The sequence below is a fragment of the Molothrus ater genome, chromosome 17 (assembly GCF_012460135.2).
Source record: "Molothrus ater isolate BHLD 08-10-18 breed brown headed cowbird chromosome 17, BPBGC_Mater_1.1, whole genome shotgun sequence".
Classification (NCBI taxonomy): domain Eukaryota; kingdom Metazoa; phylum Chordata; class Aves; order Passeriformes; family Icteridae; genus Molothrus; species Molothrus ater.
In genome coordinates, this window is record NC_050494.2 from 9257274 (window position 1) to 9379400 (window position 122127).

At 46.9% G+C, this 122127-nt stretch overlaps 3 protein-coding genes across 4 annotated transcripts; 1 reads left to right on the forward strand and 2 right to left on the reverse strand.

The window, feature by feature from the left end:
* Nucleotides 1-17389: 17389 nt before the first annotated feature.
* CHRNA4 (cholinergic receptor nicotinic alpha 4 subunit) lies at nucleotides 17390-38599 on the forward strand. Its single transcript, XM_036395981.2, has 6 exons — nucleotides 17390-17922; nucleotides 19088-19239; nucleotides 22727-22771; nucleotides 22862-22971; nucleotides 31514-32894; nucleotides 38012-38599. The coding sequence occupies exons 1-6, from the start codon at nucleotides 17862-17864 to the stop codon at nucleotides 38135-38137; spliced, it is 1875 nt and encodes a 624-aa protein (XP_036251874.1). The 5' UTR covers nucleotides 17390-17861; the 3' UTR covers nucleotides 38138-38599.
* Nucleotides 38600-44504: 5905 nt separating this feature from the next.
* On the reverse strand, nucleotides 44505-93816 carry COL20A1 (collagen type XX alpha 1 chain). The gene is given in 39 exon segments (XM_036395636.2): nucleotides 44505-44742; nucleotides 45236-45391; nucleotides 46207-46284; nucleotides 47594-47782; nucleotides 48615-48684; nucleotides 49857-49892; nucleotides 50590-50661; nucleotides 52019-52072; nucleotides 52383-52436; nucleotides 52978-53031; nucleotides 53543-53638; nucleotides 54407-54460; nucleotides 56619-56705; nucleotides 57334-57411; nucleotides 59322-59480; nucleotides 60171-60280; nucleotides 60634-60776; nucleotides 62949-63087; nucleotides 64790-64828; nucleotides 67825-67881; nucleotides 68535-68664; nucleotides 69214-69356; nucleotides 74634-74766; nucleotides 75839-75981; nucleotides 76514-76643; nucleotides 77242-77381; nucleotides 78309-78432; nucleotides 80059-80204; nucleotides 80676-80805; nucleotides 81392-81564; nucleotides 82827-82991; nucleotides 85304-85468; nucleotides 85643-85762; nucleotides 86738-86893; nucleotides 88113-88313; nucleotides 89214-89363; nucleotides 89589-89732; nucleotides 91340-91450; nucleotides 93744-93816. Coding segments are annotated over 39 exon segments (4416 nt in total). The 3' UTR covers nucleotides 44505-44728.
* Nucleotides 93817-100819: 7003 nt separating this feature from the next.
* Nucleotides 100820-117683, reverse strand: LOC118694404 (DEP domain-containing mTOR-interacting protein-like). Of its 2 annotated transcripts, XM_036395434.1 has the most exons (9): nucleotides 117539-117683; nucleotides 110791-110969; nucleotides 107191-107314; nucleotides 105792-105970; nucleotides 104754-104939; nucleotides 104254-104394; nucleotides 103887-103957; nucleotides 102133-102237; nucleotides 100820-101055 (listed from the first exon to the last, which is right to left on the reverse strand). In XM_036395434.1, exons 1-9 carry the CDS (start codon nucleotides 117622-117624, stop codon nucleotides 100930-100932), a joined length of 1197 nt encoding a protein of 398 aa, XP_036251327.1. In that variant the 5' UTR covers nucleotides 117625-117683; the 3' UTR covers nucleotides 100820-100929. The 2 variants fall into 2 exon arrangements, with proteins under 2 accessions (XP_036251327.1, XP_036251328.1); XM_036395435.1 differs by lacking the exon at nucleotides 105792-105970 and having other exon boundaries at nucleotides 104754-104911.
* Nucleotides 117684-122127: the final 4444 nt, after the last annotated feature.

The following is a 122127-nucleotide window of genomic DNA, read 5'->3' on the forward strand; positions in this document are numbered from 1 at the left end:
AGAGAATGTGAATGCCACAGAACACGATTCATAAAACTGTACCACTGCAGTGAGGCTCCAACCTGCCACACAGCTAAATGTGATTAACCACCTTCCCTGAGTCAATTCAATCATTTCAACGCATCTCTGCCACTTTTCAGTGTGAGCCTTGAAGAAAAACAAATTGTTGTAAGGAATGGCTGTCCAGGGGAAGAGGGGAAACATCTTCATTTGCTGCCAGAACAGATTTGCTGCCCAGCACATGGCCAAGGCTCAGCTGGGCACCTGCAGAGGGACACAGCCATCTCTCCAGCTGCTGGGACCAAGGGAGTTCTTCTGCTCATGGAGAGTTTGAGAGGGCAATGCCAGCCTGGTGAGCAGGTGGAGCAAAGCCAAGGGGGTCCTGTTCAGGCTCTTTCAGGGTTTGGCTGAGTTTTACCCTCTCCACATCTCCCATTGTATTGGTTTCTTCCAAAGGAAGAGCGGAATTTGTTTTCCAGGTGCCATGGGAAGAGTGTTGTTCCAGCAAAGCCCATGCTGGTTTGTGGCTTCAGGGTGAGATCCCAAGAAATGAAAACCTCAACTGCATTTCTAGCTCAAACAGCACCTTGCTCTCCTTCCCTATTTTGTTTGCCCTTGATCAAAGTCAGCTCTTTGTTAAGAGCTGATGTGAGTGTCTGAGAGCTACCACAACTTTTATTTTCCACAACAAAAATTAGAAAGTAATTAATATTTGACCATGGGACTACTTGCTTCACAATCTGAAATTTTTTAAGCTCTCAGTCAAAAAGCGTATTTGTAATGGGCTTAACACTTCCTTCCTCTGCAATTCCAGGAGGGAAACCCTGCATGAATGTGCACTGTTATGTCTAAAAAAGTGACCCAAGAGTGATATGAAGATAAGGATCCAGCAGTCCTCTGGGTGTGTGAGAAATCCTAATTGTTCCTGTGCAGGAAAAGGGTTCCCCTCCCACTGGGAGCTGGTGCCTGTTCACTGATACCTGCAAATGCTCAGGGGAACAGGGGGGAACATCAGGGACTCACACATTGTGATGAAGAGCAGATTTGGGGCTGCTTCCCACTCTCCATACACTCCCTCCTCCATGCCTCACCCAAGTGACCCCTTCATCCCTCAGGATCCTGCTATTTCCTGTTAGAAAGGTTTGGAAATAGATAACCCTTTGCACTCCCTCCTCCCCTCGTCCCCTCCTGCACATCTTGAAAGACAACACGGCACAAATTGCCAGAAAAAGTGGCCGCAGAGCAGGCGAGCCACATCTAATGACACCACTCAGCCCCTAAATGGTTGTCACTCCCATTATGGAATTAGTCCTGACAAGGAGTCATTCTCCCTGCAGTAAATACAGGCAGGGAGTGCAGCAGGCTGCTCCCAGCTTTATTCCTCTGCTGGTGCTGCTGAAGCTGATGTTTGGCACCTCCATGAAATTTTCCATATGTGTTAAGACCCCCTGGTACTCACTTCCTGCTGAGCCACAAGGACAGAGGTCCAGACTGCTCTTCCTGCCACAGAAAGGATGGCAGTCACCCATTTCTTTGAAGTACACACCAAAAGGATGATTATTTATCATCTTGGTTCACCTCTCTTTCTTTCATGCATTCCTGGAAACCTCAGTGCTTTCTTCTGCCTCACCTCTGAGGCTTCAGGTTATCCTGACCCACCAGAACAGAGGCACCTGCATCTCTGTGAATCAGCTTCCTCTTGTTTCATTTGTAGCAAACAATAAATAATTGGAAAGACAGGTTCTAAGGGGGGAAAAAAGAAAAGAAAAGAGAGAAGCCTCTGACTAAGTACTATCAATGAGGAACTTAGAATATGGAAGATCCACAGTGTTAGGCTTTGCCTTTGCAGCTTTTTCCTGTCTTCACTTCATGACCTTAAAGCTGTTGTTCCCCATGAAATTTCCATTTTCCAGTCTCTTCCTTTCTCTCTTGTTTTTTTTTTGTTTTGTTTTGTCTTTCAACTGAGAAGTGAAGAGAAAGAGCTAGGTTTGTCAGGAAGCTTAGCTTGATCTTCTGCCTGACTCCTAACGTGTTGAGAGGGCAGGAAAGGGTGGGAGCAGCTCATTGCTATGCTGTTGTTGCATGCCAAGGAATGGCTGATGAATACATAAAATGGCCCATCCCTGCAGGGCAAGGTTATCTCCCTGCTGCTCGACCCTCAGTGAATTCCTCTGCTGAAGACAACCAACTGCTCCACTGAGCAGGAGGAGGAATTAGGAATTCTCTTCTGCTCAGCCTGAGCAAACAGCTCAAATCCGAGGGTGGTCCTCTCTCTGAAACGCCCCAGGCTTTGCAAACAAATGCAACATACAGAAATCACATTGCTCTCCTTCATAACAACCCCAACCAACAAGGTATGAGAGTTAATAACCCTAAAAACTCCTCTCCATGTGCATCTCTCTATGCTAACAAAGCTTTGCTAACTCTATTAATGGCAATTTGCATAGACTCGGTGAATTCCCTCTCGTTAAAGCCTTTCTTGTCTCCTGTTTCCTCTTTTAAGAGGTGGAGAGTTACCCTCAGACTCTGTTCTGCAGCAGATCCTGTGCAGAGGTGATCCTCAAGACTTTAAATCCACTCCAGACTAAGTGTGGATGTGGGTTTATCCAGGCAGAGGCTGTCAAGTAGCCCTGCTAATTGTTTCCATTATTTCTGAAGTGTTAGGTTTTGAATTTCTATCATGCTGCAAAATTCAGGTGGGTTGGTCACAGGGCTGTGAAGTGAGAAACCACCCCATGGCTGGGTCCTTGTGCACCTCCCACCATCCCTGCCCTGAGCACTTCTGCCTCCCAGCACATTGTATTTAATAGTACCTAGGTAAAAGATGTTTTGCCTCTACTGTGTGGAGAGAGCTGATGGTCTCTGTTGAAAGCTGAAAAACGTTCTTTTTGGAGTCTGTTCCTGGTCATTTACAGCTTTAAATGTCATGAGGAAGGGAGCAGATGAAGCAGTTTCCATCCATCATTTGCCAGGAATGTGTAACCAGCACCAAATAGGAATCATTCATCTGATGTACAAGAACCAATTTTAACACAGCCCTGGAAGACCTCACGGCATTGATTTCTTCTGGTCTGGGATGATCCAAATCTGTTATTGACAGGCTGGGCTTTGCAAAGCTGATCCACACAAACAAAACAAGGGATTGCATTGGCTTCTCGAGCTCCTGAGAAACCTCTGGAAGAATCATACATGGCTTTGAAGTTTGGTTCCATTTTGTTCGTCCCAAATCCCATTTGGTTCCTTCTGAAGTTTCCTCTCGTTGTTTGTCATTGATCAGCAACTGACAATAAAAAAGCAATATGTAAAAATATAAAATTATACATGAGGGTTTTATATTAACTTATATATGTATTTATCTATATATTTGTATATAAAATATGTATTTGTATATAAATATATGGGTATTTTAAGTAAGGCTTTAAAGAGTTCTTACTGCCTGCCTGAAAATCAAAAGATGTTTAGGGAAAATGCAAAATTATAATTTCTTGTGACAGTAAAGTTATGTTTATTTAACCTATTTCCTGTGCTGGCTTTCAAGTCTTATCCTGAAGAAAATGTTTTGCCAGTGCTTTATCATACTTTCACAACTTGGACTTTAAAGAAAATGATCATCCCTAAGCTATTTTTTTTTCAGATCTTCAGAAACTTTAAATAGCATTTTCTGCCTTCATCACAAAACCAGTTAAGCACTATCTGACTAAATGCGTGAGCAGAAATATAATTTTGTTCAAGCTTTTAAACTCTCCTTGTCAACAAATGATTTGAGCATCTCTGCAGAGTGTACTGTCACTTCTCTGCCATCTGTCATCCATCACTTTTTCTCTCTTTTCCCCCAAGGAGAAATGTCAATCGCTGATTTATATTTCATGTTTTCCTTTACAAAAGAAAATCCTGTCAGGATACAAATAAATTTTGTAGCTCTTACTCAACTTCTCAGAGGCCATTAATTGTTCTCTTCCAGGCACTATGTAATTCCTTCCTACTGACATATTCTGGTTTTCTCCCTTTTTTATAATTTTATTTTAGGAAGTCATACCTTCTGTTCACTTGAAAGTAAGGAAAGCATAAACAAGTTTCAGCAAAAGTACTAATTGTTTGTTGATACTGCTGGAAAGATGTGGAATCAAAGGTCTGTGGATTATTCTAAATTAGAGGACACAAACATTAGTATAATTTCTCATGTCTGGGATAGCCTCAGACTCACAAAATATGCTTTTGGAAAAAATGTTTTAAATCACCCGTGGCAAACCATTTCCAATCAGCTCTCACACACTCTGGGATAAGAGATGGCACATGGGCAGACCAGAACAGCTGATGTGTTCAGACAGAGACAGAACTAAGATTCTCTTTTGATTTTAAATCTAAGAAAGAAGGAAGGGAAGAGATGGTTTTACTGCTGTATATTTAAATTAAACCATTTACATCCATTTAAATCCACTGTCTGTCCACTCTGTATAAGAGTAAGTAGGAAAATGCTGATTTTCTACACATGGCAAACCATTGTTAATTTTGAACCAGAGGACCTGTTCATCAGTTTTTGGCTCAGAAAGTGCAGTGATGGTGTTTGACCTTCCCTTCTCCTTGGATGCTCCTGATGAGCTTCCCCTTATCTGGCTCAGAGCCCTGTGGGACAAGCACTGAGAGAAGAAAAGGTGCCTGGTGCCAGAGGGAAGCACAACAGGGGGTTCCACTGGAGAGGCAGAGAGAGGCCAGACTCAGGGGAAGGGTTGGAAACCTCTCTGAAACTCTCCATGCTTTTACTGCCCTGGAATTGTGTGAGCACTGGAGCAATCTCAGGCGCAGGCGATGCTTTTCCAGCACGGCCACCCCACTGCAGTGACCATGGAGAAGAAAAGCCAGGCTGGTGGTGGCTTCTGGTGGACTTTTCCCTTCCAGGGGTGTAAGGCAGGCTTTGGAAGCTACCAGAAATTTTGCTCTCACTTTATAATACACTCAAAGGAAGATTTACTCTTCTGAGAGAATAAAGTTTTGGACACAGCTGGTAAAGAACCCAATTTGAAAATTGTAATAGTTGCCATGTGTTTATTTCTTCGCCATCTGCTTTTGATCACTTCTCTCCAGCTCTGGAGAGTCTTCAGCTAATGGGTAGGATTTTCACTTTAGCTTAGAAAAGCTGATGATTTCAAGATTTAATTAAAAGTAGCACTTGTAATGATTTTAGAAGTGGTCCCCATTGCACAGGGAGGTACTCACACCAAACCACTGCTGTAGGGGAAATGGTGCAGCTCCAGCTTTGGAAAGGGCCCTGACTTGGATCAGCAGTCCTGGTTGAGGCTACAAGGTGAAATGGACTCTCAGGAGTGATTATTTACAGCCCCCCTCCCCTACCTCACTTTTCTACCTTTCTTGAAAAACACTGGTTTATCTTCTGTATAAATGCCATAAAGAGAAGCTCAGTCCCTGGGGAAGCTTTGGTAAGCTCCATTTGGATGCCCATGGTGGAATTCAGTAGGAAAGGGTCACCCAAGGCCCTGTGCCCCTCACAGCCCTTCCATGAGCATTTTCCCATTAAACCAGGAGCACTGTGGTGAATTGTGCAATTGGATTTTTGAGCCGAGCATCTTCAGTAGAAACAGGGGCAATGCAAAGCTAAATAACAGATGAATAATTTCAACAGAAAAAATGAAACACATTGCCCAGAGGAGCCTGGTGATGTCATTTACCTCATTTCCCCCGTGCCTGAGATGATGTGCTGCTTCCAGCAAAAGGTGAAAGTCTGCTCACCCCTCCGCATCCCTGTGCACCACAAATTAGATCCAGATGAGGCTGACTTTGATTTAAACACCCTTGCAGGAGGAACATTGGCAAGCTAATTAAACTTGCAGCAGTTCACCTTTGTGAGAGCTTAATTAGCTGAGATACTGCCTTCTCTATATTTATCTTGTGTGTCTTGCAGTGATGTGTGTTGAGAGGGGGTTTGATTTGTGGGTTGTGTAACCACGAGTGTGCATAAACACTTTGGTTCATCTCCCTGAAATGCTGGGTGTGGGGTGGTGGAGGATCGATGGTTAATTCTTTTTTTTTTTTTTTTTTTTACACGGAGCCTGAATATTCAAGGTCCCTGAGTGTTTTCAGACACAAGTGCCATAATTTTAAACTGAGTTGCACCATGAAGTGTGTCAATCACTCCCAGTGCTTGAATTGCTGGTGCATGTCCATTAAGGTCAGGTCACCTTTCATACATATCCTGAGAAAAGTCATTGTGCTCTCCTGTAATATTTTAAAAAGTATGTAAAAGTCATGCAAGTTTCACAGACCACTGCGATTCTGGAAAAGAATTGCTTTAAAAGTACATATATCACTGCCTTCCCTGAAAAATTCCAATGCTCTTGGAGAATACCTGGGAGAAGTCCATAATAGCGCAATAAATATTCATCAGGGCTTTGGTGGATGGCTTTGGAGAACTTCTAATTACCTCTAATTGGGCTTACAAAGCCTCCCTTGTGCACACTTTAGTTCAGACTTTACTGGTTTTCAGTTCTTTCCTCCCCTGAAGGGCAGCTCTGGGCTCTGCTCACACCTGGCACTGTCACACACGGCCAGGAGGAGGGATCCAGGGAAAAGAGGTGGGAAATTAAAACGGGAGACTTCAAAAAGGGGCTGTCCTGCCAAACCTGGGAAATGCAGGGAAATCCAGCTTCTTCCAAATCTGCCAAACCTGGGAAATGCAGGGAAATCCAGCTTCTTCCAAATCTGCCAAACCTGGGAAATGTAGATAAATCCAGCTTCTTCCAAATCTGCCAAACCTGGGAAATGTAGATAAATCCAGCTTCTTCCAAATCTGCCAAACCTGGGAAATGTAGATAAATCCAGCTTCTTCCAAATCTGCCAAACCTGAGAAATGCAGGGAAATCCAGCTTCTTCCAAATCTGCCAATCCAGGGAAATCCATCTTCTTCCTAGCAGTGGGGAGAGCATGGCTGGCATCTTCTGGGTGCAGGGCACAGCATGAAAACATGGATCCTTGTGGAAATCATTGCCCTGCTTGGGATAAAGTCATGTTTTCCCAGGAATTAAATGTCCCAGGAGTGATGGTGGCCACTAATTGGTTTATTGGTGATTTGGTGGCAGCAGCAGCCCAGCTCCCCAGGAGGAGCTGCCATCCCAACTTTTCCCAGCTTTCCCTCATCCACCCTGCAAGGGATGCCTGTAGCCAGTCCAGGGCCATCTGTAGTCTTGGCTGCCTTAAACACTCTGCATCTTCATGGGAGATGGGGGTATAAATTTCAATTTAAATGTTTGGTGCTGTGTTTTCCTAAATGTGGCATGTGAGGGGCAAGGCGAGCCTTGGCAGGGCTGGACAAGGTGCTGTGGATAGAGGAGAAGGATGTGCATGGCTCTGAGCTCCCACTTTGGGACCAGCACTGCTGACCCCCTTGAATTCCACCTGCACAGAAATCCTTGCAGGGACCATTTTGCAGACATCCACTCTCCCATTTAATCGATTTTCACGGCTGACAGCTGGATTATTTGGGTAAAGATGTTTACATCTTGGATAATCACCAAGAAATTGAAGTGCTGACTAGAGTGAACCATCTCCTCAAATGTTTGGGGAATTGCTTGTAATCAGTTGTTGCTATGACTCTGGACACATTTCCCTGTATCCTAGCAATGATTGTCTCTGGCTGAAGCTTTGGCTGCTATGTTTGGGATGGAAATATTGATGGAAATATTCTGACTCTCAGCTCCCTGCCTTCACTTGTGCCACCTCTTTCATGTCTGACCTCCTGCCCTGCTCCACAAAGCTGATAACTTGCCTCAGGCAACGTCATTCCTTGCAACACAGCAATTTACACCTTGCTGAAATGACTGGGGTATTAGAATCACTTCTGTGTGGGACCTGACTGGATTTTTCATCACTTCTGTGTGGGACCTGACTGGATTTTTAATAATTGTGTTGTAATTGGGGCTTACCGGCCACAACTCCAAACCACTGCCAGTGAATTCCCCCTCAAAACCTCATTGATTTCTGCCTGCATAATTTATATATTTGTATTTTCCTTCTGTGAATAGAGGACCAAACAATGGCAGTGCATTGAAAACAAATATCCCTCAATGAAATACTTTCATGACTTCCAAAGCACCTTCACTTGCAGGAGGAAAAAAACCTCTGCAATAAAAATATACTATTGTTGTGCGAGTTGCCAAATCTAGAAAGTTTTGCACACCTCCATAAAACAGCATATTCTAGAGGAGAACAGGCCATGATGAGATGGGGCTAGAGGTTTGGCTTTCTCAGCTTGCTTCCCCCCTGGAATTCTGCAGCAGAGTCACTGGCAGAGGCTGAAAGCTGATGCTGGGGAAGGGCTGATGTTCAGGGCTGCCAGGTCTTGGGGTTACACCACAGGGCTTGTGATGTCTCACCAACAGCTTCAGACACCGAAGGGAAGTAAATGTCTGACAACCTCTGGTTTTTTCCCTTATAGCCATAAAATTCTTAGTCAGGATGTGAAATGTGTGGTCTCTGTAGTATTGGGGAAGTAAGGATTGCAAAAAACCTCATACACACATTTAATCCTATGATTTTGAAGAAAAACTCCTTCTCTTTGGACTATGATTCATGTTTGTGGGCGCTTTTTTATGTTAAGTGGTCAGCACTTTCTTCCTTGAACAAAGCAAGGCTCAGCTCAATGATTTGAGTGTTCATTAAGGACTGAGATAAGAAATCTCCCTCCATCAGAAAAGAGATGCCTCACAGGAGCCTCTTCTGCTGCAGGTGTTTGAATACATGGAGCAAAATGGCTCTTCAGCCCTGCAGCACAGCCTTTGTATTTGCTATTATAGTTGATTGATTTTTCACTCTGTGCTGCATGGAGCTGTCTGTCTGATTTCCATTTGCAATCTCCATTGCTCAAGGAATTTATGGGTTACAGGACATGTGCTGTAAGTTATATGATATATATCCAAAGCCATAGGATTAAACTCAACTGCTGCTGCATAGGAACAGCCCTTTATCCACCAAAATTTTTATCCCACAAAATGGAAATAATCAATGATTTCAGTGTTGTCCTGTTCCAAGAACCTGGATTGATTCCCCTGCCAGTAACAGGATCATGACTAAGAATATTTGAGGGTTGCAAATATTCTATTATAAGCACTTTCTGGATAGGCAGAGGGAATATTTTTTCCATGCCCATCCTTTCTTTCTTTACACAAATTTAACTTCTTGCTGCAACCCACAAATTAGTCAGCTCCTCTGACTGCAGTAAAATGCTTTCATTGGGTTTGCTAGAAAATAATGTTAACACCAGCCTTGCTACTAACTGAGGGTTTTGTTATTTCCTGCTCATTTATCCACACCTGTTTTTGTGTAAAATAGTCTGGGGGGTCCAGGCTATTTCAAAACTAAAATTAATTTTTAAAAATTTGATTCGTTAACAAAATTTATTCATTAACAGAATTTAAAACTATTAAGTTTTCAATTTCTCTCCTATTCCACAATGGCAAAATTTGAAAGAACAAATAGCTTTTACTCCTGATGGTGTGGATAGTCCAGAGGACTTCAAGGAAAGTCAGCCAAGACACGCTGTGCTTTGGGAGATGGGTTACAGAATGAAATATCCCAGTGTCCATGTCTCCAGACTTCTACCCCCAGGTCATTCTCTATGGTTTTGTTGCATTTCCTTCCTCACAGATGAAAGGAGGTGGTTGATCTTGTTCTTTGGGTGTACCTTGGGTGTGGGCAATCCCATGCGAGAGTTTCAAACCTGTGGAGCAGGAGATTGCTCAGGCCAAGAGTTGTGCTCCCCAAGGGAAGAAGCCATTTGATTTCTAAGCCAGAACTGGGAATGGGTTTTTATTCCTCCAAGTTCCATTCAGAGCTGAATGTGTGATCTGAAACCCATTTCCAGTTGGAAACATGCTCCAGGAGATCAAAAGAGGAATATTTCATCCCCTCAGAGAATAAACTTTTATGTATATTGCTCAGTGTATAAAATGTCTTCTTCCTGTTGAACAGTGAAATAAAAATGACACGACTGTTTCCATTTGCCAAGAGCATTTTCAGCCTGAGCCAGCCCAAAGGCACAACTTGGTATTTTCAAGTGTCAATCAAAGATGCTTTTCCTTCAGCTGGTGCAGGGTCCAACAATGGGCCATATGGGACACCAGCCTTGCCAAAAGAAGAAGAATAGAATCAGGAATAAAATATGTCAAAGTATCTTCATGCTAATTCCAAGCTCTACAGTCATCATGATGGGAGTTGCTGTAGCCATGCCAGCCCAATCATCTTGCTTGGCAAATTTAGAAGCAATCCAGGTATAAATATCCCTGAACTTTTGGATGTTTGGAGTGGCAGGATGAGGCCTAAAGACATCATGATAAATTGTTTTTGTCGAAAAGTGCAAAAAATAACTGAGTTCCTGAATAGCATGAGACTGCTTGGTTTTCTGACAGTACTTTGGTGGGCATGGTCCAGATTTCCAAAGATACCCAGGCACTTGAAATCAAGTGTTTGTGTGCCTCTACTCTGACTGAGCAGTGAGTAGTGCTGTAAATAACTGCCGTGCAAATACAAGAGTTGTACACGGATCTGAAGGAAAGGCTGGTGTGTTGTTAGCATGCAGGACAAGAAGCTGTAATTTTAGATGAAGACGCTATATTTTTGGGGAAATCAGTGGGAAATGGGTGTCTTTTGGAAAAAAACATCCTCCTTAATCAACAACACTCTTGTGATCCAGAAAACTGTGGGAGTACCAGATGGCTGATGTTTCTTTTTGTGTAGGCCAGTCAGCAGGAAAATAATAGAAGCCCGTATCTTAATGAGCAGAGAGAAGATGGGAGCCTGAAGGTACCAGAAACGTGGGAGGAGGGTGCAGACAAATCAGGCTCTGCCTTCCTGGTTACCCAAAACCTTTCTCATCTGTTGCACAAAAAGAGATGTAAAGGGGAAAAGGATCTTTGGCCCTAATCCAGACTTAGGACACATTTTTCTGGAGCTCTTAGATTGTCCCCTCTCCACCTTCACAGGTGCACAGTAGGGAGAGGCAGCACCCCCAGCATGTACCAGTATGGTGAGTGTGGCCACAGCTTGTCTGCATCCAAAAAAGATGGTGCTCTGAATCCTCTTTATTATTTTTTTAGAACTTTGAACATAGATTTTAAAGTAGGTATGAAATATATCTCAACTGGCTTGATCATAGCTAAACTACCAGACAGGATGGATGGTAGCATCTCAGCAACTTCCAATTCCAAAAATTCTCTGAGAAACACCAGCTTTCCTTTCCTGTTTGTGCAGCACTTCTGAAGATTCACATCCTAAGTCTGTCTGTGAGCTACATATGAATGAATCCAGTAAAAACAAAGAAATTGATGGAAAAATGAAAGAGCTGGAAAAGAATTGCCACTACAACATCTACTGCAGGAAGCTTTTGGACAGTGCTTAAGGAAGTCTAAACATGAGGGTTTTTTCATCCCAGCTCTTTCTAAATTAAGAGAGAAAACAAATGCTGTTGAACTCTGGAAATCAGAAATCAGAGTTCCAGGGTTGCTTCCAAAGCTGTGGGAAAGCTGCCCTTATTTGCCACACAAGCAAGGCAGGACCCTGGTGCCAATGAGTGTGAGCCAGTTACTACTCAACTATAATTGAGATTTAAGAGCTATCATTTCCTATTGGTTAACCAAGGAAATATTTATGACCAAAGCTTTGTGCCAAGCACAATATTTATGACCAAGTTTCTACCACTGGCTGCATTTTTTAAATGCTGATTTTTGCACAGAGGACACAGATCACATTCACACTGGTGTGGCCATGAAAATGAAGGCTGAAGTCATCCAGACAGAGCCTGGAGTAGGGTCTATCTCTGACAAAGCTCATCTCTATCTTCACAGAAGCCTTTTTGAGGGCACTTGAGGTATTTCAGGCTCAGATCACTCTCCTCTCCATGCCTGGCTAAAATATCCTCTGTTCAGGGAGCTGAGACCTGGCATGGGAGCTGTTCAGGTCATGTCTGTGCAGTGGCATCAAGAGCTTCAAATCAGGGACCTCCTGAGCTCCACTGATGCCAACAGGGGTGGCTGGAGAAGCTCCCATCTCCTGCTCTCCACCTGGATGGGCAGGTCCTGCACCTGGCCCTCACAGCCTGGGCTGTTCAGCAGGTTTGTGACGCTTCCCATCAGCAGGCCAGGAGCTCAGGGGAGCTTGTGACCTCCTCAGTCACCTCATCTAGCTAATTACAGCCTGTTCTCAGGAGCCCTGGCTTTGCCTGTAGCCTGCAGCACCCTCAGACAGGTTTGCACTGGCTGGGAAGTTGGGATCTGCTGCTGGAGCTGACTGGGGAGAGGAAAGGATTTGTCAGTCACTCAGCTCCAGATTGCCACAGTGAGTAAATCTGGCAGTGTTTGCCCTCTGGTGAGGAAGGACAAGAGCCTAATTTAGATCCACAAAGCTGAGCAGTGAAACCAAAGCTATCCTTGGAGAACAAACTTGTCTGGAGAAACATGCTTCAGTTCTCTAATTTAAAAATCCATCTTTGTGGGTCTTAAGAGAAGTGAAAGCTGCCTCCTTGCTCTTTATGGGCTCTTTACAATGGAGTCTGGCATTTACAAATAAGATGTAGAGGTCCATCTGATCTGTAACATGAGCCCTTTAATAGTTGGAGAGCTGGAAGTCTTAATGAGGCCATGACTTTCTGCTTTGCTTCATTTCCTCTTTCAATGCTTGGCGCACTTTGTTTGTTGCTTTGTTTAAGTATAGCCAGAACCACAAATCCTCCTGTTGCTTCATTAATAAAGAGCTTTATTCAGAAATTCCCAGGATATGCCTGAGTGAGCAACAGGAAGAAGAGAAATCCAGAGAGGAAGAAATGGGTGGATTATTGCGTTTTGTTGGCATGATGAGTCATTTGTCAGACAAAAAGAGAATCAATGTCTTGCTGTGGAGGACAGAGGTGGGAACAGGTCTGGAGACAGAAGGAATGAGAGAATTCCTCCTGCTCTCCATCAGCACAGGCTGTTCAAAGGTAAATACAACTGGATTCTCCCCAGAGCTTCGTTATGGAGCTAATCCTGCAAGGTTCTGAGCTCCTTAGCTCCCAGCCTGGCAATGTGTGAGAATTCCAAGGCAACCCAAAAGGTTAAGGCATGAGGGCTCTTGTGCTGGGGCTCAAACCCTAATGAGCACACAGAGAGGAGGGGAGGATGTTGCATTAGCCACACTGCCCTGCTCTGGAGTGTGCATTCTGTGCTCCAGACCCACTGAGCATCTCCTCATGGATGGGCTGCCCTGGCTCAGCACTGGGGGGGCCTCGACGCCTTGGAGTGGCTGCCTGGAGCAGAGCTAGACAGGATTAATAGAGTAAAAACAGGTATTTAATAAAGGCCTTCAATAGGTACACCTTGGGCAGTCAAAAGCCTCTGAGAGGGGCTACACTCAAGATGGACAATGGTCATGAATTCTTCACACAATTATGAATTTGGTCCATTTACATATCAGGGGTTAATCCTCCAATTACAGCTTCAGGCAATGAAGTCATAGACCCACAGTTTCCTCCTCTCCCAACTTACTTTTTGTTTGTACTTTTCAGAGCCTGAAACAGTAGGGTATCCTTGGGTTTGAGGCCAAGAGAGAAATTGTTTCACCTGACTAAAATGGGAAGACAGTAACTAACAAGCTATGGAGCTTTAGAGTTATACACTAAAGAAGCACAGGATCTGAAAAATATAAAAGCTAAAATCCTAAGGCATTACCCTGACTGGACAATGTGTGCCTGTGGTGTCCCAAGCAGCCAGGGCTGGGCTGCCAGGTGTGCTCACTGTGTGCCCCCACTGCTCTGGAGGGGAATCATGTGAGAGGGGCAGCTTTGGAGCATCTCAGACACAGCTGGGATCTCACTGTGAGTGAGGTTTGGCAAAGCCATGGCACTGCCTTGGTCTTCAGGGCCTGGTCAGTGCCACCAGGGTGCTCCAGGAGATAATAGCAAGGGGATATGGTAGAATCCAGTGGCTGAAACAACCAACGTCCTAGAAGAGGAGAAGCCTTGGAAAAGCCTGGGCTCCATAATTATATCTACTGCTTTGGAAATAATCATTCCTACATTTACAGGCAGCATCTCTCCCTCCTCTCTGTGTGCTTATTAGGGTTTGAATCCTTTTCCATTCCTACAGTGTTGTTTTACTGCTGTTCTCACTCCCGTGCAGGTGTCTCAGCTCCCCTGCATGGCCAGAAGTCTCTCACACAGTAAAAAGTCTTTGATTTAGTTAAAAGTGTCTTTTGAAGCATTCTTTCACGTCAGAAACAAACTGAGATGATGAATAAATCAGAGTCACTCTTGAGAGGCCAGCAGTAGCTCGCAGGTTTCCCCAGGGGCAGACGGAGCCTGCTCTGCTCAGAATCAGCCTGGCACATCCCTCTGCTCTGCTCTGCTCTGCTCATTCCAGGGCACTTTTCACTGAAAGGAGATCTCTCCTCTTTCACTGTTGGTTTTCTTACTTCTGCTTTTGCCCCACCTGAAGCCCCTGTTGATGACAAAGCATTTAGGAACAGGAGAGGGAAATCTTTTTCACAGGAATGAGGAGACAAGGAAAAAAATCCCCTTTGAATGCAAAGCTGGTGTTTCTCAAGCATTCCATTAACCTGAGCTGTTCCCCGTGCCAGGCCCAAATGGGACACGGGTAAGGAGATATTATCATTATAATGTCTTACTCTTGTAGATTTAAACATCCCAATGACATTTTACAAAATAAACAGAGGTCAAGGGCTTGCCCTGGAGAGCTGGCTGTGACATCCAAGACAAGATCATGGAGAGAGAGCAAATTCAAAGGAAATGTGCAGTCCCAGGATTCCCTGGCAGTGCAGCAGCTTCTGCCTCTTCGAGCAGCTGAGTATTTTCAATATTGAATGAGGCAGGAGAGGGGGCTTAGGCACAGTTTATGTGCAGGCACCCACCTTTCTGGGACCTTCAATCTGCTTCTGCCAGTGTCTTTTATAGAATAAAAATTATTTGAGAAATGTTTAAAGTAAAGAAGAGATTTTACAGGAGTGCAGAATGCAAGAAGGCACAGTCAAGACTTACCAGGTCCTTGCAAAACCATGGAATTCTACTAAATGGCTCAAAACTGAGCTTGTTACTGGTTTGCCCTTTTTCCAAGGACAAGTCTGAGATTTCGCTGGAAACCTTGGGGAAACACTGCCTTGTTTCTGTTTTGTTCAGTCTAGAATCTTCAATAGCTGGGATGTTTGAATGAGCTTTTGTGAACATCTGGATCACCCAAATTATCCACGTCTTTTTCAGACAAAGGAAGATAATAATAATGAGGAGACTCAGAGCTGGGTGCCTGGAAATCAGGCTGGAGTTGTAGCCTTCTGCCACAATAAAAAAATAATTAAAACCTTTAAATGGCATCTTTTGTTCCAGTCAGAGTCCCTTGCACATGTACCAGTGGAAGTCATCACCTTCCAAATTCACACAGGAGCTGATGAAAATTTTGTTATGGCCCAATGATGCAGAAAGAAACTGGCAGTGAGATTTAACAAGGTCACTTCAAGGCACAGAAACCACTGTAAAATATGCTCATTCCACACATGGCCAGCGAGGTGAGGGATAAACGTTTCACTCACAGGAAATAGTGATTTACGATTAATTTCCAAAAGAAGGAAATCCTTTTTTAATCAAAATAATTTATAGGGTTAATCTAAAGGCAGGGTTTGCTCGCCAGCATGGAAAGCCAGGCAAGGTGAAGATGGATGGAGTTTGTCTATGGGATTTGAATCAGCTCTGCACAGGAGGGCCTGTAGTCAAGGATACCTGTATTATTTATGGCCAAGGTTTTCAGGAGGGAATAGTTGATCTTGCATCCCTTGGGTTTGGCTGCTCCGTGTGTGACCTGTGCAGAGCAGCAGCCTCACTGAAAAATGGCCTTTAGAAATCCTATTCCCACTGTTTCTTGTGTTTGGTGCTCATGGCTGGATGGAGGTGGACAGAAACCGAAGATTCCCCATTTGATGCTGCTGGGTCAGAACTGAGCAGGGCTGGACATAACAAGGGCTACAAGAACCTGCAGACTTCAGATTCCACAGAGAAAAGGTGTTTAAAGAAATGCTAGGAGTTTTTAGTATTGTTTTTTGGGAATGTGTGGCTGCAGTAGGAGGCAGAGTGATGCTGTTTTAACCCTGGTGAGGAGTGATTGCCCCTCTGCTCCCCCCTTGCTGGAGTGCTCAGAGCTGCACAGGACCCAGCTCTCAGGATGTATCCCACACTTCAGCTCTGGGTTAATTTGATCTCACATCTGCTGCTTATTAAATTAGTGCTGCATGGTTCCCTGGAATGAGCACCATGGATTTTTATAGCATATCACAGGTGCTCAGGTGCTGCAGTGAGGGTCAGGACTCCGAAAGTAAAGCAGGAAACTGTACAGGAATCCATAGAGTGGGAAAATAGGGTGTGATTTGTCACTGGAAAGGCTGGCAATTGCTGAGAAAGAGATGAGATAAGAAAAACAAGGCAAGTGGAGTTTGCTACTATAGTGATGTTATTTATAATCTCACTACAGACCTATTTTCTCTTGTGACTTTAATCCTCCCCATTTGCAGTGAGCAATCTATTATATTGGAAGATATTTGAGATGCTTTGGGAGTAGGGAAAGTATTATACATAAAATATGTAGCTAATATTATTAGAACAGACTCTGATTAATTTTGCAGCTGGCAACATTACCCCTGCCTGAAAATTAAATCCATTTGCTATCCGTGTGGAAGTAATTGTGTTAATATCAAAGCTAGTTTGGAAATGAAACAGGGAGAGTTCCACTCCATGTCTCCCATGCAAGGAATCAGGGATGTGAGATGAAGGGCTGGAGTAATAATTCCTTACTAACACAAGGAGTTATCCTTTCCTCCACCAAATTTGCAAGACTTCACCAGAGTTTTTTGTGATGCATTTAAGGTACATTCAAACATATAGATAAATCCAAGTGACTTTGTCTCAGTCTCACCCCTGATTTGCAATATTGCCCGTGGGCAGACACTAATATTTGTATTTGTACTACATGTTTGTACAGCACCGAGGACAGCAGAGCCCTGTTCTCCTGGGCAGGTTCATCACCCCAGTAATTATTGACAGCAAAGATACGTGCCCAAGCCAGAAATATCTCAGTCTAATTACACTGGAGTGATTTTGAAAAGCAGTTGGATGAGATTAAAGAGACAGCTTTTGTTAATTAAGAACTGTTTGGGCTTCCGGTGCTATAAAGATCCCAGCTGGCCCCATATGCACCTCTGGCTGCAGCTGGGCTCTGCATCTCCCCCTTTATTTCTCCTGCAAAAGTTTTCCTCCCTGCAGCCTGTTTGCTGGAGCGCAGGCATTCTCTCCTCCTCCTCCTCCTCCTCCTCCTCCTCCTCCTAAGCAGGAGGCGGGCAGGACTGACTACATTAAATACACAAACACGCTGTGCTCGCTCTCTGCTCCAGAGGCATCATCGGTGGCCCGTCAGCAGCAGAACCCGAGCAAAGGCTGCCCCAAGGGCTGGGGGAAGGCTGAAAGCAGCAGCAGCAAACAAACCGGCAGCCAAGCCCCCTGAATGAAAGGGGAGAGGAGCAGAGGAGAGCCCAGCCAGGTTGGGCACCCCGGGCTCTCCCAGGAGCTCTCTGCATCCCTGGCACATCGCTGCGAGTAAACGAGAGCAGCGTCCCAGCAAAGAGCATCCATCCTTCGAGGAGCAAGAGCTGGAGATCACTCAGAAGAGAGAAGCGAAAAAACCCAACAAAAACAAAGCACCAGCTGCTATCCCTTCCTAGAGGGAGAGAGAGAGAAAGGAGTTTAGGGGAATGAACCTGGAGGACCCAGAGGCTCAGAGCGGAAAAGTTGCCCTGACGGGAGGCTCTGCACACTGAAGCTCTGCTCCACCATGGGATTTCTCGTGCCTAAGAGAAACCTCCTCCTGCTGCTGTGTGCCAGCATTTTCCCCGGTAAGTTTGAGAAAGCTCTTCTCCCCTTGCTCTGCTCTTTAGCTCTTTGCTCCCTCATCCCTCTCAAAAACACGCTGCAGAGAGCTGCCCCTGTTCAACAGGGAGTTTCCCTGACTCCTCCACCCTTCTGCCCCACCATTTCTGGTCCCCTGAGCACCAGCCTCTGCTGGGCAGTGCTTTGCCTTTATTCTCTGCTCCTTTCGTCTGATTTGATGGAGAAAGGGTTAAAGCCACGGTGGGAAGGGGACAGGAGGGAGAATCCAGACGGGGACTCAGCATCCTGCTTCTTGCCTGGGCTTTTCTTCCCTGGGTAAAGTGTGTTAATGTGTCTCGGGGCTACAGCTCCGGCTGGGGAGAGCACAGCCAGCGCTCAGCTAATGCTTCCCTTTGTATAATCCAGGGCAGCTGCAGACTAAGTAGAAGCCATATTCCAGGAGGGACGTGGGGACAGCCCCCGGCTCCCTCTCCCCTCTGTCTGGTACAGCAGCTCCTCCAGCAGCCCCTGGATGAAATGTGGCTTTAATTTTTAACAACCACCAGGCACCTCTGACAGCTCCTGGAGCCTACGTGCGGGGTCAGGGCTGCTCCTTGCAGCCTCCAACTTTTAAAGTTATGCCTGAGAAAAACTGGGATCTTGTTATCCAACTTGTGCTGTCCACCATCCTCTTCCTTCTCCCATTGTTTTCGTGAAATGTCCACTAAGCACGTTAAAGAGCTGAATTTCAGTCTGCCTTTTTTTTCTAATAGATGTAACGCCAGTTTTTTATGTGTAAATCTGATCCAAAATCCCTATTTCCCAGCAGGAAGCTGCTTTTTCCTTTTTGGCTTGCCCTTCTAGCATCCCTCTTCCCTGCTTGCAGACTCCAGTGCTAGAAACTTGCCACAAAGTGGCCATAAAAATTAGACCAGATTCAGGGAAGAATGGCTCATGAAGTGTTTTCTAGATGGTATTACTGGTGCACCCACTTTATTCAGACCAACCCTGCTTTGGATTAGTGGGTGAACAGAGCGAGGAATACCTGGCAATGTCAGGGGAGACAAATCACCCAAGCAGCATCACCCTCCCGTGTGTCCCCAAGCTGTGGCTTGCTGGAGTTTCCCTCTGGAGAAGACTCCAGCTAAGCCAGCCCGTGGACCTGCAGGTGTTTTCATTCCTTCCCCACAGCCTTTGGCCACGTGGAGACCCGAGCCCATGCAGAGGAGAGGCTCCTGAAGAAACTCTTCTCTGGTTATAACAAGTGGTCCCGTCCCGTGGCCAACATCTCGGACGTGGTCCTGGTGCGCTTCGGCCTCTCCATCGCGCAGCTCATCGATGTCGTAAGTGCAGCCTCTTTGTGCAGCCAAGGTCAAAATTAGCCAGGCTGGGCCCAGGGAGAGGCTCCTGGTGTGGGCTCCTGTGTGGGCTTTACTGGCTGACCCAGGGGTGGGTTGGGAAGGCTCTGCCCTCAGCAGAGAATAGCGATCATGCGGACGGAGCTGGTGGAACACGGGGGGACTCATGTGAGTAGCTGGGCATCAAAGTGGATCCTCTACTCTTCAGTTACTACAGGCAAAATCCCAAATTCCCTATCAAAACCCATGGGACTGATCACAGCAGGGCAGTGGAGCTGCTGGCATAAATGTCAGAGAATTCTGGCAAAATAATAAATCGAATAACTAATTTGGAATTTGAGCCATGATCATTAACACTAATTTACACAAGCTAATAGGGACAGTGCTTTGCACGCCTTGGGAAGAGAGATTGCCTGAAGAGGTTTCTGCAAATGAAAGTTTTGAGGGTTTTTAGCTAATCTTGCAGATATTAACAAGAAAATTCGGAGTGTTTGCTCAGGTAGAAGTCACACGTGCAGACTGAATATGCCCTGTACAAAACAGAGTGGTCTGCACGCAGACTGATGTGCACTGTAACAGTATTTATGGGATTATCTGGCACAGTGTGTTGGGGTCAAGTGCTGGACAAAGGAGGTCCCTGCAGGGCTGCAGATGCCAGACACACTCACAGGCTTTAGAGCTTGTGCAGATCTTCCTCCTGCATTTTTCTCCTTCCTGTCCCTACTTGCATGTGGCACTTACCAGGACAGTGTCTGTGCAGCTGCACGCTCTTTGAGCAGGTATTGGGCTGGCTTTCATAGAAGGGTTGAGGTAGGAAGGGACCTTTAAAGGCCATCTTGTCCAAACCCCTGTTTTTCAGAAGAGGGGACTCCCTGTCATTTTTTACTGCAGTCATGTGGCAGAATAATGCCCCAGCCCTGGAAATGTTCAAGGCCAGGCTGGATGAGGCTTTGATCAGCCTGGTTTAGTGGAAGGTGTTAGAGAGGGTTGGAACTGGATGAGCTTTGAAGCCTCTACCAATACAAACCATTCTGTAATTCCTGTGACAATGGAGAGAATAATGCAACCTAAAGACATTACTGGTGTGGGGCAATCCTAACAGATGACTCTCCACACAGTTTTATATTTTGAAATCAGATTTTTGAGATGAAAAGGAAACAGCTGAGATGGCTCAGGGGTGGGGAATCAAAGACACCAGTTGCTGGAGAGTCTCATCTCCTCGTGCAGAAGCCATCCACTTCCAGCTTTGCAGCACAGCCATGGTCTCCCATTCCCCTCCTCACTCTCACATCAGCCTGAGGCTTCCAGGGCTGTTTGCAGTTGCTAATGTTGAAGTTGCATGGTTCTCAACTGAATAATTGATAAGACTAAAGATAAGACATTAGTGACTGTGGAGGCATGAGAGAGATTCCCATTATGCAGCTGCTGAATCGTGGAAGAGGGGGGATCGATACACCTGCTCCACAGAGCTTTCCCAGTTTACTTAAGAAAAATTAATCTCCTTAAAACCATGTCAGTGGTTAGGAGTGCAGCTTGCAGGCAGAGCTGTGCTGGGACCTGTGGGCATGGCTGGAGGAGAGCTCTCACCCCTGCTGCCCCAGTCTGTGGCTGGGGACACTCCTGCCACCACTGTGGCTCTTCAGCTCCTCTCCCCCTTCCTGACAGTGACAGTTTTGGTGCAGACCCTGCTGCAGTTGTTAGACACGACAAGGAGTCTGAAAGGGAAATCAGAGCTGTATTCAAACCCCAGCTCCTGCTGACAAAAGCTGGGGGCAGGGGAACAGAAATCAATGGGGAACTCTACATTCCTGCATGTCCTTACCTCACCCTGGACTGCTGAGGGTTTTCTGGGACCAGGAATAAGGGGGGAGAGGTGAAATATGTGTCCAGGAGCAGCCACCAAGAGACACACTTGGATTCCTGTCCCTGTGTGTCTGCAGGAGCTGTGCTCCCCTTGAGAGAAGGGACCAGGCAGTGCAACACCCCCATGGCTGTGGAGTCACTGCTGCCCTCTGGGCTGGCTCCATGAGGAGCATCCAGCTGAGAAGGAACTTTGCCATTATCACATTGCAAACCCCTCTCAGATAATCCCCTGGGGCTGGAGCTGTGCTTCACTCGGGTCAGGAGGATGGTGTGCTGATGGGCAGCAACTTCCACCAAGGGTGGGTGGTTCCAGGGAGAATTCCAGGAAAAGGCAGCACCTGCTATATCAGGATGCCCAGTGCTGGGGTTGTGGTGGAGACCCTCAGGTGCTTGAATTGCAAAATGGTAGAAGAAGCAGGTTCTCAAGGATTGGTCCAGGTCCTGGCATTCTTCATCTCCATCTCCCATCAGCACCCAAAGAAGAAGCTGGATTTTTTCTCTCCCTCTGTTTCTCACTGGAGTGTTTTTGTATTCCTCCTCCCTCCACATGCTTCTGGTCCCTAACCCCAGGGCAGAGAATCTCTGCTCAGGTGTCACATCTGGTGCCACAACAGCATTGAGGAGGCTCAGGGAGGAGGAGGCAGAGCTCCCCCTAAACCTCCTGGGTTTTAATGTTCACAATCAATCCTGAACTGCCACAAGAGCAAGGTTAATGATGAGCAGTTTGCTGTCAGCTGAGCTCTGCCAACTCAGCTGGGTTTGGTGCCAACCAAGGCAAGAGATAAAAAACCCCACAAATAAACCCTGAGCTCTGGTGGGACACTTCAGGCAGACCAGCACTAGGCTCTGCCCCACGTAATAATTCATCTGAGTCACTTTGAGAGGGCACAAAAGGCAAGCAGCAAACAGTAATTAACTCTACTGCAGTGCTGCCAGCATTATAAATGCCTGACATTATTTAAATATGTATATACAGTCCTACTTTTCCATGCTATTTGTGCATAGAAAGTCTACCCACTGATGGAAATAATCCAGGCTGCCCAAGAAATCCTTGTCAGCAGAGCAGCTGGGGTTTGTTCAGAAAACCCAATCCATAGCGCCACAAGCTCCTCTAGTTGGTAGAAGGAGAAATGCTGCTGAGCTTCTTGTTCCCAGAACTGTGTCCATGGGTAATGTTTCACAGGAGAACACCCTTGCAGATGAAGCTGAGCACTGGAATCCAGCACATGTGTGTGAGTCAGGGTTTATATACCCATCACTCCCCTCCTTCAGTGCTCAGGTCAAAGGCAGGCTGGGGAGCTTTTTCCTCTACCTGCTATCATCATCCCAGGCTGAATCCATCAGCACTGAGTAAAATCCCAATAAATTCCAGTCCATCTGCTCACAGGATTGCTTAGGTGCAGGCTCAGCTGTTCAGTGGCATCAGACAGCTGTGCCCTGTCCCATGTCAAATGACAGAAACATCTGCTTTTTATTTCCAAGACAGAACTTACATTTATTGCAGAGGTGATTTGTAATTATGTAAATGAAATACAATTAAGGGATATTAAGAGGGTTCTTTGGGCCTCTTAATCTGCTCTTGTAACCAATATCTGATCTTGCATTTCAGGATGAGAAAAATCAAATGATGACCACGAATGTGTGGGTGAAGCAGGTGGGTGCCCCCAAATATGTGTTTTTCCGTATTTCTTTTCAGTTTTTCTGCTGAACTCTCCCAGCTTTGTAACCACCTCATTTTTGGCAGGAGTGGCATGACTACAAGCTGCGCTGGGACCCCCAGGAGTATGAAAATGTCACCTCCATCCGAATCCCCTCGGAGCTCATCTGGAGACCAGACATTGTCCTTTACAACAAGTGAGTGTGAGCACCGTGACCAGAGGGCAAACCCATCCTTGCAAATTTTCCCTGTTCATGAGGTTAAAATGTTTCCTGCAATAATTCCACTTTATTTCGTTCTCTGTGGTCGGAGTGCATGTAGATTCTATAACGTGCCTTAAATGACATGACTGACATTGATCACAGGGGCTTTGCTCTCCTGATGATCCTTCCTCTGGGCAGCCAGCTTTGTTGGGGGATGCCAGGTATTGTTTTCTCTTCACATGTCAGATGCACAATTAAGCTGGATTTGAGCTTTCAGTCCTCTTCAATTTCATTTCACCCAGGAGCTCTCCCCTAATTCATCACCATCAACTGGAAAAGCCAATTACTGATGATGGGCTTAAATAAGGAAAATATGCTGAAACATGTCAGGCTTGTGCATCTACAAACAGGGGTTTCAGGTCAGCTAAATACCATTCTGGAATGATTTCTAAATAGGTGCTTGTTCCTTATTGCAGATACTTGGAATCTGTTCTTTGTAAGGACACTTCCTAGGGAGCAGCTTGTGGTTTTCTTTCTTTCCTTTGGAGCCTGTTGATATTCTTAGAGATGCTGCCCAAGTGCCAAGGCTGTTTTCTCCCTGGAGCCTCCACCACAGCTCCCAAGTCTCCCAGGATGTCAGATATCCCAGTCCCTCAGCCCAGCACCGGCCCCAGAGAAAACACTTGCTGCAGGCATCAAAGAAAAGCATCTTTGCATGTGGCTGACACTCAGAGAAAACCCTCACAGCAGCAGCCAGGCTTGGTTTTAATAAACAGTTGCCTGGTTCTAGCTTGATATGATTTTGCTTCTGTTTGAAAACCAAAATAAATGGCTGAAGCTGGAATCTGCCCAGGGGACTGTGAGCTTTGGAGACTTCAGGGGCTGTTATCTTTCCCATTAGCTCATTCTGGATCCTCAGTGGAGTGGAGTGATTGCAGACCTCTCGGAAATCACTGCATCCTCCCTGTGCACCTTTCAGAGATTAGCCCAATGGAAATGATTCATTCAGAGGCACTTGGCCCTTCCTGCCCTCCAGGGACACACTCTGAACATGAATAGTGCATCAAAAGTGCCTCACTTGGCAGCCAAGAAAGGTGTTCACAGCTTCCACTGGAAGGAAAAAATAATGTCCTTGTCATTCTTGTTTAATTCATGACAATGGCAAGGAATATTATTTTTGGAGCTTCTGGTGGTTGTTGTGGTGGACTATGGTGCCAAAGGAAATTACGTGGCACCTTTGTGCATCAAACCATCCTTTTGCTGGAGCTACTGGCACAGAAGAACCTGACATGTCACCTCTGCTTCCTCTCCCTTGGCTCAGCAGGGCTGATGAGGATGGAAATAAGGAATCACAGAGTGACAGAATGGTTTGGGATGAAAAAGAACGTAAACATTATCTCATCCCAGTGGCAGGGACAATTTCCACTAGACTGGGATGCTCAAAGCCCTGCTCAACCTTGCCTTGGGCACTTCCAGAGATGAGGAACACTCCAGGAGACCTTGGTATCCTTTAGATCTCTGGACATTTTGTGGTTTCATGCTGAAGACATCCCCCAGATGTCCAGAACACCCAGCCCTTGAGCTGGGATGCCTTTGGCTCCTGTCCCTCACACACTCTGCCCTGCTGTTGTAGTTCACTGCTGCTGTGAACTCACTTGAGTCTCTACAGGGACTCCAGGTCTGATCTCCTGGCCACAGCAGCTACTCCAGAATGTCCTTCTCTTCCTCTTCTGGCCTGTAAGAGTCTTTCAGTCCTGCCGACCTTGCTGCTCTGACTTGCAGTAACAAATCTGACTGACCTGGGACCTGCTGACACAGGGAGATCTCGTGCCCCAGCTCCCCAAATCCAGGCTGCTTCCCTCCTTTGATCCATTAATAATCATGCATTTGTCTGCTGGTTGTCATGAGTCTATCATGCATTTTTAATTGGTTACTTTATCCATGAATTAAACATGGATGTAGCTTAGGCACCAGACATTAGTGGGTTTCCAGTAATTCCATGTGTGTTCACTGCTGCATTTCCCTTTGTTCTTATGCAGAATGTTTTCTGCCCTGAAATGTTCTTCTTTCTTCCACCCAACTTCCTACCAAACACATCTAGAGCTGCAGTCAATATCTGCATCAGGCTTCAGATATTTTAGGGATTGCAGGGCAAATGCAAGGCAAAACCTCCAGAGTGAGGGGACACCAAGGTGAGACTCTTTTGCACAGCATTTCACCAATTGCATCCCCAGCCAGGGCTTCTCCTGCTGGGCATCTCAGCTGGAAATGACAGTGATTAGCCATGGTGATGCTAACAAGGAGTCCATCTCATATTTTACCCAAATACATGTATAGTTTAGAGGGAGTATAACATAGCTAGAAATGATTCTGGGTCTCTGAGAGGAAGAGAATGTGGAAAGAAACCTTGGTGGAAGAGATCAAGAGACCACACTGACCTTTTGCTGTCTTCAGGCTGTTTAGTGAGAGCTGATTATTGCTTAAAATATTATTGAAATATGATATTTCTGTTTGGGATGTTCTCCTTCAGGAAAGATTATACAAATACCCCTCCTGTTTTCATCTTGGGCTATATATTGCAGAAATGGTAAAATTTCAATTGATTTCAGATTTACATCTTTAAGGAAACCTAACCCTTTGTTGTGAGGTTACTCTCATATCTTGGCTCATTATTGTAAAAAACATTCCATTTGCCCACTCTAGAGACCCAAATTAAATCAGTAAATTCAGCTGGTTTGGCCTAGAGACTAAATGTAGTTGTCAACATTCATAAGGAATCTGAAAAGAAATTAATATCCTACAGGGAAATTAATATGCTGTTGAATTTTCAGGCATGATGAGATAAGTTCCAAGACTCTGCAAATGGTTTCTACTGGATGTGACATAACATATGTACAACAGAGGAATATGAGTTCCTCATAGTGAAGTGACAAAGCCTCCTCTTTGCCAAAAAAACAGGTTGTTCCTTATCTGAGGTTGTAAAGGCTCTTCAGGCACCACCAAATCATTTCTAAATGAATTATCTAATCCTCTGCATTGATTTGTTTTTCCATTCATGAATGGCTTTGAAGCACATTTTAGTTTTTCTTTGTATATCTGAAGTAAAAAACATTAATTGTATTTTTTTCTCTAATGAAGGAATAAGCTCTTGGGGGTTGCATTTTTTGTTTGTGGTGGGGTTTTTTGGTTGGTTTTTTTTTTGCTTCTCCACCACTGTGTTGAGTCCCTTGTTCAACATAGGACCTCCAGAGGATAAACCCCTGAAAGCACAGAGAAAGCCCTGAAAGTCCAGCTGCTAAAGGCTGCCCAGGGCAACCCAAGCCCATGTCCTTGAGCCTAATGCTGGTTTTCAGCTGGATAGTCATGGTATTATCACAGCATTTGTCTTCTCCAGCCTAGTGGTTGTTGTAAAACCTGGGAAGAAGCTACTGGGAATATTGAGAATTCAGAAGTTTCTCTTTTCTTGGTATTTTCTGGGATTAACTGTTCCAGAAAGTAACCCTGCCTTAGACTCCACAGTTACCGAAAAAAAAAGAAAGAAAAAAGACAAGATCAGATGTGAAGGAAAATCAAATACAAATTTCTGTAATTAGGGGTAGGAAATATCTTGAGGAATTCATCCAGAGATAAAATGGACACAAAGGGATTACTGGATGGGGTAAGAAGATCATCTGTCAGGCAGCTTTTGAAAATCATGGAAATGCAAAGAGGTTTTTTTGAAAAGTACTGTAGCAGCTTGTTCTTGTGAGCTACACTGTGATGTTTGCAACCAGTTAGATTTATGGAGTAACACTGGTTTTATGACTCATCCCAAAGCTCTTTGGAGGAGAAATACCAAAAGATGCCCCAGTGTAACCTTTAAAATTGGAAACATACTTGACATTTTTCTTTATGTGCATTGGCACAGATCTCATCATTCTGCACCAGCTATATTTATAATAGGCCAAAAAAAAATCACTAATTCACCCTCCAGTTCTCCTGATTCTTCTGGCAGGTTCGGTGATTGTTTTTCTGGAGACGGACATCTTCAGATGCTTTGAGGTTTGCTGCCAAGCTCTACCCAGCAATGCAGGAGCTGATGGAAGGAAATATTCAGGAGGGATCCCTCTCCTGGGCTGCTGCTCTGTTCACACCCAAGGGCTGCTCCTGCCATTCTAAGGACAGAGCAGGAGCTCTGCCTTCAAAGTGCTGGCAAGGATCCTTGGCAAGGGGGAGAATTGGAGCAAAATGCACCAACCCAGCAGAGTCAGAGGCTCCTGAGCCCCCTGTGCTCGTTCCACTGGTGTGGCACAGCCTTTACTGAGAACGGTGCCTGCTTTGCTGAGCAACAATTAAAACATCCTTAGGCACTGCTGGTTCCTAAACACTAAACCAAGCAAAAGCTGGGAGGTGACTGAAGGAAGTCCCATCAATGCACAAACATCTCCCCTGGGTACCCAGGAAGTTTTGTGCCCAAGTTGCCAAGATCCTGGGGCTATTTAAAACCCAGCTAGGTAAGGTCCTGATCCTCTTGTAGCTGACCTGCTTTGAGCAGGGAGTTTTGGGCAGGAAACAGTTCCAGAGGTGCCTTCCAAGCAGTGCATTTGAGTTATTTGGTAGCACAAATCGGTATACATTCTCCAGTAAATATTTTCTGGTTTCCCTTTGAATAGAATTTTAATCTGAACATTCCAGAAGCATCTCTGTAATGTGTACCAAAAGGGTGCAGGCTCCTAATGCCACAATTTTTCTTTATTACTGCTCTTTGATGAAAAATGCTTAAAGTGAGGACATTCTACTATATCCATATGTGTGTATAGATAATTTTCAGGCTTTTAAAGGTCTGTTTGGATTTAAATTGCGTCACCAGAAATTAAAATAGATGTGTGCCTCATTTAGATGCACTCTGAAAACACTTAATTTTGTGAGATGGTGTATCTCCCAAATGCAGGAAAATAGAAAGTGTCAAAAGAAAATAGAAGTTCTCTGTCAGCAGAGCTTTTTAGTTGAATATGGCTGGTAGATGTCAGTAAAGCAATGCCATCCTTAAACCCTTATAAAGTTAGGAGATTTAGTAGAGCAGCCTTTCTTCTCAAAATGAGAAATCAAAGGCTGCAGCACACAGCAGCTTTTTTTTTTTCTTTTGCTTTTTTTTGGAAAAAAATAAGTAATTGTCTTCTCACGTTCATGGTGTGCACTGCTGTGTTTGACATAAAAATATAGGAGCTCCAGTTCTTTATTACTGACATATTTTTAAAGCTGTCAGGTCAGAGTAACCATGAGAGCCTGATGATCTGAATTCTGCAGTTCTTGTGATGTTTATCTTGCACTCACGCCTTCTTCCAGCTGGATTTTCATGACAACTGTCACAACAGAGTGATCTCCACTGAGTGGGATGAGAACGTGCCACTGCTCCAGAGGAATGTCTGCACATTTTCTCTGTCCCTCTTCATCAGGTCTCCCACCTTCCTGTCTAAGGCAATATGCACGTGGTGCACACAGGGCTGTAGGAACAGCAATGGGTTTTCCCACAGCAAAGCTGTCCAAAAGAACACAGGGTTTCCCCAGTCTCCCAACTGCAGGCTGTGTTTGCAGTTGGTTGTCTCACCTTCATCCCTTGGAGAGTGGGGAGAGACTTTGGAAGGCACTCAACAGCCAGGTGACCTTGTTTGCTCCCTCTCTCATGTGGAGAGGAGCAGAATCAGAGTCTAACACAGGAGGGGAGAGAGAATCTCTGCAGGCTGCCCTGCATGGGCAGGGTGCCAGCAGGCACAGCTTCCCATCCACTAAACATATGCTTGAAGGTCCACATATGCTTGTGGGTGGAAATCTTGGGGAAGGAGGCAGAAATGTATGGATGCGTGAAGGGTGAGACAAGTGGGAATGCTGCCTTTGCATGATGTGGCTGGCTGGGATATATTCTGTGTACACAGCATGGCTGATTTACCCTGCTTACAAATTCCTCTGCACTGAACTGCAATGAGAAATCCAAACACACTCAGTAAAGTCAGGAGTTCCTTCATAGTCCTGATGGGCTGGTGAGGCAGGAGCATCCCAGGGTGTTTTGTGGCTCCTCAGAGTCAATAACTGACTAAATCCAAGGAGATGTTCTGCAGCTGGGTTCACTCCTGCCGTGGCACTGCAGGAAAAATCCAGCCTGGAAGGCAGTGCCAGTGTTATTTGTAAAATGTAAGCCAAAGAGGGCCCAGCATGAAGCTGGGTTTGTTAGGTGAGCAATTAAAATATAAAAAAAAAATATGTTCCTCATTAAAAAGCAGATAATTTAGAGTAACAAATGACACACAAGATCTGCAGCATCACAATGGTTCCATCTACACTTGCAGAAGAGGAGTGTGGTGATCACACAGAAACTGCAGAACTGCCAGGGAAGGCATTTCTGGGAATGAAACACAGCTACATGAACTATTATCATTCCTGGATGCCATTTTAGCAAGAGTTTAGCGAGGCTTTTTCCAAGAGTTTTCCAAAGAAAAATGCACACCTGTGTGTTTCCAACCACTTATACACTGTTCTACCTAAGAAGGGAAACACTCATAGTGGAAGCTCATAATCCTTTTTCTTTAATAAGATCCAATTAAAAATATTGCTCCGTTAATGAGCTATTTAATCATGCCTCAGAGATATCATTAAATGCAGAATTGGATTCCATATTCCTATTGAGATTTAAAAAGAAAACCACCAAGAACAGCAAGCACTGGACTGTCACTTGCTGTGCATGTTTCATGTCTCAATCTGGCTTTACTGTGCTCCTGGCAAAACCCAGGAGAAAAAAAAAAAAAAAAAAGGTGATTTTTATCCAAATCACATATTCTGGAGTGTAAATTAGATTCAAGAAAGAAGAGGTAAGCTAGATGGATTGTGCAATGGCCCAGGTTGTTTGCTTCACTGTAGATCACCATGCTGATTTTGTCTTAATCTCTTTGTGAGAGTTTTTTATGTAGTTTCCACTTTTTTTTATTTCAAAGTGTTTTAAATCTTTAGAAAAAATCCAGTTTAGAAGTCAAAAGTCACTATGTCCTTTTCTGTTCTTTTGGTTTTCCCAAAATCTGCCCCAAAGAACACAAAGAACAAGGAAGAGTTTAGTAAAACCTGGTTCTCCACCACACAAGAATTCTGAGTTTATTTTTCCATTAATTCAAACAACCTAGAAAATTGTCTCAAGGACATCTGTGCTGTGATCCTGAGGACTGGGGACATTTCCATCTCTGCCCAGAAACTGTGTTAGCCAAGGCAGCTCAGCAAGTGCCAGATCTGCCACTATTTCCCAATAGGACACCAGTGTCATTTTTAGGAACTTTCACAGACCAAGTGGAAATATGTGATGTGAGTTGTGAGGCCCTGGCACAGGCTGCCCAGAGAAGCTGTGGATGTCTCAGCCCTGGAATTGTTCCTGGCCAGACTGGGTGGGGATTGGTGCAATCTGCTCTAGTGGAAGGGGGAAAAAAAAGAAACGTCCATGGCAGGGAGTTGAAATCACATTGTCTTTAAGGTCTTTTCCAACTCAAACCATTCCATGATCCTATGAAACTATCAAAAAGTCCTTTAAAAAAAAAATCAATTATCAGGCTGATAAATGAATGGTCTCCTAAAGAAATTAATTCAGAAAGTTCCTGTGCCTTGTGCAGCTCGAGGAGCCCTGCTGGATCACCCGTGTGTTGATGATCTGGCTGCTGGCGGGGAGGAGGAGAGGTCTGTCCCCTGTCACTGTGTGGCTGCTGTCAGGGCACATCTGGGCACTGAAGCAGCAGAGCAGGGCCCAGGGATTTTGGCAACTGCAGGCTGGGCTGGCTCCAGCCAGAAGCACTGGGCAGGAGCAGAGAGCTTTCTATCTGTATCAGCCTGAATAATTCATCTCAAGTTTTTAGCAGAAGCTCTCTTCCCCTGCACAGCCTGTCCTTTGTCTGGCAGTGCTGCTGTTTGTAACTCTGGTTCTTCCTCCAAAAGTCTGGAAAATGCAGTTTATTCATACAATTTATCCAATACAAACTCCTGAGCTGTTATCTGTTTATCTGATAACCCCCAGTTGAGGGTTTCTGTGAGAAGACAACACAAAAGCCAATTCTCTTCCTGACTGGGAAATCAAAAGATTAATGTTCATTATTCCTACTAATAGGATGTTCTTGCTGTTTTTCACATAAAAGACTGGGTGATGACCCAACACTCTCATTTTTAGCAGCTTCTGCAAATAATTCTGCCCAGCCCACAGCTACACTATCTGATAGCACTTCCTCCCACCTCTAAAACAAACTCAACTCATTCCAGAGCACATCTGGGACACCTCTGGGGAAAACCTGGGTATAATCACATCAAAGAACTGACTTGTCCTGGGGAAAGGCTGACATGTGCATGAATTCCAGGGCTTTTGTAAGCCAAGAGCCCAAAATCCACTGGACCAGAGTAGATGGATCCAGTGTTTGGACATCTCTCAGGTCATTTAGAAGCCAGGCACTAAATATCCTATTTCCTTACCAGAGTTGACATGTCCTAGAGAAGTCTGAGAAGTCTGAGCCATTATTTGTCTTCCATCTGTCCCCAGTGCTGATGGTGACTTTGCAGTCACCCACCTGACCAAGGCTCACCTCTTCTACGACGGGAGAATTAAATGGATGCCCCCTGCTATCTATAAAAGCTCCTGCAGCATTGATGTCACCTTCTTCCCCTTTGACCAGCAAAACTGCACGATGAAGTTTGGCTCCTGGACCTACGACAAAGCCAAGATAGACTTGGTGAGCATGCACAGCCATGTAGACCAGCTGGACTACTGGGAGAGTGGGGAATGGGTCATCATCAACGCTGTGGGCAATTACAACAGCAAGAAATACGAGTGCTGCACAGAGATCTACCCTGATATAACTTATTCCTTCATTATCCGGAGGCTGCCGCTGTTCTACACCATCAACCTGATCATCCCCTGCCTGCTGATCTCCTGCCTGACCGTCCTGGTCTTTTACCTGCCCTCTGAGTGTGGAGAGAAGATCACCCTGTGCATCTCCGTGCTGCTGTCCCTCACTGTGTTCCTGCTGCTCATCACGGAGATCATCCCCTCCACCTCCTTGGTCATCCCTCTGATTGGGGAGTACCTCCTCTTCACCATGATATTCGTCACCTTGTCCATCATCATCACTGTCTTCGTGCTCAACGTGCACCACCGCTCCCCCCGCACCCACACCATGCCAGACTGGGTGAGGAGGGTCTTCCTCGACGTGGTCCCACGGATCCTTTTCATGAAACGTCCCTCCACAGTGAAGGACAATTGCAAGAAGCTCATCGAGTCCATGCACAAAATCACCAACGCGCCGAGGCTTTGGTCCGAGATGGACGTGGAACCCAACTTCACTACCTCATCCTCCCCCAGCCCCCAGAGCAACGAGCCATCCCCCACCTCCTCCTTCTGTGCCCACCTCGAGGAGCCAGCCAAGCCTCAGCCCATCTGCAAGTCCCCCTCTGGGCAGTACTCTGTGCTGCACCCAGAGCCCGTACAGGTGACCTGCTCCTCTCCACAGCCCTCCTGCCACCCCCTGAGCGACAGCCAGGCCGCCTCTGTCTTGAAAGGCAGGTCACTGAGTGTGCAGCAGATGTACAGCCCCAGCAAGGCAGAGGAGGGGACAATCCGCTGCAGGTCCCGGAGCATCCAGTACTGCTACCTGCAGGAGGACTCCTCCCAGACCAACGGCCACTCCAGTGGCTCTCCAGCATCCCAGCGCTGCCACCTCAACGGGGAGCAGCCCCAGCACAAGCCCCCTCAGTGCAAGTGCAAGTGCAAAAAGGGTGACATGGCCGGCACAGCAGCCCAGGGGAGCAAGAGCCACGGCTCCAAAGAGCAGCACCTGGTGCTGATGTCCCCAGCCCTGAAGCTGGCAGTGGAGGGGGTTCACTACATCGCAGACCACCTGCGGGCGGAGGACGCGGATTTCTCGGTGAGTGTCCCAACGGAGCCTGCTCTCCTTCAGAGGGTCAGAAATGAGCTGCTAAGGGAGCCACAGCAAGCCTTGAGCTGTGCAGGGTGTGTGCATGTTGAGGCAGGCTCAGCCATGCCTCTGGTGTGGGTTTTGGCCACTGTAGGCACAGCTGGAGGTGTCCTTGGGGTCTTGGGATGATGGCCAAGGGGGCAGCACAGACAGGTCATGCTCAGGGCTGCTCTAGAACAATGGATTCTCCAGCAGAAAATAGGAATAAATTGTTTTTAAGCAGCAAAGAAGCAGTTAGGTTTGTGAGAGAACCAAAATGCAGCCATCTCACAGGAACAGAGACTTATTTCTTATTTAAGCCTCTGACAAATGGGGAATTCACACTCTCTGCTTTTTATTAATCACTGACTGTGTCTGTGGAGCCCAGAAAACAAAATTGCCCAAGCAGGCTGTGGGGAGCTGTAGTAGTGTGGGGATTCTGCAGGGTCTGTTCAGCTCTCCTCATGTATCATGATGTGATTCTTTATTAGTGGACTTCCACTGGAGCAGTTGGGTCTGTGCAGGGACGTGGGGGAACAAATTTCCTGCTTATTCTGTGGAGGTAAATATGGCTACAAATAAAGGGAGTAGAGGCTGAAAGGATTTCTTTTCATGGAGACACTGATGCACATAACAAATGCCACATCCTTTCACAGCTCTTGTAGCTCTTTCCTGCAGGACTATGGATATTGTGTGCCAGTAATTATGGCCATAATGAAAGGTGGCACAAGATAACCTGAAGTTAGTCATCTTCTTAAAGAAAAGTCTTATCTACCTTTTCCTGAGCAGATCCATATGCAAAAGGTGCTTTTTAGCTTTGTCTACAGTTTAAATTTCTTAAGATTTTGAATCAGTGCAAGTCATAGTGTGTTTATACAAGACTTCCTGAGCATAGAGAGTGTCTTTTATTTGCATTTTTCACAGCAGTGAGCAGCAGCAAGAAAAGCCTAAATACTGCTGTCCATTTCTATACTCTTTGGTATCAGAGTTAAGGGCCTCTGTTCTTCAATGGATTTTGCTTCACAGCATCCCTCTGAGGAAGGAACTGTTAATTCCTTACATTGAGGAGTTACAGCCAAAACACAAACTTTCTGTTCAAGGTCACAGAACAAATCTGTGGCAGAGATGGGCTGTGAATCCTCATCTTCATTAGTTGCCAGTCCAAAACTCCTTGCCAGGGTAAAGCACTTCAGAAGCACATTAGGAGTGCAGGAATTAAAGTCTGCTCTCTCCCTCTGGCAATAATCACAAGTAAACCCTTGGATGTCAGTTGAGTTTAGCTCAATTTTTTCCCCATGGTGCAAATGAAAAAATATTACACCAATAATACTTCCCATTTCAAATGATTCTCCCTGCTGAGCTGGTTGGTGTTAACAAGAATGGACTCAATATTTTCGGTTCCTTCCTCTTAATTTTTTTAAATGAAGCAGTCTTCAAAAGCCACAAATTTTCTTCTGATACCTTCTACTGCTCTTCCCTCTTGAAATTAAGTGATCATCCTGAGGAGAAAGCTATTTACAGTGCTAAACATCAAAAGCAGAAGAAAAGGAGCAGCTTTGAGCCTTTGATCTCTGACCCAAGCTCCTGCCAGCCCAGGCTGTGAGGAAATGCACCAGGAAAATATCCAGCAATGAGCTGTGGGCAGCTCTGTGGGCTCCCCTGGGGACTCGGGGTGACCTTTCTCCACTGTTCCACAGCAGCTGTGGTTGGCACAGAAGGCAGAGTTTGAGTTTTCAGATAGAGGGGGATAATGCTGACTCCATTGTGGGGCTGCACTGTTTTCCCTCTCCGGACCCAAGTAATATAAAGTAGGAAAGCACAATTTTTTTTCTCCCAGTGGAAATGAAAAAGAAGAAGGAAAACGATCTTCTGGAACTGAAATATACTGTGAGGAGCAGAACGGATCTAATAAAATGAGAATTTATTGGGGAGAAAAAATCAGTACTCAGAAATTTGCTTTCATCTTAAAATCAAATTGTGGCATTTCTTCAAGGAAGTCTTCAATAAATCTATCAGCAGGCACCTCTGATGCAGCTGCTGAGACACATCTTGCTGTCTTGTGGGCAATATTTCCAGAGACATTCACCTTCCCAGAAGGAGAACAGGGCTTCTTTTAAGTTCCTGTCTTTTTTTTTTTTTTTATTTTTTTTTCTCTAAAGCTCCATTGCCACAGGGGCAGTGCTTCTAAATTAAAAGTAAATAGCTCATTTAATTAAGTGCTCCAGCGAAGAGAAAATGGGAAATGCAAGAGGCAGTTGTTTGTTACAGAAAGATATCTGCAAACAATACAGGCACAATGGGGCACTGGGGAAAACACATGGTGGAATTGTCCCAGCAGAAGATGGAAATGCCATTAGAAATTAATTACAGACTGAAAGGCAAAACAAGTTCCATGTCACACATCAGCCAAAATAACCAGACAGCACCAGCACCATCTGGGAAGTTGTTCTGTCCATGTGTGCATCTCCAGAATGCTCTGATATGAAGATATTTAAAAATAAAATGGGAAGGAATAAAGCTGAGGGGGAGGAAACAGGATAATCTCACAGGGTTATTTTTAACAAAGTACAATAAAACCGCCTGGGACTGCTCTAATCTGTGTTGCAGACTCTGGGTCCTGGGGATCAGATGTCACCAAGGCCCCTCAATCCTCCACTCAAATCCTGAGGCTCAGGCCCACAAGGAGCTGCACCAGGGCAGAGCTGCAGATTCCCACTTTCCAGGAGTTTGGAGTGGGGGAGTCAGCTGGTTCTTGCCCTGATCGTTTCCCAAAAATAATTTTGAGTGAGCTTCTTAAAAACTAATCAGAATAGAGGTCAGGAGTTGTGGTGGCAGATGTTGGCAGCTGTATGGATGTCAGAGGGATGTCTGCAGATCAGACTCCACGTGGGCTGCTGGACCACGAGGGGATGCTACAATGGTGGCAGAATACAAAATAAAAAATCCAAATCATTTTCTCTCCCTCATTCTCTTTTTTTTATTATTATTATCTCCCCATAATTTCCAATTTCACCCTCTGTGCTCTCAGTCTGAACCTGGATATTGATTTTACAAACATCTGATGCAGTCCCAGCCATCATTTTCAAAATGGGCTCAGTATTTCTGCATACAGCATTACACTAGGAAGCAAATTCCTGTCCAAGTTGTTCTTCCCCCACTTTCCTCTTCTTTACTCAGAGAGAAACTCATCAAGTTTCTTTTCTTTCTGTGATCTAGCACTTATTTTTACTAGCATAAATATTCAGAGAAAGTTATTACACCGGAGTGAGGCATTATTTACTCAATCCAGCTTTCCAGCTGAACATCAGATGGGAAATTTCAGATTTGCTTTACACATTGGTTACATCATACAACATTAATCCCATAAAAACAATCATCCAGAGCTTGCTTAGATGCCTTTCTCATGGGGAATTTTAAGCATCAGAGGCTCCAACTCTCAGCAAGTGATGAATAGGTCAGGAAGTAAGTGCAGCAAAAGGGAGTTATCCACTGAGCTCTTATCACAGAACTGTAGAATCACAGAATGGTTTGGGTTGGAAGGGATCTTAAAGCTCATCTCATTCCACCTTGAACTTTCCAGGGATGGGGCAGCCACAGCTTCTCTGAACAGCTGTGCCAGGGCCTCAGCACCCCCACAGTAAAGGATTTCTTCCTAATTTCTGATCTAAAATACTACATTTAGGTTTAAAGCCATTCCCCCTTGTCTTGTCACTACATGATTTTATAAATTTGAATAAATTATAGTTCACAACCCAAGGAAATTATAGAATCTTGGGATGAGAGAATTCCTTTTGTTTTCAAGGGTCAATATTTTTTTTTACTCACTCTAATTACAAATGGTAGTGCAGAGGGGTAAAATCATAAGATAAGATTTTTCCAAGAAGGTGACAAAATGCAGGGTGAACCTGGTTGTTTTCTCTGCCTATTCAGTAGGAAAGGCTGGCTTAACTCAATGCTGCTTTTAAAAGGAATAAATCTATCCATTGAATGTAAACATTAAACCCATTCTTATGCTTTTCACAACATTCAGGTATTCCTGAAATTGAAAATGCTTTGTTCAGAGAAAATATAACATGGTCTCCAGTGCATTCCTCATTTCCCAGCCCACAAAACTGCTCACTGAGCCAAGGAGCTCAGCAACACCACTGTACCTGTGGAAACATCCTCTGCTGCAAATGCCACTGCACTGATAGCTGGGTTGCTTCCTTTACCAAAATGCATTTTTCAGCTTTGCTGTCCCTTTGTCCTTTCACCACTCACAGCCCCTGGGGAGGTTTGAGTGGGCTCCTGCTGAGATGTTTTCCCCAAAGAACAAGGCAGTGTGCCAAATTTCTGCCCTAGGGTCTATTAATCAGCAAGTGGGAAATTGTAGGAAATCATAATGGGTACAGTCGTATCAAACAGAACTTTACCATCTGATCAGGCCTCTTCCTGGGAAAGAAATTACTAACAGCAATGTAATAAAAGAGGTTTTCATGTATATATATATGGGTTCTTAATGAAGCAGTCATTTACCATTTCTGCCTCATTGTACTAGAACTCCCCAGTGAGGAATTGCTGGAAAATCCTCCCACAGCAAGGCAAAAATGGGGAAAAAGGAAGGTGAGGATACTTTTATTGGCTGGTTCATTTTCACTGCTTATTCACCCAAAGCTGTAAATCCCTTCACAGAAAGAGTTTGGCTTTGTTAATCTGTAAGGAAATCTTTTTATGAGCACAGGGAAACGAGTCATTTCTTACCCCCCACCACCCCAGCCTGAATCACAGCCTCATTTACACACCAGTTACAGCTGCTGCTGATGGAAAACGGGAGAGTGAGCGTGCAAATGACCTTAATTATACACAGGGGTGTGTTATCCATGGGATTTGTGACTTCACATGCACACCCCTGCAGTCTGGGGAGCCCTCAGGTGATTGATGAATAAAGCTTTGCCGTTTTATAGCTCCACTAAGTGTGAGCAAGACCTCCACCTCCAATCTCAGCAATGACATGAGAATATCCTGCTTTGGAGTGAAGCTCTAAGAGTTTTCATAAATTTTAATCTCCAGTAAATGTTAATAATTGGCCTCTCCCCTCTGTGTTCCAGGTGAAGGAAGACTGGAAGTACGTTGCAATGGTCATCGACAGGATCTTCCTCTGGATGTTCATCATTGTGTGCTTGCTGGGAACTGTTGGGCTCTTTCTCCCACCATGGCTGGCAGGAATGATCTAAATATAGCACCAAAGGGAAGAAATTATTGTCCCACTGTCCCACTGTATGGATTTTAGTTCACCTGGAAGGAGAGAACAGAGAAATGGAGGCAGCCCTTTGAATAATTCACTGCGTGTCCTCACTTGAGCTGCTCCCGAGCTCCTGGGGAATCCTTGCCGAGGTCACATTGTTTTGCCAAGCCATTTTCATCTCCTCCATCTAATTTAGGGGAAAAGTTCTTATCAAAGTCTGTACATAGCATGGTGGCATTCATTGGCATATACTCAGCAGTGTAAGAACACGAGCTTGTCCCTAAAGCACAGAAAGGGGCTCTGCATCCACAAACCAGCCCCTGGCAATAGCTCCAGTCACCCTCAGCAGTCTCACTGTGCCCTGCCCAGTGATTTTGCCCTGTCAGGCTGAAGTCTTTCAGGACTGTGTCCCTGTATGAGTCATTTTATAAATAAAGTTCCAAATTTGGGATACCTGTGCAGGATGTGGTCTGTGTTCAGCTGGTAAAGGCAGAGAGTCTGGAAAGGCTGAAATGGCTGCCTGGGACCAACAGTGATCATTAGCACAGCAGATGCAGATTTTATAGAGATTTTACTTTGGCCAGTGCCCTCCTGGAACTGTGGAGACTTGGGGTGAATGAGAATCAGGCAAATGGAGGGAGGATTTAGGGTAGAGACCTCATTGGTAACTCTTTAGGGTACTTTCAGAGGAAATCTCCTGGATCCAAGTTATGGCTTCTGCAAAACAGCAGAGGGTCACCCTGAGCTGTAAAACCCTTGGTGTAGGTGGGGAAGATACCTAAGGCATGGGGAAGCCAGAACAGAAATCCAGGATGATGTCAGGATAAGAAAGAAATGTGCCAGGGCCACCTAGGGCAGGTTATTTAGGTGCCAGAGAGAGAGAGAGACTCCATGACCTCCCAGGGGAGCCTCAGTGCTCTTCCACCCCCAATGTAAAGCAGTTTTTCCTCATGTTGAGGTGAAACTTTTGTGTTTCAGTCTGCCCAGCTCTGTTTGGTCTGGCTCACTGTTCCCACCCTCAATGCTGGGTGCCAGCTGGGAACAGCCCACAGCCCAGTGTCTCCCTGCTTCCTTCAGAGCTCTCAGAGGCAGAAGGGCTCATGAACATTTTACCAGTGTGTGCAGGCAGAGGCAGACATGGTCTAAAAATCCTCTAAAAGCTGCCTCAGGACCTGCTGTGAGAGCACAACTCAAAGACCAGGCTGGCAGCTCTGGGGTCTGGGCTTTGCCCAGCACCTCCTCCACACCCACAGCTGGGATCAGCACTCATGAGACTCTCTGGGCACTGGGAAGTTTACCCTGACCCGAATTTAGGGAATTACACACCAGGAGAGGCAGGCAGGTGCCTGGGAAGCAGCACAGAGGGTCCTGCAGGGGCCAGAGCCAGGTGAGAGCCCAGGTGAGAGCCCAGGGGGGACATGTGTCACCCTGTGTGGGGGCCTGGCACATGAGGCTCGTTGCTGCCACATGGCTCAGTCAGCAGCACAGAGCTGTGACAGCAATGCTGGAACACAAACAGTGGGGTTTAGAGACTCCTTTGAAATACAAGTTACTGCACTCAGCCAGAACAGCACAGGTTAAAAATCAATGCAGTGATCAGCCTGTGAGGCCTCATCCAAGAAACTACAAGTGACCTCCGTGTTCACAGGTTCAGCCAAGTGCTGAAATCTGTTTGGCTCACCAAGAAAGCAGAGCAGCCGTGGTTTGGGCCAGCTCCACAAAGAGCTGTGCTGGCACTGCACGGGGTGGGAGGCAGGGAGGGAGGCCGAGGGAGCTGAGCTGCCGCTTGTTTTCAGAATGAAGAGAGACCCAGCCTTTGGAGATGCTAATTTATCCCTTTTCACAGTCAGTGAGTTTGCTTATGGCAATGAAAGGAAAACAAACAGTCGAACATCTTCAAGGTCTAGTGCATAAATGTACCAGCACAGCTGCGGTGTGTGTGCAGGGCTGTGACACAGCAGGGCTGTGACACAGCAGGGCTGCCCCTCGCTGTCACAGCCCCACGGGGCCACAGGCTGGGCCCTCTCCAGCACCTCTGCACATTTTGACAAAAGGATTATGAAGGTGGGAGATTTCTGCCCCTGGGCACTGCTGGGTTAGGGGCATGGTATCACAGCAATGCCCGCAGCAGCTGCTCAGAGCTCTCTGCCTCCCCCTCCTCCTCCTCCTGAACACATGGGAATCACTAGCAGCAGGGCAGGTGGGAGGCTTGGCTGGGCATGCACACTTTTAGCAGTAAAAGCAGCAGTTTTCCAGCTGGGATGGAGTCAGCAGCAGCTCGAGTCTCTGCTCACATCTCCCAGCAAACACAGGAGCCAAAGCCAAGCCAGGGTGTCTGGGCTGCCAGAGCTGCTGCTGGGCCCTGGGGGCAGCAGGGAATGGCTTGGAGGCACCAGGAGAACTGATAAAGGTTTAAGGACAGAAAAAGAGCCAAATGTTCAAGGTGACATATTGGGGAGTTCAGCAGGGACAGGCACAGGCTGTCCTTTGCTCACAGCAAAGGGTTCGTCTCCAGTTTTCACCTTTTTTGCTCAAAGTCAAGGCCAGGGCACACTGTGTGAAGGGCAGTGTCTCGAGGGGAGCGTGGCACTGCAGCAGAGCAGGACATGAACCCAGGGCAGAATGGCCCTGCCGTGCAGGAGGGGGAGGAGGAAAGAGCTGCACTAACACATCAGAGGTACCAGGTGTGATGAGGAGTGCTCAGGGTGTGGTTGTGTCCTTGAGGAGTCAGTGCCTCTGCAGGATCACAGGGTTTGGAGGGACAAGATGAGGAGTGACAGCTGAAGCCATTTCCAGAGGTGTTACTGGTGTCTGGGGACAAGCTGGCATAGGGCAGGTCCCTGGCATCCTCTGCTTTGCTAATGTCACAGCAGTTTTCATATACTGATAACTACATTTCCTCACATGTTGCATAAGTGGTTTCCCAGGTTAAAGTTCAAATAAATTCTTGGTTTTGCTTCTGATGCGCCTCCTTTTAAAGTCTGAGGGGACAAATTAGGAAACAACATCTACTGCTCTTTCTCAGGCAGGTTATTCCATCTTAGAGGTTGTTTAGGAAGATGCTATCCCTCCATTGGATTCAGTGATCAGAAACTGGAATAAAACTAGGACATGAACCAGACTATAACTGTAGAATAATGAATAATTGTGCTATTTCAAACCCATGGAACACAAAGAGAGGTTTTAGCATATGAAAGACTCCAGGAAAATGCATGCAGCCAGACTGTTGGCATTTGTAATGCTCCCAGCTCAGAATTGATTCCCAAGACTTGAGTGAACAAGCTGACATCAGAAAAAGAGTGAGGAAGCAAGAGTGGGACACAACAAGAGCCCTGAAATGTCTTGGAAGAGATTCAGAGCTAAGGAAATGGTTTTCAGCTTCCAGGAGTGCAAAACTAAGCTCAGAGACCCCAAAGGCATCAAAGACAGCAGATATGGATGTTGATCTTTTTCTGTTTTACTTGTGCAGGAGAGATTGAATCCTCCCCATGGTGTTTGATGCTTTCCCTCCAGTACAGCTCCTCTGGGCACGAATGGAACAAAACTGCCTGAAACAACCTCAGTTACCTCCATTGTTCTGTTTTTCCCTACATCTCCTTTCTCCTGCTTCCCTAATGCTCACTTTGTCCAGGTCATCTTCCCAAGCACAGAGGATGCAGGGGGTTTTATCTGCAGCTGGCTGGCAGGATGATCTGTGTAATCCCCATTTCCCCAGCATTTCCAGGGCTGATTTCCATCTCATTCCCCAATGAGCCAATCCACACAGTTTATAACACCTCCCTTTTGGAGAAGTTTCTCTAGACATTTACCGAGAAATTTGGCTCAAGGAAATTCACAGGTGTAGAGGGAGAGAGGCAGAGATGCAAATGAGAGATGCAAGATTCATGTGCAGTCCCTAAGGAAAACATCCCATACCAGCCCCACCTGGCCCTCCCCCACTGCAGTGATGTCCATTAATGACACTTTACCCACTCCCAGGGTATCTTTGTGTTTCCAGACCTGTAATTCCGATCCAGCCAAGCTGTTGAGTCATGGAGAAAAGGCATAACAAGCTCTGCTGCTTGTAACAGCATTGCTGGTTACTCCTGTGGTTGTATCTTACTCCTGAGACAGAGATAACACCTCAAAAAATGCTTGTTGCAAAAATATCTATCAGTGAAAGGTCCTCAGCCTTTGCTAGAATCCAACTTCACCAGGTGGGTCAAACTCCCAGTGCCTAAAATCTCTCAGCAGAAAAGCTCCTTGGCTTGAGCAATTGGGTTACAAAGCACTGGCACAGGCTCTGTGACACTACATGGACTAAATATCCTTGATTTCAAGTGAATAAAACCACTCATGGGATAAAGTTTAGGAAGATAAATGGACGAGTTGTTTGTGCAGGTTGTCTCTCTCCTAATCAATAGCTCTGCTGAGACCCAATTTTGTTAAAGTCCAGCCATTGCTGTTGGATCTGAAATAACCAGACAAAAGCAAATGTGACTGGAAATTCCACCAACATAGATCAAATCCCAAGACAGGCAGAGAGGGGATGTGAGCAATTTCCAAAAACAGTTGATAAAGAAACATAAAGGAGCTCTGCCTCAAATCACCTGTGGTTACTAATTTTAACAGGCAGAACAGCAAGTTCAGGACTGGGAATTTGGCTGCACTGGTTTGAGTCAGAAAGAAAGCAAAATAACCTGCAAATTCGGATGTTCCTCATTGTACTGCTCACCTTCCCCAGTTTGTGAGCAATTCATGGGAATTATTTTCTGCTTTCACTGACCAGTTATCACAGCTTTGGAGTTTATACTCAGTGCTAAATTCAGAACCATTTTGTACCAACTCGCTGTAGGTTTGGCTGTGTTTTGGGTTTTTTTTTGGGGTTTTTTCCCCCCAAGGAATCTGGAAAGCACAGTTCCAAAGCTCTTTGACCTGTGTAAAAAGAAAGACTGCAACTCCCACCACCTGTGCAGGGTGTTCCTGTGCAGGTGTCTCTTCCAAACACTGTTCCTGCTGTGCTGCAACCCTCAGCTCCTCTGACCTCTCTTTTTCTCCTGACTGTTGTCTGCAGCAGTCTCACTTCATCTGAGCTGAAAGGTTTCCATTTTATATGTCAAGGCAACAGTGAACAGAAATCAGAGTGGTATTTCTATGCATTTTCCTACATTTTCCAAAGGGAATGTATGTCATAGTGAAAATATTAATCCTTGGGAGTTTCTAGAGAATGAATACACATAAAGCCAACGACAACTTTAAATACTTACAGGATGCACTTAAGCATATTTTATCTGACTTTTGTTGTAGTTGGCTCCCACACAAGTCTGACATGTTCCAATATTCCTTTAGCAGAATTTCTTAACTCCATAGGATTTTTTCTTAATGACAAGAAGAAATAATATTTGGACTCCTTGTCTAAAAAAGTCAGTTCTCTTAAGGTAAACCTCTTTCTCCTTGGTATTGATGTGACAATCTATTCTCTAAGTGTGATGTATTTGCTGCTAAGATTTCAAAGGTTGGCTGTACGAACGCCAGGCTGCCTGCCTGTATGTAACTGCAGAAATTACACATCAAGAATAAATGTGGAGGAATGTGCATGATGCTCCATTTTTTACCTTTTAACAGCTTTGAAAAATCTGTACTGATATTTTAGACTTAGGGTTTAAATCAGAGTTTAGGAAGGTTTGTTTCTGAAGCAGGGGCAGGTTACAGGCAATGCTCCAGCCCAGCCTGAAGCAGTGATTGCAAAGAAGGGGGAACATTTTTATGAGTATCTGCATGGTTTGTTGCAAACACATCTCAGCTGATGGCAAGGAAGGGGGGTGTAACACAACAATTATCTCCATGTTATATGGGTAAAAGCCAGACTCAGAGCTGTTCAATATTCCGCCTGATATAATGCAAAGTAGCTTCTCAGCCTGCAGGAGGGAGACATGGCAAAAGCAGCAGGTTAATCTCCAGCTCCTCTCAGCACAGGGTTGTGACTCATGTAAGGCTTTGCCCGAGTTACCAAGCCCCAGGAGAGTTGAACAGTGGTTTGTCACATCACAGTGAGGTGATCTCTGGCTGCAGTGTTTGTGTACAGAACACCCCAGCAAGGAAACCATCAGCATTCTGCCAAGAGCAGAAACAGCCAAGATGGTGCTAGACTTTGTTACCTTGGCAGCCAGCAGAAAATGCAGCTGTGCTCCAGTGGATTTGCTTCTTTGGTTATGAGGTGCTGCTTTTCTCTGTGCTGGGGACACGGAACAACAACTGACAATAAGAAACCACAAGCAGACAAATGGGCAGAAATTATCTGTTATTTCTGAGCATTTCAATACAGTATTTCTTTTTCTTACAAGTCTGTCAGCCTGAGTGTCCAGCTGTGCCTTTTTCTTGCTGTGGGAAGTGAGTTTGAGCACTGCAGTTGTGCAGACAGCTCAGCCAGACACAGGCTGTGGCTGTGGAGTTTGATTGACTTGTCCATACAGAAATGATGGGGCATTAAAAAAACATAACACATCTGCTGTTTGGTTTGCTGCTTCTTTTGGAGTTGTGGAGTTTTCTTCCAGAGATTTCCAGGGAAAAGCGATGTCTTCAGCTGCCTCCACCCCAGCCATCAGGGGACAAAATCTGTGTGTGGAAAGGATGAGGCCACTGAGCAAATGAATAAATCAGTGTCAGGGCCTGAGAAGGAATAGCACAGAATTAATTCCTTTCCCTTGTAAACCTTTTGTTCCGTGCCAGCGAATTTCTTCATCACCCAGGCCTTTGTCCCAGTGAGCCTCCATGAAATGCAAATGTAGGAACTGAGGAATTGTCCCTCTCTCCATCCCCCATGGAAACGTTGCTGGGGACATGAAGAACTGATCCCCCATGATCCCTCCCCACCTGCTTGACTAGTGCTGCATTATGTGTTAATCCATGAAGGACAGCTGAGGAGCAGCCCATGGCGCTGGCTTTTATCCACGTGGGTTGCATGGGAATCACCCTGACTGCTCTGCAGAGGAGGCTTTGCAGGACTGATGGTGCCTGAAGGATCATCAGAGGTCTCTGCTGGCTCAAAAGAAGCAACCAGAGACCAGCCATAAAATCATCACTTTGCACTGCCATAGTCAAGACTTACCTCTTCTATCAGCCTCATAACACCCAGAGATGTCACAGCGCCCGGGCTGCCCAGGCTGCCCAGGCTGCCCTCTGGCACCAGGGAAACCTGGAGGACCAGCATTCCCTGGGAAACCCTTGGGACCTGGTTTCCCCTGCACAACTTCTCCTGGTGGGCCTGCAGAAGGAGAAGCACAGAAAGCTGCAGCACATCTGCCTTAGCAGTGTAATACCTCTGCTGTATTTTCCTCCATCCTGCATGGCAGATAATTTTCTGAGCATAGTTTCCTCATTTTGGTGGATAAACAGGACCTGCCTGTTGGAAAACCTGTTCTGGATCCCAATACCTGAATTCCAGTATTCTTGACCTTAAGGGTGTGCAGCTTGGCTAAAAATGGAGCCTGGTTATGAGAACCCCAAATCCACCTAAATGTTAATGCATAGAATCACCTTAACCCCAGGATCCATCCCAGAGTCATTGGGGTTAGTGTCTTTACATCTCAACTGTGGACAATTAAATGAAGCAGAATGTGTTTGACCACACTCTCTTGACAGTGCCTGGTTTGTTATGCCAGTGGCAAACTTCCCACAGGTCCCAAGAGCAGGGATCAGGGTGGAGGAGTACACCAAATCCTCACAGATTACTCACAAACCCTTACGTTCCACGAGCTGAATTTTCAGACCTTCTATCCCCCAAGCATCTGGTCTTGCATGCAAAAAGGCAGCAAAATTAAAACTCCCTGGGTGGGTCTCATGTCCTCAAAACACAGCACCCCCTGGGAATGGGTACCAGAGGGAAGAAGGTGCCTGGAGTAATCTCTTGCATTTTAGCGGAGAGGAAACCATTGAGGATGCTGCCAACAGGGCTGTGGTGGGAAGGTGAGTCCAACCCCACCACAGAGGTCCTTCAGCTGGATGATGCTTTGAATCTGAGAGCTGGTGGCCATCACATGGCCTTGCTGGATCAATAGATAGAAGTTGGGGTCACTCTACCTGTTCTGCCTCTGGGTCCTTGGCTCCCTTCCTCGCTGGCTCCAGACATCCCTTTCTCTCCTTTGGGCCCTGGGGCACCTATTCACAGATAACAGATAAGTGTTGCTTCACTGTATGGCAAATTTCACTTTGAATTGAGGCTCCTGCAGTCTCTCCATGAGTCCAAGAGGAGTCACAACCCTTGGCAGCACTGAGAAACATCTATTTGCTTTCATTCAGCCTGGGCACCTACTCTTGCTCTGACCAGCAGGGCACTGATTTCTTTGATCCAAGCAGCAAAGATTTGCAGCCCCAAAGGGGTGGGAATGAACATTTTTCACAGAGAAATTCATAGCAATATTGTTACTGCACCAGCCTGAGGGTCAGGTCCACCTCTGTGCTCTTCACGTGGATCAAACAAATCACAAAGCTGAGCTGTCTCTTTGACCAGGTGCTGGTTAGCCAGGATTGATATTTTCCTGTTAAATTACTTGTGAAACTAGTACCTCTCAGAGAAAACAGGTACATTTTGACAAATATGATTTTTCATTGTTTTAAGATGAAAGTATTTTGATCAGCCATGTCCTTCAGGTGGTTTTTCACTAAGATCCATCTTCTGCCCTCTCCTGCTTGACAGGCTGGAAAAATCTGTTGTTACTCCCTTCTCTCTGAAGTGACATTTTGGTGAGCTCTGCAGATACCAGCTAAGGCTGACTACTGCAGGAGGAAGGAGTTAAACAGAATATTTCCAGTTACTCTGAGGTATTAGGACACTGCTGAAACCAATGGTTTTCTTTTTATTTTGACAGACAATTACTTGAACCACTGACAAACGTTGGCTGCAAATCCAAGCAAAACATCTTCCCACCTTTCACTCATTTATGTGCAATAACTGAGGCCACTTCTGAGATCATATTAATCTATTTCTTTAGTTATGTCTGAGTCTTTCACTGTGAAACCACTGCTCCAGAAACTTACTTCCCCTTTGAAGATTGCTTCAGCTGCCTCATTCCTTCCATCAGTGTTTTCCAATGCTCCTCATTTCTGCCCAAAGCTGATCTGTTCCACCACCATGTCTTTAGCCAAATAACTGTTTTGTTGTAGAAAAAGCCTCCTGCCCACTACAATTAAACTCTCCATCCCCCTCAAACCTACAAATGGTAGGCTAAAATGGCCTTTCCTTCCATTCAAAGCTTGAAAATAGAGTGGGCTGCATCTGGCTTCTCCCTACTTGTTGAGATTTATAATATCGGTGTCTCTTTCTAGAATGGAGAAATCCAAAGGGAAAACAGCAATAAAATGAGACAATATCATGGATTATCTATACAACACTGCTTGAGGCACTGAGATGTTTAGTTAAAGTACCAAAGATGCAGTGAAAAATGCATATGAACACTTCTGTCCATACCTCTCTCTCCTGGATACCCATCTTTGCCTGGCTGTCCAGGGCTGCCATTTTCTCCTCTTTCTCCACTGTTCCCAGGTGGGCCTGGAGGACCTGGTGGTCCTGGTTCTCCTGGTTTTAACCTTTCCTCCCAGATGGGAACTGGCTTCCTTGCATGCTCATGTATGAATGAATCAAATTTCAACACATGAGCTGAGAAGGCAAGAGAGAAAATAAACATTTCCTTGGCTGGGAAATTTAGAAGAGAGATAAAAATCAAAGGATTTTGTCTAAAAAGGTACTTAGAATGATCAGCTAGTGCTAAAAAGCTGTCAGTCCAAACTGAGAAAGGCAGAAGATGAAGATGGGCAGCTGAGTGATGACTTTGCTGCCTGACCTTGGGCAAGGCACTGCTTCTCTCTGCACATCACAGCACAGGAGATTTACAAACCTGCCTTGTCTCGGGAGGAATCAGCACATATTGCTGAAAGAATAATTTCTATCAAATTAGTTTCAAGCTTTTCCATTTAAGAAATAAAGGAGGCTTTGCAAAACACCAAAGGGGTTTGCAAATAAATATTTTGCAGGTCTTTTCTGTGCTAATGCCACCCGATAAAGCCAAAGTAGCGCTTAGAGCCTGAGATGGGACATGTGCTGGTGGTGGGGCTCAGCAGGGCACAGGGTGGTGGAGCTGCTGGGATCACTACAGCTTCAGGCTGTCTCTCCTCTGGTTTTCCACTTCTGGAGAGTCATAGGATCATAGAATCACAGATGGTTTGGGTTGGAAGAGACCTTAAAGCTCATCTTGTTCCACCCCCTGCCATGAACAGGGACACCTTCCACTATCCCCGGTTGCTCCAAGCCCTGCCCAACCTGGCTTTGAACACCTCCAGGGATGGGGCAGCCACAGCTTCTCTGTGCCAGGGCCTCCCCACCCTCACAGGGAACAATTTCATATCTAACATAAAGCCAATCCTTCAGCTTAAAGCCATTCCCCCTTGTCCCATCACCACATGAGCAGACTCAGGAGCTGGGTTGGTTTTACTCACTCTGGATCATCTCTCACAGGCCTGGCTAACGAGCTGGTAAATGGTGGCTAAAGACTGTGGTTCCCCCTAAAAGGAAGCATTTTTTTTAAATTATGAAAAAATTGAAGTATCAATATCTTTTAGAAAGGATCAATCTCATAATGCATGATAGCTTTCAGCCCATTCATTTTCTCAGCTTGAGTTCTAGAGATATTAATTACTGTGAAATGCAGCTCTATTTATTTATCAAGAAGCTCTGAAACCAGAAAATTGGAATTGGAAACATCAATAATTGCTTTTCTCCTGCACATCAAAAGGCCCAGACCGAATCTAAATAATTACCAAAAAAGGGAGAGCAAATTTCACCCTCAAATTTTATCAGAAAAGATGCTAAGTCTATAACTCAGTGTTCTGTGATATGTAAAACATTTAGTATGATCAGATATTACAACTTCCTATCTTTGACTCCATCTTCCATGAATATTGATTCTGACTGTATTTTGAATAAATCATATATTATAGGCCCTTCAGAAAGTTTTAGTAAAGTAGGGAAAAGCAATTAAAATGCAAAAACCTGCTTAAAAATAAACACTGACTGTGAAAATTCATACCTAATGCACCTGCTTCCAGAACTGATTATAAAGCATACATCTCTGGCTGGATCACAGAGATGTGGGATTGGAAGGAAAATGCTCTTGAAAATTATAATTCTGAAGCATTAACTTGAGACAAAAGCACCTCATCCCTGTCTGAAGAAAAATTTGCAGAAGTCGCTCTTGGCAATGACTCCTAGAAAGTCATGGCAGTTTGATTTAACCAGGAGTCAGGATGAGAAAAACTTGAAAAACTTTTCCCAACAAAAGAACCTTCCAAGGTAGTGTGGATGTCCTGGCTGCCAAGGTCTGTGCTGGGGCATGGACAATGATTATGACAAACGAGTCCCCTTTTGCAACACATTAAACCAGAACAAAGTGGAGCCAAGTGGGTTTGGTTTTTCCCTTCTCAGCAAAGAATGGATTTGCATTTGACATTTCTGCTTCATTACTACAGGTGATACTAAGGAGCTCCTGACTGCTGTGGGATTATTTATCCCCCAGCAGCCCAGCCTGTGCAGGTGAAAGGAAACAAGCAATAGGTAGAACCAACACTGGAGAGGTTTGTCTCATAATTGTAAGTAAAAGTTGCAATTCAGGTTATAACACCCACTCTTTTGAGGGTATGATGCACTGACAGTGTCACCCAGCATCAGAAAAACTCACTTTCTCTCCTCTTTCTCCTTTGGGACCTGGCAGCCCCTATAGAAAAAAAAATAAAAATAAAGCAGTCTAAGGAAAGGAAGAACAGAAAACAAACAAACAAATAAATTCACTGGGGGTGTGGGTTGCATTAGTGGGAGCACAATGATTGTTTCTCACACTCTTGTTGTTTCCTTGACCTCATGGCAGTGATTGTAAGAGCTTTAAGTCCATACTTAAAAGGATAAACTCATACTCAAACACTTTGTTTTTAAATAAAAGAGTAATAAATCAGTAACTGGAGCAGTGGGATAAGCACTATCAAGAGGGATGCAGAAATTTCTCAGATGCACTCTAAGAACAGATTTCCCAGCAGGACAGGTGGTTTTCAACATCTGAGGAGAAGAAATACCTGTGACATTTAGATCTGTGGTTTCACCTACAAGCCCAAGGCTGGCTGGTCCAGCTCAGGAGTGACTTTCTTGCTTTATTCTAGAATCTTACACCAGAAATCTGTTTAAATTTTGTGTAGCAATTCTGTGAATCTGCAGAGGGTGAAGGGAGGTGGGATTTGTTGAATGCTTTATCAACAGATCAGTAGCCTGGGCTTTGAATGCCCAGACATCTCCTTAAGAAGGATGAGTGTGAATTTGAACCATTCTTCAGACTCTGAGGCAGAGCTGCTGTGGGAACAGCTCATTCCCAGTCAGTTATTCCATGTCTTGGCCTTCTTTGAGACCCAAAAGCAGAAACTTACTGTTGGCCCAACATCACCTGGAGGTCCCTTCTCACCACTGCTGCCTCGGGTGCCTGTGGCTCCTTGGAAACCCTGCAGACATTACAGATTAACAACCCAGTTATTCCCTAACTTTCTGTTTCTGTTCAAGGGCTCCAGGGGCACCCCTGGTGGGAGTTTAGAGGACTCAAGCAAGGGAATAGTAGCCTTAAGTTTCCTGTCCAGCCACGAGCCCACTGTTTAAAGCTCATTGTGTGTGAGTCATGCTCACATCACTTCCCATCACCATCTCAATTATGGCCAAGCCAGCAAAGCTGAGTTTTGCCAACAAACTGCAGTGCAGTTTATACCCTACAGGCTTTTTGATCTTCCATTATACATTCAGATTTAGACATAGCCTGGAGCACAACCCTCTTCTTCAGCCTCCCAATGCCACGTGGTTTTCTTTTTCCTTTAAAACCTGTGCTGGCCTCTAATACTTAACAACATCAACAGCAGCCTAGAGAGTGGAAGTGCCTTCTGTGGTCATCTCCTCTTTGTGAGCTTTCTGTGCCTTTTGGAGCCATAAAGGGAAGAAAAAAATCAGCCAAAACCAACTAGCAGAAATACTTTGTTTTAGAATTTTCCAGCTATTACGTTTGAATTCAGTAGATATTAGCAACTTTTCTGAACAGTGAAAATGAGAAAAGTTTTCAAGGCAGCACCAGAGCAGCTTTCAGAGCCTGCTCTGGAGGTGACAGTGCTTTCCTCATATTTAAAAAGCTGAGGCTCAATGCTGCCAGCTCCACATATTCCCAGGATGAACAAGTCAAAGTTATGAGCATAATTCAACCTTGGCTCCTATAAATAACTTAGCACAACCACTGCCAAATTCCTTATAATTCAGCAGTGAGACTCAGCTGTGAGATTCAATTGTGAGAATCAGTAACTATCAGGTCCACCAGCCATCAACTAACCCCAAATTTGGTTCAATTTCACAAGTAAAACGAAGTGTTCCTGTGGTGCCTTCCAATTAGGAGGTGTGAATCAACAGATCCTAAAGTTCTGCTGCCCTGCAAGCACACCCATCCACATCCAGCCCTGGCAGCAGATACTGGCAGTGATGTGGGGGGGAACCTTTCACTCTGCCTGCATCCTCCAGCTCCTGCTGATTTCAGTCCAACAAGCCAAATCCTCTCCAACTCAACCAGCAGTTGGAAAAGAGCAGTGTCAGGAAAGTGAAAACAGCACAATAAGAATCTCCTGGCTGGGATGAAGCTTCCTCAGGACTTGGCCAGAGCAAGCCAAGGATTTTCTTCTTACACTTGAGAGTGGCAGGGAAAGGGAGCACCTGCACCATGTGCCAGGTGTTCCCTGTGGTACCCTGGGAAGGAGGTTTGCCCTGACACTTCCAGGTGAAAGCATAAAATGGAACAGATTTCAGAGTGCATCGCTCACAGGGAGTACTCACCCTCGGTCCAGGAGGTCCTGGAGGCCCAGCTGTGCCTTCGAGTCCCCTCACCCCCTGCAAAGCCAAATCCAGGCATTTACTGACAAAGGGATTCTGAGACCTCATCAACAGTGAGGTGCTTTTCCATGTGCTGCTTTTAGCAGGAACTGGCTAAAGATGGGTAAGAGAAGCGTCTGTCGAGCAGCAAGAAGGGCAGTATCTGCTCAAATTTGGCCAAACCTGAAATGATCCCATTTTTTCCCCCAATCCCTCTGGCTTTGTGAAAGGACCGTTCACTTCTGCACTGAGTGCACTGGGATGTTTTGGGTCTCTGCTGGGATTTTTAGGCACCCATGCATAAAACCTCAGGGGTGAGGTGTTTTACCTTTGCACCTTGAAGTCCGTCCCTGCCTGGAGCTCCCTGCACACCAGGAATTCCCTGTAAATCAGAAATGCTGGGTAAAGTCAGCATCTGATTATCACTGCCCTAATCCATCTTGGAACAGAGGACAGAAGAGAAAGGTCAAAGAAGAGAGAGAGTTATTCATTACATTGAGCAAAGACTGTTAACCCAGCTTTAATTCCATCATATCCAGCTTCCAGATAGGTCTATCTCCCTTACACCAGGTGACTCAGTTTCCTTGGGAAAGTGATGGCATTCCAAAATGACAGTTCACAAGCAGACAAGAGCAACAACTTTTCAGACTTGCTTAAAGTAGTTAATCAGAAGAAAAGAAAAAGAAAAAGAAAAAGGAAAAGGAAAAGGAAAGGAAAAGGAAAGAAAAGAAAAAGAAAAAGAAAAAGAAAAAGAAAAAGAAAAAGAAAAAGAAAAAGAAAAAGAAAAAGAAAAAGAAAAAGAAAAAGAAAAAGAAAAAGAAAAAGAAAAAGAAAAAGAAAAAGAAAAAGAAAAAGAAAAGAAAAAGAAAAAGAAAAGGGGGCAAATCTTTGGGACAAGTAGAAGGAGTGGTGTTTACCATTACCTGCATGCCAGGGATTCCAGTGTCTCCTTTCTCTCCTTTAATTCCTGGTGGCCCCTTGGATTAAAACAGAAGCACACAGTTGGGTGTGTGGCAGAACCATTTAAGGCAAAGAGCATCCTGCTGCTCCACATGCATATCCCAGGTTGTTCCTGCTCCCTGCAGTGTTCCAGGGTAATTTACAGCCACAGCATGTGCACAGGGATTCTGCCATCCCAGATATGTGGCAGCCCTTGCCACTACTCCCTGCCAAGCAATGATGATCACTGGAAAGAGAAATGCCTGAATATTCATAGGATATCCTGAGTTGGAAGGGACCCCACTGGGCTGCTGGAAATAAAAGCCCATTAAGGGGAGTCTGGACAAAAGCAGGCTTTGGCCACAATAATGAAGTGCAGGGCCTTGTCAGCACAAACCCACTGATTGTCATCTCTCCCTCTGCAGCTGTTCAGCTGCTGGTGAGGGTGATGTAAACACATAAATCACAGCACTGACACCCATTTCTGACAGGTTCTAGCTGGGAAGAGTGAGTGACAAAAAAAAAAAGGCAATGGAAGAGGTCACATACCACAGGGCCCTGAACTGTGATTCCTTGGGAGCCTGGAGAGCCTTGCTGGCCACTGGGACCTGCTGGTCCCACTTGTCCAGGGGGGCCTGGCTCGCCCTGAAACCAAAGACAAGGAAAATCATAAGGGAAGGAAGTGGCTGGTGCCTGCTCTCCTCATGGGCTGCACTGCACAGCCTGGGTCAGCATGAAGCATCCACAGGATTCAAGATTGAGTTGGTGCACTGTAACCTCAGCTGCCTTTGTGGTTTAGGTCCAGGACTTTGGTCTATCTTTCATGAGAGCAGACAGCAAAGCTGCAGAGGGTGCTTTGCAGAGCCCAATTCACCTTCCCAAGCAGTGATTCCTGTTATTCAAGGTGGTCAGGGAGCAAAGGGAAACGTTCCTTAGCCCATTTCTGAGATCTGTGTCCATTCTCATTCCTTCCCCCAAATCCTTCCCCTGCAGCCATGCTGCTTTCCCAGATGCCATCCCAAAATGGGACCAGTGGAGTGCTCTGGCTCTGCCCTGTGCTGATCTATGGAGCTGTGAACACTTGCACCAGGGTTTGCTGCAGTCCCCAGGGCTGGGGGACTCAGACCCAGCCACTCCTCATGCCCACCTCAGGGCTGTGTTCCCTCTCTGCCTCCCTCCTCATGCTGCTCTGCCCCAGGGCAGGGCATCTGTCACAGCACAAAGCCTGACCCTGTCACAGCACAGCTGCTCTCAGAGGACACTGCTGACCATGTACAGTTCATCATCTCAATCTCCAAAGCCCAACTGAGCATTTAATTAATAATAAGTGATCCCATCCTCCTCTATGTGTTGTCAGGACTCTGCTTGGGCTCAGCTTGGTGCAGGGAGATAATCTCCAGCCTAAGGACTCACCTTGGGTCCTGGCTCCCCCTGCTCCCCCTGAGGTCCTCTCCTCCCAGGGCTGCCCTGCCAGTGGGACACAAAGAACATCATCACATTTACTGCACTGTAACCAGGAGCCTGGGGGACAGAACTCTGTGCTCTTCACTGCCTGCCCCACACTGAAAAAGGTTTCCTGCCCCACAGAGCTCAAAACAAATAGAGGCAGGAAGAAAATTAATTGAGTTGTCCAGGAAATGTGGGAAAGGGGAGATGAAAGTAACAGCCCAGTCCCTCCATGACCAGCATGGGGAACACAGCACTTATTCCCAGCAGAGAGGGATGAAGTTTCAACCTGTTTAACCTCCCTCCAACTCCCTCTGAGTGGATCCAGGCTGAGACAACATCTCATATGCACATGGGAACACACTTGAGAAGGAAGAAGAGGGGTGCTCACATGTGCACTCCTCTGGAACTCAGCTGGGTTTTACACTCTCCACCCCAGAGAAGTGACAAGTACTGAGATCAGGGACAGACCTGGCTCTGGGAGACCTGGCTTAGCTCTGCCTCTGCCTAACTCTGGGCAGGGAGAAGAACCAGCCTCCTGGCATGACCTCATTTTGTGTGAATTTTTGACATCTTAATCTGAGCATGGCTATTCTTGAATCCAAAATAAACCAATTTGAATTGAGAAGCACAGGCAGGGAACTTTGGGAAAGGTGCTTTCAGAAGTGCCCAGAAACTCATTTCAGAAGCCAGCTGGATCTAGTCAGACACACTCATTAAGGACAGTGATAAATACAAGGTGGGACATGTCTTGCTAACTGGAATTTTAAAAATAGCAGTGAGTGCTGTTGTAACTGCAGCAAATTACCAAGGGTTCAGTGGTGTGAGGAGGAGGTTATGTGTCAAAACCTGATTTCCTCTAATGCTTTAAAGAGTCCTGCTCTTTAAAGAGTTGTCTGTGGAGATGCTTAAACCACAGGGCAATGCAAGCTGCTAATTATGCACTTAGGATATTGGAGCAAACTCTGACAGTGGAGTGTGCTGTTAATTAAACTTCCACCGGAATGAGCAAGTAATTACTCTGCAATGAGGCACTCTCCTTGCATAGAACTGAACCCACAGCTAAATCACAGGTCAGTGCAGGAGGTAATCTGAGACCATTTCACTAGAAAAAGGAGGCAAATGTTTCCATTTATGGTTATTTTCCAGGAGAAAAGCACCTGGAGTGGTTGAGCTGAGGTGCTCTGGACAGGCTGTCAGGTTTCAGCTGGCTTGTGCAAATCAAATATTCTTCCACAGATTTTCAAAAAGCAATTTTTTTTTATAACTGCTTCCTAGCATTTAACAGGAATATTTTCTCCTGGGATTTAAGCCCATGACAGTTTTCCTGCATCCATAAGGGACAGGGCAGAATTTATGCCCTTTTTCCTGAGCACACTGCATATGTAATGGCTGTTTTCTCTTCCCTCCCATTTCTTCAGGGTTTTCTTGCAAGTGACATTCACTGAACACAGAAAGAGAGTTTTGGGGACAGTCAGGATAGCAAAGTCTCCCCTTTCTCTTTACACTGTCCACCCACACAGACACTCACTGGCTCCAATTTAACATAGATCCAGACAGGAAGATTTTTTTTTTCTTTGGTGAGTTGTTTTTTCCTTAAACTTACAGAGAGTTTCAGAGCCTCCAATCCATGAAATCTCTGCAGACACTGAGGGTGACCTGTCCTCCTCTCCTAAGAGGATTAATGTGGAACCAGGCACTGCTCAGCCTGTTCCCAGCTGCAGCTGTTGCACTGCCAACTCTCCATCTCCCCACTTCATCACCATCCAAAACCCAAAGGGAAACTCTCAGCCCTGCCCTAGAAAAGCTCCTTCAGTTAGGATGAGAGGAAATGGCCTCAAGTTGCACCAGGGGAGGTTTAGATTAGACATGAGGATAAAACTTCACCAAAAGGGTTGTCAAGCCCTGGCACAGGCTGCTCAGGGGTGCAGTCACCACTTCTGCAGGGATTTAAAAGTGTAGGTGTGGCTCTTGGGGACATGGTTCAGAGCTGGGTTTGGCAGCCCTGATTAACAGGTGGACTCAATGATCTTTAGGATATTTTCCAACCTGAATGATTCTGTGATTCTAAAACCCCACAGAGCCCCAGGAGTGTTACCCAATGCCCAACATGCCACAAAAAAAATGAAATGAAGCAAGAGCAGCACCTGCAGTACACTGGGTGGGAGGGTGGACTTACAGGGGGCCCTGGGGGTCCTGGCAAGCCTGGGCGCCCAGAAGTGCAAGAACAGGCGGGAGCCAAGGTAGGGCAGGTGTCCTCATCCCTCTGAAATGAAATCAAGCCAAAACCAGTCATGAGCAGCTGCACAGCAAGAGCAGGATGGATCACAAGTACAACACTCAGTGTTTCAAAATTCAATCTTCTACTTGAAAAAAGCAGAATTTTTTTTTCTACTCCACTGAGAGATTTTTGTGAGCAATCGAGTGCTTTATTTTTCTGTTGAATAACAAATGTAGACCAAAAAAAAAAAAACCACTATGAACCAGCCCTGCCTGCAATGTGCAAAACACATATTGGAAGATAATTTTCTCCTTTCTACATATTTATACACCCCATATAGCAGCTGCCTGTGTTGAGAAGTGAAAGGAAGAGTGGGGGATGTTGTGCCTCAGGGCTGAGGTGGCAGCAAAGCTCTAGGACTGCCAGGGCTCCTGGATGAGGTCATGACAGGAGAAATAAGCACTGCACCAGGATTGGAAGTTTTCACTCTTTTTGAAGCAAACACAGTTTTGTTGGCTTCACCAAGAAACACACTAATGTTATTTCCAAGTGGAAAAAAATTCTTTCCCTCTTAAGTCTATCAAAATCATTTTCAGTGTCACTTCAGTGCCACGGGCTTGTCCCATCCTCCCCAGCCTGCTGTCAATGAGCAGAGCAGTGCCCCTTGCCTTACCAGTGCAGGGAGATCACAGCATCTGTCCTGCTCTGCTCCCACACTGCTGCACAAGAGCTGCAGAGACTGCAGCTGGAACTGGGGGGGAAAAAAAAGAGACTTTGATAAGAAAGTAGCATTGGCTCCCACCACCCATCACCAGATTTCATTAAGTTCAAGTGATAAAAATAATCTTCAGGGATAATTTGGCAGGACTCATCTGTGTGATCCCAATTATTACTGTACCCCAAAAAAGCCACAACATGAGAGCTACCCCCAGACTGAGTGTTCCACAAGTCCTCAGGTCTCTGTCTTGATGAGCAACTCAACAAAGCAGCTTCACATCACGCCTCCAATTTACTCACAGGCCTGCAATAGCAGCAGGTTCTCAACTAATTGGGCTTCAGCACCACCAGAATGTGAAAGCAAACTTTGATTTGCTCCCCTTGGGGGCATGGGGAGAAGGGTAAATGTGGCAGCAGCATTTCCCAGGGCAGGGATGTGATTCTCCTCCCCACAAACCCCAACCAGTCTCTCACTGCCTCCCTCGCAACAGCCACATCTTCCCATTCTGATTAACAAAAAAGCACACACTGCACAAAGCCAAACAAAATAATGAGGCAGAGATTAATTTTTCTTGCCTTGACACCATTTCTCATCTTTTTTTTTTTTCTTTCACTCCATGCATTTAACAAGGAGAGAGCTGTACAGCCCAGGGAGGGTTACTGATACAGATGAGCCCTGCAGATCAAGTGGCATTTAAAGATTTCTTAAATTAAATAGGGTTCCATGATAACCAATAATGAGGCACTCTGTCTTCTCAAGGACAGCAGAGCTGTGGAAGATGTGAAATGTTGCTGTGCTTGAAAGGCAAGGGGAGTAGGGATGGCACAAGGCTGTTTATTATTTGGCCAGAGCTGTCTAGCTGAGCTGCTAGCAGACAGAATTTGGGAGGGACAAGGAAAGCACAGATTCCTGCCTTGATGGCCACAGGTTTTGATCAAATTACCAGAGGATTTATTTAGGAAACAAGTAAATACTGCTTGAACACATTGTCCCCTGGTTTGTTACACAGCAGACCCCCTTTCCTACAGGCAATTCCACTTTTTTCCAAGTGTATCCCAGGCCTGCCTCTCAGTTTGCAACTGGGGGTGCACATGGGACAAAGTGTTTTTATGGTGCTGCTTTGAGGTAAGGGGAGTTACAAATCACCTGATGAGCCATTTTCCCCTGGACTTGTAGATCTAAAAGCAGGGCCAAGGAGCAAAATCTTCACACCAGTGGTGAATGATTTGCCACAGCCCCACTGGACCCTTGTGAATGATGAACTTGCCACTGATTCTGCACGAAATTACCACTCCTGCTTTGGGGAGTGAGAGTGGAACAGACAGACAGAAGAAGGGTGGTTTTGCCCTGAGGACTGTGCACAGGCCAGGACACTGAGTCCACACATCCCCTTTTCCTGTCCCCTGGCAGGGAGCAGCTGCCTGCAGAGCTGTGTGGAGCAGTGGGGATACACCCACAGGCCAGCACTCACTGCTGGCTTGTGGTTTTTTCCCAAGTAGAAGCTGATAAAGAGCCTCTCTACTGGAGATTATTTCCCCCTCATTTGTATTCAGATAGACAAATCCAAACACACTGGAGACTGAGGCACACCCAGCTCGGCTGCCTCCAGCCACCAGCACTTCCCAGCATCTCTCTGTGTGGGCTGATGTGCCCAAGTTTCCTTGCAGAACCAATTCCCAGACCCTCCTCCTGTCTGCTTCAGCATCCCAGTGCAGGAGCTGTGCTGCCCCAGCCCTGGGGATGCAGCCAGCAGAAGGCTCCTCTGGGACACAGTCCCATCACAGTCCCCACACCAAGGCAGGAGGGACAAAACCGCTCTCCCAGTGCTGGGAAAGCTCATTAAACCCACAGGGAGCAGCCCAGCAGTGCGGGGAGGGGTTCAGATGAGGGTGGTGTGGCACTCCTGCCCATCGGCACCGCAGCCAGCGCGTCCCAGGACTCACGGGCACGGAGCCGCTCCGGGGCCCCCTGGTGCGGGTCACTTTCCCCAGCATGATGAAGCCAGCAGTGGAGATGCTGCCCAGGGTGTTGAGGGGCTTCTCTGCTGTTTTCTTGCAGTCCACATAGAGCTTGACCTTGGAGTGGCTCACGGCCACGTGCACCTGGGCAGCAGGAGGACAAAGCCAAGTTGGAGTTTTGTGGAGGGATAAGGGGTCTCCTATTGACAGCAGCACCTTCTGCCCCATCCCCAGCCTGCTGCTGGCACACCTGGGGTGTTTTTAGTGAGTGAATGGATGGAGGGGGCTCAGGAGTAAGGTTTAGTATGACTTTCCCTTGTTGATCCCCTCACCTCTCCTTGGGAGAAGCCTTGCTGGAGGTGAGTAATGAACCTGCCCACAGATACCCACGGAAAGAGCTCTTTGCTCGTTTGGGTGCAATCCCTTTGCTATGAGGACATCGATAGCCAAATCCCCACCCTATCATGAGTGATGAAGTGACTTTCTCACAAGGCTGGATTCCCTTTTCCTTTCATCCAGAAGTAAATGGTTACCAAAATTCTAAATTCTAAAAAAAAAAAATTCTTTCTAAATTTTTCCTGATCATAAAGATCTAAAAAACACCTCAGTTTTTGGAGTCTAGGGGGAAAAGGGAAAAATCAATATGGAAATCATATTTTGATCATGAGATCCACCTGAAATCTTTAAAATTATGAATTTCAGCATATCTAAGAGGTTGGCCACTTTGCTGACAACCAGGATGCAAAGCATTTGAATGATCACCCCTCAGTTTGAATGATACTCCCTGACCAGAGTGAGATCATGAGCCACATTTCTCCCTCTCTTGATAAGGACCTTATGAAAGCTCCCATAGAATATCTTCTTCACTTCCTGCTCATCAAAGGAGACTTCCTGTAAATCAGCCTTGTAGTCATGATTGAAATAGGTCAAGGATTTCTTACTGGCTGCAGGGAAAATAGGACAAATAACAGCTTAGAAATTGATTTCACACATATATACAGTAGTAAATAATTAGCCTTAAACATGGTGGAACATTTCCAATGTTATCAAGAACTACTTCTAAACAATGGAAAAAATTTGTAAAAATAAAGAATATGCTCCAAGCAGAATAAAAATAAAAACATGTCTTCCAATTGCACTGGGCAGTGATTTGCCAACGTGAGGTTGGCAGCCACGACAAAGCTTCCCAAGAAACTGCTGCTGAGTAAGGAAACCACCAAAACATTCCAAGCGAGCCCTGCTGCTTGCAAGATGTATGGAAGCGGCCGAATTTCATGTATTTAGCAAGAAATCTTACGGTCCAGGTTAACACCCAGGAGAGGCTGGAAGTCCTCGTCCGTGACCTGCCACACAGCAAAGGGCTCCCTGGGCGTGTCGGGCAGCAGGCGCAGCAGGACCACGATGGTGTGCTCAGGTGGGATGGCAAACAGGTGCACATCACTGCAGTGGCACAAAGCAAGGGAACATCAGTGATTTAAACCCCCAGAAACATCCTGCAGCTTCACCCCGGTGTTTGCTGGGCAGGGGGGCCGGCAAAGAATCACAGAATGACTGGGTTGGAAGAGACCTTCAAGATCATCGAGTCCAACTCATTCCCTAATACCTCAATTGAACCCTGGCACTCAGTGCCGTATCCAGGCTTTGTTAAACACATCCAGGGATGGTGACTCCACCACCTCCCCAGGCAAGCCATTCCAGAACTTTATCACTCTTTCTGTAAAAAAATTTTTCCTGATATCCAACCTATATTTCCCTTAATGCAGCTTGAGACTGTGTCCTCTGGTTCTGTCAGCTGCTGCCTGGAGAAAGAGACCAACCCCACCTGACTACAACCACCTTTCAGGAAGCTGAAAGAGAGAGCGATAAGGTCACCCCTGAGTCTCCTTTTCTCCAGGCTAAACACGCCCAGCTCCCTCAGTCATTCCTCATAGGGCTTGTGCTCCAAGCCCCTCACCAGCCTCGTTGCCTTCTCTGAACACACAAGCACCTCAACATCCTTCCCAAACTGAGGGGCCAGAACTGGACTGGCTTTGCTCCCAGGAGATGATGGTGATATGAACAGAAAGAGCCTGGACCTGCTGTGCCTGGACAACTCTGTGGTGAGTGATGAGCCCTCGTGGGGCTTCTGGTGCCTGGGGGATGCTCAGCTGGAGCAGCTGGTGTCAATCCATCACTGCCAGAGCTGCCTCAGGGAATGCCAAGCCACAGCGAGTGCAGCCTCAATGCTTTTGAGATGAGAGCTCAGTAGAGGCTTACAAAACATCCCTGCCAGGTTCCAAAGCACTCCTCCAGGTCTCCCCTTCAAGGAGGAGGAATGGTTGCCATATATCATGGGGTAAATCTTTAAACCCTGGCACAAAACTCTTGGCTTAGGGACGTGGTTGGCAGACCTGGCAGCATTTAGGGTGATGGTTGGACTCAGTGATTCTCCCAGCCTAAATGATTCTATTATCTAAATCAGCGTAAATGCCCTTCAGGGATAAGCACTGAGCCCACAGCAAAGCCCCCTCTGGGTCCCCACATCCCAGCTGCAGGATTTAGGCTCAGCAGCAGTGAGAGGATACAAGGCAATAAGGGAAGGTCAAATTGGTTTTGCCTGAAACACGCCTGTAATCTGAAACAGGACACATTGGCACAGCATAAACACAGCCCATCAGGCATCTTTTCAGGACTGATTCACAAATAATACAAATCTTTTCTTTCTCACTCAGTTTCTGAAGGGGTAATGTCCTTGGAAAGGCATCTATAAGAGCTGAACAAAAGGATTTGCCCATCATTTCCTGAGTATTTAGACCAAAGGGTTCTCTGAATCTCTGCCACTCTGTTTACTCTAAGAAGCTTTGCCTCTTTAACTAAGATTAAGCGGAGTCAGTGGCTCAGTAATTAGGCTTTAAACAAAGTAGCAATGAATGTCAGGAGTCAGATCACTCCTGATTCATAATCATAAAAAAGGAATGAGGTCACAGGAGCTGCCTGCCTTGCTTGGGACCCTGTGGAGAAGCTTCATATGCCACGGAATGAGGTCAAGCCACAAGCCAGAGCTAATGGTTATTCCCTCTCATCAGTGCAGCCCAGGCTGCAGAGAGCAGCTACGAGAGTGATATTTTCTAAAGCAAAGATCTCTCTCCAAACCAGAGATATTTGGGAGAAGGGATTGAAGATGAAAATGTGACCTCAAACTGCCATCCCTGAAATGCAGGTGGCTGTGGACAGAATGCCTAAAGACTGGTGCAGTGTCCATACATGACATGATCCTCATGTCCATCACAGCAACTAAAAAGCTGGGAAAAAGTGATTTTATAGAAACCAAAAACAGCACTGTGAAAACGTTTGGCTGTACAAATGTATAATAAATACTTCTGTGTCCCCTTAATTTCTACATGACAACTCATCTTGAGGGAAGTCAGGGGTTTATTTATTAATACATTAAGTAAAAACCCTCTGGCTATTTTTTCAATCTACCAGTGGTTTGATTTAGCTCATCGTATTTATCATTTCATTTGGAAATTGCTAGCAGGGCTGCACCATTCCTCCCCACAATGACCTTCCTTTGCTGTGCACATGGCATGAGGCTGAGGATGAGGATGGCAAGAGCCAGAGCTGTGCTCCCACCTGGTCCTCTGGGTGAGCTGAATGTCCCTGAACAGGGTGAAGGTGCGGGAGCCGCTGAACACAAAGGGCTCCATGGCCACGCCCTTAATGGAGGAATATTCCTTCTCTACCAAGCCAAAAACTTCCATCATATCAAATCCTGGAACAAAGGGAAACAGAGAAATCAGTGGTTAGGCAGCAGTGCAAAAGAGGTGTCTTTGAAGAGCAGGTTGAATTAGCACAGAGAAGGCAGCAGAAGAAAATGCCCTGCATGACACAACATCAGCTCAAGTGTACCCCTCAAATGGCAGCCAAGGAGAAGAAGATTGTGTGCACGTTTCTTGTAATCTCTTCCTCTTGAAGGAGAGTGGGCAAAAGATGGAGGCTTTCACAACTGTGTTTTCAAATCTTCAGGATGAAAAAAACCCAATGAGAAAGATGTTACTCCAACGATTTCTTCCTTTCAACTACACACTAAGTATTATCTTCAAAAGGCATGGAATCAGTCCAGTAATTGCTAGCAGGGAGAGAAAATGACTTCTACTCTGAAATGCCTTATGTGTAAGAGACAGAAAAAAATAGGAAAAAACTTTAAAATACAAACTTTTCCATTTCTCTCTATTTTCAGGAGACACCCATGGCTGACCTGCCTTGTGTGGGCTACAGAGATTCTCCTCTGACACCTCTGACATCTTCTCTGGCTCATGCAGCTTAATTTCTCTCCCCCAGCTCATCATTAAAGCTCCAAGTCATTTTCATTTCAGTTTTCTGTTTAGTCAGACAAGACCTCACTGTTTGGATTCTGTTTGAGTTTATCAGAGTTTGCAGCAGACTGGGACGAAGGTGATGGTTCCTTTTTGTGCAAATGGAGGGGCTTCATTTCAGTGTGGTGCTTTCAGTCTGGATTCCCTCTCCCCTTCACCATTCACAATCTTCTGCAGTTTCTTGGCTTGAGTTTTTGTTTCGCCTGGGGGTTGGCTCAAGGTGCTTTTATTTCATTATTTTTTCATACCCCAGCAGTACAAGGGAGTTTGCCAAAATAAATGACCTACTTGAGGGCCATTTATCTCTGGTATGGAGCTCCTGACAATGAGACTTCCTTTAAAATGCACAGGAAGAGAAGGCTTGAGTCACAATTAAAACCTTACTGAAATATAATCCCATTATTATCACAGAGTCATAGAACAGCTTGAGTTGGAAGGGACCTTAAAGATCATCCAGCTCCATGGGCAGGGATGTCACCTGCAAGATCAGTTTGCTCAGGGCCACATCCAACCTGGCCTTGGGCGAGGCAAAGTGACTCAACCACAGAGCAACCAGACCAGAGAACTGCAGCCAGTCCCTCAGCTCACCTGTAACTCTCTGGGAAGGAGGTGATGCCCCTCTCTAAGCAGAACTCACTCCTTTCTCAGGAAGCAACACTTGCCACAAACCCATCAGCATGAACAGCTCTCATGGCTCAGGCAGGAGAAAGGGGAAACTCCTGCCCCCAAAATCCATGCAGCCTGAGCGCAGTGAGCTCCTCTGGAGGGTGCACAGGGGATCCCAGGGACTGCTGAGAGGTTTGGAGTTTGATAGCCTGAGGAGCCTTTGTGAGATAGGAGTTCAAATCCTCCTCGAATTCAAGGGCTGTTGGAAGCTTCACCTCCTTAAGGCTGGTGAAAATCCTGGTGTTAAGCACCAACAACTCAGGTGCTGCAAAATATTCTTCTACCTGATAAAAGACACGTTCCAATTTTGGTTCTCACACTTCTCCCCTTTTCCTTGGGACATTTTCCCCACGCTCAGCTCTTGCATATGTCTCCCAAGCAGTGTTTTCAGTCACAGCCCAGCAGCACCAGGGCTTGGATCTACTACTGTACCTCTTATGGAACCTTCTCTGGAGGTGATGGTGGGGCAGGCTGTGGGAACAGAACAAAGGGGGAAAAACTATTAGAGGGGGAAAAAAAAAACAGCAGGGGATTATGGAAGCAAAAAGAACACAGTTCCTTTAGACAGAGCAAAGGAAAAACACAGCAAAACTTAGAATATTCTGCAGCTCCATTCAGAGCTTGGATTTTAACCTTGTTTATATATATATATGGAGAAGGATAGAACTGATTTTTATGCAGACATAAAAGTTGTTTCCTGGCTTGCCTATCAGCAAAATAAAAATAGTGTCTTTCATCATCAAACATCTCCATGATCACTTTCTTTTGACTAACTCAGCTGGCACCTGATGATATGCAATACAAGAGAGCATCATTTTGGCAAGTTTTTTTTTTTTAAAACAGACATCAAAACATTGTTTTTTCTTTTAACAGTGCCTTAGTAGTGCGGTAAAATAAAGATATGCACCATTTCAAATTTTGTACCTGCAATTAAAAATACACACAGCAAAAAAATGTATCTCAACTTGAGAGTCTGGCTTTTGATTTCTTTCAGAAACATAGAGAGTTTTGAAAATTTTTGTAGTTTGTCTTTCAGAAATCCTCTTGATGAATCCTTTGAGATGCCACAGGATAAAAAGCAAGACCAGAGAAGAGATTGGGATGTGAAGGTGGAACATGAGGCACCAGGGCTGTGAGCACTCTGTTTAAAGGCTCAGGTAAAGGGGTGTTTTAGAAAAAATCTCATGAATGCTATTTTCAATCATCTGCTGCCACGTAAATCCCAGGCCATGGGTGCCAGATGGAGCTGGGACAAAGGGAATGCTTGACGCAAAATGAGAAATGTCCCTGAAAATCAAGGACACTTGACAGGATGGGCTGTCTCACAAGGGGTTTACTCATTCATCAGGATAATAGAATCTAAGAGATCATTGTACTGAGGCTGCAGCATAGCCTTGCCTTTCTTGCATCAATGCCATTTCCTACCTCTGCAGCAGCCTAACTTTTGTAAAATGTGTAGAACATTTAAAGGAGGTGACTTGCTTCCTCCAAAAGACCTGAGATTCCTAAGCCTGTAAGAGTTTCAATGCCATTCCTCATGGTGAAGAAAGGGCCACCCAAACCTATGACTCTGATGGCCACAGGACCACTAAAGCCAGGATTAAACCACAAACACTTACAAGGTGCTGTGACCTCTGTTGTTCCAACTTATGCCTAATTTTTTATATACCATAATTCCTGTAGAACTGAGTGTAAAACTGTGGAAGGGATCTATGGAAATCCATTAAAAAATCCGTTTCTGAAACTTAAGCCTTGCAATGCTGAGCCTGAGCAGCCCTTGCATGCAGGATCTTCAACCTATGCACTGCTCTTTCCCTTCTCCTTCCAGAAACCAACTTTTCTAAATCTTAGAGAATGGTTTGGGTTGGAAGGGACCTTAAAGCTCAACCTGTTCCACCCCTTCCATGGGCAGAGACACCCTCCACTGTCCCAGGCTGCTCCAAACCCCATCCAACCTGGCCTTGGACACTTCCAGGGATCAGGGGCAGCCACAGCTTCTCTGGGTAATCCTGTGCCAGGGCCTCACCACCCTCACAGGGAAGAATTTCTTCCTGACATCTAATCCAAACCTGTTCTTTGTCAGTTTGAAGCCATCCCCCCTTGTTCTATCACTCCACACCCTTGTGAAAAGTCCCTCTCCAGCTCTGTCAGAACTGAAGCATGGTGAATGAAATACAAAGAAACAAAAAAAAAAAGATTCCCAAAGCAAGCTGTAAACTTGCCCATTTTCCAGGTATCTTTCTTGTTTGGGAGTCAGTGAGCTCCCAAACAAGAAAGATACCTGGAAAATGGGCACCTGGAAAGATACCTGGAAAAATGTCAGAAAAATCTGACCCTTGCCCAGGCCCCAGAGTCCCTCTTGCTTCCATCCCTGGCAATTCTCCCCTCCTTCCCAGCTGGCAGCACTGGGATTGCTCACAGCTCTTTGATCGGGCAATGCTCAGCTTGTGGGAAGCCTCTCAGAGTCAGGGCAAGGATCCCTGACACTGACAGTTTCACTTCTGCTTTGAAGATTTTTCCCTAGACTTTCCAGCCTAAGATTCCTGCTGTCTTGTTATTTCCTTTGGTTTTTGTTTTTCTCCCCAAATCCCAGCCCAGTGCAGTTATTCAATGTTCAGTGAACATTCACTCCTGCAGCATCAGATCATTTCTCTCAATAATTTGGTTATATATCAATATTGGAGCCTTTATTGCACATCCAACTGTTTTCCCAGCATTGTTACATATTGTCTCTCCTTCTTCAAAAAAAAAAGGTACTTTATAAAACAGAAAGAATTTAATATTTCTTCCATTGTCTTTTCAGTTCTCATAGCTGAACAGCTATATTAAATTATACAAGGTGACTCATCAGCCCTTTGAGAGGTTGTTTTCTTCTTCAAAGTTCACAGGACTTTTCCACTGTGATCTGAACACCTCAATAACACTTGAAAACTTAATCTGCTATGTCCTTTGTTGGCTATAAACTAAATTTTTTTTTTACATCTAAGCTGCCTCATTCTTCAATCTTGACTTCACTCAATAAATTTTAAAACTAAAATTTTGCTTGGAATAGTTTCAAATAGTGCCAGCAGTGCCACAATATCTGCATTGTGATATTTACTTATTAAAAACTTTTTATAACCCCATTAATTCAACATTTCTCACTAATCCATTTCATAGTTTGCTTTCTATCAGCTATGAGAGCATATGCTCATTAAATTTAATAAGGGACTTTACAGGGAATTTTAATTTAAAACATGTCACACTTCTCTGCACTACATTTTGGTCAAGTTGTGCAGAAATCCTCTAAAATACTGTTGGTCTCTTTAGTGAGCCTGATTTTATGAAGTTCTGTGGTTTCTGGCTGTCCTTGGGTTGTCCCCAAGGGCATCTGTCAAGAGCTGATGGACCCCTCCTGCTGCTCTGCAGAGCCCACACCGAATTAAAACCAACACCAGCAAAGCAGGGCTTTAGAGGAGATGATTTACCCTCTGCTTTAGGTGGGATGAATCCTCGGATGGAGGGGAATTTAGACAGCACTGGAGCTGGAAGAGAAAGCAATCACAGAATCAGAATGTTGGAGAAGACCCTAAAGACCATCAAGTCCAGCCTTTGACCAAAAACCACCACGCCCACTCAGCCACATCAGGAACGGCCACATCTGCTCGGTTGTTCACTCTTCCAGGGAGGGTGACTCTAAATGCTCCTTGGGGAGCATTTTCCAATGCTTAACCACTCTTTCAGTGCTTAACCACTCTTTCCAAACACCACCACGCCCACTCAGCCACCTCGGGAAGGGCCACATCTGCTCGGTTTGTAACACTTCCAGGGAGGGTGATTCCACCACTTCCCTGGGAGCATTTTCCAATGCTTAACCACTCTTTCAGTGAAGAAATATTTCCTAGTATCTGATCTGAACCTCTCCTGGCCCAGCCTGAGGCCATGCCTGAGCTCTGTCACCCAAGATTGTGATGCCAGGCTCGAAACCCAAAGAGCCGCCAGCCCTTCGCGCTCATCCCAGAATTGTCAATAACTCACAGGAATACAGAAAATGGGGCAGGATTTTCACTTTTCAAGGCCAATATTCTATTGCTGAGCAAAACCCTGGCTCCAGGCAGAGTGTCCCAGCAGAGGTGGCAGCTGGAGGTGGCAGCTGGAGGGCGGTGCAGGAGGTGCCCACTCCAGCTGAGCCCCGTACCTGTCCGGCCCGTGGTGGAGGTGCTCTCGCTCTCTCCCGTGTAGTGGATGGCAGAAATTGTCACCTTGTAGGCTCGATCAGGCAGCAGGGGCTGCAGGGTCACACTGCTGCTTTTGCCTGGAGCCATGATCTGCAATGGGGGAAGAAAAGATCTCAGTGGCTGGGGCTCTCATTGCAGCTCTCACTCACAGCCCACTGGGTGTGAGGCTCAGAGCAGCACTCCTGCTCAGCTCAGCCCAGGAAACCTGGCTGTGTGCTGCTGTTGGACTAGCGATGGCCAGAGGAAAATCATTTTCCCATGTAAAAGCCCCACTATTCCCCATGGAAATGCAGCAGAAGTGCCTTATAAAAGGATTATCAAGCTGTTTATGCAGGGAATCTTTTAAAATAATTATATTTAACCTCCCTAAATCAGAGGAGCAGTAGGTTTATCCCCCACCCCTCTGCCTCCAAGAATTCCCTCCCCAGTTCAGTGAGCAGAGAAAGCTGTGCTGAAGTGGCTTTGATGGAGAAAAATATCTTAATTACTAAAGAGTCTCGGAGTTCTGTTTACAAAGCAACACATCAGCAAGAAGAGATTTGGTTGTGAGCCCTGATATCCTAAACCTGACTGGAGTGAGCAGAGTTCCTCTGGTCATATTGTCCCCCCCTGTCCCCCCCAGAGGAGCTGGACACTCACAGTTTGCTGGGCAGCAGCATCAGAAACAGGGCTGTAGGTGATTTTGTAGTGCTGAACTCGGCCATCAGGAGGGGTCCAGTGCACCTGGAGGCTGCTGGGGGTCTCAGAGCTGATGAAGAGGTTGGTGGGTGGGCTCCGGGAATCTGTGACAGGGATGGAAGGTGAGCAGCACAAAAAGCAGGGAGAAATCCCTGTAAATGGAGCCAGCAGTGTTTGCTTCCAGACCCTTTTCTGAATGCCTCAGTGTCGCAGGCATCTTTTATGAAAAATCCTTTCCTTAGGATTTTTCCTCCTGAGAAGCTGAGAAGCCTCAGGAACAAAATGTAAACCTTGATTATCTGCTGCTGTGGAATGCAACAGGTGGATCTTTGTTAGATGTTTGTAATTAATGGCCAATCACAGCCCAGCTGGCTAGGACAGAGAGCCAATCCACAAACATTTGTTACCATTCTTTGCTATTCTATTCTTAGCCAGCCTTCTAATGAAATCCTTTCTTCTATTCTTTTAGTACAGTTTTAATGTAATATATATCATAAAATAATAAATCAAGCCTTCTGAAACATGGAGTCAGATCCTCATCTCTTCCCTCATCCAAGAACCCCTGTGAACATGGTCACACCTCAGTGCTCTGCTGTGCAGGTAACCAACACTCAGGGAAGCCACAAGCACCCAGGAAAGAGGGGAAAAAATTCTGGAGGGATGAGGATAGCCCAGCTACAGCACACCACAACTCACACATTCAGCAATTCCAAGCCTAGGACATGGGGAAAATTCTTGCAAAGGTGAAAGAGTCCTGGAATCACAAGGCAAAGAGACCCATTGTACACATCATGAACAAACACTAAGGCTGCTTGAGCTGGAACTGAATTTCATCAAGCTGGACAAACAGCTTTACTGGCAATTAAACCTGGATCACACATCAGAGTTAATCCATCATCATTTCTAATATTTTTCAGCTTTTTCTGTTTTAAAATTACCCTAAAAAAATAAATCCCAGAGTATCCAGCACACCAGAGTTCTGTCTAGAGCTTCTGACATCAACACCCACAGCCCTGGAATGGGTCACACACAGTGCCTGAGCTACCCCCTCTTCTCTGGCCCTGTCCTAGGATGGCTGGATGGATTCCAAACAGGTGATGGGCTGAGCCAGACAACCAGAAAGGAGTTTGCCAGGGACCATAGCTGAGCAATTTTTAATTACATAAATGCATTTCTTTCCCTGGGGTCCTGCTGTGCAGCAAACTGGATCTGACGACAGAGGCTCTTCTGCTGGAGGGATTTCTCTGAGCAGAGGTTGAGGGAGGAAGGGAAAGGCAAAGGGGGCTAAATCAGGTCAAAAAGAGGCTCCAGAACATGAGGTCGTCTGCTCCTGGGGCATTTCCAAGCGTAAAATCATGTGTCTGTCCTTGAACTCATGCTGGTGTGAAGACACAGAAGTTCTGGACAAATAAAAAGAAGAATTTATTCAGAAAACACTAAAAATGATGGGTGAGCCCTAAAGACAGTCAAAGAAACACACTGAGGTGATGAGGTTTGTATTCTGCACTTTTCCTGTAAGGATGTTCTGCCCACCCAGCAAAGCCTGGGGTGACCTTAAAGCACAGGTTGAGTGAAGATCATTTCCATCTTCATTGATCCTCCTCCTCTTTTGTTTAGAAAATGAGCTTAATTTTACTGAGGCTGAACTGAGATTGCAAGCAGCTGAATCAGGCTGGAGGTGTTGCCGTGCACCACCACGAGGTAAAGCAGAGAAGAAAACAAGAATAAAGTCACTTCAGCAGCACTTTTATCAGTCAGTGATGCATCCTTGCTGCCTGCACTGGCCATTTCCTTCACCTGAGGTCAGGGGAGACTGCTGAAGTGAACTTTAAAGGGAGAGTTAGGGCAAGGCTTTAGAGTCAGGTTTATTCTGGAAAGCCTCAGGCCTGGCAGAGTTTGATGGCCTGGATCTGACAGACAGGGGACAGGCCACCTCCTGAAGCTGCCCTGGGGGATAGAAGCATCCCTGCCTGCATCTGTGTCTGTGTTTGCCTCCTCACCCTCTGCTCCTCCACAGGAACGATCCCTGCGTGCTCTCAGGTCTGCCCAGCACCACAGGCACACAAATACTCAAATAAGAATAAAACCCGGGCTCCACTCCATCCAAATGCTCACCTGCAATGATTATTATATATTAACTACAAGCCTTGTGTTTTCCTGCCATGGGTTGAAGCTTCATTCCCACATTTTTATTTTATTTCTTTTATTTGCCATGCCTACTCCTGTCAGGAGCAGTGTATCCTCAGTGAGGAGCTGGATAAAGAGATTTCCCCACAGCTTAGCTGGAGGAGCAGGGCACACAAGCACTTTGTGGAGCACTTCTGCAGCAGCTCCCATCCAAACTGCCCTCTCCTTGTCCTTCAGGACCATCAAGGGGCTCTTTTCTTTTGCTCAAGTTCTTTTTCCCCAGCCTGGATGAAAGAACTCTCCCTCAGTACAAAAGAAGGTGCTTGTCTGGTTCTCAGCAGGACCAAAGCCACCCCTTCCAGCATTTTCCATTCAGCAGCACCTCCATGTCCCAGCAGATTCCTTCAGGAAAGCATCATCTGCACTCCCTGTGCTTGCTGGGAGGTTTGTGCTTGAAGTACCACTAAAGATGTTTATTAGTGTGACAAGTGATCACTGTGAAAGCCTTTGGTCAAGGATAAGGACTTTGCCACACTTGCCAATTTATAAAACAGACAGAAAGGAGAGCTCAACTCAGATGAGAATTCAGTCTAAATATAACAGAGAAAAAAGGAAACATCAGAACTGTGGGTAAGCAGCACATTTTGACAATTTTGTTGTCTGTGGGAAATACATCAGCATGCTTTTGTTTCTGCTCTGCCTCTTAGAAAGTCTGCAGGGAAAAGTTTGCTAACTGGGTTACTGAAAAATAATCCTAAACTTTTTTCTTTCCTCTAGTCCAAACAAAGAACTTTTAAAAATCCAATATCTCCAAGACAAGAAGGTGCTTGTACCACATCAATGTCTCCAAATTTTCTTTTCCAGCTAAAGCTACTCACTGATTTCGAGTTCATAAAATGACGAATCTCAAGCCATAACTTTGAAACAACTTTTTCTCCTACCAGAAAGATGAGTGACCTCATCCCCGTCCTTCCAAATGTCACATCACAGTGATGGTTGGTTGTTGGTTCTCATAGGAGGTTGATGCTTCTGGTGACCTGTATTTTGTGAGGGATTGGTGTCTGCAGGGTCTCATGACCATAACATATTTGGTCTCAAAATGGGTGTTTCAGGTGAGACAAGAGGCATTACTGGTCCTGAATAAAATGAACTTGGTGTTTTTCCCTCACCCCAGGGGCAGAACTCAGTTCCATTTCACAAAACCATAGGCAAGGAGCATTGCTCTGACCTGGCAATATTTTCCCTTGACCTTCAAAGAAGAAAGAATTTCAGGGAGGCTGAAGGACAAGGAGAGGATCTTGTGTTACCAGTTCCTGCTGAGCTTCACTTCAGTCCTTGCCCTTAAACTTCAGCATTTCTTGGAAATTCTACCAAGACATTTTTAAGAAAAAACTTCATGACTTGACCTATCCTTACATAAAAGGATGTTGCCAAGAGAGAAAAAGAGAAAAGCAATGATGAAAGCAAAGAAAAGCATTTCCTGCCTCCCACAACCTCCTCTAGCACACACTTTGGTATTGCTCAGCACAGCCTGATCAATGCTGCTCACCACCTAGCAACCCAAAGTCTGCCATCCTGAGGAGATCCAGAGAGCTTTCATCACTGATTCAGCCCTCAGAATTCCATTTTATAATGAAAATTAAGGGGGAAAGGGCTCAAAAATCAAACCAAGAGGTCTGGGTTTTCAGATAACACCAGAGATTTCCATGCTGTGTCTGAATGAGTTGTTATCCACCATCTCTGATGGTAGATTAACAGCACTGGACATCCTGACCAGGCACAGTACAGGGTGGCAGCTTGTGCTTGAAACACTGAATATTTGAAATATACCCATATCCCAGGAGTTCCCAGAGTCCTGCCTAGTGCCACATCATCCCATACATTCGTTGTTCAAGCCTTCAGCAATTTTCTGGCATCCTCAGGTTCCCCCTGACCTGTCCCAGAGCAGCTCTGGAAATCACCAGCCACCCCTTCTGTGCCACTTCTCTCTGTGGCCACTTCTTACTTTAAACACTAGAAAAGAATTAGCATCAAAACGTTGATTTCACCTGCACATATTGGCTGGGAGGAGTGTGGCAGTGTCCTGACTGCTCCTGCAAAGGGAGCAGCAGCTCCCAGGCACTGGTCCCTGTGCTGGCTGCCCAGCTGCACACCTGGCTTTCTAGAGAATTCCATTTTCTTCATGCAGAAGGCAGAGCCTGACAATTCCCAAAGCTCCTGCACAAGGACAGCAGCTGACAAGCAGAACTCAAATTGTTTTCCCTGCCCTGCTGGGGTGCCAGCAGCAGCAAGGGCTGGCTTGTGCAAATGTGCCCAGAAGGGCACTGTCACGTTCATTGTGCTGGGCTGAGAGAGCTCCTCTGACACCTCATAATTCAGAGCTTAAAACGTAGTAATTAATTTTCCTACAGCCTCCAAACAGCTCTAATTGTCCTCTTGTCATCATATATCAGTAGGATGCTTGCTTTTCTTTTTTTCTTTGCCAGTATGCAGCTCCAAGGTACTTGTCTGAGGTCGTTTCCAATAAAAATGGTTTTATTATTTATTATTAATAAAACCTGAGCCTCTTATTCCAAGATTGCCATTTACTTCAAGCTTCATAAGCTCAACATCAGCCTAAAAGAGTTCATTCTGCAGAGAAGGATGAGATCTGAGAGGGGAGGGAGGACTGCTGGTGTTGAGTGTTCCACTTCCAACAAAGCCATTTTAAAGGCAATATTAATTAACAGGACCTGTGGGAGTGCCACTTTTAACCTCATATCCTGCCTGTACAAAGCCAGATTTAGACAATGCTTCCAGGCAGAGTGTGCCTGCAGGATTGCCTCCCAAATCTGTAAATGCCCTCAGTGAGGCACAGCTCAGCAATGACAGAGCTCAGGAAATCCTCACCCTCCCTACAGGCAATATTTTATGAACAAGAACCATTCCTTAGGCAGCACAGGGACACGTTCAGCTGGACACCCTTGGAATTTCCATCCATGCACTACACTGAGGCAGGGGAGGGATGAAATGTGCTCCACATGGAACACGTGCAGGGATTATCAGTGTGATGGGATTGTCCAGCCTCTTGTTCTCGGGACAGACTGAGAACATTTTCAGACAGAAGCCTAAATAAACATCTCTAGCTTTTTTCAGACATTTGGGTTGGTGTTTTTAGAGCTGGAGGAGACCAGTCTGAGCTGCAGACGTGCTGAGCTGTGAGGGTTCCCCTGCCCTGTCACCCCTGGGCTGTGATCCCAGCACTGGTCACTTACTGGTCCTGTGGTGGACAGACACAGTGTCACTTCGAGCACCATCCTTGTAGTAGGCCCAGATGGATATTTTGTAGTCAGTGTTCTTCTGCAGGCCGGGCAGGACGGCTGTGGCCACATTTCCAGCCAGGGAGAGCTGCACAAGGAGAGAGAGGACAGGAGTCAGCCCCACTGCCAGGATCCCCAGGCTGCTCCATGCCCCCCAGCTGCCTGGCTCACAGGTTGTCCCTAGGCACAAGTGAGTTAACACCAGGCTTTGGGGCCAAAGTTTGGGGTTGCACACGTGTTAGCAAAGGCAAAATTGCAGCTGTGAATAGTGCAGAGCAGAGGCCTGTGCATGGCAGCCCAGGGATGACCAGCAGCTCCTGCACACCACAACACAGAGCTCTGACACAAGGCAGTGCCTGCCTGGAGCACAGAGTCCCTCTGATGAGCTTCCAGCTTCTAGGGGAGCTGGGGACAGAAGCCCCAGAACCCCTCTATTCCAGCCCAAATAGAAATTATTTGGTCTCACTCATTGCAGGAGAGACTTGAGCATTAAGCCTAGATTTCAACTGCTGTTTGACCTCATACTGAAAATAGGGGCTTCAGATGGAAGAGGGCACCTGGTCCATCCCTGCCACACCTGAACCAGCTCTGTCTCTGCTCATTCTCCTCTGTGTGCTCCTTACTTGGCCCTCATCCTTCCCAAAGAGCAGTGTCCCAAAAATACCAGTGCTTCCTAGCACTGAGGAGAAGAGAAAATGCTTCACCTTCTTAGAAGCAATGCCTCCAGCTATAAATACTTGAGTGCTGTCTTTTTCTTACCCACAACATCTTGACATTGGGGACTGGTGATCCTCTGCAAGCCCAGATCTTTTTCTACTGAATTGCTTCTTAGCTATTTGTTCTACATCCTGTATACCTATGGTTAATTATTCCTGCCTAAGCTTAATACTTTCTGCTTGTCCCTATTAAATTTCATCCTTGAGGTTTCCCAGAACACTTCTGCAATCTTCCCAGAGCCTGCAGGACTCTGCCCTGCTGTCCCTCCTGCTTCCAGCCCTCAAGGTGACTGCTCCACTGAAAGCCAGAGCCAGCAGGGATCCTGCTGAACTGTTCAATTGCTGGAGTGCATTTCCCTGAATCGTTTCACACAGCTCTCTGCCACTCCAGCAGGTGAGCTCAGAGCCAGCCCAGCCTCCCCAGAGCTGTGTGTGGGCTCATACCTCCTGAGGCTTCTCTCCGCTGGCTGTGCTCCACTTGATCTGATAGACAACCACGTCCGAGGCAGCGACAGCTTCCCACTGCAGGCGGAGGCTGCTCCCAGAGAGCTCAGTGACCTTCAGAGCGCGAGGAGGGGGCACCTTCACTGAGGGGAGCACAAGGAACACGAGCTGAAGAGCAGGCTCTGACAGCACCTTGTCAGAGCCAGGGTGGGGAGCAGATGGCTGGGGAGCAGAACATCACCCAAGCAGATGTGTGAGGCCAGCCTGTCTGTCGCTTCTTCAGACCCATGTGACAACAGTCATCAGGACAGACGGGATAAATTATTTTTAAAGCCCTAATTAAGACAGGTTATCTCGTTTATGGGGAGCACAGATATCACATTGGTTTTGTAAAGGGAAGAAGGCTAGGAGGGCTCTCAAGGATGCAGAGGTTAGTGATACATCATGCTTTTCTTCATTTGCTTCTTTTCTTTATCCCTTCCACCTCATTTTGAGCATAACACAGTTGGACATATTCCACACACAAAGAACAGCAGCCATCTGTGCTCTGTGGAAGGGTTTTGGCCACGAGCTGCTGGGGCCAGTCTGCAAAACTGGCCCAAGCAAGTTCAGAGACACACAAACAAACTTTGTCACCTCTTACTGAGATCAGAAGTATTTTCATTCCTTACTTACAGGTGGTGACATTGCCAGTAATTGGAAAGGAGTCCCCTTCATCATATGTGGATCTGACGCTGATGAAGTATTGTGTGAGGGAGGACAGAGGTCTCAGGACAGTGGATGTTGCAGTGCCAGGAACTTCCACCTGCATGAGGGAGTTGGGTGAGTATTGTAAGACAGAGGCTGAGACGCCTGGTCTTGGTCAGCCTGAAGAAAAAGAGACACTTTATTGCAGCCTTTCAGTATTTAAAGGGAGCTTGTTAAACAGATGGGAACAGACAATTTCAGCAAGGCCTGTTGCTATAGGACAAGGGGTCCTGGCTTTAAACTAAAAGAGGTAGATTCAGATGAGGTATAGAAGAATTTTACAACAAAAGTGGTAAAACACTGGCATGGGCTACCCAGAGAGGCAGTGGATGCCCCATCCCTGGAAAAATTCCAGGCCAGATTGGATGGGGATCTGAGCAACCTGAACTAGCTGAAGATGTCTCTGCTCACTGCAGGGGAGTTGAACTAGATGGATGGATGGATGGATGGATGTCCCTTCCAACCCAAACCATCCAGTGACTCTAGGGGTACAGCTGCAGAGAGGTCAGCACGTGGTGATAACTGCAGCAAAAGCGCCCATTTCAGAGTTACGACTCTGCCAGCACACCGGCTCTCCCTGCACCATGCTGACGGAGAACAGCACATTATCCAACTCCCCAGGTCTCTCTTCCTCCCCCCAACCCTTGGGGACTCACCTGCCCAGCATTGCCCCCTCTGCTAGAGACATAGGTGAGGTGGTGAGCGCGCACGGCCGGCGCCGCGGGCTCCCAGCTCACCCGCACGGACGCGTGGCTCAGCTCTGAGAAGCTCAGGTACCTGGGAGGACTCAAGGCCACTGCAACAACAGTTAGTGACAGCACTCCCAGCCCTCACAGCCTGCACAAATGCCACCCACTGCCTCCTGCTGCTCTTAGATGATCCCAGCTTGAACTAAGGGGCTCGTTCATTATGCAGGAAAATATTCCCTTTATTCACTGTGATGCCTTGTGAAAGCTGACCTAGAAGAGAGGCTAGGCAGAGTTAAAGAATAAAGTTGGAATTTATTAGAAGGCCTCCATGGATACACCTTAGGCAGCCCAGCTAGGGCAGCACCCAAGATGAACCAAAATGGTCACAAAATGCACGACAGTCACAAGTTCTCTCACTTTTATAAGTTCTGCTCCATTTGCATATTGGAGTTAATTATCCAATTATAGCTTTAGCTTGTGAAGTCCCATCCTTCTTGTTTTTCTCTCTTCAGTCCATTGTTGTTTATGTTCTTAGGCCTGAGATTTGGATCATTTTTCTTTGGTCCCCAGCTAGAGAAGGAATTGCTTTGTCTAGCTACTCTGTGAAGAGAGCTTCCTATTTCCTAATATGAAAATCAGATCTACACACTAAAGCAGTACAGAATCAGAAAAATATAAAAGTTAAAACCTGAGGCATCAACTATCACATGCACATCTGGAAGGTTATGAAGGGCTGCCATAGGTTTAGGTGAGGAAACAGCCAGATGATTGCCTTTCCCCCCCCCAGACAACAAAGACTTCAAGGAACATCTCTTTCAGGGGTCCTTTACTACCAGGGGAACACCACTCCTTTTTCACAGCTTACCCTGCAACTAGAGATCCCCTTGGGGACCAATATTTGCTTCAGATCCAGCAGAAAAGAGGTAGCTGTGTGTACAAGCCACATGCACAATATGGGAAGCACCTCACTGAACACATCTCTCCCACCTTGAGTATTTAATAACAGCTCAGTCAGCAGCAGCAGCAGCACTTACAGGTGGTTTCCTGGATGCTGGCTGGATCACTGGCATCTTCCCCATACATGGCATACACTGCAACAGAGTACCCCGTGCTGGGGGACAGCCCCTCCAGCAGCACCTCGGGCTGGGTCACCTTCACCTGCCAACAGAGAGGGGGTTTAGGGTACCCTTCAGCTCTAGGGTACCTCCCAATGCATTAAAGACAGCAGGACCTTACAGAGACACAGGCCAAGGACCCTTTGGTTACAGTAAGGGGACATCTCCACTCTAGAATGGACTTAGAATCATAGTGTCACAGAATATCCCAAGCTGGAAGGGACCAACAAGGATCAGCAGAGTCCAAATCCTGTTCCTGAACAGGAAAACCCCAAGAACCCCACCACGTCCCTGAGAGTGTTGCACAAATTCTCTTTGACCCCTGTCACCCTGCTGCTGTGACCATCCCATGCTCAACCACCCCTGGGGTAAGGAATCCTTTCTTGATATCCCCCCCAAACCTGTCCTGACACAGCTCCAGCTGCTCCCTCGGCTGCTGTCACACGGAGCAGAGATGGGAGCTCCCCTCCCTTCCCCTCGATGATGCCTCCTGTCATTCTCCTGCTCTCCAGCCCCTTCCCCACCTGGGCAGGTGCTCTGCAGTGCTCTGCCCCTCTGGCACCCAGCCCTTGGGGATGCACAGCACCTCCTCCACACCCTGCTCTGCAGAGCCCTGAGTCCCTCACACCAAAACGCTGCTGCTGCTCTGGCTTGGATCGGGGGCATCCAAGAGCTGTGATCCTGCTTTTCTCAGAGCCACGGGAAGCTGTGGCAGGAGCGCTGCCGGGCTGCTGCCATCTGCTGCCAGCACAGCACGGGCACAGCCCTGGTCCCGCTGCCTTGAGCTGCGGAAAGCCACCACGGGGACATTGAGGAGGCTGCGCCCATTTGAGCACAGCTTATAAGAAGGTGGGAACATTTTAATGCTGGTTTTGCAGACATCCCATAGGTGTGGAGCATTGCACTCCTGCAGGGAGTAGGTCAGGTAACTGTGGAAATGTTTTGGCATGCTGAAATGCAAATTTGAATGTTGGTGTTGTTCAAGTGTTCTGAATCTTATAAAAATCCCATGATCATGCCCTGGAAGCAGAGTATTCATTGTTCTGTTTTGAAAACCATCCTGCAATTGTCCCTATTGCTGTGCATTCAAAGGGGGAATCTCAGTCAATGAGGCAATAAATGTTCCTCCCCACTCACTTTGTTTTTTTTTAAATTCATATCGTCAACCTACAGGTACTCCAGATAAGGCATTAACATGCACAACAAAGGGTTCTTAGTTGTTTCTAAGGATTTTCCATTCATCAAGCATTGTTTTATTCATCTGCAGTGTCATAGGTCTGTTTTCAGGTGTCAGCAAAATCTACCCTAACACATTTTCAATTAACATTTAAAGATACACACAGTCAAGATGTTTATGTACAGCCTCGAGGATGCAGTGATTACACTTGGGGCTGCAAGGATGTGAGTTCAGTGCCTGAGTTTCCAGGGCCCCAGGAGGCAGCCAGATCTCTCCCTTGACTTAATTTCCCACATGAAACCCTCAAAGTTAGAAATCACTTTGAGACAAACCATTGAAAAAAGAATCTTATATGAAAGCTGTTTCTGACAATAATTCTGATACATTTTTTTTCTTTGACCACACGATACCAATTGCCAATGCTTAGAGCTAGCACTAAACTCAGCCCAAACAGAGAAAAAACAATGTTATCACCATTGTCACAAACTCTACCTCTGCTGTATAGTCCTCTGCTCCATCAGGGGCTGCAGAGCAGAGCACCAGGTAGTGTGTGGCTCCCTGGGCTGCTTCCCAGCTCAGCCTCAGACTGTTGTGGCTCAGCTCAGACACACGCAGGGAGCGAGGGGAAGATAAAGGCACTAAAGAGAAAAATAAGGCACAAAGGTACCTTCAGTGAATGAGGTCTGAAACAACTCAAAACCCAGGGGACACCTGGCTTTGCAACAGCTACTGCAAGCTGCTGGTCACTTACCCCATGTCTAACAGTCTCTATGCTACAGAGAGTTTAATTCACTTGGAGACCATGGATTGAAAACTTTTAAAAAAGCAGCAAAGAGTTGCAATATATTCCTAGCAGGGTGTGTTACTGCCACATTCTGCTTTGCAGAATGACAGAGGTGGAAAGGACCCCTGCCCAACCAGCTGCTCAAAGAACAGGTTGCTCAAGGAGTCTTGTCTGGTTGAGTTCTGAGCATCTCCACAGATGAGAGATGAAATGAGCTCTCTCCAAAGAGAGCTGTAGGCAGGCTGAACGTGAGCTGGGAAATACCCAGGGCAGGCTGCAGTGTGAGGTGGCCAGAGCAGCCATCAGCACAGTTCTCTCTACTCACAGGTGGAGGTGACTCCTCTCAGCCCGTCCCCCGCGGCGCTGTCGTACACAGGGATCACCGACACCAGGTACTCGGTGTGCGAGGTCAGGTTGGACAGCTGCAGGGAGGACTCTGCTCCCTCTAGAACCACCTGCAAGCACAAGGCAGGGCTGTCAGGGCAGGGAGGTGCTGCTGCTCTTCAGTGGAACAGCTGAAGTGGACATCCCTGGCCAGTGTGGCTCCCCCGTGGCAGATCTGTGCCCAGAAACGTGAAGTGCAGCTCCCTCGGTGCTTTGTGCTCGGTAAATCTCTCCAAAACACAGAGGTGAGAGGCAGGAAGGATTGCTGTCCTCTAAGCCTGGATCTGTGCAAACACTGAGCATAAAACTCTAGTCATGCTCTCACTGAAATCAATGGAAATTCATCCACAACTTGGATTTGCTTTTTTTAATCATATCCATCACAGATGAGTATCCTTGGACAGAGCTCTGTACCCGAGTGTCCTCTTTGAGTCAAAACACATGATTTAGGGAGGGGATAACACTGGCTAAGAGAAAAATCAACCTTGCCACCCTATTACCTCATCACATTTATACTCATTGTACATTTAATTTAATCTCTGGCTTAACTGATGTCCCACTCCCACCCTCCTTTTGTCCACCCAAGCCTACACTTTAATTCCCAGCCACCATCTGGAATCTGTGGCAGTCTCAGGTGTCCAGGGAAAGGTCTCTCACCTCTTTGGGGGTGCCACCCTTGGATGGATAATACACAACCCTGTATTTCTTTGGTGGTCTCAGAGGAGGGCTCCAGGCCAAGTGCATGCTCTTGGAGGTCACAGCAGATATTTTCAGGTCAGTTGGGCTGAGCTGGGGACCCGTGCTCACAGGGGTGTCTTTCACAGCGCTGCCTAGGAATTAAAAACACAGTTATTTTCTTACATTCACACTTCTCATGCCAAACATACTTTCCAGCTCATAAATATGAGTGACATTTTTCAAATCAAGTTGCAGTCTCCTTCCCTATAGAGTAGAGAAACTGTTCCAGACTGCTCTGAAATAAATATTTTAAAACTGGGTGTACAGAGAACATAAATACTCCATAAAGAGCAGGCTGTGTATTTTGCTGGGTGCTGCAAATAATTCTTCAACACAAGTCTGTGTTCCTCAATCACAAAAATTTGCCAAAATTACCTAGCAAAAATTACTTTGGTTTCTTTTTGAAGAAGCTAATTTTTCTTCAGCTTAACCTTCATCTTTGTAAAATGTCTAATTATATGAAATACAAATCAATAAGAATAAATGAATTTATTTACATGAATGTCCAGAGCATTAAAATAAAATTATGTTTGAAATTTAGATGTTCCCATTCTGCTTAGGTCAATCTTAGAGCAAACAGAGATAGAAATATGTACACGATATTTCTCCTGAGGATCTAGCCTAACATCTGGAGGGGTTCTTCATGGTTTTCATAACGCAAACTGCTCCCTAGCTAAGGAAAGAAATGGTTGCTTGATTTGAACTTGAAAATGCCTTGGAGATCCAACATCCAAAGTTTAGTGGAGGAAAAAAGAAATGCATATATGTGTTTTATCATCTCCTCATCCTACCTCCACATTTACCCCATACTCTTTCTGTAGTATATTTTCATACTAGTTCTTCTGCTTTTTCTGCCTCTTTTTGGCTGCAAGAAACTCAGAAAAGGAGATGGATACAACACATTTACCACACCATATGATAAAGGAAGAGAGAAGGAATGTAATGGTAATTCCCTATAATGGTAATTGCGGTCATTAGGTGATTTTCTCCTCCAAGAGGAAGGGGCATGGTGAGCAGCAGTGTGGGGGGATAGAATATAAGAAAAATAAAGATATTGCAGAAAGTATTCTCAGCCCTAAGGAGTTGCAGCTGGGCCAATTACCAAAGATTAGGAGCAGGCCTGACTTTAACAGGCCACAACCTGTGTGACCAATGAGAAGATGAGTGCTATAAAAGAGTGGGGTGGTTGGTTGAGAAGGGAATTCGAGTTGGTTGGCTACTTTGTGAAGAAGAAAAGTCAGTGCTCTGAGGAGCTGCCCACCAAGAAGGTGTGAAACTTTTGCGATAAGGGGACAACGGCATGGAACCCCTGCAACAAGACGACAACACAGCAGGAAGGGAGGCCCCACTTCACCTGCGGTTTCCTTGTGGCTCCTCTCCTTGATCCTGGTGCACAGGACCCGTGTGAGCTTGCCCACCAGGGAGCTGAGCAGGGGGAAGTCCAGCACGTTGTAGACGGTGAGCTCCAGCGGCTCCGAGGCCACCTGCCGCAGCTCCGCCTCGTCCGCGTTCTTCACCCCTGCCGCCAGAGAACCAGCAGGAGTTAATAGTGAGCAATGAGGGTAAACTTGACTTAGCCATAGCAAATCTAGGGTTGGTATATGCTGTGCCAGCCACCGCGGTCATACAGGAGACCCAAATTAACCTTGTAACGGTTTAAAGAGTGGTCACATGTTATCCAAGTAGCTAAGATTAAAAAGCAACTGAGCTGTCACAAGCCCAAGATGCCAATAAGGCCTCCCCATCAAAGAAGATCTTTGAACAACAATTAATTGAACTCCATGAAAGCCAGGGCCCAAACTGGGATTAGATACCCCACTATGCCTGGGCCTAATCTTGATGCTTACCCCTACTAAAGCATCCACCTGAGAACTACAAGCACCAATGCTTAAAACTCCAAGGACTTGGTGGTGCCACTGCCATGAACCCACCTAGAGGAGCTTGTTATGTAATCGATGATCCATGATATAGCTGACCATTCCTTGCCTAAACAGCACACATACCACCGTGCCAGCCCACCTTCCCTGGAAGCCCAACAGTGAGTGCAATAGCCCCACCATGCTAATAAAACAGGTCAAGGTACAGCCTGTGGAATGGAAGCAATGGGCGACATTTTCTAAGTTAGAGCATAACAGCAAAGGGGTATGGAACAACCCCTGGAAGGTGGATTTAGCCTTCCAGCAGGGGGAAGTCCAGCACGCTGTCAACAGTGAGCTCCAGCGGCTCCGAGGCCACCGGCCGCAGCTCCACCTGAGTTTGCACACAACCCCAGCGTGGGGAGAGAGGAGGATCTCTACTCCATGTTTCAGAGGGCCGATTTATTATTTTATTGTATGTATTATATCAAAGGAAAATGATATATTAAAACTCTACTAAAAGAATAGAAAAAAGGATTTCATCAGAAGGGTAGCAAGGAATGGAAAGGAATGATAATAAAATCTTGTGACTGACCAGAGAGTCCGAGACAGCTGGACTGTGATTGGCCATTAATTAAAAACAACCACTGAGACCAATCAAAGACTGCACCTGTTGCATTCCACGGCAGCAGATAATTGTTGTTTACATTTCGTTTCTGAGGCCTCTCAGCTTCTCAGGAGAAAAGATCCTAACAAAAGGATTTTTCATAAACTATGTCCGTGACACCAGGCTGAGAAACGCCCCACACAGGCCTTCATCACCACCCTGCTCTCCCAGCACAGCCTCCCAGGCACCCCACTGGCACAGTGGTGTCTTTTCCTGCAGCAACCACCTCAGCCCAGCCTGGGAAGAGCTTTCAGCTCAGAAGGCTCTTAGTGGCCTGGAGACAGCCTGGTGAATCTTCCTGCTGTTTTCCTGCCTCCTCACCACTTGCAGGCTTGGCTGTCAGAAAGGTAAATGTTTTTCAACCTGAGAGGCAGTTGGCATAAACAGATGAGGGACTGAATGAACAAATAACCATTTTATATTTATGAGGTGCCAGTGCTCCCCACAGAGAGCCTGTTGTTTGTCAGAACATCACATTGCATTTCAATAGTCAGGGATGAGTAAAAAGCAGCCCTTTTATGTAACAGAATTTCTCCATCTCACGGCATCCTCCATCCTTCAGCTCCCCCTCCTCCCTAACTCTCTGCTGACCAAGCTCCACAGTACAATTCATTTTGCTTCCCAGAGCTTGGTTCGAGGTTCCCTAACACTGTCCAAGGAGGCTCAGCAGCTCTCCTCCCTCCATAAATGCCACTTACCTGCATGACCCTATGCAATAAACCCTCACTTGCATGTTCCCAACATAAATTAGCACTTAAACTTTTGAAGATTGCAATTTTAGGGGAGATTTTATGTAACTTTATTGCTCATGTATCAGTCTCCAGCAGACCTCATGTGCTCCTCAAGGCCAGAGCTGCTCAAGGCCATTTTGTGTCTTGGTGTTGCTGGCAGACAGTGAAAAGCAGATAATGTTGTTATTCAGAGAAATGGAAAGTTGTGAGAGGCAGTAATTATACAAGAGGTCCCCTGCCATCCCCAATACAATGTTCTCTTGCCCAATTCCACAGCTGAGAATATTGTTTTCATGGCACTGGTCCTTGAGGCTCCCAAATGTCTTTAGATGGGAGGTGTGCAATCTCTCATGTGAATACTTTCTCCAAAAAAAATATATCCTTTCAAGACACTGCCTGGGCTGAATAAATGAGTTAATTTTCATCTGAGCCACAGTGTAATGAGGTCTCACCCACCACCTCAGTTCTACAGCCTCAGGATGCTTCTGTCAAAGTTAAGGGAACATAACCTTCAATTTGAAGATGACCAAAAATAGGCTGGCTTTGTCCTACAGCTTATCAACAGCTGTGATCTTACCAATGGCAAATATCTCTATGCCCAGGTTTTTCAAGGTCTGAGCAGCCAGGTTGGCATCATCCTGGGATTTCCCATCAGTCAGGAGGATTACCAACTTCTCAGCCTCCAGCCGAGCACCAGCATCTGGTTTCAGATTCTGCTCCAGAACGTGGGTCAGTGCCAGACCTGGGGAGGGGCAGAGATGGAGGTTGTGCCACAGCCTTCCAAAAAAACCCCCATGCCGTTACTGTTTTCCCTGCTCCCCAGTGGCCACAGTCCCCACAGAGCACATTATCCATGGGAACAGCTCCCCCCACTGTGGCTGCACTCGTTATTTAGAGCCCTGCCAGGTGGGGTTACCTGTAAAGGTGTTGCCGCCCTTGTAGCGCAGATTCCTCACGGCCTCCAGCAGCTGCTCCCTCGTGGAGTGAGCACTCAGATCCCACTCTGTCCTGGGGTCACTGCTGTACTGGGACAGCCCTGGGGAAGACAGGAGCCATGGGCATCCAGCCAGCCCAGGGGAGATGCAGGAGGCCCACTCTGGGAACCAGTGTCAGGACTGGCAGGGAAGATGACACCAAATAATGACAGGGACTGGGGGTGAGCACACAGGCTTCTAAGTCCACTTCTCTGCATGGTGCTGAGGAAATAGCATGAAGTTGAGTCAGGGGAGGTTTAGGCTGGATACTGGGAAAAGGTTCTTCCCCCAGAGGGTGGTGGGGCATTGAACAGGTTCCCAGGGTCACAGTCTCAGGCTCACAGAGCTCAAGGAATGTTTGGATAATGCTCTCAGGCACTGGGTGGGATCTTTGGGGTGTTCTGTGCAGGGCCAGGGCTTGGACTCAATGATCCTTTTGAGTTCCTCCCAAATCAGGATATTCCACAGTTCTGTGATTCTCTGGTCCTGCCATGCTTGCAGCAAAGAAATGCCTTAAATCCCACGGGGTACAGGGGTACACACCCCTGTCATGATGATCACAGGTATATGATAAGGTGTCAAGGTGAATCCAGGTCAAACAGTCAGCTGCAAGGGCTGAGAAGGATTTACATCATCCTATTCCATGTACAGCCTGGCTGTCAGCATCACCCAGAGCTGGAAGCAGCCCCATCCCCTGCTGAACTCACAGCAGCCCCAGTGGGGCATTGCCACTGCACCCAGTGCTTTGGTGGCTGAGCACCTCGTCAGAGATGGCAGCAAATCCCAAAAGTATCTCAGCATCACCGCCCAACCTAGGGCTGCCCAAAGACAGCACTGCTGCTCACTGTGCAGATATTTTTCACGGCCACTAGAGGCCAGAGCTTGCTGCCAGATGGGAAAAGCTTCCAAGACCAGCTCAAGGACCTCATCCTAAAGAAATAACAGCTCCCAAGAGGAGCACATCACCACGGGGACAAGAGACCAAGGCCCCTTCAAACATCAACATCCCAAGGTCAGGAAACAGGAGCATGTCCTACCTACTCTGATCTTGTCTTCTGCAATACTGAATGGGGAAATCAAATTGCTCAGGAACTCCTTAATGAGCTTGAAATTGTTGCGCCCGATGCTCCAGGAGCCATCCACAAGCAGGACAATGTCAGTCATGGCAGGAGTGTCACACTGAAACTGGGAGCCTGCAGGGGAAAGGTTGGATATTGAGAGAAACAGTTGTAAGGAGGAAAACCTGCTTCAGCTTTAAGATAAAAATCAAATCTGCTGTGCAAGGCCTTGTCTGGATGGTGGAATGGACCATCTGCCAGTCTGGCACATGTCAGCATCCTGTGAAAACCATGGAGCCAAGGATAACCCATCTCAGCACCTCGAAATGGAGTGGTGTGCAGCTGCACCTCTGCAAAGAAGGGGTTAAAGCTGTCAGGAAGCATGTGCTAACCCAAGCACTGCTCTCTGCAAGCTGTCATCTCCATTCCATCTCTGCTCCAGCCCAGTGCTTCCTTTTATCTAGCTTAAGTCTCCAAGAACTGCAGGTGATTGCTTAATTCCATTCCATCACGAGATCCCCTGTGGGCCACAATTATTTCATGGCTTTATATTAAATCCAATCTCTCAGCAAAAACCTGCTGGCACCATGGATGCTCCAGCTCTGCCTCCCTCCCCACCCCAGGCCTTCAGCTCAGCAGAGGACAAGATAAGGCATTTTGCTAATTGGATGCATCTTCCTTGAGTAATTCTCAGATGGGGAATTTTCCATCTTTGGTGGAGGGGGAAACAGATGATCCCACTGAGATTTATCAGGCTCCAAGGAGGTGTGTCTCCTCTCACAGCCATGGATTTCTACTGGGCCAAAGGGGATGCTCTGGCCCATCCCATTCCCACCATTTCAGCAGAGCTGGGAGCCATCACAGTCTCAACTGAACCTCAAGGCTCCTCATGGATCAGATATCTGTGAAACATGAAGAACAAGCCCAGAAGGAGGAGCAGGCTGGCTAACAAACACCCCTGGTGCTTGGAAAGGAAACACCTTGGAAAGGTCCATGGCTGGGGGTGCTCTGGGGAGGAACACAAATGCTTACGTGAATCTGCCAGAAGCAGGGGGAGATGACAACGTGAAGAGAGAATGGTGCCAAATCAATTAAAATCAATAAATTAAATCATCTGGAAGGAATTTTTGGCCTAACTCCAGCTTTCCTGAGAATTCATGTTGTTCTACAGGATTCCAAATTTCTCCAGTGAGCTCAGACAGCTCCCAGAGCATGAGCTAGGGATTGGAAACACAACCAGCAGCACTGTACTCTGGGGAGGGGGGCAGAGGGTGGGCTGGAAAGCTGGAATTCAGTGAGTGTTAGGGAAAACAGCAGGGGAGAAGGAGCAGGACATGTTTGAACCCCCTCTCACCTCGTCTCAGTGAATCCTTTGGGGTTTTTTCTTTTCCTGGAGGCTCTCGCTCTGCGTTTGCAGGATTGTGCTGGGATGATTTTGGGGCTGTTGGTGCTGTTTCTGTCATGCTGGCCTCCACATTGGGCTGGTTTCTTGTCACTTCTCCTGAGCTCTTTGGCTGAATCCCCTTCTGCCTTTTCCTTTCAGCTCTGTCCTTTGCTGTGCTCCAAAGAGAAAAATCCCCTTGTCCCAAACTGTGTTATCCTCATCCAACCCCACACCTCAGCTCATTTAAACCACATTTGGCACAGGTGCAGGGGGCTCAGAAAGGGTAAAATTCCTACAATTTTATGGAAATAGGTGGATGGACTGTGACCACCTTCATTCACCTCTCTGAGAGGGCTGAATGTGGTCTCAGGAGCTAATGTTAAAAATGGGTCACATCAACAAGTGTGTTGTTCCCATTATCATCAATGACGAAAAACAATGAATGTTTACAAAATATAAATCAGGGAAAACATCCCATGGCACCTCATATCCATTTGCTCTCCAGAGCTCAGCAATCTGTGACTTGCAACCACCCCAAGCTCTAGTGCAAGGCTTTTTGGATTATGGCCCTGGTGGATCTTTCTTCCATCAACATGTGGAATTCCCTTTTGAGCCCATGGAAACATGAGACTCTGTAGTTACATGCAGTCCTCAGCCAGGGAGGTTGAGGAAATCCTTCTTGTAGAGGACCTGCAGGCAGCCTTGGGACACAGAGCTTAGGGAAAAAAGCACCATCAGCTGCTCAGGGAGCAGCTTGTTCTCAAAGGATCCACATTCAGTTAAAGGATGAGTTTGCACCTGCTGAATTTGGATACCTGAACGTGCATTTTCAGCTTGGCTGGGATGAGGGGCAAATATTTTTAGGTGGTTTACTGTGTTTCTGTAGCTAAGAACCGTATGGAAATGATGAGATCAGGCTAGCAAGGCTCACTGTAAGAATATCTCTGGTGAAGGGAGGTTGTGGTGAGAAAATGGGGATGGTTTCAGGGCCAGCTGAATGCCATGGTAGCATGGCACAGGCTGTGGCTAAAAATCAACCCTGTGTGACTCCAGGATGGCGAGAGCACCCACCTGAATGTGACAGGGCAGTGTTCAGGGGTGGTGGGGTGGCCTCAGCCACCCCACTGTGCTCAGCTGCAGAGGAGGTGAGGTTCTTTCCTGATGCAGCTCCTGCGTTCCTGTGGTTGTTTCTAGTCTGGGATGCATTTCTGAGCTCCTCTACTGCAGGAAGACCAAAAATAGAGAAATTGCCCATCTAGAGAGGCCTGTGAGCCACAGTTCCCTCCCTCATTCCCTGGGTTTTCCCCATCTCCCTTTCTAACCTTCCAACCAAAATAGTACCAGGCTCTGGGATTGCCAAGCACTCTGCAGGGAGTGTGCCAGAGCAGCCGCATCCCCAAGAGCCTCAGGAGCTCTGAGTGGTAAAATTTAGCCCTCTCCACTTACTCACAAATTTCCTCTTGGCAAACAGGGCTTCCTGGGAGCCATTGAGCACGTAGACCTGCAGGGTGTATTCCTTGGTGGGGCTTAGCCCTCCCACCGTGGCTTTGGGAGTCTTGGTTTTCAGCATGACTTCTTGCTCCGAGTCCCCTGAGGTGGGATGAAGCCACAGCTCAGAGCCTGTCAGAGCTTAAATTTAAGTTGACAGTAGCAAAAGCAGCACTGAAATGCAGGGAATGTCTGCCTAGGGACTGCAGTCAGCTCCTATTCATACTTTAAATTTTGAGGAGCTCTGATTTTTACTCTTTTTCTTCAATGTAGAGTTGGGAGGATTGAGGTGGGCTTTTTAAATCCCTGGTATGTGCCCAAATTAGAGAATTACTTCCCACCCAGTATGAGTGCAACTCTCACCAGCTTCCCAAGGAGTTGTTGAGTGAAAAGCTGGTGTTCAGAATGTAAAGACTGGCAACTGCTTATGAAAACACCCAGCTGGTTGAGGTCATGTGTGACAAAATGAGGAAGTGACTCGGAGTCTCTGGAGGTCACCAATGGCACTTGGACTCATCTTACCCCAGCTGTGCTGCCTCTGCCCCATCTGTCTCCAAGGGCAGCTGCTGCCTGCAGGGCACAGCTCATTTCTGGGGCTGGCACTGCCTCCAGACCCTTCCACAGCCACGTCCCGAGCTGTTGGACCCTGTCCTGGGACTGGGATGGCTTGAGCAGCCAAGAGCTGGAGCGTTTCTGTGCTGGCAGGGCAGTGAGCAGGGGGAGCAAGGCAGTGACTGCTGCCCAGCACAGAGAGGCACAGCAGCCCCCTAAATCCCTCTGATAGGAGAGGTCTGAAGCTTTGAATGATGGACCCAGCCATCCCTTCGCTCCTTCCTGGGGCTGGAAACTCCCCAGCCTGAGAGGGAAAGCCTCAGGCATGTGCTGCGGGGATTCCCTGCATTCCCGGGATGCTCATCAATCTCTGCTGAGCTGAGGCTCTGGGGAGGAGCAGGGCAGGCAAGGAATGAGAAACCTGCTGCTCCAGCCCGGGAAACAGGTGGGGGCTGAGATAAAATGGTGGATGATCACAGGAGCTGCCGCCCTGCACTCCTGCTCCCTTTCCGGGCTCACTGGGAAAGCGACTGGGAACCAAACGCCAGCCACGACCGAGGATGGCTCAGCCCCTCCTCCCTGCTGGGGGACATTGTGTCCTTCCAACACAACCAGGTTCAACATCTGAAGTCAGGGAGTAGGGGTAGGGAGCTGGAGGGATGAGCCTACCCATGCAAATAGGGTCAGAGGCTTCCCATGCCATGTCCCTGCAGTGGTGGCAGAGCTGGGAGCTCCACAGAAGAGCCAGGCAAGGAACCTGTTTCATTTTTGTCTCACAGAGCCCCAAAGAACAGTGTTTCTGGCTAAACCTTTCCCCTAGGATGAAGAGGGCGAAATTCCTCTCTTTCCTCTGAAGGAGTGAAAAAGGGACAGTGCCTGCATTGGGTAGCACTACTGACAGCTCCCACGGTGCCCAGAGAGGCTCCTTGTCACCGTGAAACCAACCCTTGGAAACCAACCAGCCCAGTGAAACCAACCCTCAGAGCCAGAGCAGGCTGTGGGTAACTCCCTCTGCCTTGTCTCTATTCCCCCAAAGTCTCAATAATGCTCATTTCTCAATAATGCTCATTTCTCATTTTTAGGTGCTGTTGTGCTCCAGGTGGAGCTCAGTCCTGCTGAGCTCTGCTGGGACCCGAGCCCAGGGTGTCAGCACATACCTGCCATGGGCTTTACCCGAACTTTGTAGCCACTGATGGTCCCCTCAGTCTCTTTCCACTTCATCTGGAGCCTGTCTTCTGAAAGGACAGTGAGCTTCAGCCGGCCCGACCCTGGGGAGGAGGAGACGTGGCCGAGCTGTTGTGGGTGCAATTCCTGCCACAAACCCCTCTGTGCTGTCTCTCCTAAGGACATGGCAGCGATTGTGGTGCAAAGGGAACCTTCCCCACCCCAGGCAAGTCCTCAGCATCCCATGGCAGCTCCTGCAGTCCCCTTGCACCTCTGCAGGCCTGGAGCCTCCCGCGCAAGGAGGAATTTCTCAGGTGTTCATTTATACCCCTACAGGAAGGTAAAGCAGCCTCCCCACAGGTGGGGGCTCTCTCTGAACCCTTCATGTCTTGAAGGGCTCTCCCAGGAGCTTTCAGGCTGAATGGCTTTTTACAGCAAGTGTGTTCAGTGCAAACATGTGAAATGGGAGGGGAGCAAACTGGCTCCAGCAAGGCTCCTCAACAGGCTTGGGATGCTGAGAAATACAGGAATTCCCCAGGTGATGGATCCCACACTTCTGCAGAATGATCATTTCAGAGGCAGCTCCAAGGACCAGCTGGGTTTAGAAAGAAGAAAAAAAAAAAAAGAAAGAAAGAAAAACCTGATAAAGTGTAAATAACAGCTCCTGGCAGGACCATAACTCATGGGCACCAGCTTGTATCCGTTTGCTGCAGGGAGCTGAAAGCTAAATGACAAATCTTGAGGGAAAAAATAGTATCAGACAAGGAGGTAAAGAGAAGAAAGAGCACATTCCTCTATCACCTCCAGATTTCACAGCTATCTCTTAACCCAGCTAGATGGCTGAGCCCATGTGTCACTCCTTGAATCCATGATTCCTGTCACACAAATGTCACCACGTGAAACTTTTTCACTCAGCTGGATGCAGGGTGGCAACTCAGCAGATTTCTCTCCCCTCCCTCTGACACTGTGCCCAGAGCTGCCTTTCCAGCAGGATGCCCTAATTTGCAGTGAGTGAGCACACCATAAACCTCTGCACCCAAGTGCTCCCCCTCATTTGCAGCTGTCACCAATCTTTTTCCCTTTACAATTACTCGCAAAAAAAATAAATCTCAGAGTGACCTGGAGTTTCTGCTCAGTGCTGCCAAACTGTCACCCAGGGCTCCTCAGCTCCTTCATCTGGTCTTGCACGATGCCCTGACACCTCCTGACATCCCTGCCATGATGCCACCCCCCAGGAAAGCAGTGAGAGCTTGCACTGAGGTTCCTGCTTGTCTCAGCCCAACATCTGGGCCTTAACCTTTCTTTGCAGAGACTTCCTGCAGGCTGCCCAACAAGCAGATAACTATTTTGGGGAAACAAAGCTCAGATTCACATCTCACCCCAGGCAAATCTGAAGAGGAAGAAAGAAAACAGGGGAAAGAGGGGTGAAGGGCAAAAAGCAAATCCTAAAATCATGCCTAAGAGAAAATGGTAAAAGATCATGGAACAATGAGGGGAATTCATAGTTAGATTAAACATGGAGCTGTCTTCTTTTGGCCAAGTGTGGTCCAGCTCCTTGGGCATCACTCTAGGAGCCCAGAAGCTAAAAAGACAAGAATGTCCCCAGACAGACCAGAAAGGACATCATCCTCTAAAGCACCATTATGTGCTGGATGCAAATGATCCCCAGTGCCATGAAAGCTCCACTGTTTCCTTGCCCTGTGTTAGATGTGCACTGTTTGATGCTGTAACCTTGCTCTCCAGCTCACAGGGAGTTAAGCCCAGGCTGAACTGCAGAAGTCTGGAAGATACACAGCAGGGAGACACATCTGTCCCAGCCCTGCAGGGCCACCACCTCTCTAGGAACCTTTGTTCTCTTCAGACACAACCTAAAGGTGGCTCTTCCACCTCAGAAAGGCTGTGCTGAGGTGCTGTAGGCATTTTCTGGGGAGCAGGATGATGGAGGAGGAATCACCTCGTGCTTTCTCACCCAGCTGTTGCACCACATCTCACCACAAACACCCAAAGCAGGAAGGTGCAGTGTCTAAAGAAGCAAAAGCCTTTTCCTTCCTATTTCTCAGGCTCCCACAGATCACACAAGCCCCTCATTGCTTGCACAGGCCGAAATGCATCCCTGATGTGCTGAACTGCTGCCAGGGATGAGGACAGGCCAGGCAGGGTGGGGAGGGATGGAGGGGCTCTCCCAGATGGGGCCCCTGACCCCTCATTGCTCTTCATGCTTGGGAAAGGCTGTTGGGAGCTTCACCAGCAGACAGCAGAGCACAGCAGCCCCCTGGAACAATGCCTGGCTCTGGGAATGGCCCTGGCAGTGCTGTCACTGCCAGCAGGAAGGGCTGGGCTGTCCCAGGGCAGACAAACCTCAGGGAACAGCCCCAGCAGGGCAGGCAGGATCCTTACCTTGGCCCACTCGTCCCCAGACATGGCTCACCACAGGCAGGCAGGCAAGAAAGAACCAAGTGTGAATCAGCATTGTGAGCAGGACCTACAAAAGGGCAAATGTCAGGGAGGAGAAGTGAAAGTTGTATTTCACCACATCGAAATCCAGGTTTGGTCCATCCTGCTTTGAGGCACCACAAGCTCTGGGCATCATGGATGGCACTGGAAGGATGGTGGAGAGGAACACACAGATTTTCCTGCAATCCCTACACGTTATTTTATCTTTTTAGTCTCTCCAATATAGCTCTCAGTTCCTTGGACTAAGCTGTGTTTATAAACCTGGTGGGGAACACTCCTCTCCTCCTGCTTGTGCCTGGGGCTGCTCTCTGGGCAGGACAATCTCAGCACTGGAGCTCCCAGTGATGGGCTCTGCTCTGATCATGGAAACCAACAACACTGGCAAATTACTGGACACAGAGATTCCAGAATAACCTCTGGTTTAACCACAATTAATTACTTCTGTACAGTTTATCATGACCACAATCATTCCAGGCTTACAGACAGCACGTTTCTCATGTCCCTGGGATGCACACACCAATCACAAGGGGAAAAGCACAGAGAGGAGCACTCTGTAACAGCCAGGCTGCTCAAACCACAGATTTAATGACATCAGTTGCTGTGAGAAAGCAATTTTGCAGCAGGAGGGGTCCACAGACCCAGTGGAGTTTGTATGTGAACAGCTTACAAAGAAGGAGTTTATTTCTTATTTCATTCCCAAGAAGTTATATGCAGTATTTGTTGGGATAGTTTTGCTTTAATTTGTTCACCTGAACAGACTGAAAGTAGACAGGAGAGACTTAACCATGGCAGAGAGTCAGAGTTCTGAATCAGTTTGACTCAGAAATAACCTCAGCAGCATGGCCAAAGCTGACTGCCAGCCTCAGCCCACAGGACCCTGAGCACCCACAGTTGGCTTTTCCAGCCTGGATTTCAGTGCTGTTCAGTTTGGGTCAGGAATTTTGGTCAGCAGAGAACCACCCCGATGGAAGAAGTGCCACCCCCTCATCTGGCTCCCAGCAAACCAGGTTTTAAGCACCTGTTGTTGGCCTTTTGTCATCTCTGTGCTCCACATTTCAGCCTCACTGCTTCTGGCAGAACCAGCCCTGCACCCCCTCCTGCAGTGACATTTCCCTTCCCTTCACCTTGATGGACAGGTATGCAGAGGCTCCTGGCAAATGCCTGATTCCCCTCAAACACAGCAGCTTTGTAGCAATTTCAAGGAAAAATAAATATGCACATGAGTGAGTGAGGGACCCAGGCATGATCTGTTTAAATCAGATCTAAATTGCTGGAAGAATGAATGGAAAAGTGTGCAAGTTGTAACAGGGAGTTGTTAACCACCCTTCTCTGTCTGTTGGTTTGTTTTTTTTTTTTTTAATTGAAGATGAATGGAACAACTGCAGTGTAACCGAAGCCTTTAGCCATGGGAAACACTTGCTTTATTTTTCCAGCTAATAAAATGAGGTCATTGTTTATAAAAAACAGCAAACATTTGATAGGTGGCTTTCAGAACCCTGATTGTCACCTCCAGGAAAGCAGAGCCTGCCCTGGCTGCAGAGGTGTGTGTGCCAAACAGCAGCAAAAAGTCAGCATTTTTCAAATTCCTTGAACTAAAATTTCATTTTTGCTATTTTGCAATGCCACCAAACTGCTCTTGATTTCCTTGAAACTTCTGTGCAACTGCTGACAAACAGGATGCCAAACTCTGGCAAAAGCACTGGGTTGTGTGGGATCTTTTCATGTTAACCCAGGTTATATGGGATCCAAAATCCAGAAAAATAAACTCCTCCAGCCTGCACTGCTCCAGGCTTACTGCAGGCTCTGATTTGGGCAGGAGCTTCCACCCTGTTGTGTCAGTAAGGATGAGTTCAATATTATCATAGAATCACTGACTGGTTTGGGCTGGAAGGGGCCTTAAAGCTCATCTCATTCCACCCCTGCTATGGCAGGGACACCTTCCACTGTCCCAGGCTGCTCCAAGCCCCATCCAACCTGGCCTTGGGCACTGCCAGGGGCAGCCACAGCTTCTCTGGGCACCCTGTGCCAGGGCCTCACCACCCTCCCAGTAATCCTGGTTTTAACCCAGATTGGGCACAGTTAGACCCCAGGCTGTGGATCTTTTCTGTGATTAAAGCAAGAAACAGAGACTTCATCTCTTCTGCCGTCTCAGAGGCAAACCCACCACCATTCTGCCTCTTCCTGGCTGTAAATCAGGAATAAGAAATGCGCCTGTCTGAAGTGGTGGAAGTCACCCATCTGGAGGAGCTCCCTCTCCCACAGCTCCCCTGCCACACCCCAAGCCCCAGCTCCAGGACTCCCTGGTCCCTCCCCATCCGTTTCTGCCGTCCGTGGTGCCAGCCAGGCTGAGTGTGGCCCCTGGGGCTGAGAGGAGCACAGGGACAGCAGGCAGGGAGCCCACAGCAGGCTGGAGCCTCTCTCCTGTTACTCACCCCCAGGGAAGGAATGTGGAGACAGCAGCACATGGAGCAAGTGGCGAGTATTTCCAGAGCCTGGAAAACAGGGGTGTGTGGGGAGCACACCACTTTCCACTTGCTCCAGTTGTGTGCTCAGAGGAGATTTGGAGGTTAAGGCAGTCAGAGAAGCCTTTTTTTTGTACAGGAAATTTTAGAAGTAGTCACTTTAGTTAAGGAAAAAAAATGCCAGCCACGTATTTAAATCACCAGGACTAAAAGTGAGGATTTGCAGGCACTGTGAATTATTTCCATCCTCCACAGTCACAGTTTGGGGACGTTTCCTCATGTCAGAGGTCACCCCTGTCTCTGCACAGGAGGGCTGGCAGGAGCAATGTCACCTCCTGTCCTCTCACTGCTGGGCACAGGAGCAGTGCCAGAAACAGCCCCGAAGGAGACAGGGGCTGCCCGAGGCAGGGAATAAATCTGTCCCACATTCCCCGAGTGCTTTGCCGGTTAAAGGACCTAAAACACACTAAAACCCACAAATTCACCAACCCCTTTCTAGTTTCTCTTGGAAACTTCCTCTATTTCAGTTCCACTATTGAACAAAAGTGGAAGCAGCACCAGAATAAAAAAAAAGTCAGGAAAAAGTTCCACTTGTAGGCTGAGCTTTTGCAGCTCCCCCAGCCCATCAGGCTGAACCCACCCACACCTCCAGGTGGGAAAAACCCACACAGGTGACAAACCCTTCCAAGCACTCTCTGGCTACAATATCCTAGAGGAAAGTACAGTTTTTAGAGGATATCCTAAATAGTAGAGTATTTTAGATAGATAGTACAGTATTTTAGATGATATCCTGCAGGACAGTACAGTTTTTAGAGGATATCCTACAATATCCTAGAGGAATGTACAGTTTTTAGAGGGTATCCTAAATAGCAGAGTATTTTAGATAGATAGATAGATAATACAATATTTTAGAGGATATCCTAGAGGATAGCACAGTTTTTAGAGGATATCCTAAATAGCAGAGTATTTTAGAAAGATAGTGCAATATTTTAGAGGATATCCTACAATATCCTAGAGGATAGTACAGTTTTTAGAGGATATCCTAGAGGATAGCACAGTTTTTAGAGGGTATCCTAAATAGCAGATTATTTTAGATAGATAGTACAATATTTTAGAGGGTATCCTACAATATCCTAGAGGATAGTACAGTTTTGTACTATCAACCACAAAGCAGAAGGAAAAAAAAGAGATCAAAACCAACCAACAAAGTGCACTTCTCACAGCCACATCCCCTGAAGAGCCCCAGATCCTGGTTTGTTTAGGCTGATGTCAGGGAATGTGCCCTGAAGCCAATTCACCCTGAAGGAGGGGACCTGTCCCCCCTGCCCGGCACCCAGCACTGCACCAGCTCCAAGCTCCAAGAGAGCAAAACCCTGCAGGAATTCCCTTTTTGCTACACCCATACATGCCCCAGAGAGCAAACCCCTCCGGGGCATCCCAGAGAGCAAAACCCTGCAGAATTCCCTTTTTGCTGTACTCATACATGCCCCAGAGAGCAAACCTCTCCTGGGCATCCCAGAGAGCAAAACCCTGCAGGAATTCCATTTTTGCTGTACCCATACATGCCCCAGAGAGCAAACCTCTCCGGGGCATCCCAGAGAGCAAAACCCTGCAGGAATTCCATTTTTGCTATACCCATACGTGCCCCAGGAGAGCAAACCCCTCCTGGGCATCCCTGCAAAGCCTGCCCCGAGGGGAAGGAAGGAGGCACAGACCTGTCGGAGTCGGGAGGTGGCTCCGGCTACATCCTGGGACGGGGGCAGGAGCTGCCCCGGCGCCTCATCTGCTCCTCGCAGCGATCCAAGATCGCAATCCCAGCAGCCGGGAGGGATCAGGGAGGGGAGGGAGAGCAGAGGGAGAGGGATGGGGTTCCCGCACCTCCCTCTCTACACGCACGGCTTGGCCCCTTCGCGCCGCCAAAAGAAAAGCGTGAAAAGCGGGAGGCTGCTCCTATGGGCAGGAGCACACGGCTTTTAGGGGATTTGCTAATGAAATAAAATAGAATCTCTGTGCGGGAGGCTGCAGGCTGATTTCCTAGAAGGCAGCAACAAGTGCTGGCTCCCTCCCACGCTGAGAGTGGCCGGGATGAAGTCAGCCCAGCCCCGCTCGCTCCCATCAACAGCTGTGCGCACACGGATGGGGGCTGTGCTCCCTTTGCTTTGGGAAATTAAGCACATCTGCCAGTTCTGCAGGGCCGGAGGCTGAATCGTGAGCTGGAGCTCCTCAGCTGGGAGATCCAGCCCTGCGAGAGGGATCCCCAGCACCAGGAGCTGCTGGGAGGGACCCCCGGTGTGCCAAAACTTCTGCTGGATGGATTTTGTCCTCGTTGTCAGGAGGGGATGACTGACGGTGACATTTCTTGTTTCAGAGGCCAGATTTTCAGCTGCAACTGCAGGGGCTGTCAGCATCAGTCTCCCATCACAACTGAGGTTTAGGACACTTGCATTGCCATTCAGCTGGAAACATGGATACCTTTGGAAGTGTCAAGTTAAATGGGGAAAAAAATCATAGTTTTCAAAATATTTTGCACATTAAACAAACCTTTGTTAGCTCTTTGCAGTTTTGTTTTATAATCCTGTAAGTACTTAAAAGCATCACAATGTACAGACCAAAGGATAACACCAAAAGGAAGCACTTAAATAATAGAATTACAGAAGGATTTGGGTTGGAAGGGACATAACAGAGCATGCTATTCCAACCACTATTCCATCCACTAAGGAAGCACTTAAATGGATTTAGGTTGGAAGGGACAGAGCATGTTATTCCAACCCCTGCATGGACAGGAACTCCTTCCACTATCCCAGGTTGCTCCAACCCAGTCCTGAACACTTCCAGGGATGGGGCAGCCACAGCTTCCCTGGGCAAAAAGTGGGCAACAAATCTTCATAAAACCAAGCACAGCGCATTTTGTACCCCATGGAGAGAGAGTTGTCACTGCCCTTCGTGTAAATACCACAAGTTGCCTCTTCTGGAATTCCTGCTGGGTTTCTGATGTTGCTCAGAGCTGCTGCAGCTTTCTTTAAAAGTAGGAGAGAAAGAAATGAGCACTTATCTCCTGAGCTTTCAAGGAATTCAGATCCAGAATTAAAAATCCCTGCTCTGACACAGGAAAATCTGGAGCTGTTTTCAGTGCTCGTGTTCAGGCTGCTGTTTCCTGACCTGCCTCTCCCAAGATGCCCACACCATGCCTAAACCTTCTGGATTTGACCTTAGTGCAAGCCAAGCACGCTGGGTTAAACCTTTGGGACATCCCAGATACCCAAACTCTCCCTAAAGAGAATTTAAAAAGCAAACAGGCAGATGGAGGTTTCTGAACTCACGCACTGAATGCTACAAATAACAACTGTGAGTTTGTTGAGGAGATGGTCTGGTTCCACTTAGGGGCTGGAAGGACCCCAATTATCAATGCAAACATCTTGCCTGGACCCTGTTCCAGGAATTCTGTGCTCCAAGTTGTCCCATTACCTCAGCACCAGCTCTGGGGGAGCAGCAATCCCTTTATACCAAGGGAAAAAAGGAGCCAGCAGTAGGGCAATACCTGATACACAACTGACACCAGATTCTCCAAGAAAGTCAACCCCATTTTAACACAAATCAAAATTACTATCTTTGGCCTTTCTGGGGTGTTTTTAAGGTTTGGTTTGTGGCCAAAGGAGCTGCACTGAGGACCCTGCCCTAAGCAGCAGTGCTGGCAATCATCCTGTCCATGCACAGCACAGCAGGCTAATCACAAACAGGATGCTCTGTGAACTGGAAGGAAGGAAACCTCCCTAATTTCTTGTTATTACCTGTTTCTCTATACTTAGCTCACTTTCAGGGTAGTTTGCAAGGAATATTTTGCACTGGCTGCAAATACAGCCATCCTTCAAGCAGCAGCTGACAGGATTCAGCAGCAGCTGGATTCTGGTGGCTTTTACTCATTTTTGTTCCTTCCCAGAGCCAGATTCAGACCAGGACACATTTCCTTTTGGCCACGCTCTGGTTTTGGTCCCTCTTTTACCCACTGCTCCCCACTAGTTTGCTAGCAGCCTATGATGTTGGGGATCTCTGCCTGCCTCCCTGCTGAGGTGAAGCTGATTAATGAAATTAAGCATTATTAAGGGGTGGGGACACAAAAAGCACAATCATGGAAGTGTCACCTTTTCAAGAAACAGCTGTGAACAGCAACCAGCCCTGGCTGTGAGTGTGGCTAAGCCAAGAGAGTAGCAGGAGCCTTAGACTCTACAAGGAACCCACATTCCTTTATCCATTTCCTTATTTTCTTTACAGAGCCGGTGGCACAGCTTATGGGGCCACCTGGGGAGCACATTGTGTTCTTGGGAGAGTGCACAGACAGCTCAGGGCAGCTCAGACAGACTCACTTGGTATAAACTTCTTGCTGCTTACCAGCTTTGCCACCTGCCTCACAGCTTGGCTGGTGGAGGGCTTCATTAAGTGCTGAATTCTCACAGTGGCACTAAAAAGGAGCTGCAAGAGCTCAGACACTGAGAGCAGGTAGAGATAAATATTTCAAGAGGGTAAAAATCCAAGATTTGTCCATTCGAATGTATTTATTTGAAAATACATCAAAATGCCTGGGTAACACATCACAGTGAGTGGTCAAGCCTGGTCCCTCCCCACAGTCCCTCCCTGCCTTTCCAAACAGCCGTGGCAGGAGGCTCCTTGGCTCATTCAATGGCTTCCATGACTTCCATCACCAGAGTCCGTGGTCCTGTCATGATGAGGCTGCTGATGGTCTGATAGTCCAGGTGCAGAACATACACCCCATTGACTGAGAACACAAACTGGCACACCTGCAAGAGAGGAGGGACAGCTCACCTCCAGCCCCACAGCACCTCCTGCCCAGGACTGGCTGGAAATGCTGGCTGAGATGCAAATAACTCGTGTCAAAATCCTGGAAAGCCTCAAGCATCACCACCCTGTAGCTACACCAATAATCACAGGGCTGCAATCACTGTGTCATAAAAATGGGACCAAGGGGATTTAGGCTGTGAGCTAACAGAGGGGAAAAAAAGACTCATTTATGAGCAGGGGATCATTTCACAGATGGAAATGAAACACAATATTAACATCCAGCAATTTGGTAGCAAATGAGATTAGGTAAGTAGAAATTAACTGGGCTCTTGAGTAAATGAAACAAATTCATCCATCCTCTTCCAATCCTGCCTGGAGCAAACAAGGACTCACACTCTGCCTCTGAAAAATTCCATTGTTTCAAATATTCATTTGGCTTTAGACTTATATCAGCCTTTAGAAATTACTCCCTTGCTGCTGGGGTTCCTGTAGGGAAACAGCACTTCTTTCATTCATGCCTAAGACTGCACACCAAACTCACGTGCCTGGGCCTAAAGTGAGTTTCAAGCTCTAAGTTCATTTCTCCTGAGCTGTAAATACTGGAAGTTACTTGATGAATCAAATCAAGGCATCAATTTGATATTATTAAAGTTTTGTGTGCATGGAAAACAGCTCAATGGAGAAGTCCATTGCTAATAGCAGGGAAACAAAACGCTCAGGAGCTGAGCATTTCAGGAACTGTGACTCAGGACAAAGTTCTGCTCCTTCCCTGCCTCCCTGGGGTTATATAAAGTCACTGGAACTGAACTGGGAATTCTCTGCTTTGTCTTTAGTAGCTCAAACCATTTTGACAGTTCCAAAGTCTGGCACAGGGATGGTTTATTTTTGACAGAGATTTTTTTAAGTTTCAGCTGCCCACAACATCCCTCCCTCCCTCCATCTCTCCCAGAGCTCCATTCCATCAGTCTGATCCCCAGGGCAGCAGGTGGGAATATCATGGAGGACGTGTTCAGCCCAAAAAGCTCAAACAGGACACAAATCCTGTCTCCTGTTTATTCCCCATGGGTAAGAAGTACCTTCATCCCTGCAGCAGCAGCAGGTCCTCCTGGGTCCACTGCCTGGATGTGGCAAGGTCTTCCTCCTCGAACCACAAACCCCCAGCCCACTGCATCCCCCACAATCTGCAAGGAAAACAAAAACTCCTTCAAAAACCAAGGAATGGGCTGCAGAGAGGTGATGCAACAGCTCCTAGAGAGACAGAGAGCTCATGATCCTAACCTGTTACGGGCAGGAGAGAAAAGGCTGAGCACCAAGAGAGATGCAGAGCTGATTAATTGCTCCCTGCAAAGCTGCTTTCTATTTTTTATTCATTAACTAATTAATTAATTAATTAATTTTTTGTTAATTCCCTGTCAGCCTGTGCAGGAAGGAGAATCACAGGCAGCACCATGCAAGGTGAAGCACCTCGAGCATGCTTGGGAACATTCCCAGGGCACACACACCTGCTGGGCCTTTCCCTGGGCACAGCAGAGCATTTCCTGGCTGGAAGGGGCTGCTCTTGCCTGGACACTCTGGTGCCAGCCTGCCAGAGCAGTTTGCAGTGCTACTGCAGCCCTCTGAAGGGCCCAAAAGAGAAAAGGAATTCCCAAGGGACTTTGCACATGGCCCATAGAAATAAATAACAGCAACTGCAGAGCTAAGCAGGAGGAAATGAGCCGTGAAAGGCCCAGGCTGGCAGAGTTGAAGGGCAGGGCAAGAGCATTCAGGAGGAGAATGAGCAGCACTTCCTCAGATGTGCCATGCCAATCACCAGCTTGATTTTTCTTGCTCCATCCCACCCCTTTGTACAGCACACTTAATTTGGGAACCTGATCCACATTTCCTGGTGCCAAACCAGCATGGCAAGGCAGCCCTCACACGTCTCACACTGCTCTCTGTGAGACTGCCCCTCTCAGAGGTGGACACTGAAGGGGTGAGACACAAAAATAGCCAAGTGCAACAGGATCCACAGGGCAGGAGCTGCCCTGCAATATTTTCACCCACCAGTCCTACAGCGTTAGAAATAATTTTAAAAAGCAAAAGCCCCAAAATTGAGTTGTCTGCAGCATCCTGGAGATTCGTCCATGTAAAAAGCCCAACATGAGGAGGGCAGGAGTGGCCCTTGGATGCTCCCCCCACCCAGTGCAGCTCCATCAGATGCTGTGGATCAAATCAACACCCCTGATCTGCAGAGGGACCTAAAAGATGCACGAAGCTGTGCATAAAGGGTGTGACAGAGGGTGAGTGTCACAGTCCCAAGTGCCACAAGACTTACTGATTCTACAGTTGGCATGGAGCTGGAGGGAACAGAAATCACAGAATATCAGAATGGGTTGGATTGGAAAGGACCTTAAAGATCAGCTTGCTCCTGCCATGAGCAGGGACACCTTCCTCTATCCCAGGTTGCTCCAAACCCCATCCAACCTGCCCTTGGACACTTCCAGGGATCCAGGGGCAGCCACAGCTTCTCTGGGCACCCTGTGCCAGGGCCTGACCAATGGCAAAAAAAATTCCAAAATGGGAGATTTTTTTCCTGGCCAGATTTTTTTTTTTTCCTGATCTACCTTATGGATGTACATCAAGCTCTCAGAGGGGCTGAGCACATTTCCACCCACAAGAATGTGTGAAGACATTGACCCCTAGAGAGTCACCAACAAAAAGCCACGAGGATGTGACAAGCAGACAAAGCTTTAGTATGGAGAGGTCAGAGCACCCAACAGAAAAGCACCACAGAGCAGGCAGGGAGCTGGGCACTGCTGGATTAGCAATGCCACTCCCAATGGTCACTCACAGTCAGCGTTTTCTTGACATAGGGGGCCCCAGGGGACAGCAGCTCCTCAGTGGTGACAGGTCTCTTTAACACTAGAGCAGAAGGTGACAGATTCCATCAGAATCAAGGGGTTTGTACAGGAAAGTGCATAACAAGGCAGCCTGGGGATCACCCTGGGCTGGAAAACAGATGTTAGAACCACAGTTCCTGCACACAGAAACCTTTGAGTTCATCTCAGTGGTTTGCCAAACACACACACACAGAGCTTTTCAAATCAAGGTGCAGAGGTGAGGATGAGGGGTTTGATGAGTTCGGGCCTGGGCTGGAGCCCGTGCCCTGAAGGAGTTGATGTCTCCCATATAACAACAGGCAATGCAGAAGCCCAGACCTGATTTGGGGTTGCACTCAGCCACAGGAGGGAACACCAAGGTAGGAGGAGCACTGAAGTAGGTGTTGGAGTTTCCAGAGAGGGAAGTGATGCTGCTCCTTCGAACTGCTGAGACAACTTTGATCTCCTTGTTGGTCTGGACTGAAAGAGGCACATAAAAAAAAATTCTATGTAAAAACAGAGTAGATTAAAAAAAACAAACTTCCCCCCAAGCCTGACCTACACTTGAAAGGTATGTGTGCACAGAAGAAGGTATTTGAGCTTAGAAAGAGTAAAACCAGCTTCAAAGAAAGATCAAGAGCTGATCTGATGCTGAGTTCTTTTCCTGGGCCAGGGGGCCGTGCTAGAGACTGCCAGTGCATTGTGACATCCACCACAAACCAGTGGGATGGGTGTTCCCTTCATGGGGTGCCAGAGGAACCTCTCAAACTCTGCTGGAGCGACACCCTCATCCCTGGGGTACTCTGGTAATTAATCCTTGCTTGCACACCCGCGGTTACCAGAGAGGAAGCTGCTGTTGCCTGGCTCTGGGTTGAGCTTTCGGAGGCAGAAGGGGCTGTCAGGGCTCTCGGAGAGGGCACGGGCAGAGTTCTCATTGAGCAGCTCCGTCAGACGCCGCCGCCGCCGGAAATTGATCCAGAAGTGGTAGAGGATGTCACTGTCAAAGAAGTGATGCCTGTTGGAGACTAGGAGAGAACAGGGGAGGAGGGAGAGGCTGAGGGGGTGGAACAATAAATAACAAATATCCTGAGGGTGTTGCCCTGATTTTTTAAGTTTTTCTAAGCCTTCTGAGGTTTACATTCTTGTAACGAACTTTCTCACACACTTTATGTAAATAACTTATTGTTTTGCATTCTTTTATGGAAGAAGAGAAATCTGATAAACTGTTGGTTTGTCCAGTGTCATTGGAGAGGTGGCACTGTCACCCTCCAATCCACTGTCACTTTTAGAAATCTATAAATATTAGAACCAGAAATTAAAAGTGCTTTTTTTTTTTACCTTAAAAAAGCTGTGTGTGCCCGTTGTGCTATTTCGTGTCCTATAGCGACACTAAAGGGACATTCATGAATCGTTTTTAACGCCCCTGTGCCCTACTGCAGCTTTTCTGCCTGCAGGGAGGGAGGAACAGCAGGGCCGCCTCCAAGGCAGTGCCATCTCCCAGGGGTGCCCTCAGTGGCACAGCCCGCCAGCTGCCCCTGCCCCAAGGCACTCAGAGGACTCCCTGCCTTCCGAATTACAGTTTAATTATAGCAGATGGATAGGATCTCCAGCCAAGAGGAGCTAAACATGACATCCTCGCGCCCCAGCCCTCCAAACCCAGGGGTGCAGCCCAGCCCCGTGGCCGGCGGCTTTGAAGAACTGAAGAGCAAGAGCTCAGATTTCATCTCAAAGCCTTTGTGGATGGTAAAGATTGCTCCAGTTTCAAAGGTCACCAGCTCCAAACATAGAACTCAAAGGCTCCATTGCCATCTCCAAGTGGGCACTTGACCAGCACTTGTTGCATGGCATGAATGGGGATTTGTTCCAGCCTGGCTCACCATGCTGAATGATCCCGTGCTCCAGCAGGGCCCGGCCCAGCTCCACTGCCTCCTGCCTGTTCTCCACCTCTCCCTCCTGAATGAGCCAGTCGATCATCTCAGAGCCCAGGAAAGTCCTCTGGTACTTCACCGAGTTCTCCTCCCTCACCTTCAGGATTGAGTCCTCCACGCTCACCAGCCTGGCACAGAGGTGGGACAAGGCTCCCGTGATGCCAAACATCCCTGCCAGCCCCCAGGGGAGCTGCAGCCGGGTGAAACAAGCTCAAGAGCAGTGGGAAAAGCATTGCAGCCAGAACATTCCTGCCGGGGAGCAGCGGGAAGGGAGGGAGGAACCCGGAGCTGCAGTCGGGCACCTTTGTAAATCTTCAGCACAGCGAGGCAGCAGCTCCAGCAGAACCAGGTGGGCTGTGAGCTCAGCTAAAGACCGCAGGGAAAGCCAAGCAAGCGACTGAGCGTGGGTAACAGACGGCAGAGGGTCCAAATGCAAGGACAAGGTGGGTTTCGGTCAGCAGGTGCTCCCTGGCAGCGTGTGAGAGCTGAATCCGGTGTCTCCACGAGAGGGTGCAGCCGGCTCAGCCATCAGAGCGCAGGGATGCGCTCCCCATCCCAGGGCACGGCTGCGGATCAAGGGCCAGCACGAGGGATGCACACCTGGCAAAGGGGCAGGGACACACCCAAAATCACCACCCGGCCGGAGGGAGGACCCTCCTTCAGGGCCGGTTTGTGACTCCCCCTGCCAGGGTGGGGAGGATGTGAAGCTGTGAAGAGGCTGTTGAAGGAAACAGGTCCGGAGAGTGGGCTGGGGTTAAACTCTGGAATGGCTTGGATTTAGAACCAGAAACAACTGACACAACGAAAATGAAACACTTGGAGGTGGAAGGATTTTTCTCTACTCTCTGAGAATAACCTTTTCCATTACAAATTTTGCAAATTAGGCTAAGAAATGGGCTATGAATAGCCTAAATAGGCTAATAGGCTAAGAAAGGGGCAGGAACCCAGGCCCACGAGGGTCCTGAAAGTCCCATCCCTTGCTGATTTGGGTGGGACATAAGTCCTAATAGAGCTGGTGGAAGCAGTCCACACGAGGAGGCTGGAAGAGTGCTGGGAATGGCCCCTGGATGTGCTCACCCCAGGAGCACCCAGACTGCACTTCCCTGCAGCACGTCCAGATCCTGCACATGGGCTGGAGCCCTTGGAAGCACCCATGAGTTCATACCAAACTCCAGCCCCATGCCCTGGCTGTCCTGCTGCTGTGGCAGGGCGCAGGAATCAGCATTTCCCAGCGGGACAGCAGGGAGTGCAGAGAAGGAGAAGCAGAGCCAGGGGCTCCCAGCTGCAGGGCAGCAGCAGGCAGCAGGGCACAGTCCCAGTGCCCCAGGGCCAGGCAGGACTCACGTACTTCTCATAAAGGCTCTGCCCCCTCAGGAACACCTTCACGTCCTTGCTGAGGGGGAAGGTCCCGTCGTCCTTGCGGAAGCGGTAGAGCAGCTTGGCATCCTTGTAATCCGAGTGCTCGTCACAGACTGCAGGAACACAGGGCAGGGGTGTCAGGGACACACAGGGGCTGTCCCCCAGCTAAAAGCTGGGAGGGCTTCGTGCCACGTCCCTCCCTGTGCCACTCGTCCCATGGAACAATCTGCAGCCAAGCCCTCAGTCCCCAAAAATTACCTGCCCATGAACAGCTGAAGCTCATGCTGCTGGGAGAGGCCAATCCCAAAGTACAGACCTTGGCAAAGATGGAGTTGGGAGTCTGCATTTTGTCCCAAACATTAAAACATTCATTAGAAAGCACAGGACTTTTTTTTTTTTAATTTAAGTATTAATGTTTCGATTTGGACTAAAAGAGGATGAACAGAATTGCCTCAATCAACTTTTTTTAAAAGCTACAGCCACACATAAGCAGACTTAGAGAACAGAGGAAACAAAACCACACTGCACTCAAACTCCCATAAAATCACCTCTGTCTATCAAAAACACTCATAAGCTAAAAAAAAATGACACAAACAGTTCCACATAATTTTGTGCCAACCCTGCCCAATTCATTTGCATGGCAAACTGACCTCAAGAGAAACTTTCCTTCAAAGCCAGGTGCAATACAACTGGAATAATTAAATCTGCATGAAAAGCCTGGGATTCATCCAGGGATGGGCACACAGTCTGTAAATGCATGGCTTTATAGTTCATGTAACCTTTAGCAGGTAAATATTTGGGATATAAAATATTTAAATATGTGAGATAAACCTGCCTGAAACAGACTCCTAGACTACAAGTTAAAAATAACAACAACAACAAAACTAAAATAAAGACCAAAAAATCCAACCCAAAAGTCATAGTTCAGCTCTTAAAAGTCAGCCTGCCTTCAGCTGCATCCACCTGAAGCAAGAAGAAGAAATGTAAGTGGTAAAAAAAACCCCAAACAATAAAAGCCAACAAAAACCAGAATAAAGAATATGCCTGGAAAGCAAAGAAAATTAGTCAAAGGGAAAATAAAAACCACAAATGTTTCCTCACTAAAGTAACATCATCCACTAGAGTAAAATTCAAAAGAATCAAGATACTTCTTGTGAAAATTTTAACTCTTTTTCATCCTTCTGAGCAGACTGGCAAAACCACATTCCCCTTCAGGTGAGCAGCAAAATGCCAAAACTTGTCAGATTATCTCGGGCTCATCATTCCTGCAGAGCAGCTGTCTCAGATGCAATCAGGACTCTAAAGCTGTGACTCACCAAGCACGAGGGCAGGATGAGAAAGTTGTTTTAACAACCTTTAAGTGAAAGTCTGCAGCCTCATCATTCCAAGGAGCAACTATTCCAAAGCCATTGCAACCAGGAATAGAACAAAAAATCCTACAGGACTGTGCCCATAGAAAACCAAAGCAGTTTTTTTCTATTTAAAGACCAATTTCACTGTGTTTCCAGTGTGTAACAGACCCAAAGCTCAGAGCACACCAGACAATTAAGAGGCAGCACAATGATCTTCATGAGATAATTATCTGGATGCCAGGGGACACAAGGGCAAACAGCTCAGCCAGACAATTGCCAAGCACCCAGCACTGTGCTGGCAGCCCTCCTTCCACAGGACTAACAAAATTAATGGACACAAGGCAAGTTGGAAAGTCAGCTTCTGTGTCCTGCCAGGAATTGTCACAGGAGCAGGAGGGACATGTCTTAATATGCAATCAAAACAGTGCTGGCACCCAGGGCTGCACAGGTTTAATTAACTAATGGATTTATTTGAAACTGTCAGCCAGAGAGATGGAAAAATAACCAGGTGTAAGTGTTAACAGTTAACTGAGAACTCCCTGCTTCGGTTTTTTTGTGATAAAGCCCAGCAGCAGTTTATTTTTATTCTAGGCAGTTTAATGTAAAGGGCATTACCCTCAGCAAGGAGCAGATGGCAACAGGGAGTGTTTGCATTGCAGTGGTCAAAGGCAGCTATTTTTGGACCCCAGAAAAGAGGGGGGAGAAGAGGGTTTGGTTTGGTGTGGTCATCATCTGCTTCTGTCTCCTCAGCTGCATCCTGGTGTGACAAACCAGCACCCAGCTCCTGCCCCAAAGCCCTGGGAGCTCAGCCACAGCCCTTCCCACCCATGGCACAGGTGTTCCAGGGCTGTTTGATAGTCTGGGGGTTTTGTTCCTGGCTAGGCCTGAAAACCACATGGACAGGAATTGCTTTTTTACCATCTGAAGCACAATTTGTTTTCTGTTGTTATATCGGGACCAAGGGCTGGACCTTGCTCTGGAGCACAGATCCCAGTAGGTGACCTGAGTTAATTCAAAACTCCCGAAAATTCCAAAGAAATTTTAAAAAGAAAAAATCATGACTACTGCCAAGAGCTGGGCTTGAGCATCAAGCTGCTTTTTCTCTACACTTCCTTTTTTTTTCCTTCCTTTTCAAATTTCTTTTTAATTAGGTTCCACAGACAAGCCTTTGTAATGGCAGCATACACTCAAATCCCAAGGGAGGCTTTCCTATAGGATTGCTTCAGCTTCAGGTTCAGGTTCACAGGTGTCAGATTAAATTTTCCTTGGAGTGATGTGGACTCCAGAACCCTCTTTGTCCCAGCATGAGGAAACTGAGGAGTACTGGGGTCTTATGGTGCAGAGGTGAAATGTGCTATAATTCAGCTTCCACTTCTGCATGACACAGACATGGGCCAGACCAGCTGCTGTACAAACACCCACCTGCCTGGGTACAGGAATACAGGTCAGGTGTTACTGAGCTTGCTTTCAAAGGGGATTCACTTTAGATGTCATTTAACCAGTGCACAGCCCAAGCTCCTTCTCTGGTGGGCAGGGAACTCACAAAATCCACAGAATGACTGGGTTGGAAGAGACTTTCAAGATCATTGAATCCAACCCAGCCACAACACCTCAACTAAGCCATGGCACTGAGTGTCACATCCAGGCTTTTTTTAAACACATCCAGGGATGGTGACTCCACCACCTCCCTGGGCAGCCATTCCAGAACTTTATCACCCTTTCCGTAAAAAACTTTTTCCTAATATCCAACTTGTATTTCCCTTGGTTCAGCTTGAGACTGTGACGTCTGGTTCTGTCAGTGCTGCCTGGTGAAAGAGACCAACCCCACCCTGACTACCATTCAGGGAGCTGTAGAGAGTGATCAGGTCACCTCTGAGTCTCCTTTTCTCCAGGGTAACCAACCCCAGCTCCCTCACTTGTTCCTCACAGGGCTTGTGTTCCAAGCCCCTCACCAGCCTTGTTGCCTCCTCTGGACATGCTCAAGCATCTCAACATCCTTCCCAAACTGAGGGGCCAGAACTGGACACAGCACTGGGGGTGTGCCCTCACCAGTGCTGAGTGCCTGGCACATCCCCCAAAGGCACACAGCTTCACACCAACCCAGCCCCGTCCAGCCTTCCCCGGCCTCTCCAGGAGCCCTCACCCACGGCACGGTGGCACACAGGGACATGGCCACGGCACACACGGGCTGAGCAGACACACAGCCCTGCCCTGGGGGCGGCAGGGGCCCCACACACCGTGGTGGATGATGTAGTGGTCCATCAGCTTCTGCATGAGGCGGATGGCGGTCTCGCGGTCGGGCGCCTCCTTGTGCTCCACCAGCCAGTCCGTCAGCTCCTTGGCCACGAAGCAGTTGGGGTACGTGCGCAGGTGGAACCTCCTGTCCTTGATCAGCTTCCCATCGTGGAGACGGAGCCTGGGGGGAACAGCAGCCGCTGAGCACAGATGGGCTCTCAGGGGAGCTTGGGTCTGATGGCCCAGAGCTGTCCAGCCTGGAGAGACCACCCTGGATGTGCCGGGGCTGGTGCCAAGCAGCCAGGGACTGATCAATTCAACCAAACCCCTCGGCACTGCCAGAGTGCACCAGCTAATCCCAGGGAGCCTCTCCACCATGCCCTTCTCTCCTCCTGCCACCACTCAGGTTGCCTGAGCAGATACAGGATTGTAAATTAAAGGTGACTCTGATGAAGGGGAGAGAGAACAATGCATCTGACTCCATCATTAGAAGGCTAATTAATTACTTTATTATACTGTACTATGTACATTGTATCTGCCATGCACTCACTTGCTCACAACTGAACTCTGATTCTCTCATGACTGTCCCATGACAGTCCAACACACACACACCTGGCAGGCCAAGGGAACAAAACATCCTCACTTTGGGTAAACAGTCTCCATATTCCATTCTACTTTAGCACAACACAACAGCAAATGAGATAAGAATGGTGCTTTCCTTCTTCTCTGCTTGTCTCACAGCTTCTCTCTGAACAGAGGCCATGTGAATACCACAATACAGTCTGACCCATACATGTATTTTCATTCTAAACAAGCCTCTAAAACCCACAGCAGCCAAGCAAAGAGGGTGAAGAGGGGATAAAACTCAGAAAATAAAAAGTACATGTATTTGTATGTACAAATAGCACATTTCTATTTGTATACGTCTCTTGGCATGATTCCGTGTCTAGTTCTCCTTCCCCATGGCCACAAAAGCTGCAATAAAGCTGCCCCCAGGACAGAGCCTTACTCATAACTCCAGGTGGGAGCAGTAAAGGAGCCCTCCCTTCTCCTGTCCAGGCAAAAAGTGCCAGGTGGATCCCAGCACTACCTGATCCCTGTACCCACTAACCCACAGCAGCAGTTGAGAACAGTCCTGGCCTTCTCTGGTTCCAGCTGGGATTGATTTGGACAGAGTTTACCCAAAAACAACCCTCCTCTTCCAACAACCCCGATGCTATGGCTGGTCTGCAGCTCTGATGGAAAGGTAGATGGGGGAAGGTTACTCAGGTGAGCACAGCTTTGACTTTCAAAAGGACCTTAGCAAGTGAGTGAGGCACAAGGCACAGAGCTCCTCTGTGCTCCAGCCAAAGCCAGCCCACTTTGGCAGCAGATCTGTCCCGGGGCCAAACTTTGCCCTGTAGCCATGACTGTTCCCAAAACACCAGTGCTGGAAAATGCCCAGAGTGTGCAGCAGGCTCCAAGGGGAGATGTTAATTAAACATCTCTGTAACTCCAGAATGGTTTTTGTTTCAAATTATTCATCGCAATTCCCAGTTTTGCCCCAGGCCAGTGAATTTTACTAGGGCAATAAACACTGCAGCCTTTTGTTATTTCATGCTTCAGGTTCTTTTGTTCTTTTTGCCTGTTGGACAAAACTTGTAAGTACCTCACAAGAAGTTTGAATACCCTAAAAACTCTCAGCTAATAGTGGATCATCCTATATTGTAGGATTTAGAAATACTAAGTTCCTAAAAGTTTTACCATCAAATGTTTTGTTGGAAGAATAATTAGTAATTGATCGTCGCAAGTAATGCTGAGAAGTTGACAGAAGTTTTCAGAACTTTCTGCTAATTAAAATACTAAACTAAAGATTCATGCAGAACTGGCTCCTGGCCTTGCCTTGCACAGACCTCCCTCAAATCCTGAGGTCCATACCCAGCCTTTCACTCTTTACCTGGAAGGCTGATTCCCACATGTGAGCAGCACTCGTTCTGCAGATGGATTTTACCCAGAAAGAACACTCCACAGACAGCTGCCTGGATATTATTAGAGTTTTTGTCTTTTTTCTTCCTTTATTTCACGGTCCACTGTCAAAATGCAACCAGACACAGTCAGCAGCACATCCTCTGACTGCAAGCAGAGGATCCCCACCCACGGAGGAAGACACAGCCAATTTTATGTTTTCTCTCCTTCACAATCAAAAAGTGGGAAGGCACTTTAGAGGAGTATTTGGAAAAGATAAGAAATGTTCCAGGAGTGCTCTATTGCCACCAAGAGTCTACAGGAGCCTATATATAGAATACATATAGTCTATATGTATAGGAGTCTACATATATGAATATATATATATTTACACTCACATACACACCCTATACATATAATAATACATAGACCATAATCACACAAGGCCTGAATAGAAACTGGTTAGGAGAACACTATTTTCACTATTTTATTCATTTTATTTGAACATGTGTCAGAATATATTAAAAAATGCAGAGATTTTGAAGGAGATAAATAAAATTTAAAAAGAAAATATTTTTAGGAAGCAACGCTGCCAAGGCCTAAGATTTAAAAATTCAAAAAATACATTTATTCTGATATATATTTGTTCGGGAGCAACTGCCAGGACAGGAATTAAGTGGTATTTCAGCACTTCTGGAGCAGCATTTTGGACCTTTAAGTGCTGTTTTAAACTCGTGACGAGTTTTCCCTCTGTCCTGCAGACTCAGGGCAGCGGAAGAGGCTCGACTGGAATGTCCTTGCAGACTTTTCACTTTCCTCTTGTTTACTGTTTCCTGTCAACCCTGAAGAGACAAACTTTGTCCTTCAGGCACAGGATGTAGCAGCTCTTGTGTGATGTTATAAAAACAAAGCTGGTGAAACCAGGAGTGGGTTCTAACCATGCTTCCAGATAAATAAGATTAAGGACACGTGTAATAATATGCAATATTATGAGTTTTCTAGATGGCAAAATCCACCCTGTGGACATATTACTTCTTCAAAAGGGAAAAAAAAAAAAAAGCAGAATAAGGTCAGGATGAAACACTTGCTGGAACATGAGAATGGGCTCTTATGAAACACTCCTGGCTTGGCAGGCAGAGCCTCCACGTGCGTTTGCTTTGGAAAGGTTGTGTTGGGAAAGCAAATTGTTTCTTTGTCAAGGTCACTACAAAGCCATCATTATTCATCCTGGGTAACCTTGTGGAAAGGGACATCCAAACAGAAGAGGAATAAACTCTCCCTCACCTCCCATGTAAACAAACCTTGAGCATCTCAAATGACAAGGTGAATCTTTCAAGGATATTAATTCCAGTTCACAGCGCCACAGCAGCTAAGAACAAATGAGTGGCCTTGGAAAGATGCATCATCCAAAAGTTCTTTTCTGTTCCTATCTTCACAGGAACAAACAAACAAACAAAAAAACCCAAAAACAAAACCACCAAAACAACAACTAAGTGCTCACTAAAAGGCAGCAACAGACACAGGAGCATTTCTGCAAAGCAGCTGCTGCTGGAGAGGCACATTCAGGCAAAAGAGCTGCTGCAAACACTGCACATTTTGCTGAAAATGGGCTCAGCAAAGCCCAGTTTGCATCACCCCCAGTCTGAAAAAGCACCAGTACATGTGGGGACACAGGCTTTGCATGCCTGTGACAGCCCAAAGTGGTACTGAGAGGTTTCATTTTCCCTGGATTTAAATATAAGGATAGGAAGATTTAAATCTCAAAAAGAAATCCCAGCAAACACAAGTCTGCTTCCCAGTCCTCTCACCAGGGCTATGAATTTAATAATTAGCTTTTTAAGGACATTCTGACCACGAAGTCTCATCTTTGAATAAAGTTCACTGTTGCATCAAGCAGTGCCCCATGATTCCTCAAGGAAGCCATGCTCTCCACAAGAGATCCACGTCCAACAGAGAACCACCAAACCTCCTGCAGACAAATGACTTTTGGGCAAGAATACAAATTTTAGCACGTTCAGCCACACACCTTTAGTGAGCCCAATTTCCAGAGCATCAAAGAATGAGCACTTTATTTAACAGCATTTCAGTTTGAGTGTCCAAATAAAACACTTGCCAGCTCTGAAAGTTTTGGACAGTGGCAGAAATTGCAATTTCATTCTTTGTAGGAAAAAATTTTCCTTCTCCTCTCACTTTTCCTGTGCAAGATATAAATTTACTGAGTACATTTTATGTTTAGGAGTGATTAATGCAGCTGAACAGAGCTATTAGAGCACAGCTGCTTCTCTTGACCATGGGAATACCCAGATGAAAGTGCACCAGGGCTTGTCCATACTTGAGGAACTCTGATTACAGCAGGGTGTGAATGCAAAGCAAGGAAGCTGCTCCAGAACCTCTCTGTGCAGATAAGCCATTTGTTGCAATTAGAAGTGACTAATTGGGCCTCTCTTACAGAATGCCACCCAGGAATACACAACGCCCAATAAAACCAGTGTGATTTTCATGCAAGTTTTTATGTCTGACACAAGAGGAATGACAGCAGACGTGAAGAATGAGCCTGAGCCAGCAGCTCTGTCAGATTCAAGGCCAAAATATCACTGAAAATTTTATTTTTGGCTTTCTAGTGAAGAGAGACTCAAAATACAAAATTTTTTCCCCCTCCCTGAACCAGGCAGCTGTTGAATTAGAGGGACCCTGGCAGATAGGCAAACCTAAACCCCCCTGGCCAATCTTCCACTGATTCCTTCAGGATCCACTTCATTCCCAGCCATCCACACGGAGCATTCCTCCAGCCCTCGCTGTGCAGCTATTCCTGGCTGGGAAACACATCCTGACACTGAACAGACTCACCCCTCTGGCCAAACCAAACTCTGAGGCATTTGCAAACTTGCTGGGAAGCCAAAGAACTGTAAAGATGGAGCAAAGGTTTGTTTGATTTAATGTAATAGTGGGGAGGCAGGGCAGGAAGTGGGGAGCAGGGAAAAACAAATGTTTGATGTTTCGTGTGGATACAGCAGCGTTATTTGCTGATGGAGGTTTACTGAGTCAGGGCAGGCTCCTTTCCATACCTCTGTATTCCACATCTGGGGAAGAGCAGGGGAGCACAACGTGGACATTTATCCCTGTCCATCTGATGCTGTCTGACACATCACCCAGCCTCTCTGCCTCAGTTTCCCCATTGCTCTCCAGCAGCTATCCAGGAAGATCCATACCACTCACTCCTGACCTGCCAGGCTGTGAGATCCCCAAAACACAAGGGAGAAATTCAAACTCTGTGTGTTCTGCCTCAATTCTCAATTCCCCTTCCAGCCAGAGGTTCAGTGGAAGGATCAGCCCAGCTCCAGGCTGGTGCCCATCTCCTCATTTTCCTCTCCAGGTTTTACACCAACAGCTCCTTCCCATCCTTGTGCACCAGGAACAGGCTCCTGCCCAGACCAAAGCAGAAGGATGCAACTGCTGCATGTCCAGCCCCAGCAAAGGACCCTCCTCTCCCTCAATGTGAAGTCTCTGATTTTGGGAGCTCCCCAAACCAGGAAACTTCAAGGCATTGCAGCTATGGGGAAAAAAATAAAGAAGAAAAAAGAAAAAAAGATGGATGTCCCCAAAACTACATAAACTTTGGGGTTTCTATTCACCTTTAGCCCAGGGTGCAGTGTACTGGAAGAGTTCTGTTCACAAACAAATTTACTGTATCCCCTTCTCTTGCTTACAGTCACAATCACCAAATGGTCCAGGGTCTGATCTGCTCCTGTCCTGCAACAGGCATGGGGAAGTCACATCACCCCCAAATATGGAACACAGCTTTAACACACAGCTTGGGTATTGGTATTTTATTTTCTCTCTCGATACCTGACCCCTTCCTTTGGTCCAGGCTGTGGGGCTCAACTTAAAGCTCAGTCACTCCAGATAAGTTACTGGAAATATAAATATGAATAAACCTGCTCTGTCCCTTGGCTGTATGCTCAAGATGGGGCCCCAGTCCTTAGGTGGAAATTATCAATCCTTGGTACAGTACAAATAATAAAGCTAAAGCTAACAGTGCTCACTGAGAATGGACAACAAAGCTACACCAAGCTAATTTTAGGGCTCTGATGATAGCACGCTCAGGCTCTGGACTATTTACATTATCAAGGATATATTTCCTATTTTCCACCCACAATTCATAACAAACCAGAATAGCTCCAGATACAAATAAGCAAACTGCTCTAGAGCTAGGAAAGCCCACAGTCAGATGCTCAGAAGCAAGGAGAGGGTTCTGACCCCACATACACAAGGAACACATTTTCTCAGCCACACATTGCATAGGAGGATGGATTTCTGTCTTCATAAGAAGAAAACCCTCAGAAACTACTAAAGGACTGGGACTAGAGAAGTTCCCAAAAGAGACTTTCAGGAAAGGGAAGATCCAGTTCAGGCACATGGAATGCTCTTCCAAGTTACCCCAAAAGCATCCCCAGAAGTGCTGCTGTCCTCATCCAGCCAGGGTCAGGGACCTTGTGGGGGCTGCTCAGTGGCACCACATCACTCCCCGGGCTTTGGGGAAGGTGGAACGGGACAAAAAAATCTGTGGCCATCTAAACTCAGCCGTCAGTGCCCTGGTACCTGGGAGGAAGGGTGGGAGACGCCAGAGAGGAGCAGCAGGACAAGGTATAAGAGAAGAGGAGCTGGCTCAGCACTCTGGTGGATGAAGGAAGGGTCAGCAGGCACTGGAGAGGGGGAAAGAGCTCTCTCAAGGATAAAGCTCTGAGCCTGCTGCTAACGGGACACAGCCCAGATCCCCGTGTGCAGGAGGACCCCAGGACCTCCTACCTCAGCTGCTCTCCAGCAATCATCACCTCAGCCCTGTAGTGCTGCTCCGTGGCTTTCTTCTTGAGGCTGCTGCTCAGGCTCTCCATGCCGGGCCGGCGATGCTCCCCATGGGCAGGCCGGGAAGATGCTGCTGCCCCCCGCCGCTGGCCCCGGGCAGGTGAGGCAGCCCGGAGCTGCTGACTCCGGCCCCACGCCTGTTCCTCCTCCTGGGCAGGCTCCGGAGGAGGAGCCTGCTGCAATCTGAGCCCGGCTCTGCCGGCTGCTGCCTCGCTGGGAGCCGAGGAGGTGACCGCGATGCTCCCTGCGCTGCCGGGGGATGGCTCCGGGCACTCAGCGCCCGGGGGATGAGCCGAAGATGGACAAAGCGGTTCCTTCCTTAGGCTGTAACCTTCCTATGGGGGTTAAAGATGTGCTGTTCCCCAAGGCAAGCCGTGTGCCTTGCTCCCATCTTCCTCCCGGAGGGCTCCCTGCCTTGCCGCAGGTTGGGACGCATCCAACACCGCGGCCAGCACTTCTGAAGGGGGATCAGAGCAGCTTGAGCCTCCCTCTGTGCAGGCTGGAGAAGCACAGGCTGTGAATAGCCAGATCTGGCACTGGTGTGCCTGGAGCTCTGCTGGTGCCAAGCTGACACTGATATCACCTCTAAAATGTGCCTCTACCACTCATCATTCCCATTATTTGAGGAACTTTCTGCAAGGCCAGAGCTGACCTGAAAGCAATGGTGACCAGCAAAGAAAAAGGCAGAGGAACGGGGATGTGGAGAGGGTTAATTACACCCATCCCTACGGTAAGGTTCCTGTAAAACCATGCTTCCATCACCTCAATCAGGAGTGAAAAATACTGCCTGGCACGGGGGACCAAACCTCAGAAACACAAAGAAACCTACCAAAAGAGAGTGTGGAGAAGATGAGTGTGAGGGTAGGGAAGGAAATTTTATCAGCTAGGGAGGTTCTGCTTCAATTTAAGTCTAATAAAGCATCAACAAACTAAACACTGTCTTTATTTAGTTCCTCTGTGGCAGTAATTCATCAGCAGGCAGTGAGTTTGCCGTTGTCTCCATCAGCACAGACTTCCAGGCTTACATCCCACTATCCCATAAATGCTCCTAAATCCACCCACCTGCGCTGGGGGTGTGGGAAGATCAGCATGAGGAGCAGGAGACACGGGGTAAAGGCACCACGGTAGCTGGAGGCACTTTGGTTTTGTTCTGGCTCCCTGCCGGTGGAGGAGCAGCAGAGGGAACGAGCGGGGCTGGGCAGAGCTCAGCGCTGCCGTCCAAGGCAAACAGCGGAGCAGCGGGATGGGCTGGGATGGGATGGGATGGGATGGGCTGGGATGGGATGGGATGGGATGGGCTGTGCCCACAAGGCTCCTCTGTCCGGGCTCTGCCGGGGCAGCTCTGCCCGTGTCCCCTGGCCAGAAAGGCAGAACAGCCCCGGGACGGCTCCTGGAGCCTCCTCCGGGCTGGCCGAGCCAGGCTCAGCTCAAGGGGGGCGCCCAGGGCAGGCTGGGCTGGTCCCTGCCCTGCTGCAGCATCCTTCATTCCCAACGGGAGCACAGTGGGGAGAGCCCCCCAAATCTGCCCAGCCCATTCCTCACTGTGCTCCTTCGGCTATGGAGAAACTGCTGCTGCTTTAATCATCATAACTATCTTCAATCATTGCATAGTAACTATCTTCCTTAAAAAAAAAAAAGTAACTATCTTCCTTTATATATATATATATATATATATATATATATATATATATATATATATATATATATAGTAACTATCTTCCTTAAAAAAATATAGTAACTATCTTCCTAAAAAAAATATATATAGTAACTATTTTTCTTTAAATATATATATATATATACATATATAATAACTATCTTCCTTAAAAAAAAAAAAATATATATATATATATATATTATAAATACTCAGCTCCAATCCTGAGAGTGTTTTACAGTAACAAGGTAAAGGATTTCAGCTCTTGCCAGCTTCTTCCATGAAAAACACAGAAGGAAAAAGCTTACTTCTCCAATAGATAACCTTGTAAAATGTGTCCTTTAAAATAGACATTAATGTTTCTACTTGAGACACACAAAAAAGGAAGAGAAGCTACTAAAAATATATTATCTCCCCATCTCAAGCTTGGGGAACAGTCAAGGGAGCAGAGTGAGGGCAGAGCAGGCAGGGGTATCTGGGGCTGCTGAGGATGGAGGGAGCTGTGCTTGGAAAGCTGCCTGTGAGGATGACGGGCAGGGGGATGGGCTAACACTTCTCCTGAGAGGACAGAGCACCACTGTAAACCTGTAGCTGTCATAAAGGAGGTGGCTGGAGTGGCTGTTTTCCCAACAAGGACCAGGGCCAAGCTCATGAAATGAGTCAGCGGCCTTGAGACAAACTCCTTGACAGGAGGGTTTTCCCCTCCAGATGCATAAACTGTGCAAATTATCAATACTGGATGTTAAGCCTCAAAATCTAAATTAATTTTTAAAAGGAATTAGGTAAATTCATGAAGGACAGGTCTTGGTATTGAACATGGAAATCCAGGTGATTACTTCTGTTTTCAGTGATGGAAGTTACAAGAATACATTAGTGGAGAGCTCACTCACAATTTCTTCTCCTCTTTCCCTGATTTCTGGTACTGATCCACACCAGAGCAAGGATCCAGGCCTGGAGGAACTTCTGCTCTCCTTCAGCTCAACACTCTGAATGTCACAACCTCAGGGCTTTTTACTCTGACATTTAATGGGAAGAGCACCTCACCAATTCAGGAGCAAAGGGATGTTAAACCAAAACCCTGTGCTCACAGCACTGAGCTCTTTTTTAACCTCAGTAGAGTCCTTTGCAGATCTGAGCTTTCCCCCAAAGCGTTTTGTTCCCTTTTTTGAAGGGAATGTAGGGAATACACCCAGCAAGCTGCTGTTAACTCCATCCTGGAGGTGACAGAATTTCAGGGTTGGGAAAAACAATCCCTAAATATGTCTCCCTCACTCCCCCTCCATGGAGGGATTAATTAGATTGAATTAGTTGTCAGCTCAATCTGCAGATGAAAAGTGCTTTCCCCAGCATGGCTTTGGAGTCCAACCTACAATGGATGTGCAGAGTCCCTTCACCTAGGTCTCCCCTCCAGAGGAACTGCAGTGTCTGAATTTTCTGTTTCAACAGATTAGGAAGTAGTTTGACTCATTAAGCGTTCAGAAAAGATAGAGGCACCTCTGGGTACAGCCAAATATCCTTGTTTTCAGCTCCCAACTTTGTTACATCAAATAGAAGGTGCAGTACTCTTTGATTTTTTTTGTTTCCTTCTTTTTTCCCTAGCAGGGCTGAGGAAAAGACAGGAACAAATCAGATGAGTTTGTTTTAAAAAGCTGTAAAAAGATTAAAAAGCTGTTTATAAATCTTGCCAGGAGTGAGCACAGAGGACACCAGGAGCTGTCACAGCCATCCTTGTCCCTGGCTGCAGAGCTTGCCTTAGTCCTTTGCCTAAATTTTGTCCTCTCAGTGGCAGTTCAGGCCTGCCTTTCAAGCAGAGAGCTGGAGAAACCTCCCGTGCAAGGGAGCAGAGTCTGGCAAGATCAGGTGCAGATTTTTCCTGCTCTGAGCTGCCCATCTGATGGCAGCTGGCAGCCAGCCAGCACTGCTCACCCCGCACACCAAATTTGATTTCGCTTAAACAAAAGAAAACCCTAAAAAAACTTTAAAAGGATTTCACTGCCAACATCAACACAATAAAATCCCTGATTTGATTTGATAAAATCCCTTCCCCTGGCCAGCTGTCCTTGCCAGAGAACATTTCCCTGGGGGCAAGTCCTTGTCCCCAGCAAGGTGTGCTCACCTGGGCTGGAGCCCAGAGCTGGGCTGGCAGCAGAGTGCCCAGCATTGTTTGGGAGCCAGGCCCTCCCTGCTGCTTTGGGAAAAGTTGTTTCTATTCCAGTAAAGGTCACAGGCCACTCCCAGGGCTATTTGTGCTTAACTCATTGGTGCCCGGGCCACAGCAAACACCAGAGGCCACCTGGCATCAACCCCTCCACTCGGAGCAGCACATCAGCAATTCTGCAGCATCTTGCACAGAGGTCCTTCATCCACAGCAGCCAGGGAATGCTCCTGCAGCCAGCAAAGCCAGCCTGGAGGTTGCTGTGCACCAGGGAAGCACATTGCACCCTGGAGAATCCTGCACTCCTGGGCTGGAGTGGACAGCAGTGCTCTCAGAGAAAAGTGGAAGATTTATTTCCATCTAGTGGCAGAAAACGAACACGGTATTCAGCAATTTCTCACTACTCAGTTATAAATCTGAGCTGGAGCTCTCCTGTCATTGAGTGTTCTTCATTTTGTTCCAGAAAAAAAAAAATTGGGATGTTTGAGCAATATGTTGCATATTTCTACAGAAAGGAGAGGCTGCTAACCCGAAGTAATTAACTGGAAGCCAAAATAATTTGCTTGGCTTCAAAGTAACAAACAGGGGGATCTTTGTTGCCCTTAAAATTGCAAACAAATACAGGCTCAGTCCTGGTTCTCCAGAACAGAACTACAAGTAATAGAACTTCAGTTGGAAAACAAACAAGAAAACAAACAAACGAACAACACTGCAAAATTAAATTCT

Excerpts from the sequence above, each read along its gene's own strand:
- LOC118694404 (XM_036395434.1), bottom strand. The coding sequence starts at position 117,624 with ATGGAGAGCCTGAGCAGCAGCCTCAAGAAGAAAGCCACGGAGCAGCAC. Across the intron at positions 110,970-117,538 it reads ATTGCTGGAGAGCAGCTGAG|GCTCCGTCTCCACGATGGGA; the intron begins GTAGGAGGTCCT and ends TGTTCCCCCCAG. Across the intron at positions 107,315-110,790 it reads CCACTACATCATCCACCACG|TCTGTGACGAGCACTCGGAT; the intron begins GTGTGTGGGGCC and ends GTGTTCCTGCAG.
- CHRNA4 (XM_036395981.2), top strand. The coding sequence starts at position 17,862 with ATGGGATTTCTCGTGCCTAAGAGAAACCTCCTCCTGCTGCTGTGTGCC. Across the intron at positions 19,240-22,726 it reads TCGCGCAGCTCATCGATGTC|GATGAGAAAAATCAAATGAT; the intron begins GTAAGTGCAGCC and ends CTTGCATTTCAG. Across the intron at positions 22,972-31,513 it reads GACATTGTCCTTTACAACAA|TGCTGATGGTGACTTTGCAG; the intron begins GTGAGTGTGAGC and ends ATCTGTCCCCAG.